Below are 144,179 nucleotides of genomic sequence, written 5' to 3' on the forward strand. Positions count from 1 at the left end.
CCTGCCAGCATTTTGTCCAAATCCCTACAGACCTGTCTTATTCATGTACCTGTATAACTGTTTCTTAAATGTTGGGATAGGCTCTGCCTCAACCACCTACTCTAGCAGTTTGTTCCATACATCCACCATCCTTTGTGTGAAAAGGTTACCCCTCCGATTCCTATTAAATCTTTTTCAATTTACCTTAAACCAATGGAACACCATTCACTTTAAGAAAACAGACAGGGATGGTTGTGTGGATTATAAGGACAACTAGACCAAGTGCAGAGCCGTTGGGCTCACTCCCCCAACGCAAAATTCCACCAAACTGCGCATGTGAGACTGCCGCGTTCAAAGTTGTGCCGTTGACGGCAGAAATTAAGTTAATGTTAATAAAGTGAATAGAGGATCCATGGAGGTGTTTGTAAAGTAGAAGGAAACTTACCCGTGCAGCCGTTGGGTCCCCTTTGTGAGGCCAGGCAAGTACACGCAAAAAATAACATAGCGATTAAAAAAATATGAAATCTGAAATCCCATTGTGACATCATTGTGACGTCGAACGCGGCTGATGTGTGGGGCAAATGGAAAAGTGGTTTGAAAAGTGATTTTTATAAAGTTTAAAATGTCAATAACTTGTAAAATATAACATCAATCTGAACAAAAATTGCTACAGCACATCACAGGACAATGCTGGGTAAGATGGGCCAAAAATTGTAGCGCTGTCGTTTACAGTTTTTGCAGAGTTTCGGGATCTCATGCACATCATGGGCGGCGCGACTCTCGTCAGCAGTCCGTCTGTGTTTTATTATATTTTGTCTCGTTTTTATGTAGTTTTTGTTATTTTTTTTTGTTGGGGTATGTGTGTGGGGGGGTGGGGGTGGTGTGGGGGTAACTTTAAAATCTTTCCCCTGCACGGGAGACCCGACCTTTTCTTTGTCGGGTCTCCGTTGTCGTTGGGGCTGCAACGTGGAGCGGCCTCCAACAGGAACGACCTGGGGTTCCAGTCACGGAGCTGCCGACTACTCACCGTCACGGGGCTGGCCGAGTCCGGAGCGGGTGGAGCTGTGGTTGAGCACTGCTGCCACCCGACCTCCGGAGGTTCGGAGGCTGCAACTGCGGGTTTGGCGGACGGCGGCATCGGGAGCCCGCGGGTCCCTGCTGGGTGACCGCTTTTCGGGGCTTCCGCAGCGGCGACTTCTCCCGCCCGAGTTGCGGGGTTGAAGAGCACCTGGAGCGGGTACTCACCATCGCCTCGCGCGGCTTGGAATGGCCGCGGGACTCTGCGAGCACATGCCGGGGCTCTAACACCAAGACCCGGTGTGCGACATTGCATCACCCGGCGTGGCTTTAATGGCCGCGGGACAATCGCCATCGCCAGCCGGGGGCTTTGACTTTGACTCTGACTCTGACATGGGGGGGAGAGTGCAGTGGAGAGATAAGTTTTTTTTGCCTTCCATCACAACGATGTGATGGATGTTTGTGTAAACTGTGTTGTGTCTTGGGTCTTTTTGTTTTGTAATGTATGGCTGCAGAAACGACATTTCGTTTGGACCTCAAGGGGTCCAAATGACAATAAATTGAATTGTATTGTATTGTTGTACACACACACACACATATATGTACAAACAAACAAGATAAGAGTTAAGATGAGAGTTTTAGTAATATATAGATCATTCTGATGATGTAACATGAACTGGCCATTTGGTGTCTTACCTTTGGACTGTGGTGACTCTATGGCTGTTGGAAAATAATTAACGTCTGGATGATCCTTCATTTCACTCAGAGTTTATCACCTTCACGTGACATGACACTCATCTGACATGGAAAGTTACACTTTCGAAAGGTCACGATTACACCAAATGTGAGATGATGGGGAAGTTAGTGAACTTTTCTGTCAGCAAAACAAAAAACCCCTTAGATGGGGGAAATGAAACAGAAAGAGGGAAGAGCACATGTTTGGCAGCTTTCAATACTATCAGAGGAACGGTTAAAATTATTGTGGAGTCAATACTTTGACCTGAAACTGCACTAATCGGCAGTAATATCATAGAATCACGGTGAACACGCACCATAAATTGACTGATCGAAAGATAGAGAGTGGAAATACCGAGTCTATGCCGATCATCGATCACCCATTGACACTAGTTAAATGTCATCGGTCTTCCGCATCCACTCCCAAAACTATAGGGGCGATTTTAAAAGACCGATTAATCTCCAAACCTGCACATTGTTAGAATGCGGGAGGAAACCAGGGAACCTTTCGAAAGTGTAACTTTTATTCCTATGAAGAAAAAAAGGGGTAAGGGTAAGAACAGTCAGCCATGGCTCAGTAAAACTATAAAGGATAGTATTCGGCTGAAGGCAAGGGCATATAAGGTAGCCAGAGATAGTGGGAGGGTAGAGGATTGGGAAGCATTTAAAGGTCAGCAAAAAATAACTAAGAGATTAATTAAGACGGGGAAAATAGACTATGAAAGGAATTTAGCGAACAACATAAAAACTAATAGTAAGAGTTTTTATAGCTATATAAAAAGAAAAAGGGTGGCTAAGGTGAACGTTGGTCCATTGGAGGGTGAGACTGGAGAGTTGTTGGTGGGGAACATGGAAATGGCAAAGGCATTAAACGAGTATTTTGTATCAGTCTTCACCATAGAAGACACAAAAAATATTCCAACGCTGGATAAACAGGGGGCGGTAGGAATGGAGGAGCTAAATACTATTAAGATCACCAAGGAGGTGGTATTAGGGAAATTAATGAGACTGAAGGAGGATAAATCCCCTGGGCCTGATGGATTACATCCAAGGGTCTTGAGGGAGATAGCGGTGGGGATTGTGGATGCATTGGTGATAATTTTCCAAAACTCCCTGGAGGCAGGAACGGTCCCAGTGGATTGGAAAATGGCCAATGTAACACCTATATTTAAAAAAGGAAGTAAACAGAAGGCGGGTAACTATAGACCGGTTAGTCTAACATCGGTGGTGGGTAAAATGTTAGAGACAATTATTAAAGAAACACTAACGGGGCACTTGGATAAACATGACTTCATCGGACAGAACCAGCATGGTTTTGTGAAGGGGAAGTCCTGTTTAACGAATCTGCTCGAATTCTTTGAGGAAGTAACAACCCGGGTGGATAAAGGGGAACCGGTGGATGTGGTATACTTGGACTTCCAAAAGGCTTTTGACAAGGTGCCACATAAGAGACTATTGCTAAAAATAAAAAATTATGGGATTGGGGGTAATATATTAGCATGGGTAGAGGATTGGCTAACAAATAGGAAGCAGAGAGTGGGGATAAATGGTTCATACTCGGGATGGCAACCGGTAACTAGCGGGGTTCCGCAAGGGTCGGTGCTGGGACCCCAGTTGTTCACAATTTATATAAATGATTTGGAGGAGGGAACCAAGTGTAATATATCAAAATTTGCGGACGATACAAAAATGGGAGGAAAAGTAGGGGATGAGGAGGATAGGAAGAGTCTGCAAAAGGATATAGATAAGCTAGGTGAGTGGGCAACAACTTGGCAGATGAAATTTAATACTAATAAATGTGAAGTCATTCACTTTGGGAAAAAAAATGATAGGGCAAGTTATTTTCTAAATGAGGAGGAGCTGCGTTGTAATGCAACGCAAAGGGATCTAGGGGTATTAGTACATGAATCACTAAAAGTTAGTATGCAGGTGCAGCAAGCAATCAGGAAGGCCAATGGAGTTTTGGCCTTTATTGCTAGGGGGATTGAGTATAAAAACACGGAGGTCTTGCTGCAGCTGTACACAGTATTAGTGAGACCACATTTGGAATACTGTGTACAGTTCTGGGGTCCATACTTAAGAAAGGATGTACTAGCCCTGGAGGCAGTGCAGCGAAGGTTTACAAGATTAATTCCTGCAATGAGGGGATTGACATATGAGGAAAGGTTAAGTAGGCTGGAACTCTACTCTTTGGAGTTTAGAAGAATGAGAGGCGATCTCATTGAAACATATAAGATCGTGAGGGGCCTTGATCGGGTGGATGCACCGAGGATGTTCCCAATGATCGGGGAAACTAGAACTAGAGGACATAGTTGCAGAATAAGGGGGGGCTCTTTTAAAACTGAGATGAGGAAGAACTTCTTCACCCAGAGGGTGGTTAATTTATGGAATTCACTGCCCCAGGGAGCAGTGGAAGCAGAAACTTTAAATATATTTAAGACTAAAATAGATGTTTTTTTAGCTGCCAAGGGGATAAGGGGCTACGGGGAGAGGGCAGGGATATGGACCTAGGTATGGTTAGTATAGTAAGACCTGAGTGATCTCCTGGACAAGTGTCGATCGCCTGGATTGGGGTCGGAGAGGAATTTCCCTGATTTTTTTCCCGAATTGGACCTGGGTTTTTATCCGGTTTTTTGCCTCCCCCAGGAGATCACGAGGTTCTTGGGCTGGAGAGGGGTGATAGCGGTATAAAGGGGAGGGTAGTGTCTTGTGTTCTGTGTCTTGTGTCTACTGTTTGTGGGTAAGTGTGTCTGTTTAGTGTTCAGCCATGAGCGAATGGCGGTGCGGGCTCGACGGACCTGGTGGTCTACTCTCGCACCTACTTTCTATGTTTCTATGTTTCTATGTAACCTGCAGGAAACCCACGTGGCCACAAAGTGCAAACTCCACACAGGTCAGGATCGAACCCGGGTCTCTGGTGCTGGGAGCAGAATTAGGCTATTCGGCCCATCGGGTCTACTCCGCCATTCGATCATTGCAGATCTATTTTTCCCTGTCAAACCCCATTCCCCAGCCTTCTCCCAGTATTCTTAGATGCCCTTACTAATCAAGAATCCATCAATCTCCACTTAAAAAATACCCAATGACTTTGTCTCCACAGCAGTTTGTGGCAATTAATTCCACAGATTCACCACCATTTGGTTAAAGAAATTCCTCCTCATCTCCATTCTAAATATACGCCTTTAGAATGCAAAGACCACAATTCAATACAAACGGAGATTTTTACGATGAGAAATCTGCTGTCTAAACAGATGGGGAGAAGGGATCCTGATACAATGCTCACTGCCTCAACATAAACACATGTCCCATCTTGTATGAACGAGCCCTGAACAAACATTTTAGCATTACAGCACCTTCCCCATGCAACCATTGAAGGTGACATTCCTGTCCTCTCTCCTCAGGGAGAGATTTAAAGGCTGCCTTACAGCGCCAAAGACCCGGGCTTGATCCTGATGACGGGTGCATGTCTGTACGCAGTTTGTATGTTCTCTCAGGGATCTCAGCGTTTTCTCAGGAATCTCTAGTTTCCTTCCACACTCCAAAGATGTACAGGTTTGAGGTTAATTGGCTTGGTAAAATTGTAAAATTGTCCCTAGTGTGTGTAGGATAGTGTTAGTGTGCAGGGCTTGCTGGTCGGCACAAATTTGTTGGGACGAAGGGCCTGTTTCTGCGCTGTATTAGAAACATAGAAAATAGGTGCAGGAATAGGCCATTCATCCCTTCGAGCCAGCACCGCCATTCAATATGATCATGGCTGATGGTTCAGTGACTAGAAGGCATGGATTAAAACATTTGGACAAAAATCCCCCACCCAAGTCACACCAGGTTTTCGTTCTCACCTAGCAAAGGGCTAGCAATGGCCTGTTTTGTTTATCTTCGTTACTTTTTTGCATATCTTTCATTCATTTGTTCTATATCTCTCTACATCACCATCTATATCGCTCGTTTCCTTTTCCCCTGACTTGTCTACGCCTTGGTTTCATATGTGTGTGTCTAGATTTTATAAGAATAAACTGCAGATGCTGGTTTACACCAAAGATAGATACAAAATGCTGCAGTAACCCAGCAGGTCAGGCAACACCTCTGGAGAAAGGTGCCACACGTCAGGCTGCTAGGGAGGATGAAACCCCATGGTATTGAAGGAAAGATAATGGCATGGATAGCGTGTTGGCTGGATGGCAGAAGGCAAAGAGTTGCAATAAAAGACGCTTTTTCAGGTTGGCTGCCAGTGACTAGTGGAGTTCCACAAGGGTCGGTGCTGGGGCTGCTTCTCTTCACATTGTATATTAATGATTTGGATGAGGGGACTGAAGGCTTTGTGGCCAGGTTTGCAGACGATGCTAAGATAGGTGGAGAGGCAGGCAGTGTAGAGGAAGCAAGGACTCTGCAGAAGGACTTGGACAGGTTAGGAGATTAGGCAGAGAAGTGGCAGATGAAATTCAGTGTAGCAAAGTGAGGAGTCATGCATTTTGTTAATAAGAATAATAGTGAATATTATTTTTTGAATGCAGAGAGAATCCAGAAATCGGAGGTGCAAAGGGACTTTGGAGTGCTGGTGCAGGACTCTCAAAAGGTTAATTTGCAAGTTGAATCAGTATGAAGGAAGGCAAATTTAATGCTAGCATTTATATCAAGAGGACTGGAATACAAAAACAGGGATGTAATGCTGAGGCTCTTGACGGCACTGGTCAGGCTGCATTTGGAGTACTGTGACCAAATATGGACCCCATATATGAGGAAGGATGTGTTGGCTCTGGAGAGGGTCCAGAGGAGGTTAACAAGAATGATTCCAGGAATGAGTGGGCTAACATATGATGAGCTTTTAACAGCACTGGGCCTCTGTTTAGAAGGTTGAGGGGAGACCTCATTGAAACTTACAGAATAATGAAAGGCATGGATAGTGTGGATGCGGAAAGGATATTTCCACTGGTGGGAGAGTCTAGGACCAGAGGTCATAGCCTCAGAATTAAAGGGCGCTCTTTTAGAAAGGAGGTGAGGAGGAACCTCTTAAGTCGGAGGGTAGTTAATCTGTGGAACTCATTTGCACAAAGGGCTGTGGATATTTTTTAAGGCGACACATTCTTGATAAGAATGGAAAATGAGATTAAGATGCAGAGATCAGCCATGATTGAATGGCGGAGTAGACTCGATGGGCTGACTGGTCTAATTCTACTCCTATAACTTGTGAACCCGTGAAATAGGTGAAGGGTCTCAACTCGAAACGTCACCTATTTATTCTCTCCAGAGATGATGCCTGACCCACTGAGTTACTCCAGCATTTTGTATCTTCTTCTATACAAGACCGCCCTTTATACAGTAAATACTGTGCTAAAATACTAGCCAGCTCCATCAACTCAAAAACAGGGCTGGGAACAAATTACTGTTATGCTTTTGAAGTGAGAGTGCCACCATGAGTTGGCATCAGCCATTAAATTAATAGTATCATTGTCTTATTTTCAGCTGTGTTTCTGAGGCATTATTATTATTATCAAAATGTTGTTCATTCTTATCTGTAGAACAATAGACACTGCCCAATGTTATTTATTTTATATATATATTGGGAGTCCTGAGACAGATTTGATTCTGCTGAACTGGTCCAGCAAATAGAACTGGGAACATTGGTAATATTGTTGCCCTAATATCCACCAGGGGCGCCAATACTGTTTGTTTGTTTGTTTGTTTGCGTCTGTTCGTTTTTTAGGTTATTTTTTGTTAATTTTAGTGTGTTTTAAAAGTTAGTGTAAATGTTCTCTGGTTTGTTTTATGTGGGGGTGGGGGAGGGGGTCTAGGGAAACTTTTTAAAAATCTCTTACCTTGCCGGAGATGCGATTGTTTTCCGGGTCGTATCTCCGGTCACTCTGCGGCCTAACATCATGTAGCTGGAGGCCTCGCTCAGGCCTGACTTGCCTGGGATTGATGCTCCAACCTGCGGATTTTACATTCAAGGGCTCGCAGTCTCGGGAGAGATCGAGTTGGAAGCTCCTGAAGCAGCACGATGTTCGAGCAGCCCCGACCCGGGGTCAGAATGCTCGGTGGGGGGGAGCTGAGATTCCCCCCCGATGCAGGAGCTTGATCGTCCCCGATGAGGAGGCCCGCCGCTGTCTACGGAAGTAAGATTGTCCCGTCAATGGGAGGCTCGAGGCCCCCGACTGCTGGAGGGCAAAGAAGGGAAGAGATTGAACTTTTTTTTCTGATTATATTTACTACATATATTTTATATAAAACCTTGCACCTGTTTGATAGTTCTGTCAAAAGCTTCATTGTTTCAGGAGCAAACATGAATGGCATACAACATAGAAGATAAAACAGTACAGCACTGGAATGGGCCCTTCGGTCCACGGTTTATGCAGAACATGCCGGCCTGGATAGAATCAATGTGGGAAAGTCTAGGACCAGAGGTCATAGCTTCAGAATAAAGGGACGTACCTTTAGAAGGGAGATGAGAATTTGTTTATTTAGTCAGAGGATGGTGAATCTGTGGAATTCATTGCCACAGAAGGCTGTGGAAGCCAACTCAATGGATATTTTTAAGGCAGATGAACAGATTCTTGATTAGTAAGGGTGTCAGGGATTATGGGGTGAAGGCAGGAGAATGGGATTGAGAGGGTAATGTAGATCAGCCATGATTGAATGACAGAGTATTTTTGATGGGCCGAATGGTCTAATTCTGCTCCTAGAACTTATGAACACGAACATGATACCCAGCTGAACAGATGTCATATGCCTGCCAACGATCCAAATCTCTCTGTTCCCTGCAGTTCCATGTGTGTATCTAAACACCTCTTAAACATCACTATCATATCTGCCTTTTTTTTCAGGATGTAACAACTAGAATGGATATGGGAGAGCCAGTGGGTGTGGTGTATCTGGACTTTCAAAAAGCCTTTGACAAGGTTCCACACAAGAGATTAATGTGTAAAATTAGAGCACAAGGTATTGGGGGTAGGGTATTGACATGGATAGAGAACTGGTTGGCAGACAGGAAGCAAAGAGTAGGAATTAACAGGTTATTTTCAGAATGGCAGGCAGTGACCAGTGGGGTGCCGCAAGGTTCGGTGCTGGGACCCAAGTTATTTACAATATATATTAACGATTTAGACGAGGGAATTAAATGTAACATCGCTAAGTTTGCGGATGACAAAGCTGGGTGGCATTGTGAGCAGCGAGGAGGATGCTATGAGGCTGCCGGGTGACTTGGATAGGTTGGGTGAATGGGCACATGCATGGCAGATGCTGAATAATGTGGATGAATGTGAGATTATCCACTTTGGTGGCAAGAACAGGAAGGCAGTTTAGTATCTGATTGGTGTCAGATTAGGAAAAGGGGAGGTGCAACGAGACCTGGGTGTACTTGTGCATCAGTCAAAGTGAGCATGCAGGTACAGCAGGCAGTGATGAAAGCTAATGGCATGATGAGTTTAGGAGCAAGGAGGTCCAACTGCAGGTGTACAGGGCCCTGGTGAGACCACATCAGGAGTATTGTGTGCAATTTTTGTCTCCTAATTTGAGGAAGGACATTATTGCTATTGAGGGAGTGCAGCATAGGTTCCCCAGGTTAATTCCCTGGATTGCGGGACTGTCATATGATGAATGGGTTGACTGGCCTTGTAATTACTGGCATTTAGAAGGATGAGAGGGTATATTATAGAAACATATAAAATTATTAAAGGATTGAACAGGTTAAATGCAAATTTTATTTTCCCGGTTTTGGGGATTCCAGAACCTGGGGTCACAGTTTAAGAATAAGGGGCAGGCCATTTAGGGAAGCACAATCTGGCACAGGCAATGATGGTCCAATTCTATACGGCCATCGTAGAGTCTGTCCTCACCTTCTCCATCATGGTCTGGTTTAGCTCAGCCACCAAGCACGACATCCGGAGGCTGCAGCAAATCGTCCGATCAGCTGAGAAGGTTATTGGCTGCAACCTTCCCTCCATTGATGAACTGTACACTGCAAGGGCCAGGAAGCGAGCGGGTAAGATCATCTCTAACCCCTCTCACCCTGGCCACAAACTCTTTGAATCACTTCCCTCTGGAAGGCGACTCCGAACTGTCAAAGTTGCCACAGCCAGACAAAGAAACAGTTTTTTTTCCACGAGTAGTAGCTCTACTCAATAACCAAAAATCTAGCCTCCTTTTGCTCTGGTATTTTATTTAATTCACATGTTTAATCGATAATGTTTTATTATTAATGGTTAATGTTTTATGTGTCATTCCTAACTGCCACTGTATGTCATGTTGTCACTTGCAGGTGGAGCACCAAGGCAAATTCCTTGTATGTGAATACTTGGCCAATAAACGTATTCATTCATTCATACATTCATTCATTCATAAACTTATTCATTTAGGACTGAGATGAGGAAAAACTCAGAGAGTTGTGAATCTGTGGAATTCTCTGCCACAGAAGGCAGTGGAGGCCATTTCACTGGACATTTTCAAGAGAGAGTTAGATTTAGCTCTCAGGAAATCAAGGGATATAGGGAAAAAGCAGGAACGGGGTACTGATTTTAGATGATCAGCCATGATCATATTGAATGGCAGTGCTGGCTCGAAGGGCCGAATGGCCTACTCCTGCACCTATTATCTTTGTTTCAATGTTTCTATGCCTCCATCACCACCCCTGTCAGTGTGCTCGGCTCCCACTAATGTGTGTAAAAAAAAACTACCTCTTCACATCTCCATTAAACGTTCTCCCTCTCACCTTATAGCTCTGCCCTCTAGTGTTGGACATTTCCACGCTGGGAAAAAGGGTCTGTCTACCCTGTTGATGCCTCTCGTAAGTTGGGATGTAATGTTAAAATTTTACAAGGCATTGGTGAGGCCAATTCTGGAGTATGGGGTACAATTTTGGTCGCCTAATTATAGGAAGGATGTCAACAAAATAGAGAGAGTACAGAGGAGATTTACTAGAATGTTGCCTGGGTTTCAGCAACTAAGTTACAGAGAAAGGCTGAACAAGTTAGGGCTTTATTCTTTGGAGCGCAGAAGGTTAAGGGGGGACTTGATAGAGGTTTTTAAAATGATGAGAGGGATAGACAGAGTTGACGTGGAAAAGCTTTTCCCACTGAGAGTAGGGAAGATTTAAACAAGGGGACATGACTTGAGAATTAAGGGACTGAAGTTTAGGGGTAACATGAGGGGGAACTTCTTTACTCAGAGAGTGGTAGCTGTGTGGAATGAGCTTCCAGTGAAGGTGGTGGAGGCAGGTTCGTTTTTATCATTTAAAAATAAATTGGATAGTTATATGGATGGGAAAGGAATGGAGGGTTATGGTCTGAGCGCAGGTATATGGGACTAGGGGAGATTATGTGTTCGGCACGGACTAGAAGGGTCGAGATGGCCTGTTTCCGTGCTGTAATTGTTATATGGTTATTATTATATGGTTATATCAAGTCTCCCCTCAACCTCTGACCCTCCAGAGGAAAGAATCCAAGTCATCCAATCTCTCCCTGCAGCAGAAACACTCCGATCGGATAGCAACCTGGTAAACTTCCTCTGCTCCCTCTCCAAAGCTTTCACATCCTTCCCGTAATGGGGTGACCAGAACTACATCCAATATTCCAAATGTGGCCTAACCAAAATCCTATAGAGCTACATCAGGTCTTCCTGACCCTTGCATTCAATGCCCCAAGCAATGCAGGCAAGCATACCATCTGCCTTCTTTACCACCCCATCTACTTGTGTTGCCCCTTTAGTGAATTATGAATGAACTCTAAGGTCCCTCTGCATATCAATGCTGTTAATGGTTGATGAATTGTCAAAAATGTTGTAAAGTGAATGTACTTAGTTGATTGTATTTATGCTATATATTATGAATAAAGTAGTTATTTTAATAAATACTCAGCGGGTCAGGCAGCATCTGTGGAGGGAATGGAATGGATGGTCGACGCTTCCAGTCGGGTCCCTTCATCATTCTTTCCACAAATGCTGCCTCTACCATTGAGGTACTCCAGCACTGTGAGTTTTGCTCAATCTTCCAGCATTTGCAGTTCCTTGTGTCTCCTTCAATAGAATTCTTTTTTTTTCAGCAAAACAACTGGAAGTGCTTCACTAGTGTAATCAGACACATGCAATATGATATTTACAAACCTGTTATGACACTGTAAGAAAGAATTTCATTGTTCTGTTCTTGGTACATGTGGGTGGCACTGTGGTAGAGTTGCTGTTTTCCAGCGCCTGAGACCTCGGTTCGTTCCTGACCTCGGGTGCTGTCTGTATGGAGTTTGTATGTTTTCTCTGTGACCATGTGGGTTGTCTCTGGGAGCTCCGATTTCCTCCCATACGCCAAAGACATGCAGGTTTGTAGGTGGATTAGCGTCTATAAATTGTCCCTAGTCTGTAGGATAGAACTAGTGAATAGGTTTTCATTGGGCAGTGTGGACTCGGTTGGTTGAAAGGCCTGTTTCCATGCTATATACCTAAACTAGATAAACTAAACTATTAAACTATTTAGAAGATTGAGGGGGGATCTTATAGAAACTTACAAAATTCTTAAGGGGTTGGACAGGCTAGATGCAGGAAGATTGTTCCCGATGTTGGGGAAGTCCAGAACAAGGGGGTCACAGTTTAAGGATAAGGGGGAAATCTTTTAGGACTGAGATGAGGAAAACATTTTTCACACAGAGAGTGGTGAATCTCTGGAATTCTCTACCACAGAAGGTAGTTGAGGCCAGTTCATTGGCTATATTTAAGAGGGAGTTAGATGTGGCCCTTGTGGCTAAAGGGATCAGGGGGTATGGAGAGAAGGCAGGTACAGGATACTGAGTTGGATGATCAGCCATGATCATATTGAATGGCGGTGCAGGCTCGAAGGGCCGAATGGCCTACTCCTGCACCTATTTTCTATGTTTCTAAATACTCTTGACTATAAGTGAGTTCGGTATTACAATTGCGCATACGTCAGTTTGTCCATGTCATGGGTCATTCGGGATAAACATTCTCACCAGCTGAGCTACTGTGTGTATACATTACGATCGATATTGTTCTAACCTGCATTTCATACGTAGTTTGCAGTTTTGCTTCTTCGAGGTAAGAAAGTACTGCTTTCAAAACTATTAACTAGGTGTATTTATGGTTCATTGTACAACACCACGATGATTTTTGTGGTCTTATTGTCTTTTCCTTGGTCGCTTGATGGCGCGCTGATGGTGAGTGAGTGAGCGAGATCGTGACGATGAATAACAACCACTTTTTACTGTTTTTGTTTTCGGAGCGGGGAGGATGAAATAAATTGTATGATTTCTATTACTATCAATAGATAATATGAAAAGTGGCTTAGCGCTAGTCAAGTAGTGGAAGAATATTAGTTGGGCTAATCACACAGGACTTCTGATTAATACCTACTGGCTGGTGGCTGCAGCAGCAGAGTAAATATTTAACCATGAAGGCAAGCAATGAGTAGGAGCTCACAGAGGTGGTGAATTAGCTCAGCTCCCAGAGAGTTAACTGCTACATAAACTTGTTCAAAAAGGAACTGCAGATGCTGGAATATCGAAGGTACACAAAATTGCTGGGGAAACTCAGCGGGAGACAGCAGCATCTATGGAGCGAAGGAAATAGGCGACGTTTCGGGCCGAAACCCTTCCTTAACCCTCTAGCTGTCTCCTCGCACCCTCCCATCCGCCCGCCCTCGGGCTCCTCCTCCTCCTCCCCTTTTCCTTCCTTCTCCCCCCCCCCCCACCCCCCATCAGTCTGAAGAAGGGTTTTGGCCCGAAACGTCGCCTATTTCCTTCGCTCCATAGATGCTGCTGCACCCGCTGAGTTTCCCCAGCAATTTTGTGTACCTTCTGCTACATAAACTTACTATTTTCTTCCGCTTTTCCACTCTCATGGGAGCCACTTAGACTAAACGTAATAGTTATCCCAATATAAAGAGTATAATTCAGCATCGGCATGTTGGCACAGGCAAGATTTGCGTTGTGTGGAACCCACCTCAGTGGGCGCATCAAAATGTCCTGCAGAGCTGCTGTTTTTTCCAAGTCACAGGTCTCCCCGCTTTGGACCTAGCGACCTGCGTGCGGAGATAGATAGGGTGCTACATACCTCCCTCGCCCCACAGAGAGCTGTTCACGTTTGCACATGGTTGTGGGGGATGGTGTTCACAGCCTCTCCGGTGGGGATTGTTGCTGCCTGACTTTGGCTGCGGTGGGGATAGTTGCTGCCAGAGCCAGGCAGCCAGGTGGTTACTCAGTGATCACCTGCAGTGATTTGGCAGACTCGACCCGATTCCCTTCACCAGGGCCATCGTCTTGAGACCAGACCAGACCAGACCGATGGGGACAACAACAGCAGCAGCTTCTGGTGAGTGAGTGAGTGCTCAGATCTACTTCATTGCAGGGTGTGCTAACAATGTTGAATGTTCAGACTTTGCTACAATTAGCTGCTCAAGTCAGTGGAGAATGGTGTTCTTGCCCTCACGCCTCAGGGGCCACAGTTTAAGACTAAGTGGGAAGCCATTTAGAACGGAGACGAGGAAACACTTTTTCTCACAGAGAGTTGTGAGTCTGTGGAATTCTCTGCCTCAGAGGGCGGTGGAGTCCAGTTCTCTGGATGCTTTCAAGAGAGAGCTAGATAGGGCTCTTAAAAATAGCGGAGTCAGGGGATATGGGGAGAAGGCAGGAACGGGGTACTGATTGGGGATGATCAGCCATGATCACATTGAATGGCGGTGCTGGCTCGAAGGGCCGAATGGCCTACTCCTGCACCTATTGTCTATTGTCTATTGCCTCTGCTGTCTGCGACTTGAGGGAGGCGGTCCAGTCTCCATAGTGAACTATTCAGTTTGGAATGGACCCTAGGCCCGCAGTTCACATTATGGTTGCATTAAAAATAAGGGTTGGATTTGGTGAAAGGCATGGAGGTCGGTCTGCCCACTGTGGTATTGGGGCAACGCTCGCTATATGTGCTACATCATTAAGGCAATCGGAGATAACGTGGCTTGCTGTCAGTGGTTGATTGCTTGAATGAATCCAATACATTCTTTGCTTATCCCAAATGGCCTTTGCCAAATTCCCATGATTCATTGCGCGCGTGAGATACCGACCTCGCTTATTAGAACACAGCTCATCATACATAATGGTGACCAGTGGAGTGCTGAGGTAATGGCAGTGAAATACTGTAGAGTCATAGTGATACAGTGTGGAAACAGGCCCTTAGGCCCAACTTGCCCAAGCCGACCAACCACACTATTCCCACCTGCCTGTGCTTGCCCTCTAAACATGTCCTATCCGTGTATCTGATTCATTTTTTCTTAATTAAAAAAGTCCCTGCCTGATCTACCTCCTCTGGCAGCTCGTTCCATACACCCACCACTCTTTGAGTGAAAAAGTTACCCCTCACGTTCCTATGAATCTAGATCTGCATTTAGATGGACATGGGTTGATTAGGGAGAGTCAGCATAGTTTTGTACATGGGAGGATGAGTGAAATCTGGAGAATAAATACGTGCCAACTCTAGGAACAGCAGGTGCCCCTGGAGATCAGGTAAAAATCAGAGCACAAGGTCAGAGTTGAGGAAGGGTCTTGATCCTTAAGAATAAGGGGTAGGCCGTTTAGGACTGAGTTGAGGAAAAATGTCTTCACCCAGAGAGTTGGGAATCTGTGGAATTATCTGCCACAGAAGGGAGAGGAGGCCAATTCACTGGATGTTTTCAAGAGAGTTATATTTAGCTCTTAGGGCTAAAGGAATCGAGGGATATGGTGAAAAAGCAGGAACGGGGTACTGATTTTAGATAATCAGCCATGATCATATTGAATGGCTGTGCTGGCTCGAAGAGCCGAATGACCTACACCTGCACCTATTTCTATTCTATGATCCGAAACATCACTCATTCCTTCTCTCCAGAGATGCTGCCTGTCCCACTGAGTTACTCCAGCTTTTCCAGCTATCGCCAGAGTTTGATAGAGAGAGAAGCTGCAAACGGGGCAAGGGGATGGAATTGAAAACAACCAGTGATGTTTAGTGCTAATCTAACAGAGCAGACGACAGTCCCCAGGAGTGGAGACCCACCATCAGGCAGCTTCAAGCTAGGTTTGCAGTGACAGCCCAGGTCCATAGTGGGGCGGGTGGGGAAGCAGCACTGGCCCGAGAGGGTCCCAGTGCACAGAGCAGGAACAGGCCCTTCAGCCCAACTTTTCCATGCCGACCTAAACTCGTCTCGTTTGCCCACCTTGGTCCATATCCCTCAGAACCTTTCCCATCCAAGTGTCTTTTAAATGGTAGAAACAAGGACTCCAGCAAAAAATGTGTACAAAGTGCTGGAGTAACTCAGCAGGCCAGACGGCACCTCTGGAGGAAAAAGGATGGGTGAAGTTTCGGGTCGAGACCCTTCTTCAGACTTCAGACAACTCCAGCACTTTGTGTTGTCTTTTAAATGCTGTTAGAGTACCTTCTCCGTGGATTGTCACCTTATGGTGGTGGAGAAGCTTGTGTGGACCTGAGATCCTGAGAGCGATGCTCTTGGTAGGGCCACCCATGGCGGTAAGATCAAGGGAGAGGTCTCTGACAAAGAGCGATCCAACCATGACCTTAACTGTGGAACAGGTGGAGGACGATGGCTGACCTTAGTGGAGCGTCACTACGTGGCTGGGAAGGCTGCATTCTGATGAAGGCTGCAGCAGAAAAAGGTCTCCTGTCGTCTTGGACTCCATGCCACTGGATCCTGACCCAGATCTGTCAAGGACCGTGGGGTGGCTGTCTGTGCACCAGTCTCCCCATGTTAAACAAAGTCACGTACAGGCGTCCTCCATATAGGGAATAGCACCCTGGAGACACCCATGGTCAGCCACGACTGAAGAGGGCCTGAGAAGTTCTTGCCTCAACCCCCACCTCCAGCAGCTAATTCCATAAACCCCCCACCCTCCTGAGTAAATTAAAATCCCCCTCCGGTTCCTAGTAAATCGTTGCCTCCCCCTCACCTTAAGACACAGCCAACACACACAACATTCCCCACCCTCAGGAGTCCCTTCGTGAGTCTGAAGAAGGGTCTCGACCTGAAACGTGACACATCCCTTCTCTCCAGAGATGCTGCCTACCTTGCTAAGCCACCAGTATTTTGTCTCCTTGCATAGATACTTGAGCTGTCTGAGGAAGGGTCCCGACCCATAAGGTCACCTATCCACAGATGCTGGTTTAAACCGAAGATCGGCACAAAAAGCTAGAGTAACTCAGTGGGACAGGCAGCAATTCTGGCGAGAAGGAATGGGTGACGTTTCGGATCGAGACTGCTGCCTGACCCGCAGAGTCACTCCAGCTCTTTGTGTCTTTGAGTTTATCTTTGGTGTAAACCAGCACTGGCAGTTCTTACCTACATAGAAACATATAAAATAGGTGCAGGAGTAGGCCATTCGGCCCTTCGAGCCTGCACCGCCATTCAATATGATCATGGCTGATCATCCAACTCAGTATCCTGTACCTGCCTTCTCTCCATACCCCCTGATCCCTTTAGCCACAAGGGCCACATCTAACTCCCTCTTAAATATAGCCAATGAACTGGCCTCAACTACCTTCTGTGGCAGAGAGTTCCAGAGATTCACCACTCTCTGTGTGAAAAATGTTTTACTCATCTCGGTCCTAAAAGATTTCCCCCTTATCCTTAAGCTGTGACCCCTTGTTCTGGACTTCCCCAACATCGGGAACAATCTTCCTGCATCTAGCCTGTCCAACCCCTTAAGAATGTTGTAAGTTTCTATAAGATCCCCCCACAATCTTCTAAATTCTAGCGAGTACAAGCCGAGTCTATCCAGTCTTTCTTGATATGAAAGTCCTGACATGCCAGGAATCAGTCTGGTGAACCTTCTCTGTATTTTGTCTTGCCCGCCCCTTCCCTTCCTCCCTCCTCCTCCTCCATCTCCCTCCTCTTCTCTCCCCCTGCCTCTCCTCCTCCTTCCCCTCCACCTTCCTCCTCCTCCTCCTCTCCCCGCCTCCCTGGGTGCTAACCAAGGATGAGAGAGCTCTATCGTCTGTGGTGCAAACGGATACAGTGGCGGCGGATTGCGCTTGCGCTGGGGCTGTGCGGGGACTGGCTGGCTGACTGGTTACTTCTGTGTGCCCGTGGATCGCAAACAGACAGACGGAGGGAGAGAGGGAGCGCAGAGGGAGCGCCGGGCGAGCGGACACCACGGCCGCAGGCTCAGCTGGCAGCACACTCTTTGGCAAGACGATCGAGCGAGGTAGAAACCTAATTTCCTTTTTTTTTGGGGGGGTTGTTATTTCTTTCTTACCCTTCTCCTTTGCCAAGGCCGACTGGCAATTTATTAATGATCCGTTTCCTCCTCCTCCCCCCCCCCCTCCCTCTCTGTGTGGGGGGGGGGGGGGGGGAGGAAACAGCAACAAAAGATCTGTCACAGGAAGGCAGCCGGTGCTTTTAATTCTCGGGCTGGGGTCGACTTCACAAAATCGGTGTCAGTGTGTCATCCGAGACTCTTCCCCGGTTGTCGCTGGGGAGGGTTTAAGAAGTGTTGCTCAATACAAAGGATTGAGTAAGGTGCTGTGTTGTACTCGGAGAAACCAAGTGCCACAGAATGCTTCTTTGTTCCTCCGTTTAGTACGTGGCAATGGACTGATACATTGCCTGGACCTGTCTCAGCCACCACACCGAGCGGATATTAAGGGAGGGGGGGGGGGGGGGGGGGGGGGGTGAGGAAGGAACCGGGGTATTTTGTTTCTTGTTGATCGTGGAAGCACAACAAACGCGGATTGACGTGAGATTCGCCACTGGCCCTTCGACCGCTTTTAAATCGCGTTGGTCGTCCATCGGGACCTTTAAATACAAACATCCCGCACCGGCTTTACACGATATCCTGTTCGGGAAACGAACTTGTCAACAAGATACTGGCAGAAACAAAGCGTCAGAAGAAAGGTCTCGACCCGAATCGTCGCCTACCCAGGTTCTCCAGAGACGCTGCCTGGACCTGCTGCGTTACTCCAGCACTCTGTGTGTCCCTTTTACACAGATACTTCTGAAGAAGGATACCAACCCAAAACTTCGCCTATCTACAGTATATCCTCCAGTATAACTCCAGCCTGATCCGCTGAGTTACTCCAGCACTTTGTGGTTATTTTCTTGCTCAAGATGGCAGGATCTGCAGTGTGTTTACATAAATATTTCCAGGATCACCCAGTAGCGGCGATCGATTACACTCACATACTACCTCCCTCAGGCCGCCTGCGTCGTTCAGATTCCCTTATCCTTTTCGAAGTATTCAGACGCGAGGTTGGTTTCAATGTAGCGACTGTGTTGTTTGGAGAGACGACGTTGGTTATATTGTACACCTGTTGGATAGCGGTGGGATTGCGGGGCCCGGGCCAGAGGTTGGTACAGTTAAGCTTCGGAGAAGGGGTGTCAGGAACTGGGCTAAAGTTCGCAGATAGGCACAAAAATGCTCGAGTAACTCAGCGGGACAGGCAGCGTCTCTGGATAGAAGGAATGGATGATGTTTCGGGTCGAGACCCCCTATTCAGACAGTTTGCAGTAGCTTCCTCGTAGTAGTTGCCGGCGCCCACGGTCCACTCTAATCTTTAGTTAATCGTTTTTATGAGCGTTTAAAACAAAAGATGTTTGAAGAAGGGCTCCGACCCCAATGCATATGTTGCCTTACAAAAGAAGACACAGAGTGCTGGAGTATTTCAGCGGGTCAGGCAGCATCTCTGGAGAACATGCATAGGTGACATTTCATATCGGGACCCTTGTTCCGACAGGTCCTGACTCGAAACGTCCCCAATCCCCAAACGTCCCCATGTCTCCAGCGATACTGTCTGACCCGCTGAGTTACTCCAGCACTTCGTGGGGTTTTTTTTGCTACAAGAACCCGGCATCTGCGGTTCCTTGTGTCTACTTGTAAAACATATGTTACACTGGTTTACGTTTGAAGTGAGGAATGTAAACGCGTAGGTGGCGAATGTTATTCGGATTGAAAGGCGAGGCGGTTCACGTGATTATCGATAAGATCCGTCGTGAAGAGGCGGCTTGGGCAGTCAGAAAGATAGACACAAAATGTTGGAGTAACTCAGCGAGACAGGCAGCATCTCTGGAGAGAAGGAATGGGTGTCGTTTCGAGTCGAGACCCTTCTTCAGACTGAGAGTCAGGGGAGAGGGAAACAAGATACATGCCCTGACTCTCAGTCCTTGGAAAGGTCTGGTCCCGAAACGTAGCCTATGCAGAAGTTCATGTCGAGGGAGCAGAGTTAGGTCATCAATCATCCCTCTCAACCCCATTCTCCTGCCTTCTCCCCATAACCCTTGACACTATGACTAATCAAGAACCTACTAATCTCCATCTTAAAAAATATCAATTGGCTTGGCCTCCAGGCCTTCTGTGGCAATGAATGCCACAGATTCACCATCTTTTATTCCCTTGCTCCAGAGATGCTGCCTGACCCTCTGAGTTACTCCAGCATTTTGTTTCCATCTTCGGTGCAAACCAGCATCTGCAGTTCCTACCCACACCGAGAATGACATTCAGAACGTCAGTGGCGATGGGGGAGAAGGCAGGAGAATGAGGTTGGGAGGGAAAGATAGATCAGGCATGATCATATTGAATGGCGGTGCAGGCTCGAAGGGCCGAATGGCCTACTCCTGCACCTATTTTCTATGTTTCTATGATTGATTTGCGGAGTAGCCTTGATGGGGCGAATGGCCTATTTCTGCTCCTATCACTCATTTGCACTGTACCGCTTCCGTCATTGTGTGTGATCAGTCTCTGGATAACAAAGGGACTGCGCTCCTTCCCTCCCCTGCCTCTCAGGCGACTGCTGGAACTACGGCCCTCAATGTTACACATCTGCAAGACTCCATCCCCTACTCCCAATTCCTCCGCCCACCCTGCCCCCTGTAAAGACTCCATCCACTACTCCCAATTCCTCCGCCTACGCCGCATCTGCTCCCAGGATGAGACGTTCCACACCAGGGCATCGGAAATGTCCTCGTTCTTCAGGGAACGGGGATTCCCCTCCACCACCATAGATGAGGCTCGCACCAGCGTCTCATCCATACCCCGCAACACTGCTCTCTCTCCCCATCCCCGCACTCGCAACAAGGGCAGAGTCCCCCTAGTCCTCACCTTTCCCCCCACCAGCCGGCAAATACAACAAATAATCCTCCGCCATTTCCGCCACCTCCAACGTGACCCCACCACTCGCCACATCTTCCCATCTCCCCCTATGTCTGCCTTCCGCAAAGACCGCTCCCTCCGCAACTCCCTTGTCAATTCTTCCCTCCCGCACCACCCCCTCCCTGGGCACTTTCCGTTGCAACCGCAAGAAATGCAACACCTGTCCCTTCACCTCCCCCCTCGACTCCATTCAAGGACCCAAGCAGTCGTTCGACAAAGGTTCACCTGTATCTCCTCCAACCTCATCTACTGCATCCGCTGCTCTAGATGTCAGCTGATTTACATCGGGGAGACTAAGCGGAGGTTGGGCGATCGTTTCGCCGAACACCTCCGCGCAGTCCGCAATAACCTACCTGAACTCCCGGTGGCTCAGCACTTCAACTCCCCCGCCCATTCCCAATTCGACCTCTCTGTCCTGGGTCTCCTCCATTGCCAGAGTGAGCAACACCGGAAATTGGAGGAACAGCACCTCATATTCCGCCTGGGTTGCTTGCGTCCGGATGGCATGAACGTTGAATTCTCCCAGTTTTGCTAGCCCTTGCTGTCTCCTCCCCTTCCTTAACCCTCGAGCTGTCTCCTCCCATCCCCCCGCCCTCGGGCTCCTCCTCCTCCCTTTTTCCTTCCTTCTCCCCATCAGTCTGAAGAAGTGTTTCGGCCCGAAACGTCGCCTATTTCCTTCGCTCCATAGATGCTGCTGCACCCGCTGAGTTTCTCCAGCATTTTTGTGTACCTTCGATCTTCCAGCATCTGCAGTTCCTTCTTGAACCCTCTGCAAACCCTTGTTTGCCGCGACAGAAAGGTTAGAAAGGAGGTGAGCATAACTGTGAGAGCTGGAGTAACTCAGCAGGTCAGTCAGCTTCTGTGGAGGGGAAATGGACAGGCGACGTTTCGGGTCGGGACCCTTCTTCACGATCGACTCCCAAGTGAGCTTGTACTGTTGAAACAAAGAGGAGATCTGTAGGAATGTTGGTCGTGAAATTACACTGGAAATGCAGTTGCACATAAGACATCTTGCGTCGAGACCCTTCTTCAGACACTTCTCTCCAGAGATGCTGCCTGACCCGCTGAGTTACTCCAGCATTTTGTGTCTATCTGCGGCGTAAACCAGCATCTGCAGTTCCTTCCTGTACATGAGGTGGATCAGATCCACCCGAAATTCCTCTCCGCCGCCCGACTTAAACCCTTCTCCTCGGTGCTGAAGAATTTTCAGGCAATTGCTTTGAGATATTTAGATCTCAGGATGCAATCCCAGTCCCCCGGCTGCGGATGCTGAGTGTGTTTAACAAGACATTGGTAGATTGCGTTTCGGAACCAACGGGTTGTGAGCGGGCCCCAGTGAAGCAGCAGTGACTGGTGGCTGTAGAATTGACACAAGTCTCTGGGTCACAGCACCACTTCATTCACACGGGTTGTTGCTGTGCAAAAAATTCAGCGCTGCTCACGGCTTGTTCTAGCCCGAAGGGTTACAACTGATAGACACAAAAAGCTGGAGTAATGCCCCTGTCCCACTTAGGAAACCTGAACGGAAACCTCTGGAGACTTTGTGCCCCACCCAAGGTTTCCGTGCGGTTCCCGGAGGATTTTGTCAGGCTCCCTATGTGCTTCCACTACCTGCAACCACCTGCAACCTCCAGGAACCGCACGGAAACCTTGGGTGGGGCACAAAGTCTCTAGAGGTTTCCGTTCAGGTTTCCTAAGTGGGACGGGCTAGCCTCAGCGGGTCAGGCAGCATCTCTGGAGAAAAGGAATGGGTGACGTTTTGGGTCAAGACTCTTTCAGTTTAGTTTAGAGATACAGCGTGGAAACAGGCCCTTTGGCCCACCTAGTCCACGCCGACCAGCGATCCCCGCACACTAACACTATGTTACATACACCAGGGACAATTTTACATTAACACCAAGCCAATTAACCTACAAACCTGTACCTCTTTGGAGTGTGGGAGGAAACCGAAGCTCCCGGGGAAACCGCACACAGGTCATGGGGAGAATGTACAAACTCCGTACAGCCAACCACCCGTAGTCAGGATGGAACCCAGGTCACTGGAGCTGTGAGGCGGCAACTCTACCGAGTGTCTTTCTCTTAGACAAAAGGAAATGGTGGCATTTCGGGTGGAGACGGAGAGTCAGGAGAGAGAGAGAAAAATAGTAAGATTAAACGAGAACTTACCAGTTTGAAGTTTGATCTGTATTTTATGAGGAGTTACGATGAGGGATTACGTGAAGAACCCGCTCAGTGCGCATGCGCGGCATACTTCCAAGCAGCGGTGTGGAATCACAGATAGACACAGTTATTTGAAGTAAACATAGTAAAGATAAGGAGACATCAATTTATTAGTTTGATCCATATAATGAGGGTGGGAGCGGAGGGCACGTAATCCCTCATCGTAACTCCTCATAAAAAACAGATCAAACTTCAAACTGGTAAGTTCTCGTTTAATCTTACTATTTTACTTCGGAGTCACGTGAGTGACTACGTGAAGACTTCAAAGCTCTGTGATTTCAAACCGTGTAACAGTTTTATTTCACTCACTGCCGAAGTTCTTGAGGGAGGAAGTGTTATCGTAATCAACCAATGAATCTATTTGTAGAAAAACACAATGGTATTTTTTAAACAATAACAACAAAGAATTAAGTTGCTCCCTGGGCTTAAATTAAATATTTGCGGTCCGTAATCTTTACTGCAAATAAAACAGGTTTTGCCAACGGCTTATTATAAAATTTCTGAACGGTCTTTTCCTCCCACCATCCTGCTGTAGCCAGGATGTGGTCTATAGGCATGTCCATTCTTTTAGCCGTCGACATGGATGCTGCCCTGGTGGAATAAAATTTGTACATGTTAGTGTTTATCCCAGCAGTTTTTGGCACCTGCTTGAGCCATCTCGCAATGGTTTGGCTCATCACCCGACCATAAGGTTTTTATGACTGACCCACAAGGCTCTTCATCTCCCTCGAATATTTTGGTTGTGTCTATGTAGGATAGTAGGTGGGTCATGGCACATAACCGTGGTTCTGGTGGGTAAGCCCGGAATTCCACGACTGGATTAGGTGTTCCTGGTCTGCTCTGTTTGATCAGTCGCTGGATAACGACAGATCTGATCTGGAGCTGTGAGCATGCTGTCCAGTCGCAATAGGTGTAGTGACTGGACCCTCTGTGCAGATACAAGTGCCATCAACATGAGTGTTTTGAGCATAGATTGTTCCAGGTTAAGGGGTCTGGCTGGTGGCCATCCCCTGAGGTATGTCAGGACCACACTGACATCCCATGTATGGGTGTACCTTGATCTAGGGGTTAGAGTTGTAAATACCCTTCATTAGTTTGACCACCAGCAGATGGGACCCCATTGCCTGTTGTCCTGGAGCTGGTTTTAAATAGACAGGCATGGCTCTTCTAGCCGTGTTGATGGCTCTGTAGCTGAGTCCTTCATCGTGGTGAAGGTTCGCCAGGAATTCCAGTACGTTGGTAACTGTAGCGGTTGAGTAGGTGGTCCCTGTATCCAAGCAGTACATCTCCCATTTCTTGATGCTGGACAAGTGCTGTTTTTTAGTGGATGTTCGAAGGGATGCTGACATGGTGTCGATGGTTTGTTCTGATAATCCCAGTCCCAGAAGTGGTTTGTGCAGAATCTGCAACCCAGGAGTTTGATTTTCATGGCACGGGTGGCTTGTGCCCGACACTGGGTGTAAATAACTCTGGGTCACTGGGGATACCATCGGAGTTTCAACAACCATGTCATGGAGTTTTGGGAACCATGTCTGTGTAGGCCAGTCGGGTACTATCAAAATACCTGAAGCAGAGTCCACTTGTATTGTGCGTAGTCCCCAACTGATGAGGCAGAAGGGAGGAAATGCATAGAAGAAGAATTTCCCCAATCCAGCGCGAACGCATCTACCGCTGCTGCCTCAGGGTCTGGTTCCCAAGCGACATACATAGGTATCTGGTGATTTAGCCTTGATGCAAATAAATCGATATCTGGCGTGCCATATTGCATGATAACTTTGCAAATTATTTGGGGTTTAACATCCATTGTCATTAAATTTACGTGACCTGGTGTCTGCCACTGTATTTAGCTTACCTGGCAGGTAAGTTGCTGATAGCCAAATATGTCTTTCGACACACCATTGCCAAATTGTGTTGACCAACTTGTCGCATGATACCGATTTTATGCCGCCCATATGGTTAACGTAGGCTGCCACCGTAGTATTATCTATTTGTGACCGTACATGCAAGTGATGCATATTTGTGCATATGCTTTTAAACCATAAAATTATGCCAAACATTTTTTGCCCACCACTGTAGTTATGTTATTGCTTCAGTGGGTGACTTCAATGACACGATCATAATGACCTGTATGTCGTTTTGGTGCCTGTACCTTTGCTCTTTGTAAGTTTTGACAGTGCAAAGGTCTGAATTGTGTAGCCGGAAATGCTGCTACCATATTCCCAATTACTCTGTTACTTGTCGAATAGTTGGGAGTACGTGGACCATTAATTGTTGCATGATTGTGCCAATTCAACTGTTTTGTCTCTTGGCAAAGTTACAGTCACGTAGACTGAATTAATTGTGAAGCCCAGTAGTCCATGATTGTGGATGGCTTCAACCTAGATTTATCTGGATGTAAGACAATCCCAGGGTTTCGAATAACTGTTTGGTAGCTGATACAGCTAACATAGTCAATTCCATGGTCTTGCCTATTTTCCCATTGGGTAACGCTTTAAATTGCCATAGCTGCCCCATCCAGGTAAATTTCAGGTATCTGCGATGATCCTTGTGAATGGTACTAAAATAGTAAACATCTTTAAGATCAATGCTTGCCATGAAGTATCCTTTGGAAATTAGTTGTTTGGCAGTAACAACCGTTTCCATTTTGAAATGTATATACTTAACAACCATATTTAGTGAAGTTAAGTCAATGATGATGCGACATCCACCATCTTTTTCGGTTTAGTGACGAATATTTGATCCGAATTCCAAGGGTTCATGTTTCCCATGATACCCTTTGTAATTAGTCTCACCAGTACAGCTTGTCCCTCTCATTTCTTTAACGGAGAGGGAAAATACCCTCTGGGGTAAATGTTGACCTGGTGGCAATTTTTCTAGTATGAATTGTATTTTGTATCCACTAAGCCATTGAGTATATACTGATCACTTGTGATAGACACCCGTGCTTCTTAAAACAGGTGTAATCTCCCCTGTTAGTATTAAGCCCCTATTTTGTATACGTTGGTAGGAACCAGACCCACCTACCTCCATGGTTATGGGTATTCTTCTGTTTCCTGCCGGTCCAACGAGTCTTGCACGTTGTCGGACGTGGTGGTGGTGTTGGGGGGTGGCGCATTTTCCATGGGGCCTGCTCTGGGCCTTGGCCTGAAAGGCTTACGGGTTTGGCATGCAGGCCCCGAGCTTTCACCAGTACCATGAGGTGGACCCTCCTGGTGGACGCGTTAGAGGCACTGCTAACTGGTTTACGTGTGGTGCTCATTCCAGACCCTGCCCTCTTGCGCCGATATTTTGGACACTTCGTCCAGTTTTTGTGAGGTCGGCGTTCTTTGAGGGCAGGTTTTGTAACTTCCTGAGAAGTTGCGGAGCACTGCGAACAGTAGGTCAGGTGTTTTGCCATACTACCGTGACCCTCTGGAAGAGCATGCGAAAATGATAGCCGACGTCAGGGATATCAAATTCATTTTTTGATATTTTGGCTTTTTTAAAGCGATGCTCAATGTACCCTCCAATAATGGTGGCCACTTTGAGTAAATGCAATTTAGTGGAAGCGTGATGAACTCCAACGCCTCATGACTACCTGTCTTGGAGATTTTTGAAAGAACAGGTAGTAAGCTGACCATCAGTTGAGACTGAAAAGCCATCTCGCTAGTGGTGGAGCCACATAGCGGCCACACCCAGCAGGTCATCCTGATCCTGTACCTCAAGCATACTCCCGATGTTGTTCAGCCAGTGACCCCTCTTCATGACCAGCCCAGCCCCTGGTCACCCCAAAGCTAACCACACTAAGGAGGAAGCGATGGGCAGTGCCTAGGCACTGTGGAGGGTATGCCCGAACCCCCAGCGAGACTGCCCCTCACGTAGCGTGTCTCGCAGGAGCTCCTGTTCCAGGAGCCGCTCAGGCGGCTGTCTCTCTCCCTGCGGGTGGAGACACCGGCCGGATGCCTCTTCGGATGGCTAAACATCCAGCCCGCAGCTCAGGCACTAGCGGGACTGGGCTCGGCGCGGTGATGGGGATAGCGGAGCGCCCGGTAATTGTTCCTATCGCCTTCTTCTAGAGCTTTTGTGCCTTGTAGTAGCGAGAGCGCCCCTCAAGCAGCGCGTCTCGCAGGCACCTGCTCCGAGAGCCGCTCCAGTGGCTCAGGCGGTTCTCTCTCCCCCCGTGCGGGTGGAGAGACGTCCCGTCCGAAATCGGGAAAACACCTGCCGGATGCCTCTTCGGGTGGCTATGCATCCAGCCCGCTGCTCAGGTACTAGCGGGCTGGGCTCGGCACGGTGTCGGGGAATAGCGGAACACCGGGTAAACGCTCCTACCGCCTGTTGCTGCCCCCCTCCCCGACGGAAACCGTTCCTCCTCGAACGGGGGACAGTTTTGTTCCAGAGCCTTTTTCTCTGCCTGTAAAACACAAGCAGAAAAAGGCTCCCCTGTAAAAGAAACCCGACCTCAGGGTACTCACCTGACGGTCCGTTTCATTCTGTAGCGGGAGCGCCTAATTCCCGCTGCAGCCGCTGTTGCACTGCTGGCGTAATGCCGCGCCTGCACACTGAGCGGGTTATTCACGTAGTCACTCACGTGACTCCGAAGTAAAATTAGAGATATGAAAAGGTACAGAGAACAAACGTCTGAAAGGTTTGAAAAGAACAAATCAAAGCCAGCACCGATGATCAAGGAAAGGTGGAGCCCACAATGGTCCATTGTTGGCTGTGGGGAAAGTGATAACAAGGGGTTCTGAACAGTGAAACTACACAGGACTAGTATGACGACTATGGTGGGGGAGGGATGGAATGAGAGGGAATGCAGGAGTTATTTGAAATTGGAGAAATCAAAATTCATATCGCTGGGTTGTAAAATTGCCCATGTGAACTGTAAGCTGTACCATCCGATTTATAGACAGGCCGTCACTTGACTCTGTGCTGGACTGAGAGAACAAAGATAATGCAAAAACTCCCAACATTATGAAATATAACATTTTAATAAGTCAATTGGACTGGCGCATGGACAGGGAAGGTTTAGAGGAATTGGTCCTGCCATATTCTCCCACTAACTGCATTCCCTCGGCTAGGAATGAACATAACCCCACGATGGCTGGTCACCTGACATCTTAGAGTCATCGTATTTTACAGCATGGAAACAAGCCCTTCGGCCCAACTTGCCCACACTAACCAACATGTCCCATCTACACTAGTCGCTCCTAACTGCATGTGGCCCCTGCCCCTCTATGCCTGTCCTATACATGTTTCTTAAATGTTGCAATAGTCCTTGGCTCAACTATCTCCTCTGGCAGCTTGTTCCATACACACACCACCCTTTGTGTGTAAACGTTGCCCCTCAGATTCCTATTAAATCTTTCCCCCTTCACCTTAAACCTATGTTCTCTGGTTCTCGATTCTCCTACCCTGGGCAAGAGACTGTGCACCTTCCCAATCTATTCCTCTTATGATTTTATACACCTCCATAAGATCATCCCTCATTTTCCCGCGCTTCAAGGAATAGAGTCCCAGGCTGCTCAACCTCTCCCTGTAGCTCACACCCTCTCGTCCTGACTACGTCCTCATCTTGTCATGGGTAGAAACCAGGATCTGCAGATTCTAGTTTACATATGAAGACACAAGGTAATGAGTAACTCGTTGTCAGACAGCATTTCTGGAAAACATGAATAGGCGACATTTCAGACTGAATCCCTCCTCCAGAAGTCTGAAGAAGGGACGTGTCCCGAAACATCTCCTATCCATGTTCTACAGCGATGCTGCCTGACAATTAGTTACTCCAGCACTCCGAGTCCTGTCATAGGATGTGCAGTAGTGGGGGGGGGACATAGGTAGGAAAAGGAAAGCAGTGGAGGATCAATGTGTGTGATCATTGAGAGGGGATTGTCAGTGAGTGTGGTGCCATTGAAGATAGAACAGTACTGCACTGGAACAGGCCCTTCAGCCCACAATTACATTTTGTTAAACGTGTGAAACTTGTTTGCCTCGCTAACAGTCTGTCTCGTCCTTTTCTTCTTTTGTTGTTTTGAGTCTGTTGTTAAATGTATGTTTTAGTGTATCTCTAGTTTTGGAATTTTTCCTCGACGGAGATGCGACTTTTTTGTATCGTATATCTGTCCGCACTGAGGACTTAACGTCGTGGAGCTCATGGTCCCTTGGTTAGGGATCAACTTCGGGAGCTCCAGCCGCAGAGGCTTCGACCGCCCCGATCGCGGGGGCTTCGATCACCCAGACGTGGGAGCTTCGATCGCCCCAACTGTGGATGGTTCGACTGCCCAGACCGCGGGAGAAAAGGAGGGAAGAAGATAATATGTTATTGCCTTGTGCGCTGTGGTGAATGTCTATGTTAATTTTAATGTAGTTGTGTGTCTTGTTGCTTTTTTGGCATGACTGTATGGCGAATCAAATTCCTTGTAAGTTTTTACATGCTAATACATTAATCATGATGATGATGATGAAAAGTTATTGCTCATCACTTTATGTGGAATCTGTGGAATTATTTTGCACCGAATGCTGTGGAGGCAAAGTCAGTGGATATATTTAAAGCAGAGATAGATAGATTCTTGATTAATACAGGAGTCAAAGGCAGGGGAATGGGGTTAGGAGGGAAACAGATCAACCATGATTGAATGGCGGCGTAGACTTGATGGGTCGTATGGCCTAATTCTGCTCCTATCACATGATCTCATATGCTAAAGAGTAGCCGTGTGAATTTAAGAGAGATGGGTGCAGCATATCTTACAGGAATTGGTATATGAGGACTATTTTTCTGTTTGAATACGTATAAATGCATTGATCTCATAGTGGATCATATGCAGACAGGAGAGATTAGTTTCTCTTTACATTATGTTCAGCACAGATGGCGTGGTGGCATAGCGGTAGAGCTTACTGCCTTACAGAGTCAGAGACCCAGATTTGATCCTGACTACTGGTGCTTGTCCGTGCGGAGTTTGCACGTTCACCCCGCGACCGCATGGGTTTTCTCCGAGATTCTTGGTTTCCTACCACACTCCAAAGACGTACGGGTTTGTAGGAAAATTGGCTTGGTATAAGTGTAGATCTTCCTTTGTGTGTGTGTGTAGGATAGTGTTAACGTGCGGGGATCGCTGGTGGGTGTCGAAAGGCCTGTTTCCGCGTTGTAATTCTAAACTAAAGAAATACATTGTGGGTCAAAGAGCCTGTCCCTGTGCTGTAATTTTCTATGCCCCATGTTCTATAATAGTAAGCATTTGTCCCATTGTTAAGAAAGATTTATCAGAGCTAATCAAACCTTCCAGCACTGTTAATGGCTCTTCATGTACACATCCTAATACTGTTTGGACGCATTGACAGTTTCATCTTCTATCACACTTTTAGGCAGAGTTCCAACTACCATCATCTGGGTAAAAATATTTCCCTAATTTCCCCTCTAATCCTTCTGGTAATTACCAGGTTTAGGTGATCTTAGAGACACAGCATGGAAACAAATCCTTCGGCCCACCAAAGCCACACCGACCATCAACCATTAGTTCACATTATCCCACTTTCATATCCATTTCCTACACACTCGGAGCAATTTGCCGCGGCCAATTAGCCTGTAAACCTGCGCGTCTTTGGGATGCGGGAGGAAAGCGGAGCACCCAGAGGAAACCCATAAAGTCCCAAGGAGAACATGCGAACTCCACACAGACAGCACCAGAGGCCAGGATCAAACCAGGGCCTCTGGTATTGTGAGACAGCGGTTCTTGCAGCTGCACCACTGTGCCGCTGCAGTGGTGTTTCCCAAACCATCCCAAGCCCTTCCAAATCTATTGCTAAACTCATTGTTAATTTTCTGATTTTATTTCTGTGAAAGTTGAAATGACGCCCCTTTGACCCAGCTCTTGTTCCATAATGACAGGCAGGTTACAATTGGAAAAAGGTGTTGCCTCACAGTGCCAAAGGCCCTGGTACTGCCTGTGTGGAGTTTGCATGTTCTCCTTGTGACTGCATGGGTTTCCTCTGGGAATTTCCTCTGTCTATGGACTGATGCGCTACAATGCTGCGAGCTATATTCTACACTCTGTATCTTCCACTTTGTTCTATCTACCGTACTTGAGTTTGACTTGATTGTATTTATGTATGGTATATCTGATATGTTTGGATAGTATGTATACCGGAGCTTTTCACTGTATCTCGGTACACGCGGCAATAAACAACCAAAATAAAAATCCCCAAACACCTGTCCAACAGATCAGAAACATTCCTCAGCAGCCAGGTGTGGATTTGTCAATGACCACTGTCCGCAGAAGACTTCATGAACAGAAATACAGAGTCTACACTGCAAACCACTAGTTAGTCGCAAAAATAGGATGGCCAGGTTACAGTTTGCCACAAAGTACTTAAAAGAGCAACCACAGTTCTGGAAAAAGGTCTTGTGGACAGATGAGATTAACTTATATCAGAGTGATGGCAAGAGCAAAGTATGGAGGAGAGAAGGAACTGCCCAAGACCCAAAGGATACCACCTCATCTGTGAAACACGGTGGTGGGGGTGTTATGGTCTGGGCATGTATGACTGCTGAAGGTACTGGCTCACTTATTTTCATTGATGATACAACTGCTGATGGTAGTGGCATAATGAAATCGGACGTGTATAGACACATCCTATCTGCTCAAGTTCAAACAAATGCCTCAAAACTCATTGGCCGGCGGTTCATTCTACAGTAAGACAATGATCCCAAACATACTGCTAAAGTGACAAAGGAGTTTTTCAAAGCTAGAAAATGGTCAATTCTTGAGTTGCCAAGTCAATCACCCGATCTGAACCCAATTGAGCACGCCTTTTATATGCTGAAGAGAAAACTGAAGAGGACTAGCCCCCAATACAAGCATAAGCTAAAGATGGCTGCAATACAGGCCTGTCAGAGCATCACCAGAGAGGACACCCAGCAACTGGTGATGTCAATGAAGCACAGACCTCAAGCAGTCATTGCACGCAAAGGATATGCAACAAAATACTAAACATGACTACTTTTGTTTACATGACATTGCTGTGTCCCAAACATTATGGTGCCCTGAAATGGGGGAACTATGTATAAACACGGCTGTGATTTCTACATTGTGAAACCAAAATGTATAAAAATGGCCTTTATTAAAATCTGACAATGTGCAGTTTAACCACATGTGATTTTTTTCTATTACAAATCTCAAATTGTGGAGTACAGAGGCAAATAAATAAATGATGGGTCTTTGTCCCAAACATTATGGAGGGCAATGTATATTCTGAACTCTGTATCTTCCTCTGCTTTACCAACTTGAGTTTTGCTTTATGTACAGTATTTCAGATTTAGACCTTTTAGACTTCAGAGATACAGTGCAGAAACGGGCCTTTCAGTCAACCGAGCCTGCACGGACCAACGATCACCCCGCACACTAGCACTATCCTGCACATTAGGGATAATTTACAAATTTTCCAACGCCATTTAACATACAAACCTGTACTTCTTTGGAGTCTGGGAGGAAACCGGAGCACCCGGAGCAAAACCCCTGCAGGTTCACAGGGAGAAGGTACGCACTCCGTACAGACAGCATCCATGGTCAGGATTGAACCCTGGTCTCTGGCGCTGTAAGGCAGCAACTCTACCGCTGCACCACTGTGCCGCCCTGATTGGATTGGACAGCAGACGAAACAAAGCTGTACCTCAAACCACATAACGAAAATAAACCTAAACTTCACTCAATCAGTCACTCTTTCACCCGTTTCTTATTCTTATTTTCATGTGATGAATCCTGACCTCTGTGTCGTTCTTCTCCGCAGTTTTCCTAGAAGAAGAGCTTGGGCGGTATGCAAAGTTGTGAAATATCTTCAGACAGTGCAGATGATCCTCTCAGTTGTGGGACACTGACAAAGCGACAACCTCGTATAGTCGTCATCGGTGCTGGTCTCGCTGGACTCTCTGCGGCAAGACTCCTCCTAGCCAGTGGATTCACAGACATCACTGTTCTAGAGGCATCAGAGCGAATTGGGGGCCGAGTCCAAAGCATTAAACTTGGTAAGCCTGCAAAAATTTTACTGTGAATGAATGAATGAATGAATGAATGAATGAATGAATGAATGAATGAATGAATGAATGAATGATTATTGTCACCTGTAAATTCACTCTGTGAATAGCTCGAATGTAATCATGTATTGTCTTTCCGCCGGCTGGTTAGCACGCAACAAAGCTTTGGTACACGTGACAATAAGCTAAGCTAAATTAAACATGTACCTAGAATACCTGGGTGCAATGAAAGCTTTGTTTTGCATGCAGGCGAGGCAGCAGTTTAGGAGGAAACCGGAGCACCCGGAGAAAACCCACGCAATTCACGGGGAGAACGTACAAACTCCGTACAATCAGGACCTGTGGTCAGGTTCGAATCCCGGTCTCTGGCGCTGGACGGCAGCAGCTCTACCGCTGTGCCAGTGTGCACAAGTGTCGCAATGTACAGTATTTGGCGCTGACAACGTTACAGAGTACTGAACAATCCTATCTACTGCCTGCCAATGGACGTGGCAGCAGCCCCCTCCCCCCACCCCCCCCACATGTGGGATGAGCATGCGGAATCACCCGGTGTCATTAGCGGACACATCTGCCCACTTAGACGAACAGGTGGTGTGCAATGCACACGTGAGGAAGGACGTTCTTGTTAATGAGGGAGTGCAGCGTAGGTTCACCAGGTTAATTCCCGGGAGGCGGGACTATCATATGATGAAAGAATGGATCGAATGGGCTTGCATTCACTGGAATTTAGAAGGATGAGAGGGAATCTTATAAAAACATATACAATTCTCAAGGGATTGGACAGGATAGATGCAGGAAAAATGTTATCTTGAATTAGGTCATGATATGTTCCTTGATATGAATAATTGAATGGTGCCATTACTTTAATGTTCTGTTACATTTCATTCTGATCTCTGCTATTGGAGGTGTTCCAATTCAATAATAATAATAATAATAATAATAAGCTTTATTTATATAGCGCATTTTAGGACAATTTGCATTGACCCCAAAGCGCTTCACATAATTTAAATAATAATAGGTTCCATAGAAAAAGGTTTAAAAAAAAAAAAAAAAATGAATAAAAATGGACACAACATATTAAAGAGTTCAACACAAACATCCCCCCACAGCAGAATCAAAACATTTCCACTGCGGGGGAAAGGCACCAGAAAGTCAAGTCCTCTTCCTCTGTGAAACATCCCGAGGTCAGGGCCCATCCGTGGCCGTGCAGCCAGTCCGATGAACTTCAGGGCCCTCTTGCCGTAAAGATGAAACATCGGCGTCGGGTGAAACACTCCTCAGCGGCTTGGAAAAGTCTGGAGCGGCTGTCCCCTCCCCGGAGACCGGAGACCGCGGCACTCGTAGTCCTCCGGCCGCGCCGGCTGGAGCTCCGACCCCGGCGAACTCGATCTCTGGCTCTGCGGCGCTCCAAATCCAAATCCAGCGCCGCCCGCGGCCGAACGCCCGCTGCCACAGCTCCGCGATGTTGGAAGTCGGCGACCAAAGCGCTCCGGTCTGTAACCAGACTTTTGCCGGCCTTTCACTCTGTTTGTCTCTCACACCCTCCGCCATATCTTAAGTAGCTAATCTGGGGCGGCACGGTGGTGCAGCTGTAGGGTTGCTGCCTTTCAGAGCCAGAGACCCGGGTTTGATCCTGTCTGTGGGTGCTGGCTGTACAGAGTTCATACGTTCTCCCTGTGACCACGTGGGTTTTCCCCAGGTGCTCCGGTTTCCTCCCACACTCCAAAGACTACAGGTTTGGCTTTGGTAAAAATTGTAAATTGTCCCTCGTGTGTATGGTAGTGCGGGAGTATGGGGTGATCACTGGTTGGCGTGGACCGAAGGGCTTGTTTCCCCACTGTATCTCTGAACTATACTAAACTAATCCAAGCTTTTGAGAGTGTCACAGAAGATGGACAGAAGAGTAACTCAGCAGCATTTCTGGAGAACAGGAATAGGTGACGTTATGGGTCGAGACCCTTCTTCAGACTTTTGAGAGAGTCATCGGCTAACTAGGAATATGTCATAGAATCATGGGGTTGTACAGCATAGAAACAGGCCCTTTGGCCCAACTCATCCATACTGACTAGGATGCATAACTTTATTAAACTTATTTGGCCCACATCCAGCTATTCCTTTCCTTTCCTGGTGCCTTTCCAAATGCTTTTTAAATGCTCCAATTGTATTTGTCTCTTCCACCTCTGCTGATGACTCATTCTACATAACCATCTTACTCCTTTTTAATTTTGTGTATTATTGTCACGCACCGAAGTACAGTGAAAAGCTTTTGTTTGTGTGTTATCCAGACAAAAAAACATGAATACAATCAAGGTGTCCACAGTGTATAGACCTCTTGAAGGGGAATCAAGAACTTCAGGGCATAGATTTATGATGAGAGGGGAGGAGATTTGATAGGTACCCGAGAACAACTTTTTTGCACCCAGGGTGGGTGGGAATATGGGACGAGCTGCCAGAGGAAGTAGTTGCAGCAGGTACAACAACCATTTTTTAAAATTTTAATTAAAAAAAAATATATAGTAAAGAATAGAGGAAAGTCTAGTGTGTGTGAATAAAAAGGAGGAAAAAGGGATAGTGAGGAAAATAAATAAGCAAGAAAAGAAAGCAGGAGGGAGATTATCAAATCGCCACAAGGAGATGAGTTTTTATATTCTAGATCATCTTTCACCCATACCTGAAACTTTTAATTTTTACGATACTGTTGCACCACATGAATCCAAGAAATCAATAAATGGAGACCAACTCGTTAAGAATTGGTCTTGTTTATCTATTAGGAGGAGTCTCATTTCTTCCAGGTGTGCTGTGGCCAACATATTACTAATCCACATTTTAAGCGTTGGTATAGTAGCATTTTTCCAGAATTTAAGTATGAGTTTTTTTGCTGTTATTAACCCATAATTAAAGAATGGATTTTGGGGTATGTTTAATTTGTTCAATTACAACAACCATTTAAAAGACATTTGGACAGCTACATGGAAAGGAAAGGAAAGGTTCAGAGAGATATGGGACAAACAAGGGCAAATGGTACTAGATTAGGGAGGGAATCTTGGTCAGGATAGAGAAGTTGGGCTGAAAGGCCTGTTTCCTTGCTGTATAACTGTGACTTCCTGCATTAAATTCCTCCCCACTCACCTTAAAGCTCTGCTTTATTGTCCTAGCCTCCCCTGCCCTGGGAAACAGAAACATCGAAAATAGGTGCAGGAGTAAGCCTTTCGGCCTTTCGAACCAGCACCGTCATTCAATATGATCATGGCTGATCATCCAAAATCAGTACCCCGTTCTTGGTTTTTCCCCATATCCCTCGATTCCGTTAGGCCTAAGAGCTAAATCTAACTCTCTCTTGAAAACATCTAGTGAATTGGCTTCCACCGCCTTTCCATGGCAGTGAATTCCACAGATTCACAACCCTCTGGGTGAAAACGTATTTCCTCATCTCAGTCCAAAATGGCCTACCTCTTATTCTCAAACTGTGACGCCTGGTTCTGGACTCCCCCAACATCGGGAACATGTTTACTGCACCTGGGAAAGGTCTCTATCTATTCTGTCGATGTCCCTCAAAGTCTTGTATTGTCACCAGACAGCCTCCTATGTTCCTGTGAAAATAACCCAGCCTGTCTAATCTTTCCTCATAAGAAAATCCTTCCTTTCTAGGCATCGTCCTGGTAAATTGATCCTGCACTTTTTTTTAATGCTACCACATCATTCCAGTTGTGTAGGAAGCAGAAGTAGACACATTACTCCAAGTGTGGCCGAAAACTAAGATTTGGTTTTGTTTACAGATACAGCATGGGAACAGATCCTTCGGCCCGTCGAGGCCCCCCAAACACTACTATTCTATACACTAGGAACCATTTACAATTTTACCGAAGCCAATTAACCTGTACATCTTTGGATTGTGGGAGGAAACTGGAGCACCAGGAAAAAACACATGCAGTTCACGGGGAAAATGTACAAACTCCATACAGACCGTAGTCAGGATCGAATCGGGGTCTCTGGCGCTGTAAGACAGCAACTTTTTAAGAAAGGCGGGAGAGAGAAAACAGTGAATTATAGACCAGTTAGCCTGACATCGGTGGTGGGGAAGGTGCTGGAGTCAATTATAAAAGATTAAATAGCCACACATTTGAATAGCAGCAACAGGATCGGTCTGAGTCAGCATGGATTTACGAAGGGGAAATCGTGCTTGACTAATCTTCTGGAATTTTTTGCGGATGTAACGAGGAAATGGACAAGGGAGAGCCAGTGGATGTAGTGTACCTGGACTTTCAGAAAGCATTTGATAAGGTCCCACATAGGAGATTAGTGGGCAAAATTTGGGCACATGGTATTGGGGGTAGAGTGCTGACATGGATAGAGAATTGGTTGGCAGACAGGAAACAGAGAGTAGGGATTAACGGGTCCCTTTCAAAATGACAGGCAGTGACTGGTGGGGTACCGCAAGGCTCGGTGCTGGGACTGCAGCTATTTACAATATACATCAATGATTTGGATGAAGGGATTCAAAGTAACATTAGCAAATTTGTAGATTACACAAAGCTGGGTGGCAATGTGAACTGTGAGGAGGATGCTATGAGAATGCAAGGTGACTTGGACAGGTTGGGGAGTGGGCAGATGCATGGCAGATGAAGTTTAATTTGGATAAATGTGAAGTTATCCACTTTGGTATCAAAAACAGGAAGGCAGATTACTATCTAAATGGCGTCAAGTTGGAAAAAGGGGAAGTACAACGGGATCTGGGGGTCCTTGTTCATCAGTCTATGAAAGTAAGCATGCTGGTATAGCAGGCAGTGAAGAAAGCGAATGTTGGCCTTTATAATAAAAGGAGTCGAGAAAAGGAGAAAAAGAGGTCCTTCTGCAGTTGTACAGGGCCCTAGTGAGACCACACTTGGAGTATTGTGTGCAGTTTTGGTCCCATAATTTGAGGAAGGACATTCTTGCTATTGAGGGAGTGCAGCGTAGGTTTGCAAGGTTAATTCCCGTGTTGGCGGGACTGTCATATGCTGAGAGAATGGAGCAGCTGGGCTTGTACACTCTGGAGTTTAGAAGGATGAGAGGGAATCAAATTGAAATATATAAGACTGTTAAGGGTTTGGACACGCTAAAGGCAGGAAACATGTTCCCAATGTTGGGGGAGTCCAGAACCAGGGCCCACAGTAAGCCATTTAGAACGTAGACGAGGAAACACGTTTTCTCACAGAGAGTTGTGAGTGTGGAATTCTCTGCCTCAGAGGGCGGTGGAGGCCGGTTCTCTGGATACTTTCCAGAGAGAGTTAGATAGGGCTCTTAAAGATAGTGTAGTTAGGGGATATGGGGAGAAGGCAGGAAGGGGTTACAGTTTGGGGATGATCAGCCATGATCACATTGAATGGCGGTGCTGGCTCGAAGGGCGAATGGCCTACTCCTGCACCTATTGTTTATTGTCAACTCTACCGCTGTGCCACCGTGCTGTTCTGTGGGAATACCCCTCACCCTCCTACGGTGCAAGGAGTAAAGTGCTTGTTTATTGTTAGATTTTATTGTAAAATTTTTGCAGTGACTTCGGGAGCCTATATGTGTAGTGTTGCAATGTGTAGGCAGTTGTAATGCCGGAAGTACATTAGCCGATATTTAATCTGGCACATGCATCATACTGTGAGGTAACTGTTCCGCACAATCTGTTCCTTTGATTGTGTTGGTCGGGATACCGAGAAGGACTCTCCTGTTCATTTTAAAACAGCGCCATCCATTCTTTCAGATGTAGCTGAGAGAGCAGACTAAGGGTCTGCGTTCCACAGATTAAGAAAAAGGGTTAGGCCATTTAGAACGGAGATGAGGAAACACTCTCTCACACAGGGAGTTGTGATTCTGTGGAATTCTCTGCCTCAGAAGGCAGTGGAGTGCAATTCTTTGGATGTTTTCAAGAGAGAGTTGGACAGAGCTCTTAAAGAGAGCGGAGTCAAGGGATATGGGGAGAAGGCAGGAACGGGGTACTGATTATGGATGATCAGCCATGATTACAGTGAATGGCGGTGCTGGCTCGAAGGGCCGAATGGCCTCCTCCTGCACCTATTGTCTATCCATGACAAGGCGGCACTCCTGCATTTCCTGGAGGTGCTGCTCTGAATGAGGTGATTGAGTTTCTGGCTGAGCAAGTCCATGGGTCCGACATACTGATCCTGTCTCTTCATAAACTCATAAGTTCATATGTTGTAGGAGCAGAGGGTGGCCTGGTGGCGCAGCACTAGAGTCGTTGCTTTGCAGCATCAGAGACCCGGCTTTGATCCTGACCATGGGTGCTATCAAGAATCAAGGGTCAAGAGTGTGTCCGAGATAGAACAATGAAATTCTGTGTGGGGTTTATACGTTCCTTCAGTAACCTGCGTGGTTTTTCTCCGGGTTGTCCAGTTTCCTCCCACACTCCAAAGACGTACAAGTTTGTAACCCCACTTTTTAAGAAGGGAGGGAGAGAGAAAACGGGGAATTACAGACCAGTTAGTCTAACATCGGTAGTGGGGAAACTGCTAGAGTCAGTTATTAAAGATGGGATAGCAGCACATTTGGAAAGTGGTGAAATCATTGGACAAAGTCAGCATGGATTTACAAAAGGTAAATCATGTCTGACGAATCTTATAGAATTTTTCGAGGATGTAACTAGTAGCGTGGATAGGGGAGAACCAGTGGATGTGGTGTATCTGGACTTCCAGAAGGCTTTCGACAAGGTCCCACATAAGAGATTAGTTTACAAACTTAAAGCACACGGCATTGGGGGTTCAGTATTGATGTGGATAGAGAACTGGCTGGCAAACAGAAAGCAAAGAGTAGGAGTAAACGGGTCCTTTTCACAATGGCAGGCAGTGACTAGTGGGGTACCGCAAGGCTCAGTGCTGGGACCCCAGCTATTTACAATATATATTAATGATCTGGATGAGGGAATTGAAGGCAATATCTCCAAGTTTGCGGATGACACTAAGCTGGGGGGCAGTGTTAGCTGTGAGGAGGATGCTAGGAGACTGCAAGGTGACTTGGATAGGCTGGGTGAGTGGGCAAATGTTTGGCAGATGCAGTATAATGTGGATAAATGTGAGGTTATCCATTTTGGTGGCAAAAACAGGAAAGCAGACTATTATCTAAATGGTGGCCGACTAGGAAAAGGGGAGATGCAGCGAGACCTGGGTGTCATGGTACACCAGTCATTGAAAGTGGGCATGCAGGTGCAGCAGGCAGTGAAGAAAGCGAATGGTATGTTAGCTTTCATAGCAAAAGGATTTGAGTATAGGAGCAGGGAGGTTCTACTGCAGTTGTACAGGGTCTTGGTGAGACCACACCTGGAGTATTGCGTACAGTTTTGGTCTCCAAATCTGAGGAAGGACATTATTGCCATAGAGGGAGTGCAGAGAAGGTTCACCAGACTAATTCCTGGGATGTCAGGACTGTCTTATGAAGAAAGACTGGATAGACTTGGTTTATACTCTCTAGAATTTAGGAGGTTGAGAGGGGATCTTATAGAAACTTACAAAATTCTTAAGGGGTTGGACAGGCTAGATGCAGGAAGATTGCTCCCGATGTTGGGGAAGTCCAGGACAAGGGGTCACAGCTTAAGGATAAGGGGGAAATCCTTTAAAACCGAGATGAGAAGAACTTTTTTCACACAGAGAGTGGTGAATCTCTGGAACTCCCTGCCACAGAGGGTAGTCGAGGCCAGTTCATTGGCTATATTTAAGAGGGAGTTAGATGTGGCCCTTGTGGCTAAGGGGATCAGAGGGTATGGAGAGAAGGCAGGTACGGGATACTGAGTTGGATGATCAGCCATGATCATATTGAATGGCGGTGCAGGCTTGAAGGGCCGAATGGCCTACTCCTGCACCTAATTTCTATGTTTCTATGTTCTATGTTTCTATGTAGGGTAATTGGCATTGGTAAAAATGTAAATTGTAAGATAGTGTTAGTGTGTGTGGATCGCTGGTTGGCACAGACTCAGTCAGACAAATTGCCTGTTTCCACGCCGCATCTCTAAACTAAACTAAATTAGGCCGTTTGGCCCATCAAGCCTACCCTGCCATTCAATCATGGCTGATCTATCTTTCCCTCTCAACCCAATTCTCCTGCCTTCTCCCCATTACTCTTGACACCCGTACTAATCAAGAACCTTTCACTCCACCTTAAAAATATCCATTGAAGGCCTCCACAGCCATCTGTGGCAATGAATCCCACAGATTCACCACTCTCTGGCTAAAGAAATTCCACCTCATCTCCTTTCTAAAGGCACGTCCTTTTATTTTGAGGTTATGGCCTCTGGTCCTGGACTCTCCCACTAGTGGAAACATCCTCTCTACATCCACTCTCTCCGTCCTTTTCACTATTCGGTAAGTTGCAATGAGATCCCCTCATCCTTCTAAGCTTCAGTGAGTACAGGCCCAGTGCAGTCAACCTCTCATCATATGTTAACCAACTCATCCCTGGGATCATTTTCGTAAACCTCCTCTGGACTTGCTCGAATGCCAGCACATCCTTCCTCAGATATGGGGCCCAAAACTGCTCGCAATACTCAAATGCGTTCTTCAAACTTACAAACTCGCAATATTACAATTGCAATGACTAGGGGATTGTTTCACCATAAGGTCATTTTGTAAGGTTTACAGTAAGTGTGCTTTTTTCCCCAACTCTGCAAGGAGTTACATCACAGTATGATGCATGTGAGAAAAATGTTCCCAGGCTGCAGTTTTTCAGAGTTCTCAGAATTTTGTGTTAGGCAATAATGGCACAGTTCTGAGTCATGTCATTTTCAAACTAGTCTAGTTTAGTTTATTGTCACATGTACTGAGGTACGGTGAAAAGCTTTTTTGTGTGCTAGCCAGTTAGTGGAAAGACAATACATGATTACAATCGAACCATCCATGGAAACATGATACATGCAAATAATGTCTAGTGCAACTTATAGAGTCCAGTAAAGTCTGATCAAAGATGGTCCCAGGGTCTTACATTAAGTTTGATAGTAGATCAGGACTGCTCTCTGGTTGTTGGTAGGATGGTCCAGTTGCCTGATAACACCTGGAAAGAAACTCCCTGAATGGAGGTGTTTTCACACTTCTGTCCATTTTGCCTGATGGGGAGTGGGGGAGAAGAGGAAGTGGCCAGGGTGCAATTCGTCAAGGCAGCGTAAAGTGTAGATGGAGTCAGTGAGGTTGGTTTGTGTGATGACCAGGGCTGCATCCAAGCATCCGAATTGTTCCCAAGGAACGACAACCCAAAGCGTAGCTGTTGGAGCACAAGAAAACAGGAGTAGGAGTAGCCAAGTCTGCTCCTCCATTAAAATAACCACGGCTGATCTACCCCGGGTTACACAGTGGCATAACTCTCAGTGCCAGAGACCCAAGGTTAATCCTGACCTCGGGTACTGTCTGCTCACCATTTGCACGTTCTCCCTGTGACTGCGTGGGTTTTCTTCGGGTGCACCAGTTTCCTCCTACATCTCAACCACATCCAAATTTGTAGGTTAATTGCCCTCCGTAAAACTTCCCGTAATGTGTAAGGTGGATGAGAAAGAGGGATAGTATTGAACTGGTGTCAAAGGGTGGTCGGCATTGACTCCATAGGCCAAAGCGCTGTACATCTAAACTAAAGTATATTCCACCTTCTGTATCATTGCCCATGGTCTTCATGTATCATAAAACAGTATTTATCTGGCACTTTAGCCCACATTGTCCATGCTGAACATGATACCAAGTGAAACTACTGGTGTACACCAGCAAGCCCTTTGTCTATACCCTCCACATGGTCTGGCGATGCAGCTGTTGGTGTGGCTCACATTGTAGGCCATGGCGACAGTGATTTCTTCAGGCAGCCGCCGCCGTGCTCTGTCACCAGGGGGCTCCCTCCTCTCCCACCTGCTGCTGCTTCCACGGTGGCGTAAGTCAGCGATTACGAGGGGGAGGGGATGGTCTCGGAGGGGGTGGGGGGGTGGAGAGGCCGAGTGGACTGAGCAACAGAAGAAGGAGGAGGCGGCAGTGGCTGTCGAGTGGGGACTAGACGAAACGCGGTCTACAGAAAGAAGCAGGTGGGAGGGGAGGGAGCCCCATGGTGACCAATCCTGTCTCACAAGTTATAGGAGTAGGATTAGGCCATCGAGTCTACACCATTCAATCATGGCTGATCTCTGCCACCTAATCCCAATTTCCTGCCTTCTCCCCATAACACTTGATACCCGTTCTAATCAAGAACTTGTCTATCTCTGCCTTAAAAATATCCCCTGACTTGGCCTCCACAGCCCTCTGTGGCAATGAGTTCCACGGATTAACTACCCTCTGACTAAAGAAAGCATTGTTCCCAGGGGCTACGATGTGAGCCGCGACAACAGCCGATTCAGCCAGACCGTGCTGAGGGCTTGTTGGTGCATCTTGCGAGTCGGGGGTGGCGTCAGAAGCTGGAGCTCGGGAGGCAGTGGCCAGGGAGGCAGTGCGAGCTGGGGTTGACTTTGACAGGTCCGTCCACTATAACCAAACACCATCACATTGGGGTTTGTTAAACCGAGGGTTTACTGTAATTCCAGTGATCAGGCTTCCCACATGCTTATGGGATGGAAGTATGCAGAGATTCACCAGCCTTTGCAAGGAGTTGTTCTGATGCACGTCTGTTTTAACTGGCAGCTCCCATATTTAGTTTAGTTTTGCTTATTTTAGATATAACGTACGGAAAGAGGCCCTTTGGCCCACTGAATCCACACCGGATAAAATACGGAAAGAGGCCCTTCGGCCCACCAAGTCCGCACCGGCCAGCGAATCCCGTACACCAGCACTATCCTACACACTAGGGCCAATTTCTTTTACCAAAGCCAAAATAACCGACAAACCGGTACGTCTTTGGATTGTGGGAGGAAACTGAAGCACACGGAGAAAACCCACTCGGGGGTCACAGGGAGAACATAGATACATAGAAAATAGGTGTAGGAGTTGGCCATTCGGCCCTTCGAGCCTGCACCGCCATTCAATATGATCATGGCTGATCATCCAACTCAGTATCCTGCACCTGCCTTCTCTCCATACCCCCTGATCCCTTTAGCCACAAGGGCCACATCTAACTCCCTCTTAAATATAGCCAATGAACTGGCCTCAACTACCCTCTGTGGCAGAGAGTTCCAGAGATTCACCACTCTCTGTGTGAAAAAAGTTGACTTCCCCAACATCGGGAACAATCTTCCTGCATCTAGCCTGTCCAACCCCTTAAGAATTTTGTAACTTTCTATAAGATCCCCCCTCAATCTCCTAAATTCTAGTATAAGCCGAGTCTATCCAGTCTTTCTTCATATGAAAGTCCTGACATTCCAGGAATCAGTCTGGTGAACCTTCTCTGCACTCCCTCTATGGCAATAATGTCCTTCCTCAGATTTGGAGACCAAAACTGTACGCAATACTCCAGGTGTGGTCTCACCAAGACCCTGTACAACTGCAGTAGAACCTCCCTGCTCCTATACTCAAATCCTTTTGCTATGAATGCTAACATACCATTCTCTTTCTTCACTGCCTGCTGCACCTGCATGCCTACTTTCAATGACTGGTGTACCATGACACCCAGGTCTCGTTGCATCTCCCCTTTTCCTAATCGGCCACCATTTAGATAATAGTCTGCTTTCCTGTTTTTGCCACCAAAGTGGATAGATAACCTCACATTTATCCACATTATACTGTATCTGCCATGCATTTGCCCACTCACCCAGCCTATCCAAGTCACCTTGCAGCCTCCTAGCATCCTCCTCACAGCTAACACTGCCCCCCAGCTTAGTGTCATCCGCAAACTTGACACTACAGACAGCACCCAAACTTGACACTACAGACAGCACCCAAACTTGACACTACAGACAGCACCCATAGTCGGGATGGAAGCTGGGTTTCTGGCGGTGGGAAACAGCAACTCTACCACTGCGTCGCAGTGCTGCCCCGAAAAATCAGGAGGGCGGGTGGGAAATAAAGGCTGTAATTAATGAATGTGAAAATTGTGGTTTCAGGCTGCGCCACCTTTGATCTTGGGGCTACTTGGATCCACGGTGCTGATGGGAACCCAGTGTATCAGCTAGCAGAAGACCACGGTCTCCTTGAAGAAACTACAGATGGAGAACGCAGCACTGGCCGCATCAGCCTCTACTCCAAGAATGGAGTGGCCCACTACTATACCAGTGGTGGCCAGAGAATACCTAAGGATGTCATTGAAGAATTCAGCGATGTATACAACGAGGTGAGACCATGTCCCCCCACCCCAATCTGCACAGCACTAATCAGGGCCGGATTTACCTATAAGCTAGACAAGCTTAAGCTTAGGGCCTCGAGGTCTAGGGGGGCCTCACAGAGCCGGATTTACCACTAGGCCTCATAGGCTGAAGCCTGGGGCCTCGAAATCTAGGGGGCCTCCGGCCAAGGCAGGACACCTACCGTTCAACTCTGGGTGGGCCCCCCTCTCTATCTCTCTCTCTCCATTTCCCCCCGCTATCCGTGTCCGGGCCGCCGGGCACCGCTCGCTCCTCATCCGCCGGCACGGCAGGCCGCCTTGCACATGCGCATTGCTGCCCCCTGCACGTCCTCCCCCCTGCACATGCGCACAGCCACGGCCAGCACATCATCGGCCGCCCTGCGCATGCGCACTGCAACGGCAACTGGTCGGCGCTGGGCACTTTCTCCCTCGCTTTGAATTGTGGGAGATTTGGCCGCCATGGCTGTCCGGTCGCTGCCTCACCACCAGCGCTGAAAACCAACGCGGAGGGAGCCTCACAAGTGGAACAGCTTAGGGCCTCTCTTCATCTAAATCCGGCCCTGGTGCTAATGTTATCTTTTCTCATTTGAACAACCGTCAGAAGCAGCTGAGGCATTGCCCATTGCAGCTGAGGCACTGCCCATTGTAATGTTCTGTTTGAGAACCTCCATACTGTATAAAGAAATATCCCCAAAAAGTCCTTTCCCCAAATGTGTTGTCAGAAAAAAAACTAAAAATGCAGCTCTTCAAATTGAACAGTGACAACTGCTGGCAGGCTCTCTGCCAAGTTTATGCCAGAGACCAGAGGGCGTAGCTGTAAGGGGAGAGGCACAATACTCTAAGGAAATGTACCGGACAAGTTTTCGGTGCTTGGAATGTGCTGCAGGGGTGATGATAGAGGCAAATATGATCGTTGTGTTTAGGAGGCTCTTAGATAGACACATGGGTATACAGGGACTGGAGGGATGGGGATCCTGGGCAGGCCGAATAGATTAGTTCACCCTGACATCATTTTATCATGGACATTCTGTACCGAAGGGCCTATTACTGTGCTGTCCTGTTCTATGATCTTTTTTTGCGAGGACATCGAGACAGTGGGTTTGATTTTGGTTTATTCTTGTCTACTGAGATACAGCGAAAAACTTTGTCTTAAGGTTCAAGGTGAAGGGGAAAAGATTGAACAGGAATGCTGGCTCGAAGGGCCGAATGGCCTACACCTGCACCTATTGTCTATTGAATCTGAGGGATAACTTTTTCACGCAAAGTGTGGTGGGTGTATGGAACCAGGTGCCAGAGGAGGACTAAACGTTGCCTATTTCCTTCGCTCCATAGATGCTGCTGCACCCGCTGAGTTTCTCCAGCTTTTTTGTGTACCTTTAAGAAACAGTTAGACAGGTACATGGATAGGACAGGTTTGGAGGGATACGGACCAAACGCAGGCAGGTGGGACTAGTGTAGCTGGGACATGTTGGCCGGTGTGGGCAAGTTGGGCTGAAGGGCCTGTTTCCACACAGTATCACTCTATGATTCTATGAATGTTATCCAGCCGAGTCATACTATTGATGAGAACATCAAGCCATGGACAGGTACAATAGGTAGTGCGAAGATGAAAATAAATATGAGTGAAGCTAGAGTTACAGCTAGAGAGAAAATGAGGGCTGGAATGTGAGGCTGGAGGAGTGAGAGCACTTTTTGTCTGATTTTTTTTTTTTCCCCTGTTGTTCACCATTTTAACTACTTTTCCCATTCCCACACTGATCTTCCTGTCCTGGGGCATCCCCCATTGCCAGTGGGTGGCCAGTACGCAAACTGGAGGAACAGTACCACATGTTCCTCTCGGGTAGCTTACAACACAATGGTATGAACACTGAATTCTCCATTTTAACTACTAGTCCCCCTACCCCCTTTCCTGTGCCCCCTGGCCTCTACATGTCTCCAGACCACTGTGGTCCACTCCTGTCTCATGTCTTATCGGAGAATGGGGTTGAGAGGAAAAAATAGATCGCCCATGAGTAAATGAACGATGGGCCAAATGGCCTAAATCTGCTCCAGTTTTATGGTCTTACAGACTTTTTAATGCTTACTGAAATGTCCTGGCAAGCTAAATCAAAGGTAATTAAAGCTAGGCTATGTGCTAAACATATCTTGGGCTTAACTAATGCCTTTTAGGCCCACCAAGTTATCAGTGAGATTGTGGCCAGGTCTCACTATTTGTTTTAGAGGTACAGCACGGGAACAGGTCTTTTGGCCCTCAAGTCCACGATGACTAGCGATCGCCCCATACACTAACACATTACACACTAGGGACAATTTACAATTTTGCTAAAGCTAATTAACCTACAAACCTGTATATCTTTGGAGTGTGGGTGGAAACTGGAGCACCCGGAGAAAACCCCCACGATCACAGGGAGAATGTACAAACCCTGTAGAAATAGCACCGAGGTCAGGATCGGAACCCGGGTCTCTGACACTGTGAGTTTAGTTTAGTTCAGTTTGGTTTATTGTCACGTGTACCGAGGTACAGTGAAAAGCTTTTGTTGCGTGCTATCCAGTCAGCGGAAAGACAATACAGGATTTTGCAATCAAGCCATTCACAGTGCACAGATACATAATAAGGTAGACATAGTTAAAGCAAGAAGGATAGACACAAAAAACTGGAGTAACTCAGCAGGACAGGCAGTATCTCGAAGGAATGGGTGATGTTTCGGGTCGAGTTCCTTCTTCAGGCTGGATAGGGATAAGGGAAACGAGAGATATAGACGATGATGTAGAGAGATAAAGAACAATAAATGAAAGATATGCAAAAAAGGCAGGAACCATGTTCCCAATGTTGGGGAAGTCCAGAACCAGGGGTTTTAAGAATAAGGGGTAAGCCATTTAGAACGGAGATGAGGAAAATCTTTTTCACACAGCGTTGTGAGTGTGAGGAATTCTCTGCCTCAGAGGGTGGTTCTCTGGATGCTTTCAAGAGAGAGTTAGATAGAACTCTTAGGGAGTTAATTTCTACGTGTTATTTTCTACGCTGTTGTCTGCTGGGGCAACAGCATTAGTGCAAAAAACAACAAGAAGCTGGTCAAACTGGTTAAACGAGCTAGCTCAGTGCTGGAGGGGAGAGTAGACTCTGGGATGGATGTGCTTGAGAGGCGTATGAGGCACAAGGTGCAGATCATCCTGAAAAACCCCGGGCATCCCCTACATGTAATTCTGGAGAGTCAAAAGAGCACTCGGAACAACAACCGGCTCCTCTCCCTGCCATATAGAACGGAGCGGTTCAGGAGATCCTTCACCCCTGCAGCCATTAGATTTTATAATTCGGACCGCTAGGCTGTAGGGGGATGTATTTTGCAATTTTTAATTTTTAATTGTTAATTATTGGTCTTTTTAAGTATTTATTGCTCTCAGGTAGTGTCCACATTGTATTCTATGTATTTTCTGTCTGCGTTCGTTTTGAATCTGTGGGTTTGTTGGTTGGGGGCTTCTGGACATCTGAATTTCCCTGAGGGGATCAATAAAGTATTTATTATTATTATTATTATTATTATTTATTAATGGATATGGAGAGAAGGCAGGAACTGGGTAGTAATTGTGGATGATCAGCCATGATCACATTGAATGGCGATGCTGGCTCGAAGGGCTGAATGGCCTCCTCCTGCACCTATTGTCTATTGTCTAGTACGACTTGGGTGGGGGAGGGATAGAGAGAGAGGGAATGCCGGAGCTACCTGAAGTTAGAGAAATCAATATTCATACCACTGGGCTGTAAGCTGCTCAAGCAATGTTGCTGTAGGAGTAGAGATTTAAAAGTGTGGAGTGACTGTAATATGTGATTGTAGATCTGCTTCTGTGGCCAGCATGCAAACAGTCGCCTGGGTTGGGCGCCCTCTTCAGTTACACAGAAGCTCTACCGCTGCGCCACCGCTGCCACCCAGTAACTTTTACCCAACTTCCTTTGACAGGTCTATAACCTGACACAGGAGTTCTTCCAACGGGGAAGGCCCGTTGGCGCAGAAAGCCAAAACAGCGTTGGCGTTTTCACAAGAAATGTGGTGCGTAAGCGCCTCAAGGCAAACCGCGAGGACTCTGGCATCAGCAAGAAGTTGAAGTTGGCGATGCTCCAGCAGTTCTTGAAGGTACGACTTAGCTTGAAGCAGGAAACGTGTCGGCTGCGGGAAGCACCCCTGGGGGAACCAAGGTGGGCGGGCGAGGAGAGGGACGTCAGTTCACAGTGTCGACCCGCGTGTCCAAGGGAAGGTGACGGCTGGAGGCCCCTCAGCAGCCTGGGGCTTGCCTGGAACGGGCTCCACTCACAACATCTAGACCAAGGCCTAGACTCTGAAAATGGCGCCAAAATATAGCGCCTCTTGCACGCGCGATCAGTTGACTATTTCTGTACAATTTGCTAATCGGGGATGTGCTTAGGTTCAGTTTAATTGATTGTTACGTGTAACAAGGTACAGTGAAAAGCTTTTGTTGCGTGCTAACCAGTCGGTGGAAAGACAATACATGATTACAATTGAGCCATCCACAGTGTACAGATACATGACAAGGGAATAACGTTTAATGCAAGATAAAGCCAGTAAAGTCATATAAGAGATGGTCGAGGGTAACCAATGAGGTAGATAGTAGCTCAGGACTGCTCTCTAGTTGTTGATAGGATGGTTCAGTTGCCTGATAACATCTGAGAAGAAACTGTCCCTGAATCTGGAGGTGTGCGTTTTCACATTTAGGTAAGGTATAATTTCACTGTGCGTTTGCACTTCGTACAGGGGACAACAAAAGCACCATTGACCCATTATCATACTTGGGAAAGGACACCATCTGCCTCGTCGTGTCTTCCCACATCAGGGGGACGGACATATTAACTCACTTCCCTGCTCTCCCAGAGGGCAAGTGGGACTTGCTTGGATGGGCATCTTGGTCAGCATGTATAGATAGAGTGGATGTGGAGAGGATGTTTCCACTAGTGGGGGAGTCTAGGACCAGAGGCCATAGCCTCAGAATAAAAGGCTGTACCTTTAGGAAGGAGATGAGGATACATTTCTTCATTCACAGGGTGGTGAATCTGTGGAACTCATTGTCACGTAAGGCTGCGGAGGCCAAGTCAATGGATATTTTTAAGGCAGAGATTGAAAGATTCTTGATCAGTATGGGTGTCAGGGATTATGGGGAGAAGGCAGGAGAATGGAGTTGAGAGGGAAAGATAGATCAGCCATGATTAAATGGCAGAGTAGACTAGATGGGCCGAATGGCCTAATCCTGCTCCTATCACGTATAAGTTTATGGGCAGTGATGATTTGGGCTGAAGGGCCTGTTTCCATGCTCTATGACTCTCCCTAGCAGCTCCAGTAAATTATTACTATACATAGGGACAATCCCATCTTAAATACAAAGTGTATAGAAATAGCTCATTAAGTGGCCAGGCGTTGGCGCCATTTTCAAAGTCCAAGCTTCAGCTGTCCATAAAGGCCCGTTGTAGATGTCACCTCGATCCTGCGAGCTGCTGTTCCTCAGTTACCGTTCAGCCTTTGTGCCCCGGGGAAGCCTCCCGCGGCTGCCCTTGAGGGCACGGAAGGTAAGGCCTCGGTTCTTCTTCCCGGTTTTTTGTTCTTTCGTCTGCCGTCGCCGATTCCTTCCACCTCCTCTCCGGTTCTCTGGTCGTCAGAGGCCAGCAGGGGCTGGTTCCGTGACAGGTGAGCCATGCCTGCTGCCAGGGGTTAGACAATAGACAATAGGTGCAGGAGTAGGCCATTCGGTCCTTCAAGCCAACACCGCCATTCAATGTGGTCATGGCTGATCATCCCCAATCAGTACCCCGTTCCTGCCTTTTCCCCATATCCCCTGACTCCGCTATTTTTAAGAGCCCTATCTAGCTCTCTCTTGAAAGTATCCAGGGAACCTGCCTCCACCGCCCTCTGAGGCAGAGAATTCCACAGATTCACCACTCGCTAGTCATGGCAGAAGGACTGCCACGGCCACCCCCTTCATGGCTGCATAATGACAGTCGTTCTGTGGCTTGGCACCACGCTCCTTAGGAATAGGTCGTTACTGTCCAATCTACTGTGATCGAATTGAATGGTGAATTATACCAGCAGCATTATCAAGCACGACTCTCACCCCGGCCACTCCCTCTTCTCACCCTCTCCCATCGGTACAAAAGTGTGAAAGCGCACATCACCAGATTCAGGGACAGTTTCTTCCCAGCTGTCATTAGGAAGCGGAAGCATCCAACAACAACAAGAGAGCAGTCCTGAACTATTATCTACCTCATTGGAGACCTTCGGACTATCTTTGATCAATCTTTACTGGACTTTATCTTGCGCTAAACCTTATTCATGTTATTCCCTCTATCACGTATCTGTACACTGTGGACGGCTCAATAGTAATCACGTATTGTCTTTCCGTTGTCTGGTTAGCACACAATAAAAGCTATTCACTGTACCTCGGTACACTTGACAATAAACTAAACTAAACTAAACTAAAGTGGCCTGCCCCTGCTCCTAAACTGTACATCCTTATTTACTTTGTTCTTGAAAGTCAGTCGCTGATCTATTTCCACTTCTCCTCTGGGTAATTCTTCCCAAATCGCAAAGCATATAAATGACCTTTTATTTCTTGCGTGTAATCTGCGATTACTGAGCCTCCCACCAATGAAAACACTTTAGTTTAGTTCAGGTTGGTTTAGTTTTGAGTTGCATTGAGGAAGCAAGCCCTTCGGCCCACCATGTCCACGCTGACCAGCGATCCCCGTACACTATCACTATTCTACACATTAGGGCCAATTAACCTACAAACCTGTACGTCTTTGATATGTGGGATTAAACCAGAGCATCCGGATTAAATCCACGCAGGCCACGGGGAGAACGTGTAGACTTGGTACAGATAGCAACCATAGTCAGGATCAAATCCAGGTCTCTAGCGCAGTAAGGAAGCAACTCTACCGTTGCACTGCGCTGCTGTGCTGCCCTTGTCTGTCTAAACCCTTCATCACTCTGGACGTGGAAAATCTCACGTTATTTACAGAGGAGAAGCTCGGGTCTAAAAAAGCAGGCCTAAAAAAAAGCGATTCATCTACTTTGCACCAGAGGGAAGTTGATTTTGGCCTGTGCGTGAAGATTGAAAAGACTCTTTACAGGAAAATTATTTTGGCTGCACTTCGAGAGATAGCTGTAAAAAAAAAATTGTCTTTTTCCTGAATGATGTCAATGCTAAACATAGAAGCTCCTAAAGATCCACATGTGGAAGATGTGAAAACTATTTTTAAATCAGCTCTAACATCTTACTTAATAAACACCAGGAAGGGAAACATATTTGATCCTATTCTGTGTCATTCGCTCAAATTGTGCGTGGCAGAGTATTAGTTGTGCGGCCTCCATTCCCATCGTCTGGGGAATATATAGATTACAAAACTTTTCATAAATTCATCGAACAGTACAGCACTGGAACAGGCCCTTCAGCCCACAAATAAATACAACCCCAAATTGAGATTACGTGATGTAGTTCAGGCTTTAACAATTCCCTGCTCTGTACCTTAGTTGGTTAAGTGACAATAAACATGAACGTGAACTCTTACAAAGATAATTTTGAGATTAGGTTGACCAGTTACTGGCTCTCTGGGTAACTGTACAAAGGCAAAGAGCAGCAGGTTGAACAGTTAAAAAGAGTTTTGTTTAGCTTATTATTGTCACGTGCACTGGGTTAGAGTGAAAAGCTTTTGTTGCGTACTATCCAGTCAAAGAAGAGACTAGTCTGAAGAAGGGTTTCGGCCCGAAACGTCGCCTATTTCCTTCGCTCCATAGATGCTGCTGCACCCGCTGAGTTTCTCCAGCAATTTTGTGTACCTTCGATCTTCCAGCATCTGCAGTTCCTTTTTGAACACAAGAGACTATAAATGATTACTATCGAGCCGTCCAAAATGTACTATATTTAGTGGAGGATAAAGTCTGGAATTTAGTGCAAGAAACAGCCCTGTGTTGTAGAGTTTAATCTATCCGATTACACTGTGCAAATGTAGAGTTTCCCACATCGCAGAAAAAGGCCCTTTGGTCCATGTCCATGGTGATCATATTGGGCACCATATATAAGGAAGGATGTGCTGGCTCTGGAGGAGGTTTTCAAGACTTATCCCAGGAATGAGTAGGTTAACCAATGATGAGCGTTTGTCAGCACTGGGCCTGCACTCACTGGGGTTTAGAAGAATGAGGGGGGATCTCAATGAAACAAAATAGTGAAAGGCTTGAATAGAGTGGGTGTGGAGAGGATGTTTCCACCAGTGGGACAGTCTAGGACTAGAGGTCATAGCCTCAGAATTAAAGGATGTTCTTTTAGGAAGGAGATGAGGAAGAATTTCTTTAGTCGGGGTGGTGAATCTGTGAAATTCTTTGCCCCAGAGGTCTGTGGAGACCGTCAGTGGATATATTTAAGGCAGAGATAGAAAGATTCTTGATTAGTACGGGTGTAATGGGGCGAAGGCAGGAGAATGGGGTTAGGAAGGAGAGATAGATCAGCCATGATTGAATGGCGGAGTAGACTTGATGGGCCGAATGGACTAATTCTGCTCCTATCACATCAGAAGTTATCATCTTATGGCCATTGCACCCATCTATACTAATCCATTTAACTACATTAGGTGCATAGCCTTCTATATATTGACATGGAAGTATTGGGAATTGGCAAGCATTGCCGTAGATCAAGCTCTCAAATAGTGATAATATCACCAGCAATTTGAACTGGCACACCAATGCCTCTATTTCCATTGAAGGCTGATGAAATTCGGCATGGCCCCAACCATCCTCACCAACCTCCACAGATACGCCAGAGAAAGCATTTTATCAGGCTGCATCACAGCATGGTTTGGGAACAGCTCCGTTCAAGACCGCAAGAAATTGCAGAGCATTGTGGACACAGCCCAGACCAGCGCGTAAACCAACTCCCCTTCATTTGATTCCATCTACACTTCATGCTGCCTCAGCAAGGAGGCCAGCATTATCAAGGACCAGTCTCACCCTGGACACTCCCTCTTCTCTCCTCTCCCATCAGGCAAGAGTACAAAAGTATGAATATGCACACCTCCAGATTCAGGGATAGTTTCTTCCCAGCTATTATCAGGCAACTGAACCATCCTCCAGCCAACTAGAGAGCAGTCCTGACCTGCCATCTACCTCATTAGGGACCTTCAAACTATCTTCAATTGGCTTTATCTTGCACTAAACATTGTTCCCTCTACAAGGTAGATGAAAAATGCGGGAGAAACTCAGCGGGTGAGGCAGCATCTATGGAGAGGAGGAATAGGCGACGTATCGTGTCGAGACCCTTTTTCAGACTCCGTAGATGCTGCCTCGCCCGCTGAGTTTATCCAGCATTTTTTGTCTACCATCGATTGTTCCAGCATCTGTAGTTCTTTCTTAGACATTGTAGCAATGTTACAAAATTTTGAGATTTTAAAAATCAAGTCTGTAATTTATCCCATCAGATAAAGCATAAAAATAAGTTTAATTTGACACCTAATTCACTTTCATATCTCAAGTATTTAAACAGTTATGGCCATTTTCATACTGGGAAATGAGCATCTTGTTCCCTATTGATTTTCTATGGACATAACAAAAAAGCTGTGATCGTGAACAGTCAAAAGCCCATAACTTTCTTAAAAATTAAGAGAACTGAATGAAATTTTCAGTTATCATAGATTGAAGCATTCTGAAACAAATATAAAATAATCTTACTTGGATGACCTGAAATTAAAGCATATAATTAGTTAGTTACCTAATTGTAGCTAATTTCAGACTTCAATTACTAGATCTAAACATCTATCCATTTCTTAATAAATGATTAACATTTTTAAATAGCCTAAATGTCCAAATAATATTCACAAATAATTCACAATAAAACATGATTTTAAAATCTCATTTACATTAATTTATAGGCCAAATGGAAGGAATTTAGTGTTTAATTGCTGTAAATAAATGTCCATTTAAATCAGCTTTCCAGTGGGTCCCCGTGGAACGCGCTGGTTTAGAACGTTCACATTGCGGTAGATTTGTGCCCCAAATGCCGAGAAAAATACTGCGGGATATAATGGGGCCCAAAATGAGCTACTCGCAATATTAAACTTTGTATAAAGGGATCTTTAGAAGCCCTTTTTAATGTAAAAATATACAGCCTACCTTCTATGGTTTGCTTTATGAGACCCTGCGGTTGCTGGCGGTCGCGGGTTTAGAGATTGATTTTTAAACTACTATAACTATTATTCAAGGCCTTTAAACCTAATAATAGCTTTTGCGACGGGGTCTTTCAGCGATTTTTCGTTAATAATTAACTAGGCTGAACATTTTCGATTGGAACAGCTTAGAGAAAATCGCGTTTTAAACCCGCCCCCTCTAAACGGCGCCAAAATCGCGCACACCCGCAGCGACAGATTTTCAGCGACGCTTCAGGTAGGCTTTGCAACATACCTAGACATTGTTCCTTTTATACGGTATCTATACTGTGGACGGCATGATTGTAATCATGTGTAGTCTTTATGCCGACTGGATAGCACGCAAGAAAAAAACTCTCACTGAACCTCGGTGCAGGTGACAATAATAAACTAAACTAAATTAGGAGAGGCTAGGCCAACAATAAGGGAGTTGTGTAAAGTGGGTGAACTTTTCCTTGTTTGTCAATCTCTCCTGTTAATTTGAAGTGCTGTGGTCTAACCGTGTTGGCTGGGGTCCTCTTGCTGCTGTGGTCTAACCGTGTTGGCTGGGGTCCTCTTGCTGCTGTGGTCTAACCGTGTTGGCTGGGGTCCTCTTGCTGCTGTGGTCTAACCGTGTTGGCTGGGGCCCTCTTGCTGCCGTGTCACCGTGTTGGCTGGGGCCCTCTTGCTGCCGTGTCACCGTGTTGGCTGGGGCCCTCTTGCTGCTGTGGTCTAACCGTGTTGGCTGGGGCCCTCTTGCTGCCGTGTCACCGTGTTGGCTGGGGCCCTCTTGCTGCTGTGGTCTAACCGTGTTGGCTGGGGCCCTCTTGCTGCCGTGTCACCGTGTTGGCTGGGGCCCTCTTGCTGCTGTGGTCTAACCGTGTTGGCTGGGGCCCTCTTGCTGCCGTGTCACCGTGTTGGCTGGGGCCCTCTTGCTGCCGTGTCACCGTGTTGGCTGGGGCCCTCTTGCTGCTGTGGTCTAACCGTGTTGGCTGGGGCCCTCTTGCTGCCGTGTCACCGTGTTGGCTGGGGCCCTCTTGCTGCCGTGTCACCGTGTTGGCTGGGGCCCTCTTGCTGCCGTGTCACCGTGTTGGCTGGGGCCCTCTTGCTGCTGTGTCACCGTGTTGGCTGGGGCCCTCTTGCTGCCGTGTCACTATAATTCCCACAACATCAAACTTGCAAATCTCTAACCGAGCCTCAAGCTCGTCCACTTTATTTCTTATACTTTGCGCATTCATATACAACACTTTGAACTCCGTATTCACCTCCCCTCTCACACCGGTCACTATTGCCCCTGACCTTACTCTCTTATGCCTTCTCGAACTTCCCTTCTCATTAATTCGGAAGTCTTTTGTAACGTTTCCTGTACTCACTTCCCCTTTAACTCCATCTTTATACTCCCAATTTGCCAACCCCTCCCCCCGCTATTTAGTTTAAACCCACAAGTGTAGCCTTAGCAAACCTGCCTGGCAGAACGTCGGTCCCCCTCCAGTTAAGGTGTAACCCGTCCGTTTTGTACAGATCACCCCTACCCCAGAAGAGATCCCAGTGGTCTATAAAGTTAAATCCTTACTCCCTGCACCTATCTCCCTGTTCCTGTCCTCACTAGCACGAGGTACTGGAAGCAATCCAGAGATAACCACCCTAGAGGTCGTGCTTTTCATTCTGCTGCCTAACTCTCTAAACTCACGTTGCAGAACCTCCTTCCTCTTCTTCCTGACGTTGTTTGTATTACGTGCACGACTACTTCCGGCTGGTTCATCTTCCCTCTTGAGGATGTTTTGAAGTTGGTCCAAGACATCTTGAGCCCTGGCACCAGAGAGGCAACTGACCATCCTCGGGTCTCGCCTGCCGCCACAGAATCTCCTGTCCGCATCTTGCACAATGGAGTCACCCACCACTATGGCTCTGCCCAACGTCGGTCTCGCCAGTCGAGTCTCACCTACAAACCTGTACGTCTTTGGAGTGTGGGAGAAAGTGGAGCTCCGGGAGAAAACCCACGCGGTCGGGGGGGGGGGAGAACGTACAAACTCCGTACAGACAGCACCGGTAGTCAGGATAGATCAGACGGCAGGATAACAGGCGGCACGGTGGCGTAGCAGTAGAGCTACTGTCTTACAGCGCCAGAAATCCAGAATACGGGTTTGTACGTTCTCCCCGTGCGTGGGGTTTGTCCGAGATCTTCGGTTTCCTCCCACACTCCAAAGATTTGGTCCAATTGGCTTGGTATATTTGTATAAAATGTAGAATTGGCCCCAGCGTGTGTAGGGTAATGTTAATGTGCGGGGATCGCTGGTTGGTGCGGACGCGGTGGGCCGAAGGGCCTCTTTTGCGCTGAATCACTAAACTAAACTATGATCCAGGGTCTCTGGTGCTGTGAGGCAGCAACTCTACTGCATACTCCCTTCCTGCGCTGTCGAAACCCTTCATCACTCTGCACGTGGCAAATCCCACCTTGATTACGGAGGAGGGAAATTCAAGCGGATGGTTTAATAATTAATTTCTCGAAGGCGTTAATCGTTTCTGGTTCTGGTCACCAGGTTGAAAGCTGTGAGAGCAGTTGTCACAGCATGGACGAGGTTTCCCTCAGTGAGTTTGGCGAGTGGACGGAGATCCCCGGGGCTCACCATGTCATCCCGAGCGGCTTCATCAACATCGTGGAGATCCTGGCACGGGACATTCCCAAGTCGGTCATCCAGCTGAACAAGGTGGTGAAGAGCATCCACTGGAACCGCTCGTTCAGCGAGGAGATCCACTACATCCAGCGGACCTTCGCCGACCACAATGTGGAGGGGCAGGAGGAGGAGGAGGAGTTGGGCTATCGGGTGCGGGTGGAGTGCGAGGACTGCGAGGTCATCCCGGCTGACCACGTGATCGTCACCATGTCACTGGGCGTGCTGAAGGAGTACCACGAGACCATGTTCCACCCCCACCTGCCCGAGGAGAAGGTCTCGGCCATCCGCATGCTGGGGATCAGCACCACGGATAAGATCTTCCTGGAGTTCGAGGAGCCCTTCTGGAGCCCCGAGTGTAACAGCATCCACTTTGTGTGGGAAGACGACGCGGAGAGCGAGAGCCCGGCCTACCCACAGGACCTGTGGTACAAGAAGATCTGCGGCTTCGATGTGCTCTACCCGTCCGAGCGCTACGGCCATGTGCTGAGCGGGTGGATCTGCGGGGAGGAAGCCATCATCATGGAGCGATACGATGACGAGACGGTGGCGCAGACGTGCACCGAGCTGCTGCGGAAGTTCACAGGTAGGCTGCCGCCGCTCTCCCCCAACCTCTGCCTGCGAGCCGTAACTCGCAGTCCCTGCACTGGTCCTTGTAATGCACTGTATCAGCAGCATCTCTGGAGAATAGGTGCTGAAATGAATAGGTGACGTTTTGGAAGGTAGACAAAAATGCTGGAGAAACGGGTGCGGCAGCATCTATGGAGCGAAGGATATAGGCAACGTTTTGGGTCGAGTTCCTTCTTCAGACCGTTTCGACCTGAAACGTCACCTATTCGTTTTCCCCAGAGACACTGCCTGACCCGCTGCCGTAAGGGGCTGTCCCACTGCGGCAACCAAATCTGCGAGTTTAGAAGAGTTTGCCCTCGACTCAAACTCGCAGCATGGTTGACACGTGGTCCTAGGAGGTCCTATGAGGTCACTGGAACTCTCCTTCATGCTTGAGGGAAGTTCCCGCATACTCGCGGCATCAGCTAGGTCGTGGAAATTTTTTTTAGCGCGTTGAAAGATTTTTTGCGATAAAAAATTGGTCGGCATGGTTCTTTTTTAACTCGTAGAGCAGTGGAGTGGGGTCGCTATTTAGTTACAGGCAGTCGAGGGCAGCCGTAGGCAATCTCCTTCGCTGACGGGGCATTTTAATTGGCTCATTGGAGTTTTCAGGACCAACGAAAACTGACCGGTAGGTAAAATGCCCGCTAAACTTTATTAAACGTTATCTGACTTCTTAAAAGTGTCTCCACTCCTTCTTCTCCTCCCCTTCTCCTCCCCTTCTCCCCCTTCTCCCCCCTTCTCCCCCCTTCTCCTCCCCTTCTCCTCCCCTTCTCTCCCCCTTCTCTCCCTCTCCCTCCTTCTCTCTCCCCTCCCCCCTCCGCACTCTCTAAAGAACTTACCATACACTGTGCAGCCGTCTTTTACCTTCCTCTTCATCGCGGGTGTGAATTTCAGACAGCGTTCCCCGCATCTCCGTGGCCCCCGCCTTGGCGATGTGTTTGTGTGTGTGTGTGTGTGTGCGGTCGATCGATCCAGCTCGCGGTTTCATCGCTGACGGTTGATCCAACTTGAGGTTTTCCAGGCGAGTGCCCTCGAGCTTGAAGGTCGAAGACACTCTTGTGAACTCGCGGATTAGGTCGCCGCAGTGGGACAGCCCCTTTACTCCATTTTTTGTGTCTATCTTTGGTTTAAACCAGCATCTGCACTTCCTTCCTACACTGTACCAGCTGCCCCGTTCTGTGCTGAGATTCTGGTGGAGGAACCCTTCACCCTCAACGAATGAATGAATGATGAATGAATGAATGAAGGAATGATGAATGAATGAATGAATGAATTAAAGGTACTTAATTTCAGGTGACAGTGATACTCTTTGTTTTGCATACCCAAGGTATACAAAGAGCCACCACATAAAGGGGGCTGATAAAGTTCCAAAAGTATTCCATGTTCCACAAACCACTTTAAACATATTCCATTTGTGGTCCCCCTTATTTCTCGGCAGTTCCCCCACACCGGGTCCTCCTTGTTCCCCCCGTCCACCGTCCCCCCCCCCCCCCCCCCCCCCCCCCCCCCCCCCTTCACTGGGGTTTCCCCACACTGAGTCCTCCTTTTTGTTTGTAACATGTTGGTAACTTGTATGAATATTGATTTCTCTAACTACAAGTAATCTTGGCATCCCGTCTCTCACCGTCCCTCCCCCACCCTAGTCGTCGTTCTAGTTTCACTGTCATCCTGTTGCGTTTGACTGTCTCTATCACTCGTTATCGCGTACCCTTCACAGCCAACAATAGACCATTGTGGGCTCCACCTTTTCTTGATCATCGTTGCTTTTTGCATATCTTTCATTCATTTGTTTGATGTACCTTCTATACTCTTGTTTCCATTTCCCCTGACTCTCAGCTAGAAGAAGGGTCTCGACCCGAAAAGTCACCTATTCCTTTTCTCTAGAGATGCTGTGTGACCCGTTGAGGTACTCCAGCTTTTTGTGTCTATCTTCGGTGTGAACCAGCATCTGCAGTTCCTTCCTACACATTATCATCATATCATATTTAGTTCATATTGGGTTATTCTACTGGTGGCTGGAGGTGTGGATGATCAGTATGGGAGCAGGAGAAAATAATTTACTCATTCAATATGGTTCAATGGTACTTTATTGTCATGAGTTTAGTTTAGTTTAGTTTATTGTCACCTGTACTGAGTTGAGGTATAGTAAAAAGCTTGTTTTTTGTTTCGTGCTATCCAGTCAGTGGAAATAGAAACATAGAAACATAGAAAATAGGTGCAGGAGTAGGCCATTCGGCCCTTCGAGCCTGCACCGCCATTCAATATGATCATGGCTGATCATCCAACTCAGTATCCCGTTCCTGCCTTCTCTCCATACCCCCTGATCCCTTTAGCCACAAGGGCCACATCTAACCCCCTCTTAAATATAGCCAATGAACTGGCCTCAACTACCTTCTGCGGCAGAGAATTCCACAGATTCACCACTCTCTGTGTGAAAAATGTTTTCCTCATCTCGGTCCTAAAAGATTTCCCCCTTATCCTTAAACTGTGACCCCTTGTTCTAGACTTCTCCAACATCGGGAACAATCTTCCTGCATCTAGCCTGTCCAACCCCTTAAGAATTAAGAAAAACTATATATGACTATAATTGAGCCGTCCACAGTGTACAGATTAACGTTCAGAGCAAGATAAAGTCCAGTAAAGTTTGTTTAAAGATAGTCCGAGGGGTCTCCAATGAGCTAGATGGTGGGTCAGGACAGCTCTCTAGTTGGTGATAGGATGTTTCAGTTGCCTGGTAACAGCTGGGATGAAGCTGTCCGTGAATCTGGAGGTGTGTGTCTTCACACTTCTGTAACACGTGCCTGAAGGAAGGCGGGAGAAGAGGGAGTGTCCGGTGTGAGACACGTCCCTCGTCAATTCTTCCCTTCCCTCCCGCACCACCCCCTCCCCGGGCACTTTCCGTTGCAACCGCAAGAAATGCAACACCTGTCCCTTCACCTCCCCCCTCGACTCCATTCAAGGACCCAAGCAGTCCAGGTGCGACAAAGGTTCACCTGTATCTCCTCCAACCTCATCTACTGCATCCGCTGCTCTAGATGTCAGCTGATTTACATCGGGGAGACTAAGCGGAGGTTGGGCGATCGTTTCGCCGAACACCTCCGCGCAGTCCGCAATAACCTACCTGAACTCCCGGTGGCTCAGCACTTCAACTCCCCCTCCCATTCCCAATCTGACCTCTCTGTCCTGGGTCTCCTCCATTGCCAGAGTGAGCAACAGCGGAAATTGGAGGAACAGCACCTCATATTCCGTCTGGGGACCTTGCGTCCGGATGGCATTAACATTGAATTCTCCCAATTTTGCTAGTCCTTGCTGTCTCCTCCCCTTCCTCAACCCTCTAGCTGTCTCCTCCCACCCTCCCATCTGCCCGCCCTCGGGCTCCTCCTCCTCCCCTTTTCCTTCCTTCTCCCCCCCACCCCCCATCAGTCTGAAGAAGGGTTTCGGCCCGAAACGTCGCCTATTTCCTTCGCCCATAGATGCTGCTGCACCCGCTGAGTCTACTCCGCTGAGTTTCTCCAGCAATTTTGTGGAACTCCTTGATTATGCTGATTGATGAGGCAGTGTGAAGTGAAATTATTATTTTTTGCATACAGTTCAGTAACGCAGTAAAGTTCAGTATACTTTAGGGGCTATTCTACAAATACATAAATGCAAGAACAGTAGATTACACTAAATGTGTTTCACTGTAGCTGGTACACGTGACAATAAAGAAACCTTTGAACCATTCAGGCAGTACACAAGAGTCACCGTGTTACCAATATACATTAGATTAGATTCCTTTATTGTCATTCAGACCTTTCAGTCTGAACGAATTTCGTTGCCTGCAGTCATACATATATTAATAAATAACAAAACACACTATAAACACAAATTAACATCCACCACAGTGATGGAGGCAAAAGTCTTAAAGTCTCTGATGATTTAGATGAAGGGATTAAAAGTAATATTAGCAAATTTGCAGATGACACAAAGCTGGGTGGCAGTGTGAACTGTGAGGAGGATGCTATGAGGATGTAGGGTGACTGAAAATAAGCATGCTGGTACAGCAGACAGTCAAGAAAGCTAATGGCACGTTCAAGATTCAAGAGAGTTTATTGTCATGTGTTCCAGATAGGACAATGAAATTCTTGCTTTGCTTCAGCACAACAGAACATAGTAGGCATGAATACAGAACAGATCAGTGTGTCAATATACCATTATATAAATATATACACACATGAATAAATAAACAGATGAAGTGCAAATAAACAGATAATGTTTATTAATAGAGAGAGTACAGAGGAGATTTACTAGAATGTTGCCTGGGTTTCAGCAACTAAGTTACAGAGAAAGGTTGAACAAGTTAGGGCTTTATTCTTTGGAGCGCAGAAGGTTAAGGGGGGACTTGATAGAGGTTTTTTAAATGATGAGAGGGATAGACAGAGTTGACGTGGAAAAGCTTTTCCCACTGAGAGTAGGGAAGATTCAAACAAGGGGACATGACTTGAGAATTAAGGGACTGAAGTTTAGGGGTAACATGAGGGGGAACTTCTTTACTCAGAGAGTGGTAGCTGTGTGGAATGAGCTTCCAGTGAAGGTGGTGAAGGCAGGTTCGTTTTTATCATTTAAAAATAAATTGGATAGTTATATGGATGGGAAAGGAATGGAGGATTATGGTCTGAGCGCAGTTATATGGGACTAGGGGAGATTATGTGTTCGGCACGGACTAGAAGGGTCGAGATGGCCTGTTTCCGTGCTGTAATTGTTATATGGTTATATTGTTAATATTCAGTTTTGTTTCAGTTGAGTTTATTAGTCTGATGGCTGTGGGGAAGCAGCTTTTCCTGAACCTGGACGTTGCAGTCTTCAGGCTCCTGTACCTTCTACCTGAAGGTAGCGGGGAGATGAGTGTGTAGCCAGGATGGTGTGGATCCTTGAAGATGCTGCCAGCCTTTTTGAGGCAGTGACTGCGATAGATCCCCTCGATGGTAGGGAGGCCAGAGCCGATGATGGACTGGGCAGTGTTTACTACTTTTTGTAGTCTTTTCCGCTCCTGGGCGTTCAAGTTGCCGAACCAAGACACGATGCAATCGGTCAGCATGCTCTCTACTGTGCACCTGTAGAAGTTAGCGAGAGTCCTTCTTGACATACCGACTCTGTAATCTTCTCAGGAAGTAGAGGTGTTGATGTGCTTTCTTTATAATTGCATCAGTGTGCTGGGACCAGGAAAGATCTTTGGAAATGTGCACACCCAGGAATTTGAAGCTCTTGACCCTCTCCATCATTGACCCATTGATATAAACTGGACTGTGGGTCCCCATCCTACCCCTTCCAAAGTCCACAATCAGTTCCTTGGTTTTGTTGATGTTGAGGGCCAGGTTATTGTGCTGGCACCATTTGGTCAGTCGGTTGATCGCTCTTCTATACTCTGACTCGTCCCCATCAGTGATACGTCCCACAACAGTGGTGTCGTCAGCGAACTTGATGATAGAGTTCGCACTATGACCGGATACGCAGTCATTAGTATAGAGTGAGTACAGCATGGGGCTGAGCTCGCCCCCTGCTATGTTGGCCTTCATAACAAGAGGAGTTGAGTATAGGAGCAAAGAGGTCCTTCTGTAGTTGTACAAGGCCTGAGTGAGACCACACCTGCAGTATTGTGTGCAGTTTTGGTCTCCAAATTTGAGTAAGGATATTCTTGCTATTGAGGGAGTGCAGCCTAGGTTCACAAGGTTAATTCCCGGGATGGCTGGACTGTCATATGTTGATAGAATGGAGCGGCTGGGCTTGTATACTATGGAATTTAGAAGGATGAGAGGCGATCTTATTAAAGCATATAAGATTATTAAGGGATTTGACACGTTAGACGAGGAAAAACCTTTTCACCCAGAGAGTTGTGAATCTGTGGAATTCTTTGCCTCAGAAGGCAGTGGAGGCCAGTTCTCTGGATGCTTTCACAAGAGAGTTAGATAGAGCTCTTAAAAACAGCGGAGTCAGGGGACATGGTGAGAAGGCAGGAACGAGGCACTGATTATGGATGATCAGCCATGATCACAGTGAATGGCGGTGCTGGCTCGAAGGGCCGATTGGCCTACTCTTGCATCTATTGTCTAATGTCTATCTTTTACCATGAAACCCCTAGATTATTGTAAAACCCATTTGATTTAATGATGCCTTTCAGGGAAGGATATTGGCCTTCCTTACATGGAAAACCTTGATGTGACTGCATAGGCCCTGGATATGGGTGACTTTGAAATTCCCAACAACCGCCTCACAATTCAAAAGATAGACATAAAATCCTGGAGTAACTCATCGGGACAGGCTGGATGGAAGGAATGGGTGAAATTTTGGGTGTGAAGAAAGGTCTCGACCAGCAACTGCAGTTGCTTCCTACATGCCTCACAATTCAGAATATGTAATAACTACTGAACTGGCTGTGAAGTGCAAATAAATGCTGAATTTCATTCAGAAGGGAATGAAATTAGGCAAAGAGGTACCTCTGTAGCAAAACCTATGGTGGATGCCATTCGAGGAGTAGAAGGCATTGCTCCTGAGATGATTGACCTGAAACCTTAATTCTGCCTCTCCCTCCGCAGATGCTGCCTGACGTGATGAGTATCTCCCACATTTTCCGATTATATTTCAGATTTGCGGCATCTGAGGATTTTTGCTTTTTGCCTTTTCCCGTCCGTTTCTTAGGTACGTTTGCAATTCAGGCTTGTGGTTTATCAGTGAATCACAGGAGGCTTGACAAATAATTTCCTGGTAAGACAAAAAGCTCGAGGGGAAAGGACATTTTCCTTGCCATGGATGGTAGTGCCTGTCTAGAATGGCAGAGTAGACTTGATGGGCCGAATGGTCCAATTCTGCTCCTGTCATTTATGAATGTTTATGAATTATGGAAGATCCTCAAGCGCTTTGAACATCGTGGGTTAAATAAGGCGGATCAACTGGTAAAAGGCTGGCCGTGCACCAACAGCCACAAAAGAAAATGGGTCAAAATTGTTGGGGTTGACATCTGAACTGTTGTATTTCCTCGGGCGTCACATTTCCTGCGTCTATACCAGTTCAGTCACAGCCTGTTCCTTGCTCTCCCAAAAGAAAACATCAGTGTTTATTTTGGAAAAAAAAAGCTTTTTAATGGCTGGTATTTGGATTTAACAAGTATGAAATGTCTGATTTTGAGTGGCTCTTTGTCAAGCTTTTAACTTCTAAAGTGGGGGGAAAAAAAAGCTTGTCTTAATTTAGCTTAGCAATGTGATGTTACGGACCATTACCATGTACGAGCCAGGGATGTTCAAACAAACAACAAAGTGCTGGAGGAACTCAGTGGGTGAGACGGCATCTATGGAATTTAAGGACAGATGACGTTTGGGGTTGGGAGCCTTCTTCAGATTGCTCGAATGCAGCACTTTGGGTTCTCAGTTTAGTTTATTGTCACGTGTACCGAGGTACAGTGAAAAGCATTTGTTGTGTGCATGATTACATGATTACAATCGAGCCATTTACACTGTATAGATATATGATAAGGGAATAACGATTAGTGCAAGGTAAAAGTCCGATCAAAGATAATCAGAGGGTCACCAATGAGATAGATGGTAGTTCAGCATTGCTCTCTAGTTGTGGTAGGATGAGTCAGTTGCCTGATAACATCTGGGAAGAAACTGTCCCTGAATCTGGAGGTGTGCATTTTAACACTTTTATACCTTTTGCCTGATGGGAGAGGGGAGAAGAGGGAGTGGCCAGGGTGCGACTTGTCCTCGATTATGCTGCTGGCCTTGCCGAGGCAGCGTGAGGTATAAATGGAGTCAATGGAGGCGAGTTTGGTTTGTGTGATGTTCTGGGTTGCATCCACAATTTGCTCAAGATTCCAGCATCTGGCGTTTCTATGCTTCCCTGTTAGATCCAGGATTTGTCAAACTCAGGGAGCTGTTGTGAGTTTGGTGTGGGAGTTGCACACATTAGACACTCTGATTTAGAGTCATAAAGTCATAAAGCATGGAAACAGGGACTTTTGCCCAACTTGCCCATTATGACCAAAATGCCCCATCTATACTAGTCCCCCCCCCCTCATTATCTTATACACCTCTATAGGATCACCCTTCATCCTCCAGCACTCTAAGGAACAAAGTCCAAGCCTGCTCAACACTCCCGATAGCTCAGGCCTCCAAGTGCTCGCAATATACTCGTAAATCTTCTCTGTGCTTCTTCCAGCTTGATAACATCTTTCCCATAGCAGGGTGACCAAAGCTGAACACAATACTCCACAGCAACTTCAACAACTATTATCCTGTTTTTTGGTCATAATCAGAAAACTATCAGGGGTTTTGGTCCACTCACATAATTTAATAGTACATGTTGAGCCCTTCTTTCTCTCTCTGTATATACATATATATATATGCATTTGTATATGTGTATATACCTCTATTCTCTCTATCTCTATCTCTCAATCTCTCTATATTATCACTCTCTATCTCTATATCTCTCTATCAATATCTCTCAATGTCCAGGTTTGTAGGTTAATTGGCTCCAGTAAAAGATTGTAACTGTTTCCTAGTGTGTAGGATAGTGCTAGTATACATGCATCGCTGGTCGTCGCAGACACGGTGGGCTAAAGAGCCTGTTTCTGCACCGTAAACAGAAACATAGAAATTAGGTGCAGGAGTAGGACTTCCCCAACATCGGGAATAATCTTCCTGCATCTAGCCTGTCCAACCCCTTAAGAATTTTGCAAGTTTCTATAAGATCCCCCCTCAATCTCCTAAATTCTAGCGAGTACAAGCCGAGTCTATCCAGTCTTTCTTCATATGAAAGTCCTGACATCCTAGGAATCAGTCTGGTGAACCTTCTCTGTACTCCCTCTATGGCAAGAATGTCTTTTCTCAGATTAGGAGACCAAAACTATACGCAATACTCCAGGTGTGGTCTCACCGAGACCCTGCACAACTGTAATAGAACCTCCCTGCTCCTATACTCAAATCCTTTGGCTATGAATGCTAACATACCATTCGCTTTCTTCACTGCCTGCTGCACCTGCATACCTACTTTCAATGACTGGTGTACCATGACACCCAGGTCTCGTTGCTTCTCCCCTTTTCCTAATCGGCCACCATTCAGATAATAGTCTACTTTCCTGTTTTTGTCACCAAAGTGGATAACCTCACATTTATCCACATTATACTGCATCTGCCATGCATTTACCCACTCACCCAGCCTAGCTTCCTAGCATCCTCCTCACAGCTAACACTGCCCCCCAGCTTTGTGTCATCCGTGTTCGTTAATCCATGTTCAAGTATTTCCTCGTTGACAATCATGCTAGTCTACAAATGCCCATGGTGGTCAACAAAGAGCTGTCAGGATGCCCAGTGTAGTTTCTGAGGTAAGTGCAGTGCTGCTGATAGTTGCTTTCTTCGTTATAACCCTGTCTTCTTTCTACCTTTGCAGGCACCCCTCGGGTAACAGGACCCAGTGCGTGCTCAGACTCCTCAGCAGGTGACACCACACCCATCCGCACAGTAACCCAGGGGCACTCAGCTCAGCGGTGGCTTAGATGCAATCAGCTAGGGCGATGGTGAGGCACAGAACAGGAGCACACGGGGCCCTCAGTGCCGTGTTGTCTCATGACAACGAGTCGTTAGCAGCAGTTAACACCACTGTAGTCCACATCTTGAGGCAGTTTGACCATCTCAGTGAAAGGTCTGTGACAGGCCTTCGACCAGCAGCATAATCAAAGACGAGTCGCACCCTGGCCACTCCCTCCTCTCCCCTCCCCCATCACGCAAAAGGTATAGAAGTGTGAAAATGCACACCTCCAGATTCAGGGACTTTCTTCCCAGCTGTTTTCAGGCAACTGAATCTTCCTACCAACAACTAGAGAGCAGTCCTGAACTACTATCTACCTCATTGGTGACCCTCGGACTATCTTTATTCGGACTTTACTGGCTTGACCTTGCACTAAAGTTATTCCCTTATCATGTCTCTATACACTGTAAATGGCTCTATTGAAATCATGTATTGTCTTTCTGCTGACTGGTTAGAACGCAACAAAAGCTTTTTACTGTACCTCATTAACACGTGACAATAAACTAAACTAAAGGTGTTTCCAAGTGCTGTTGCGTTTGCCGTGGGTTTGGGAGTTGCTGTCACAGTAGCACAGTGCAAGTAATCAATATTTAGGCTGGTGGACAGAGCTACAATCACATGGCTGCTTAGAAATTTTTGCAAAGTAATTAAAAATAAATAACTGAATTATCACATTTACATAAGTATTCAGACCCTTTGTTGAGCCACATTTGGCAGTGATTACAGCCTCGAGTCTTCTTGGGTATGACGCTACAAGCTTGGCACACCTGTATTTGGGTAATTTCTCCCATTCTTCTCTGCAGATCCTCTCAAGCTCTGTCAGGTTGGATGGGGAGCGTCGATGCACAGCTATTTTCAGGTACCTCCAGAGATGTTCGATCGGGTTCAAGTCCGGGCTCTGGCTGGGCCACTCAAGGACATTCACAGACTTGTCACAAAGCCACTCCTGCATTGTCATGGCTGTGTGCTTAGGGTCGTTGTCCTGTTGGAAGGTGAACCTCCGCCCCAGTCTGAGGTCCTGAACGATCTGGAGCAGGTTTTCATCAGGGATCTCTCTGTACTTTGCTCCGTTCATCTTTCCCTCGATCCTGACTAGTCTCCCAGTTCCTGCTGCTGAAAAAACATCCCCACAGCATGATGATGTCACCACCATGCTTCACCGTAGGTATGGTATTGGCCAGGTGATGAGCAGTGCCTGATTTCCTCCAGACGTGACGCTTGGCATTCAGGCCAATGAGTTCAATCTTGTTTTCATCAGACCAGGGAATCTTCATTATCATGCCTTTTGGAAAACTCCAAGTGGGCTGACATGTGCCTTTTACTGAGATGTGGCTTCCATCTGGCCACTCTACCATAAAGGCCTGATTGGTGGAGTGCTGCAGATATAGTTATCCTTCTGGAAGGTTCTCCCATCTCCACAGAGGAACTCTGGAGCTCTGTCAGAGTGACCATCGGGTTCTTGGTCAACTCCCTAACCAAGGCCCTTCTCCCCCGATTGCTCAGTTCGGCCGGGCGGCCAGCTCTATGAAGAGTCCTGGTGGTTCCAAAGTTCTTCCATTCAAGAATGACGGAGGCCACTGTGCTCCTCGGGACCTGCAATGCTGCAGAAATTGTTTTATACCCTTCCCCAGATCTGTGTCTCGACACAATCCTGTCCCGGAGGTCTACGGCCAATTCCTTTGTCTTCATGGCTTGGTTTTTGCTCTGACATGCACTGTCAACTGTGGGACCTTATATAGACAGGTGTGTGTCTTTCCAAATAATGTCCAATCAATTTAATTTACCACAGGTGGACTCCAATCAAGTTGTAGAAACATCTCGAGGATAATCAGTGGAAACAAGCTCAATTTTGACTGTGATAGCAAAGGGTCTGAATACATATGAAAATGTGATATTTCAGTTATTTCTTTTTAATTACTTAGCAAAAAATTTTAAACACCTGTTTTCACTTCTTCATTCTGGGGTATTGTGTGTAGATTGATGATAAAAAATTGAATTTAATCCATTTTAAAATAAGGTTGTAATGTAACAAAATGTGGAAAAGGTGAAGGGGTCTGAATACTTTCTGAATTCACTTTATGACCTATTTGCCTGACTAGGACTGTATTATTATCTGCCTTAGTGACAACTCCGCAAAACAAATGGCGCAAAGGACGAGGCGATTGTCAATTGGATACCTTGTTAATGAAAGCAATTTTAATCTAATCCACTCGATTAATCTAAGCAACAATTATTTGCTTCTGTCAAATTTTACCCCTTAATTCATAAATTGCTATCCTGTATCTTGATATCACATGGAATGAAGCAAATCGGTTGACAAGTTCCATGTCAATTGGGATCTCAGGAGAAAGCCCTGCAGGATCATCCGCTCGGTACCTTTGGCTGGCCAATGGGCATTTTCTAAGCTCTGGATAATTTCTAGTTGTAGCAACAAGAAATGCCTTGTGTACTGTAACAATGGCCCAGGGTAGATATATCGTGTGCCTTTTGTAAATGAGCCACAGACAGTTCATATATTGCACAATATGTACTGTTGCCATAGCTCAAAACTGCTTCGAAGGATTTTTGTATTTACAGTAACTGCTTATTTAACAGTGTTCCATTTTGTCAACAAATGTGACTCTTGGGCCGCAATCCACCAATAGCTGGCATCTTGCCATCGTGCAAAGCCAAACGACTGGGCAAAAGTACAACTCAAACACATTGTCTTGTGCCTCGGTGATGGATGGTACGAGGATCAAGCTGTAACAACCCTTGAGCTGTGAAACTCCGTGAGGATGAGAAGCGTTACTCCTGATACTTGCACGACTCCGTGTGGCTTGGTTACAAATTGCCACAGGTTCATAGAGTCAGCGTGATACAGTGTGGGAAACAGGCACTTCAGCCCAACTTGCCCACACCAGCCAACACGTCCCACCTGCCAGCATTTGGTCCATATCCCTCTAAATCTGTCCTATCCATGTACCTGTCTAACTGCTTCTTATATGTTGGGATAGTCCCAGCCTCAATTACCTCCTCTGGCAGCTTGTTCCATATACCCATCACCCTTTGTGAGAAAAGGTTATCCCTCAGATTCCTATTAAATCTCACCTTAAGCCTATGTCCTCTGGTCTTCAATTCACCTACTCTGGCAAGAAACTCTGTGCATCTACCCGATCTATTCCTCTCATAATTTTATATACCTCTATAATATCACCCCTCATCCTCCTGTACTCCAAGGCATAGTCCCAGCCCACTCAACTTCTGCCTATAACTTAGACCCTCTGGTCCTGGCATCTTTCTCGCAAATCTTCTCTGTACCCAGCTTGACAACGTCTTTCCTATAACCGGATCCTATAACATGTTATGACGACGTTCCTACAATAGGAAGTTGTTAAAATTGCCTCTTGTCAGATCATTTGCGACTTATACCTTGGTAACCGAACCCAGTCTGAAGAAGGATCTTAACCCGAAACGTCACCCATTCCTTCTCTCCAGAGACGCTGCCTGTCCCGCTGAGTTACTCCAGCTTTTTATGTCTATCGTCCATATATTGGCGTAACAAGGACTTAGCCCTTTCTTGGAATCTCTCTTGCAGGCAATCCACACATTCCGAAACCCCGGAGGATCCTGAGGTCCGGATGGGGCAGTAACCCGTACATCCGTGGCTCGTACTCCTACACGCGAGTCGGATCGACAGGAGCAGACGTCGAGAAACTTGCAAAGCCACTACCTTATCCAAAGAGCACAAAAGCAGCTGTAAGTAGCACGCCCAACTCTTTACACAGGTTGAGGACAAATGGCCCGTGGTTATCTCAGTTAATATTATATTCAAAGAATATTACAAATGGAATCGTAGAGTCTTGGAAGCAGGCCCTTTAACCCAGTTCATCCATGCAGACCAAGGTGACGGCACGGTGGCGCAGCAGTAGAGTTGCCACCATACAGCTCCAGAGACCCGGGATCGATCCTGACCTTGGGTGCTGTCTGTAAGGAATTTGTACGTTTTCCCCATGCCCTGCGTGGGTTTTCTCCGGGGTATCTAGTTTCCTTCCACACTACAAATATGTACAGGTTTGTAGGCAAATTGGCTTGGTAAATTCGTAAATTCTCCTTAGTGTTTGTAGGATAGTGTTAATGCGCAGGGATCGCTGGTCGGCGTAGACTCGGTTGGCTGTAGGGCCTGTTTCCGCACTGTATCTCTAACCTAAACTAAACTAAATAATGACTGATCTAAGCTGGATGAGAGCACAGTGATGCAAATGTACCTTGGAAAGACAAGTTGACCTGAGACTTTTGTTAGTGGATTTTTAATGTAAACCATCTTCACTCGGTGAAGGAATTCAGCTCAGCCTCCAAATGTGTGTCTATGCAAAGGTCATCTGTATACTGCTACTCAGTACGTGAGATTGGAGTTATAGAGTCTTACAGCATGGTGTTTAAGGTGAGAGGGGAATGGTTTAATAGGCACCTGAGGAGTAACTCTTTCACTCAGAGGGTGGTGGGTGTATGGAACGTGCTGCTAGAGGAGGTATTTGAGGCAGCTGCTACATCAACATGTGAAAGCCATGTGGACAGGCGCATGGATCGGAAAGGTTCAAAGGGATATGGGCTAAACGCAGGCAGGTGGGGCTAGCTTAGAAGGGCATCTTGGGCTGAAGGGCCTGTTTCAGCGATGTATGGCTCTGTAAACCTTTTGGAAAAAATAACAAGTGAGTGTAAAATGGATAGAAATCTATCAGATACTTGCTGCCACCATGCAGAAAATGAGCATTGTGTATTGTTCTATGTTTCTACGATTCCATTCTATTTGAGTAACAATTAACACAAGTGATCATGGGCAAATTTCCAACTTGACAACATCATCCATTATTCATTGAACACTGGAAATGTCAGCACAGTAAAGGGCCTGTCCCACTTTTACAACCTGGTTCACGGCCTCTGCCGAGTTTGCCTTAGACTCATACTCGCAGCATGGTCGTCACGAGGTCTTAGGTAGGTCGTAGTAGGCCGTGATGCTAGTCGTAGGTACTCGTGGCTTCAAGTAGGTCAGGGCGTTTTTTCTAGCATGATGAAAAATGTCCACGAGTAAAAATGGTTGTGAATTAGGTCGTGAAAGTGGGACAGGGCCATTGAGAGCCCTTTGGCCCACAATGTGCCGAAAATGATGTCAAGATAAGCTAATCTCAACTGTCAGCACATCTCCTTTAAACTTTGCCCCTGCTACCCTAAAGCTATGCCCACTAGTCTTTGATATTTTCACTGTGGGTAAAAGGTTCTTACTGTCCTCCTATGATGGCCTCTTATGATTTTATATATTTCTATATCACGTTTCAAGTCCCTTAACCTCCTGTGTCCCAGAAGAAACAATCCAAATTTGTCCAACTTCTCCGTGTAGCTAACATCACCGAATCAGAGAGCATTTGATAAGGTCCCACATAGGAGATTAGTGGGAAAAATTAGGGCACATGGTATTGGAGGTAGAGTGCAGACATGGATAGAAAACCAGTTGGCTGACAGGAAATAAAGAGTAGGGATAAACGGCTCTCTTTCAGAATGGCAGGCAGTGACTAGTGGGGTACCGCAAGGCTCGATGCTGGGACCGCAGCTATGTATAATATACCTCAATGATTTAGATGAAGTGATTCAAAGTAACATTAGTAAATTTGCAGATGGCACGAAGCTGGGTGGCAGTGTGAACTATGAGGAGGATGCTATGAGAATGCAGGGTGACTTGGAGAGATTGGGTGAGTGGGCAGATGCATGGCAGATGCAGTTTAATGTGGATAAATGTGAGGTTATCCACTTTGGTAGCAAAAACAGGAAGTCAGATTATTATCTAAACGGTGTCAAGTTGGGAAAAGGGGAAGTACAACAGGATCTGGTGGTCCTTGTTCATCAGTCAATGAAAGTAAGCATGCAGGCATAACAGGCAGTGAAGAAAGCGAATGACATGTTAGCCTTCATAACAAGAGAGTTGAGTATAGGGGCAGTTGTACAGGGCCCTAGTGAGACCACACCTGGATTATTGTGTGCAGTTTTGGTCCCCGAATTTGAGGAAGGATATTCTTGGTATTGAGGGAGTGCAGTCTAGGTTTACAAGGTTATTTCCCGGGATGGCGGGATTGTCATATGCTGAGAGAATGGAGTGGTTGGGCTGGCACACTCTGGAATTTGGAAGGATTTTATTGAAACATATAAGATTATTAATGGTTTGGACACGCTAGAGGCAGGAAACATGTTCCCGATGTTGGGGGAGTCCAGAACCAGGGGCCACAGTTTAAGACGAAGGGGTAAGCCATTTTGAACGGAGTTGAGGAAACACTTTTTCACACAGAGAGTAGTGAGTCTGTGTAATTCTCTGCCTCAGAGGGCGGTGGAGGCTGGTTCTCTGGATACTTTCAAGAGAGAGCTAGATAGGGCTCTTAAAGATAGCAGAATCAGGGGATATGGGGAGAAGGCAGGAACAGGGTACTGATTGGGGATGAACTGCCATGATTACATTGAATGACGGTGCTGGCTCGAAGGGCCGAATGGCCTACTCCTGCACCTATTGTCTGTTGTCTATTGTCTAATCCAGTTATCATTCTGGTAAAACCTCTTCTGCACCCATTCTAACGTTTCCACATCCTTTCTGCAACGGAGCAACCAGAACTGTTTGTGTTATACCAAATGTGGTCAAACCGTGTCTTGGAGAGCTCCATCATGACTTTCTGACTCTTAAGCAAGCCACAAAATGCTGGAGTAGCTCAGTGAGAGATATTAAGCATCTCTGGAGAAAAGGAATGGGTGACATTTCGGGTCGAGACCTTTCTTCAGGCTGAGAGTTGGGGGTGAGAGAGAGCCAGTGACATGACCAATGAAGGCAATCATACCATATGCCTGCTTTGCCACTCTAACTACTGGTCATTTTCGAAGAGCTATCTATGCACTTGGTCCCCAACATCTCTCCACACATCAATGCTGTTAAGGATCTTGCCATCAACCCTGCAGCTTTGCCTTACATTCGACCTCCCAAAGTGCAGCACCTCACACTTGCTCGGGTTAAATTCCACCTGCCATTTCTCTGCTCACTTCAGTGTGTATTTCCTCCCGACAGCCTTTGCAGATTTTGTTTGCGGGAGAAGCAACTCACAGGAAGTTCTACTCTACCACCCACGGTGCTTTACTTTCTGGTGAGCGCGAGGCTGGACGTCTCATAGAAATGTATCAAGACGTCTACCACGGCAAAGATGAGTGAGACCCTGCACAGAATGGATGAAAAGCATGTGGTTAATGTACCATTTCTTGAGGAAGGAGTGTTATAGTCTTGTCTAATAAGGGTATGTTCAAATCGTGTTTTAACTGGATATATACAAGATTAACACATTCTGGTAATGGTTTGGTATACGAATGTTTACACTTGCATAATATTTTAAATTTTTAATTAATGCACTTCTAACCTCAATTTGATTTTCTGTAAATTGAGTGCCTTCCTGTATAAAACAGTCCATTACAATGCTTTTGGATACCACATTACTGAGGGTGTTGGTTTTTTAATGAGATATTAAGCAGAGGTCCTCTCAATACCACGCATTTTATTGAATTAGGTTTAAATGGATATGTGCTCAAATTACTACAATATGATGTGTGACACTGCCCGAGGATTTATAGACGCTGAAAGTATTTGTGAGGTCAAGCAGAATCTGTTGAGAGTTCTGTGACCTCAGTTTTTCTTGATATTTGTAGATTATTTGGATGAGCCTAGTTTTGGTTTCGGCTAGTTTAGAAATGCAGCGCGAAGGCTTGGAATTCAAAGGGAACAAACCTGTTTTAAAAGTTATATAAAGCACGGGCTATATCCAATTAGAGTTTTATGCTTAGTTCTGAGCCTTGGAGAGTTTGCCAAATTGATTCAATTTGATTACATCAGGACGAACAGGTTTGAATCATGAACACTCGTGGTATAGAAGGGGCTGATATACCCTTGAAATAGCAAGGCAAAATGTGACTAGTTCCAGTTTAAAGATGATTATTGGAGTCAAAAGGGTGGGGTCAGAGAGAGATGGTTCCTCTGATGGCCAGAGCAAGAGGACATGTTACAAATTAAATCTATATCAATCTGCAGAGGGGAAATGCTACTTCACATAAGTGACGGTGTAAATCGGGAATTCTCTAAATGGCTAATAAGCCAAAGGCAAATACCAAGGCGAAGTTTGATGGAATTTTGGAAGGTGGGCAAGTGGACTCATGACTGGAAAATGGACCCAAGTTACAGATCACAAAGTCATTAGTGGTGGATCAGGTCTTAATGGCTGAACTGTTTGCACCTATTCCATGATATTCCACCTCGGTCATAAGGTTATAAGTGATAGGAGTAGAATTAAGCATTTTGGCCCATCAAGTCTACTACGCCATTAAATCATGGCTGATCTATCTCTCCCTCCTAACCCATATTCCTGCCTTCTCCCCATAACTTTTGACACCTGTACTAATCAAGAATCTATCTATCTCTGCCTTAAAAATATCCACTGACGGCCTCCACAGCCTTCAGTGGCAAATAATTCCACAGATTCACCACCCTCTAGATGAGGAGATGAAATTTCTCCTCATCTCTTTCCTAAAACAATGTCGTTTAATTCTGAGGCTATGACCTCTAGTCTTCGACTCTCCCACTAGTGGAATCATCCTCTCCACATCCACTCTATCCAAGCCTTTTATACTGTATGTATCAATGAGGTCCACCCCTAATATTTTTAAACTCCAGCGAGTACAGGCCCAGTGCCAATAAAAAACGCAGCACAACGCACTTACTCATTCCTGGGATCATTCTAGTAAACCTCCTCTGGACCCTCTCCAGAGCCAGCACATCCTCAGATATGGTGCCCAAAATTGCACACAATATTCCAAATGCGGCCTTACCAGCGCCTTTTAGAGCCTCACCATTACATCCCTGTCGTAGGGCATGTCCTGGCTAACATTTACCCCTCAAGGAAAGACACTTTACAAAAGTTACCATAATTATATGTCGGATTTTGCTGTGGGCAGATTGATTACTGCACTTCCAACACTATAAGATTAACTGTGATTCAATCGATACTTAATAGGCTTTGGGACATAAACTGCTGAAGATAGATGAAGCTCCATCATATTTGCATGATTTTTTTGTTGTATCCTCTTTAGCTAAATCTTCAGTTGGCTGTGAACATCGAAAAATGGATGGGTTTATAATGGAGCAAAAAATGTTGTGGAGTTTATATTCCACACTAGCTGATCCAATTTTCCAATAACTTTTGGCTGTCTAATTAAGTGTGGTGTAATGCCAAATCTACTCCCCTGCAGTTTCTGGGGCAAAGGTGGATGTGAATGGTCACCAGTTTAATGGCAATAGAAGGGAGAGGCACACCTGCATTGTTTATTTTGTTTTAAAAGTCGTCATTTATCTGCCTTTTCATCTCAGTCTGCCTATAATGAACTGACTACAATTTTGATTCATTGATTGATACTTCATTGTCACATGTACTTGGTCCAGTGAAATTCTTTGTTTTGCCTACAATACACAAGTATGCAAAGAGTCGCCACATAAAGGACGGCAACAAAGTTACATGTTCAATATAGTCCCTCTTCCTTCTCCCCATCCCTCTTTGCTCTTGGCAGCCCCCCTCACACCAGGTCCCCCTTTGGTCACAGTGGCCCCCACCTTGAACTAGCAAGGCAATATGTGAACTAGTTTCAGTTTTAAGATGATTAAAGGAGTCGAAAGGGTGGCCAGAGAGAGATGGTTACTCTGATGGCCAAATTAAATCTACTGTGTATCAATCTGCAGAGAGGAAGTACTACTTCACATGTCCCTCTTTGCTCTTGGCAGCCCCCCCACGCCGTGTCCCCTTTTGTTCTCGGCAGCCACCCCCCCCCCCCCCCACCCCACATCGGATCCCCCTTAATGGACGACTTCTGGATCATAGCACACTAATCTATTCCATACACCTCGCAACCCATTCCAATTGGTGAAGTGACCTAGAACGCAATGTAGAGAGCAAAAGGGAGGCACTGTCTATGCATTAAAACCAAGATCTAAACTTAACTTCACAGCCAGCTGCAATCTTTGAATTAATATTGATTCTCTTATAATCTCATAATGTTATATTTTAATCCAATAATGTTATATCTTGCTTAATATTTGGGTTTGTTTGACATGTCTGTTTGCATTTAACTGATGTCTGGAGAGTGTTGCAGAATAATCTGCATTCAGTAAGGTGGAGAAATGGCAAATGTTATGTGAAATTTGAAAAATGTAAAATTTTGCACAGCGGTCAAAATAAAATGTGGTCCGACTGTTCAATAAATAGAATTGAATAAACAACTTTGTGTTGTGTAGTTAGCTTTTCTTTTTTTTTAATTCCTCTGATGTATTTATAAACCTATATGGTGCAGTGGTGCAGTGGGTAGAGCTGCCACGTCTGTTAAAGAAAACTTTAAAACACAACACAAAGATCGTGAAGACGATGAAAATTCACACACTGGTTGCCAAGCCTCATGCAATACGCAGAAGCTCACAGATATTCACACACTTTTAAAACAACACAATTCTCACTCAAAGTAAAACACAGTCATACAAACCTTGAGGAAATCATTCAAACACAAGATCTTGATACACCAAAACACATGCTCAAACGTTGTTCATACTTACAACACACACTGAAGAAGGGTCTAGACCGGAAACGCAGCCCATTCCTTCTCTCCAGAGATACTGCCTGTCCCACAGATTTACTCCAACACTTTGTGTCTATTTTCTGTGTAAACCAGCATCTGCAGTTCCTTCCTACACATACATTTGCAACCCCAGTACCCCACTTCTAGGAGTCTAGCCACTTGCAAGTCCTTTCCCCATAATTATGCTACATGTGCATATGCCGGCGTTCCTTCAGGAGGCTCCGATATCCTGCCTCCTCCTTGTTCCATTTTTCCTTAGTTCACTATCACCTCCTCCTTTGCTCCGGCAATTTCTAAAATTCCACCTTCTTCTCACTTTTCCCTACGTTCAAAATTCTTACTTTCACTTCCCCAATGGGACCCGGGGAAAACCTCACTCTAATCTTAAACGTTGAGTGGCTTTCTTAGCCGATCAGCTCGGCTCGGTTGATGTGCGCTGAACTTTAGAAAATCCCTCTCTGAGTCCTTGATCAAGGATTCTACGAGATCTTTAAGAGGAGTTAGATGTGGCCCTTGTGGTTACAGGGATCAGGGGGTATGGAGAGAAGGCAGGTACAGGATACTGAGTTGGATGATCAGCCATGATCATATTGAATGGCGGTGCAGGCTCAAAGGGCCGAATGGCCTACTCCTGCACCTATTTTTCTATGTTTCTATCTTCTCCTGCTTTCTTCAGTCGTCATCCGAGTCACGGCACCAACTCTGTGAAAGAAAACTTTAAAACACAACACAAGGATGGATAAGACAAGACTTTATTAAAGAGCGCCAAATACAGTGATCACTGGGAACAATTTAAGAGAATGCTCAACGAACAAAGATTCATCTACTTATATACAGTAATTTCCTTTGATGTGTTGTTTACTGTAGCAGGCACTTTCCCTTCTTCCAAATGGTCTTATAACAATTATAAATCATGCATCCCCTGAAAGACACAGCAGAGTCTGAAGAAGGGTTTCGACCCGAAACGTTGCCTATTTCCTTCGCTCCATAGATGCTGCCTTACCCGCTGAGTTTCTCCAGCATTTTTGTCTCCCGCAGAGTAAACACAGCCCAATTCCACCCCATTACAGATAAGCAAATGTCCTATCACCCTTTCAACCTTATTGTTGCCATTTGTCTTTTGACAACAGAGAACAGAATCTGACTAAAGTAGACAAGAGTGTCAGTTACACATGATCAGTTTCAACCTTCTTTAAACCACAGAATTATTATGACACATGAGGAGGACTTTAGGCACTCTACCTGTGCCTATCCCTTACTATCTTCTTCAAGCTTTGCAATTTATTTTTGACACTTCATCGTGCAAGAGATCGAGATTTGGTCTTGACCTCGGGTGCTGTCTGTGTGGAGTTTGCACATTCTCCATGGGTTTCCTCCAGGTGCTTCGGTTTCCTCCCACATCCCAAAGACGTGCTGGTTGGTACGTAATATAGAGCTAGTGTGAACGGGTGATCGATGGTTGCATGGACTCGGTGGGCAGAAGAGCATGTTTTCATGCTGAATCCTCCAATCAAACAATGAATGATATGAAAGCAAAATATAGTAGGTGCTGAAAATCACAATTGACAAAAAGAGGGATAGAGATGAAAAGAGCTTATAAGACCCAGGAAAGACTTAGGGAGAGAGGAGACAGCAAAGGGGACAGCTCCAGAAATTAAAGGAAAAAGTAAAAGCTGCCACAGAAGGTAGTTGAGGCCAGTTCATAATTAAGAGGGAGTTAGATGTGGCCCTTGTGGCTAAAGGGATCGGGGGTATGGAGAGAAGGCAGGTAAAGGATACTGAGTTGGATGATCAACCATGATCATATTGAATGGCGGTGCAGGCTCGAAGGGCCGAATGGCCGACTCCTGCACCTATTTTCTATGTTTCTATCACTGTCCAGGAGTGGAGAGAGCCAGAGAAAGATTGTGTCACTTGCAAACTATAGAAGTTGGGAGGTCATGTTGCAGTTATATAAGACGTTGGTGAGGCCACATTTAGAGTATTGTGTTCAGTTCTGGGCACCATGTTATAGGACAGATGTTGTCAAGATGGAAAGGGTGCAGAGAAGATTAACGAGGATGTTGCTAGGACTAGGGAGCTATAGGGAGAGGTTGAGTCAGCTGGGTCTCTATTCCTTGGAGCGCAGAAGGGTGAGGGGTGATCTTATAGAGGTGTATATAATCATGAGAGGAATAGATCGGTTAGACGCACAGTGTCTGTTGCCCAGAGTAGGTGAATCGAGGACCAGAGGACATAGGTTCAAGAGGTTTAATAGGTTTGAGGTGAAGGGGGAAAGATGTAATAGGAATATGAGGGGTAACCTTTTCACACACAGGGTGGCGGGTGTATGGAACGAGCTGCCAGGGGAGGTAGTTAACACAGGGACTATTGCAATGCTTAAGAAACAATTTGACAGGTACAGAGATAGGTCAAGTTCAGAGGGATATGAGCCAAACGCAGACAGGTAGTATTAGTGTAGATGGAACACGTTGGTCAGTGTGGGCAAGTTGGGCTGAAGGGCCTATTTGCATGGTCTATGACTACGAGAAATAGGTCATTTGCTCCTTTCTGTTTGTTCTGCCTTAGAACAAGAACTTAAACCTCAACCCTTCTTCCCTGCTTCTCTGTATCTCAATAGACAATAAACGACAGGTGCAGGTGTAGGCCATTCAGCCCTTCGAGCCAGCACCGCTATTCAATGTGATCATGGCTGATCATCCCCAATCAGTATCCTGTTTGTGCCTGTTCCCCATATCTCCAGACTCCGCTATTTTTATGAGCCCTATCTAGCTCTCTTGAAAGCATCCAGAGAACCTGCCTCCACATCCCTCTGAGGCAGAGAATTCCACAGACTCACCACTCTCTGCGAGAAAAATAGCTTCCTCATCTCCGTTCTAAATGGCTTACTCCTTATTCTTAAACTGTGGCTCCTGGTTCTGGACTCCCCCAACATCTGGAACATGTTTCCTGCCTCTAGGGTGTCCAAATCCTTAACCATCTTATATGTTTCAATGAGATAGCCTCTCATCCTTCTAAACTCCAGAGTGTACAAGCTCAGCTGCTCCATTCTCTCAGCATATGACAGTCCCGCCACCCCGGGAATTAACCTTGTATCTCCTCACATATGCCTCTGCCTGCCAATTGTGCCTCTGCTGCGCAGTGCCCAGCAAACAGCCAAGTTGTCTTGTAGAAAGCAAAACTCTATGACTCTATTTACAACACTGAGGAGGAAGTGTTGAAGGGTGATGATGTTGCCCAGGGATTCACTTAAGGCCGTACAGCCAACTGCCAAACGGCTCCATCATCTGCAATGTGCAGGAAGGGACTGCAGATGTTGGTTTACACCGAAGATAGACACAAATTTATGGAGTAAGTCAGGCAGCATCTCTGGATAGAAGGAATGGGTGACGTTTCGGGTGGAGACCCTTCTTCAGACATAAGCTGCAATTAGACCACAATAAGTGGTCTAATGTGCCTACTGTAATGACAAATGGTTCTGACCTACCATCTACCCAGGGCCGGATTTAGATGAAGAGAGGCCCTAAGCTATTTCACTTGTGAGGCCCCCCCTCCCTCCCAATCCCCCACCCCTACGACTAGAGGACCATGACTACCCGACAGTGACAGTGTGACACTTTTAGATCCTACTGTATGTTGTCATTAAACAGTTGGTTTAAAAATACATATTGGATTCACCACGGAGCGGGCGATGCCTTACCTGGATCGCCGTTTGAAGCTGGAGTGTTGGGCCTGTGGCAGGGATGGGGGTTGGGGCTGGAGGAAGGCAGGTGAGTGGACTGAGGCCGAGACGATGTCTGGTGGAGGGGTGGTGGGTGGTCAGGGGGGAGGGGGGGTATGAGGACTGTAGTGTGGGTGGGGAAGAGCTGGAGTACCATGGGGGGATCACATTGAGGGGAATGGGGAAGACCCAGTGGAACAGCCACTGAGATTACCAGGGTTAGGGGGCCTAGCACTAAGACCCAGTGCAGTCAAACCCAGGGGAGTGAGAATCTGCAGCGTGGAAACTTCAGGCCCGGTGCTGAGTCCAGGCTGCAGGTAAGGCGACGGCTGCGGGCTGCTGGAGGGCGGTGGAGTGGCCAGGGTCAGCGGGCCAGTAGGAGGTCCCGGTGGGCGGATGGTCAGTGAGGCAACGAGGTGAGTAGGCCCCCCTAGATCTCGAGGCCCTAACCATAAGCTTGTCTAGCTTATACGTAAATCCGGCCCTGCATCTACCTCATTGGAGACCCTCGGACTATCTTTAATTGGACTTTACTGGACCTTATGGTGCACTAAATGTTATTCTGTTTATCTTGTATCTACACCCTGGACGGCTTGATTGTAATCATGTATGGTCTTTCTGCGGACAGGATAGCACGCAACCAAAAAGCTTTTCACTGTACCTCGGTACACGTGACAATAAACTAAACTGAACCTTTTCTCCACAAACCTCTAGTGAGCCACAGTAGGATTGTGTAGGAGGCTAAATATTGAAGGGAGTATGTGGCAGAGGATTAAAGTCATCAATGACTCATGCTTGCGGACTGAACAAAGGTATTCCACACGTCGACCAACCACTCATGTTTAGTCTGCCCGATCTCTTACTTATTTTAAGGGAAGCAAATATGCTGTTGCAAACAGAAAGAAATACAAGCAAGTTACTCTCAGCAGTATTGGCAGCTCCTTATTTGGCTTAGTGAGACAGTGTGGAAACAGGCCCTCCAGCTCATCGAGTATGCGCTGACCTGCAGTCCCAGTACACTAGCACTATCCCACACACTATTACAAATTTACAATTTTACCTAAACCAATTAACCTACAAACCTGTACGTCTTTGGAGGGTGGGAGGAAACCGGAGCTCCCGGAGAAAACAGGCAGTTCCCGTAGTCAGGATCGTACCCGGGTCACTGGCACTCGAAGGCAACAACTCCACCGAGCACAGTTCCTTGTGCATCGACTTAGAGTCATAGAGTGATACAGTGTGGAAACATGCCCTACGGCCCAACTGGCCCACACTGGCCAACAATGTCCCAGCTACACTAGTCCCACCTGCCTGCTCTTGGTCCATATCCCTCCAAACCTGTCCTATCCTTGAAGATGCCTTTGGGGTTGTGGAGGCTGGAGATACAAAAACCAACCGCTCCAATTCTGAAACATGTACAGTAAGTGTCAGAGAGTCAGCCCATCAACTTCATGCTGTCCCATTCAAATCCCATTTTGTTTTATTTTCCCCAATTTCTCATCTGCTTCTCCGTGATCTTACCATTCACCTTCACACAAGGATCAATTCACAGGAGCTAGTTACCTGAAATTGAGATGAGGACATTTTAGACGAGCTACCTTGAAATCAGCTGAAGTTTAGATGAGGGAGATGTGTTGATTAAAACATATAGGATAGAGACATAGAAACAGAAAATAGGTGCAGGAGTAGGCCATTCGGCCCTTCGAGCCTGCACCGCCATTCAATATGATCATGGCTGATCATCCAACTCAGTATCCCATCCCTGCCTTCTCTCCATACCCCCTGATCCCTTTAGCCACAAGGGCCACATCTAACTCCCTCTTAAATATAGCCAATGAACTGGCCTCAACTACCTTCTGTGGCAGAGAATAGTAAGATTAAACGAGAACTTACCAGTTTGAAGTTTGATCTGTATTTTATGAGGAGGAACGTTGAGGGAATACGTGAAGAACCCCGCTTACGACGCATGCGTGTCATTCTTCAAAGCAACGGTGTGAGGTCACAGATATCCTATAATGACCTAACATAGTAAGATTATGAAAGAGATACCAGTTTATGATATGATCATAGGAGGGTGGGAGCGGAGGGCACGTATTCCCTCAACGTTCCTCCTCATAAAATACAGATCAAACTTCAAACTGGTAAGTTCTCGTTTAATCTTACTATTTTACTTCGGAGTCACGTGAGTGACTACGTGAAGATTTTAAAGCTCTGTGACCTCATGCCGTGGAACGAGTCCATGCTTCACGTCTGCCTTGATTATTGGGAGAAGTATTGTTAACAATTTTTAAAACACCTCCATACAAAACTGTATGATGTTACGAAAAAATAAATTTATTAAATTGAAATCATAGCCCATTGTTTTTTTGAGCAAATTATATTATTGAACGTAAGAGTCTTTCTGAAAACGATGATAGATTCAAAACTGGTTTGTTATAAAACCTCTGAAATGTCTTCTCGGATGACCATCCTGCCATCCTGAGGATTTGGTCTGTTGGCACCTCCAGATTTTTTGCTGCGGATGTTGCTGCAGCCCTGGTGGAGTGAGATTTAAAAACATTAGTGTCTATCCCCGCCATCTTTAAGACATTTTTCAGCCACCTTGAGATAGTCTGGGTCGTCACCCTTTTGTGTGGTTTCTTGTATGAAATCAGCAGAGCCATTTCCTGCCCTCGAATAATTTTTGTGTATTCCATGTATAGTAGGATATGTGTGACTATATACAGGCGTTCGTCATTCGGGTACGCCATAAATTCTATTACTTGCCCCGATGACCCCGGTCTATTTTGTTTTATGAGATCATTAATGACAAACACCAGTTTTTCAGGGTAGATCATCAAGCAGTCCAGCCTCAGTTTGTGTAATGACTGGACTCGTTGTGCAGTAACCAACGCCATCAGCATAACCATCTTCATAGTGAGTTTTTCAAGTGATAATGCTGTAGTAGGCGACCAGCTTCTCAGCATGGTCAAAACGACACCCACATCCCAGATTCGGGAGTACCTGGTTTTAGGGGGTTTCGCATTAAATATGCCCCTCATGAGTTTAGTTACCAGGGGGTGCGTTCCCACTGAGTGCCGCTCCGTTCCTAGCAATAAATAATTGGAAAGAGCACTCCTGGCACTATTGATGGTACTGTAGCCTAATCCTTCATCACAATGCAGGCTTGTAAAAAATTCCAATACAGCCGGAATGTCCTTGGCTCTTTGATCAAGGTTGTTATCAAAGCAGTGCTTCCCCCATTTTTTGATGTGTCCTAAGTACTGCTTTTTTGTAGACAGTCTTTGAGCTGATATGATCATATTCATAGTTCTGTCTGACAGTCCCATGCCAAGTAGTGGGTCTTTCAGACTCTACAAATCAACAAATTCATACTATTATGGCATGGGTGACTACCCTGTGTTACTGGATGAATTAGTAAATTAGGGCTATGCCTCATAATGGTACATGGTTCTAATACCATTCCCTGTATAACCGAGAACCATGGTTGAGTAGGCCAATCGGGTACTATGAGAATCCCAGATGCCGAATCTTAATGAATTTTCCTTAGTACCCGATTGATGAGGCAGAAAAGGAGGAAATGCATAAAAACCCATTTCCCCCCCAATGCAGAGAGAATGCATCTGTTGCTTCTGCCCCATGGTCTGGTTCCCATGACACATACCTTGGTAGTTGGTGATTCAACCTGGACGCAAAAAGATTAATATCTGGTGTACCATATTTTGCTGTAATTTCAGCAAATACCTTTTTATTCAACATCCATTCCGTGTTTTCCTTAAATTTACGTGACCTGGTGTCTGCCACTGAATTTAGTTTCCCTGGTAGGTATGTAGCCGATATCCAAATATATCTTTGGATACACCATAGCCAAATTGAATTTGCCAATTCATCACAAGATGTCGATATATTTCCATCCATATAATTTATATATGCCACCACAGTGGTATTATCAATTTGTAACCGAACATGCTGGTGCTCAATGCCTGAGCAATATGACTTAAGGCCATAAAAAGCCCCTAACATCTCTAGGTAATTTATACCACGTGTGTTAAGTAAAACTGCCTCCTGTGTCTTCCATCTCCCTCCACAGCTAGAAACGGAATTAGTGGCTCCCCAACCAATCCGTAAGTTTTGCCAACAATGAAAATGTCGTCTAGATATGCCATATCCTATGGTTATGTTGACCCCATCCAGTTAAATTTCAAATACCGTCTATGTTCACCTCTAATGGGTACTGTATAGTAAGCATCTTTTAAGTGAATGCTTGCCATATAGCACCCTGTTGACACTAATTCTTAGCAGTGATAAAGGTATCCATCTTAAATGAACATATTGAACAAATGTGTTTAGGGTTGACAGATCAATGATTATCCGGCAACCCCCATCTTTTTTATTTTTAATAAATATGTTAGGTACAAATTCTAATGGCTCATGTATTGTAGGCTCAACTACGCCTATTGTATGCAATATTTGCAGCTCGATGTGAGCTATAGATTGTTCGGCTTCCGTGAGTACGAAGTGCCTTCTGGTGTATGTTGCACTGGAAGGTTATTTTAATGAATAAATTCTATCAGATAACCCTGAATACTGTTTAGAATATATGAGTCTCTTGTGATCTTATTCCATTCTTTCGTATAATATTGCAGCCTCCCTCCAACTCTCGTGCTCCCCTTTATTATAAGAGAACCAGACCCACCTACCTCCATGGTTACTGGTGGTTTTTGAATTATTTCCTTGGTTTCTTTGTAAAGGGGGGCTCTGTTTTTAGAGGTTGTGTTGGAGGTTGAGGCTCCCGCATCTTCCAGGGTGGTCGTCCCTGGCCATACGCTAAAAAAGGCTGCTGCGGGTTGTATCTGGGTTTAGCACTGCCACCGCTAAACGCCCCTCTTCTAGGTGGTCCATATGGTTGGTATCTTTGCCCAAAGTAAGACTTTGCACTAGTCTTAATGAGCCCCAATGTCTTTGATTCCTCATCAAGCTCTTTAACCTGTTTAAATAAATCTTTTCCAAACAATAGGGTTGGAGGTTTGAGGGCTCTCTGTTTGCAAATCACCGCGAACTTCGGGTCTAATGCTGGCTGAATAGCACTCTTTCTCATGCTATTCAGCTCAAATTGGACATCACAGAACAAAGCTAAAGCGTCCTGGTGATCCTTTGTTAATTCTGTTTTCTCCAGGGTGCGGGCAAAGACTGTGATCCCCGCTGTAAGCCCTTTTAAGGCTTTCTGGATTTTCAAGTCGTGTGTTCGGGTGGCCTTCCCCATATGCTTCCATATACATTGGTTCACGCTGGGTACTTGTAGAGAATTACAATTCCCTGGGGGCAGATGTCTAGGCAGAGTCTCTGTAAATGTTTGTGTTTGTAACTGATGGTCAGACATATAATTTATACTGGCTGCCATCCTAGAATCCAAATCTGCTCCAGTTTGATTTGATTGAAAAACTCGGCCACCATATCAAGCAGTTTTCCTTTCTCCCCTCCTTCAGGGTTATGTAAACCTGTGCCTTGGTCAGGGTCTGACCAAATTTGGTCCTGCCCACTCTCCTCCGAGGAGTAAGAGATATCTTGCGGCCCCACACGGGGTACCGCTGTGGGACTTACCTCTTGCCCACTGTGGCTAGCCTCCATATTTCTGGGACTGCCACCATGGAGGAGCTCCTCCAGCAACAGCACCAAACGGTCTTTGTGCTCACTGGCACTAGACGTTCTCGGCTGCACCCATTCCTGCAGCCGGTCCGCAGTCTGCTGCTCTCTCCCATATGCCCGCTCTTCCCGTCCCCGGTACTCACGGGCACTGGTTTGCGGACTGTCCTCGTCCCGCAGCCGGCTGCACCGGCCCTTATGCGAACGTTTCCTGGCCGCTTCCGGCTGCTCCATGTAGGTCCACCGCTGTTCCCCCGGTAATCTCGGCACTGGCCGCTAGCGACTGCTCCAAGCCAGACTCGCTTGAGACTGGCATATGGGACGTCTTTTGCTTCGCTTCCCGCCCGGCCGAGAAGTGAATTTTGCCGGTGCGGGAGCGAAGTCGGGCACAGCTGTTTCCTCTCCGGAAGTTTCGCGTGCCGCTGCTGCTGCTGCCGGCTGCCCGCACTCCGCGGTTCTCCCCCGCCAGTTTTCCGCAGCTTTCATGGATCCGGTCCATGTCTCCACCTAAAAGGTAAGTGGAAGGAATGCAGAGTCTCTTACCTGCTGATCCCGACTTTCAAATTCTCCACTAGGGGAACGTTGTTCCCCCTGCTGTGACTCGTTGCAATGCGTGTAGCGATATGAAACGCATGCGTCGTAAGCGGGGTTCTTCACGTAGTCACTCACGTGACTCCGAAGTAAAATTCCACAGATTCACCACTCTCTATGTGAAAAATGTTTTTCTCATCTCGGTCCTAAAAGATTTCCCCCTTTTCCTTAAACTGTGACCCCTTGTTCTGGACTTCCCCAACATCGGGAACAATCTTCCTGCATCTAGCCTGTCCAATACCTTAAGAATTTTGTAAGTTTCTATAAGATCCCCCTCAATCTTCTAAATTCTAGCGAGTACAAGCCGAGTCTATCCAGTCTTTCTTCATATGAAAGTCCTGACATCCCAGGAATCAGTCTGGTGAACCTTCTCTGTACTCCCTCTATGACAAGAATGTCTTTTCTCAGATTAGGAGATCAAACTGTACGCAATACTCCAGATGTGGTCTCACCAAGACCCTGTACAACTGCAGTAGAACCTCCCTGCTCCTATACTCAAATCCTTTTGCTATGAATGCTAACATACCATTCGCTTTCTTCACTGCCTGCTGCACCTGCATGCCTACTTTCAATGACTGGTGTACCATGACACCCAGGTCTCGTTGCATCTCCCCTTTTCCTAATCGGCCACCAAAAGGTACAGAAATGTGAAAACGCACACCACCAGATTCAGGGATAGTTTCTTCCCAGCTGTTATCAGGCAAGTGAATCATCCTACCACAACCAGAGAGCAGTGCTGATCTATTATTTGCCACTTTGGTGTTGGCTTTACCTTGCACTGAACATAATTCACTTCTCACATATCTATGCTGTAAATGGATCGACTGTAATCGTGTATTGTCTTTCTGCTGACTGGTTAGCACGCAACAAAACCTCGGTACACGTGACAATAAGCTAAACTGAACCAATTTGGTAACAATTCCCTTCCATTGTTACCCTACTCCAAATGCATCGTTTAACATTTTTCTTGGTTAAATTCAATTTGCCACTTTCCAGCTCACCTATACCCTCCTCCATTCAAAAACATCCTTTTTTATTTTTCAAAATTTGTTGTCATGTCCCAGACACTACTTTCTACAGCAAAGATTTAACTTGCGCCAAGAACCACACCAACTCTTTGTGCTTTGTTGGTGTTTAGTGCTAAAAAAAAGTAGCAATTTAAAAAAACATTGCTTCTCTAATTACTGTGTAATGCAAATCTTTATATAATCCATTGTCACTTTATATAAGTGGAGGGTTATTGAACTCTAAAATGATATGTGTTCGTACCATGTTTGTTTTATATATATATTTGTGTGTGCATGTGTGTATATAAAACGTGGCACATATATCCAGGAGATTTGTAGTACTAAAAATAAAATGTCTGATGTGGATGAGGATCCTGTACATAAATATTTGTCTAAATGTTTGCAGGGCTGCCATTTGAAAGGCATAGGTTGGGGAACTAACTAAGAATGGATCGACTGGGCTTATATTCACTGGAATTTGGAAGGATGAGATGGGATCTTATAGAGAAACATATCAAAGTCTTAAGGGATTAGACAGGCTAGATGCAGGAAAAATGTTCCCCATGTGGGGGGAGTCCAGAACCAGGGATTACTGTTTAAGAATAAGGGGTAGGCCATTTAGGACTGAGATGAGGAAAAAGCTTTTCACACAGTGAGTTGTGAATCTGTGGAATTCTCTGCCACAGAAGGCAGTGGAGGCCAATATTCACTGGATATATTCAAGACAGTTAGATAGAGCTCTTAGGGCTAACGGAATCAAGGGAAATAGGGAGAAAGCAGGAACGGGCAACTGAGTTTGGATGATCAGCCATGATCATATTGAATGGCGGTTCTGGCTCATTGGGCCGAATGCCCTACTCCTGCACCTATTTTCTATGTTTCTATCCAGCAGCACGCCCCAACTCCTCATCCTGCAAGTTCAGCCAAGCAGTGGTCTGTAGAAATGTCTTGGTGGGCCTGAAGGGGAAAATGCATCCTGTTGCATGGTTCCTTGAGTTACGGTAGAATATGAGATGAGACTCGTGTAGTTGGGCATCTTGGCCAGCATGGGCAAGTTGGGCTAAGGGGCCTGTTTTCTTGCGGCATGACTCTGTGATCAGAAATTTCTGGAGAACCGCTGGAGTTTACGGTGAGGGGGGAAATTTAAGGTGAGAGGGAAAGGATTAATAGGAACCTGAGAGGTAGCTATTTCACACCAAGGGTGGTGGTGGTGGCTGCCGGAGGAGGTCGTTGAGGCAGATACTATCGCAACGTTTAAGAAAGATTTTGACAGGTACATGGATCGGACAGGTTTAGAGGGATATGGGCCATATGCAGGCAGGTGGGACTAGTGTAGATGGGACATTGTTGGCAAGTTGGGCTGAAGGGCCTGTTTCCATACTCTGTCTCACCGGCTGGGCCACTGTGTGTCACTGGCTGGGTCACTGTGTGACAGCAGTCTCACCGGCTGGGTCACTGTGTGACAGCGGTCTCACCGGCTGGGTCACTGTGTGACAGCGGTCTCACCAGCTGGGTCACTGTGTGACAGCAGTCTCACCGGCTGGGTCACTGTGTGACAGCAGCCTCACCGGCTGGGTCACTGTGTGACAGCAGTCTCACCGGCTGAGTCACTGTGTGACAGCAGCCTCACCGAGCAGCATCTCTGGAGAGAAGGAATGGGTGGCGTTTCGGTCTAGACCTTTCAGACGTACTGTGAAAAATGGTCTCGTCACGAAACGTCACCCATTCCTTCTCTCCAGAGATGCTGCCTGTTTTGCACGAGGGAGCTTGGGTGCGTTCCACAAACACCGAGACGCTAATAAATAAAATGTCGGTCCTGTGGCCGGGGTGTATCACCCTGGTGTGGAGGTTGGGGTCCGATGGCAGTGCATCGCGGCCAGTGACTGAGGGACGCTCCCGCGGGTGGAGACAGAGGAGAAAGAGAATGGGGAGAGAAGGGGGAGAGAGAGAAGGGGGGGGGGAGAGAAGGGGGAGAGAGAGAAGGGGAATAGAGAGGAGGAGAGAGAAGAGTGGAGAGAAGGGAGGAGAGAGAAGAGGGGAGAAAGAGGAGAAAAGAGAATGGAGAGAGAGAAGTGAGAGAGAGAGAGGGGGAGAGAGAGAGAAGGGGGAGGGGAGCGTGGGGTTCAGTTTCCCACACAATCCATAGGTGACTGGGTAATCTGAACCCAAGCACCAAGTTGAAAGCGGCCGAAGGTGTGCATCCCTCGGGACAGCCCCCACTCTCCCACGGCCACTTTAGGCGGCTGCGGATCGGGTGGAGCGGAGGTGTGGGACAATGTTCATGCCTTCACCGTGATGTGATGGATGTGGGGGTCTGGACCAATTGCTGACAAGTCCTGCCCCCCGACAACGTCATGTCCGTTATAGAAACATAGAAAATAGGTGCAGGAGTAGGCCATTCGGCCCTTCGAGCCTGCACCTCCATTCTATATGATCATGGCTGATCATCCAACTCAGTATCCTGTACCTGCCTTCTCACCATACCCCCTATCCCTTTAGCCACAAGGGCCACATCTAACTCCCTCTTAAATATAGCCAATGAACTGGCCTCAACTACCTTCTGTGGCAGAGAATTCCAGAGATTCGCCACTCTCTGTGTGAAAAATGTTTTTCCTCATCTCGGTCCTAAAAGATTTCCCCCTTATCCTTATTGGACGTTTCTGTTGAGCGGCAGTCAGTTCGTTAGCCTGTAGGCGACGCTGCCTTTCGGGTAGGTGGCGTTTTTCGACAGAGCGGCCATTCGGTAAGTTTGCTTTTAGGCTACGCTGCTTTTCGGTTCGTTGGCTTTTAGGCGTCCCGCCCTTTCGGTTAGTTTGCATTTAGGCGTCCCATCCATTCGGTTAGTAGGCGTTTCGTCTTCGTAATCTTTCGGTTTATTGGCGTTTCGGCCTCGTTTCCATTCGGTTCTTTGGCTTCGACTTCTTTGCTTTCGCCTCTCGTCCGTTGGAGCCATGTCCACACACGGTTGTCCACAGTGTACAGAAACACAGGATAATGGGAATAACACATAGTGCAAATTAAAGTCCAGTTTACATAGATACATAGACAAGACACATAGACAATGGATGCAGGAGTAGGCCATTCGGCCCTTCGATCCAGCACCGGCATTCAATGTGATCACGGCTGATCATCCAGAATCAGTACCCCGTGCCTGCCTTCTTCCCATATCCCTTGATTCCGTTAGCCCGAAGAGCTCTATTTAACTCTCTATTGAATACATCCAGTGAATGGATCTCCACTGCCTTCTGAGGCAGAGAATTCCACAAATTCACAACTCTCTGTGTGAAAAAGTTTCTCCTCATCTCAGTTCTATTTGGCCAACCCCTTATTCTTAAACTGTGGCCCATGGATCTGGACTCCCACAACAACGGGAATATGTTTGCTGCATCTAGTGTGTCCAATCCCATAACAATTGTTTATGTTTCTATAAGATCCCCACATCCTAAATTCCCATGAATACAAGCCCAGTCGCCCATTCTTTCATCATATGACAGTCCTGCCATCTGGGGCATTAGCCTCATGAATCTACGCTGCACTCCCTCAATAGCAAGAATGTCCTTCCTCAAATTAGTATAGTCTGATTCAAGATTATCCGAGGGTCTCCAATTAGTTTATGGGAGGTTAGACCGCTCTCTGATTGGTGATAGGATGGTTCAGTTGCCTTATAACATTTAGGAAGAAACTGTCCCTGAATCTGGTTGTGTGTGTTTTCACTCTTTCGTACCTCTTGGCTGATGGGACAGGGGAGAAAAGGGAGTGTCTGAGGTGAGACTCATCCTTGATTACACTGGCAATCCCATCAGGCAAAAGGTACAGAAGTGTGAAAACACACACCACCAGGTTCAGGGATAGTTTCTTCCCAGCTGTTATCAGGCAAGTGAATCATCCATAGAGCAGTGCTGATCTACTATCTGCCACTTTGGTGTTGGCTTTACCTTGCACTGAACATAATTCCCTTCTCACATATCTATGCACTGTAAATGGATCGACTGTAATCGTGTATTGTCTTTCTGCTGACCGGTTAGCACGCAACAAAAGCTTTTCACCGTACCTCGGTACACGTGACAATAAACTAAACTGAACCAATTTGGTAACAATTCCCTTCCATTGTTACCCTACTCCAAATGCATCGTTTAACATTTTTCTTGGTTAAATTCAATTTGCCACTTTCCAGCACACCTATATCCTCCTCCATTCAAAAATATCCTTTTTTATTTTTCAAAATTTGTTGTCATGTCCCAGACACTACTTTCTGCAGCAAAGATTTAACTTGCGCCAAGAACCACACCAACTCTTTGTGCTTTGTTGGTGTTTAGTGCTAAAAAAAAGTAGCAATTTAAAAAAACATTGCTTCTCTAATTACTGTGTAATGCAAATCTTTATATAATCCATTGTCACTTTATATAAGTGGAGGGTTATTGAACTCTAAAATGATATGTGTTCGTACCATGTTTGTTTTATATATATATTTGTGTGTGCATGTGTGTATATAAAACGTGGCACATATATCCAGGAGATTTGTAGTACTAAAAATAAAATGTCTGATGTGGATGAGGATCCTGTACAAAAATATTTGTCTAAATGTTTGCAGGGCTGCCATTTGAAAGGCATAGGTTGGGGAACTAACTAAGAATGGATCGACTGGGCTTATATTCACTGGAATTTGGAAGGATGAGATGGGATCTTATAGAGAAACATATCAAAGTCTTAAGGGATTAGACAGGCTAGATGCAGGAAAAATGTTCCCCATGTGGGGGGAGTCCAGAACCAGGGGTTACTGTTTAAGAATAAGGGGTAGGCCATTTAGGACTGAGATGAGGAAAAAGTTTTTCACACAGTGAGTTGTGAATCTGTGGAATTCTCTGCAACAGAAGGCAGTGGAGGCCAATATTCACTGGATATATTCAAGACAGTTAGATAGAGCTCTTAGGGCTAACGGAATCAAGGGAAATAGGGAGAAAGCAGGAACGGGCAACAGATTTTGGATGATCAGCCATGATCATATTGAATGGCGGTTCTGGCTCATTGGGCCGAAAGCCCTACTCCTGCACCTATTTTCTATGTTTCTATCCAGCAGCACGCCCCAACTCCTCATCCTGCATGTTCAGCCAAGCAGTGGTCTGCAGAAATGTCTTGGTGGGCCTGAAGGGGAAAATGCATCCTGTTGCATGGTTCCTTGAGTTACGGTAGAATATGAGATGAGACTAGTGTAGTTGGGCATCTTGGCCAGCATGGGCAAGTTGGGCTAAGGGGCCTGTTTTCTTGCTGCATGACTCTGTGATCAGAAATTTCTGGAGAACCGCTGGAGTTTACGGTGAGGGGGGAAATTTAAGGTGAGAGGGAAAGGATTAATAGGAACCTGAGAGGTAGCTATTTCACACCAAGGGTGGTGGTGGTGGCTGCAGGAGGAGGTCGTTGAGGCAGATACTATCGCAAGGTTTAAGAAAGATTTTGACAGGTACATGGATCGGACAGGTTTAGAGGGATATGGGCCATATGCAGGCAGGTGGGACTAGTGTAGATGGGACATTGTTGGCCAGTAGCGGGCAAGTTGGGCTGAAGGGCCTGTTTCCATACTCTGTCTCACCGGCTGGGCCACTGTGTGACAGCAGCCTCATTGGCTGGGTCACTGTGTGACAGCGGTCTCACCGGCTGGGTCACCGTGTGACAGCGGTCTCACCGGCTGGGTCACTATGTGACAGCGGTCTCACCGGCTGGGACAATGTGTGACAGCAGCATCAATGGCCGGGTCACTATGTGACAACAGCCAGACTGGCTGGGTCACTGTGTGACAGCTGCCTCACCGAGCAGCATCTCTGGAGAGAAGGAATGGGTGGCGTTTCGGTCTAGACCTTTCAGACGTACTGTGAAAAATGGTCTCGTCACGAAACGTCACCCATTCCTTCTCTCCAGAGATGCTGCCTGTTTTGCGCGAGGGAGCTTGGGTGCGTTCCACAAACACCGAGACGCTAATAAATAAAATGTCGGTCCTGTGGCCGGGGTGTATCACGCTGGTGTGGAGGTTGGGGTCCGATGGCAGTGCATCGCGGCCAGTGACTGAGGGACGCTCCCGCGAGTGGAGACAGAGGAGAAAGAGAATGGGGAGAGAAGGGGAGAGAGAGAGAAGGGAGGGGGGGGGGGGGGGAGAGAGAGAGAAGGGGAGAGAGAAGGGGAATAGAGAGGAGGAGAGAGTGAAGAGTGGAGAGAGGGGAGGAGAGAGAAGAGGGGAGAAAGAGGAGGAAAGAGAATGGAGAGAGAAGGGGGGAGAGAGAGAAGGGGGGAGAGAGGAGAGGAGAGGGAAGGGGAATAGAGAGGTGGAGAGAGTGAAGAGTGGAGAGAGGGGAGGAGAGAGAAGAGGGGAGAAAGAGGAGGAAAGAGAATGGAGAGAGAGAAGTGAGAGAGAGAGAGAGAGAGGGGGGAGAGAGAGAGAAGGGGGAGGGGAGTGTGGGGTTCATTTTCCCACACAATCCATAGGTGACTGGGCAATCTGAACCCAAGCACCAAGTTGAAAGCAGCCGAAGGTGTGCATCCCTCGGGACAGCCCCCACTCTCCCGTGGCCACTTTATGCGGCTGCGGATCGGGTGGAGCGGAGGTGTGGGACAATGTTCATGCCTTCACCGTGATGTGATGGATGCGGGGGTCTGGACCAATTGCTGACAAATCCTGCCCCCCGGCAACGTCATGTCCGTTATAGAAACATAGAAAATAGGTGCAGGAGTAGGCCATTTGGCCCTTCGAGCCTGCACCTCCATTCTATATGATCATGGCTGATCATCCAACTCAGTATCCTGTACCTGCCTTCTCTCCATACCCCCTGATCCCTTTAGCCACAAGGGCCACATCTAACTCCCTCTTAAATATAGCCAATGAACTGGCCTCAACTACCTTCTGTGGCAGAAAATTCCAGAGATTCACCACTCTCTGTGTGAAAAATGTTTTTCCTCATCTCGGTCCTAAAAGATTTCCCCCTTATCCTTATTGGACGTTTCTGTTGAGCGGCAGTCAGTTCGTTGGCCTATAGGCGACACCGCCTTTCGGGTAGGTGGCGTTTCGACAGAGCGGCCATTCGGTAAGTTTGCTTTTAGGCTACGCAGCTTTTCGTTTCGTTGGCTTTTAGGCGTCCCGCCCTTTCGGTTAGTTTGCATTTAGGCGTCCCATCCATTCGGTTAGTAGGCGTTTCGTCTTCGTAATCTTTCGGTTTATTGGCGTTTCGGCCTCGTTTCCATTCGGTTCTTTGGCTTCGACTTCTTTGCTTTCGCCTCTCGTCCGTTGGAGCCATGTCCACACACGGTTGTCCACAGTGTACAGAAACACAGGATAATGGGAATAACACATAGTGCAAATTAAAGTCCAGTTTACATAGATACATAGACAAGACACATAGACAATGGATGCAGGAGTAGGCCATTCGGCCCTTCGATCCAGCACCGGCATTCAATGTGATCACGGCTGATCATCCAGAATCAGTACCCCGTGCCTGCCTTCTTCCCATATCCCTTGATTCCGTTAGCCCGAAGAGCTCTATTTAACTCTCTATTGAATACATCCAGTGAATGGATCTCCACTGCCTTCTGAGGCAGAGAATTCCACAAATTCACAACTCTCTGTGTGAAAAAGTTTCTCCTCATCTCAGTTCTATTTGGCCAACCCCTTATTCTTAAACTGTGGCCCATGGATCTGGACTCCCACAACAACGGGAATATGTTTGCTGCATCTAGTGTGTCCAATCCCATAACAATTGTTTATGTTTCTATAAGATCCCCACATCCTAAATTCCCATGAATACAAGCCCAGTCGCCCATTCTTTCATCATATGACAGTCCTGCCATCTGGGGCATTAGCCTCATGAATCTACGCTGCACTCCCTCAATAGCAAGAATGTCCTTCCTCAAATTAGTATAGTCTGATTCAAGATTATCCGAGGGTCTCCAATTAGTTTATGGGAGGTTAGACCGCTCTCTGATTGGTGATAGGATGGTTCAGTTGCCTTATAACATTTAGGAAGAAACTGTCCCTGAATCTGGTTGTGTGTGTTTTCACTCTTTCGTACCTCTTGGCTGATGGGACAGGGGAGAAAAGGGAGTGTCTGAGGTGAGACTCATCCTTGATTACACTGGCAATCCCATCAGGCAAAAGGTACAGAAGTGTGAAAACACACACCACCAGGTTCAGGGATAGTTTCTTCCCAGCTGTTATCAGGCAAGTGAATCATCCATAGAGCAGTGCTGATCTACTATCTGCCACTTTGGTGTTGGCTTTACCTTGCACTGAACATAATTCCCTTCTCACATATCTATGCACTGTAAATGGATCGACTGTAATCGTGTATTGTCTTTCTGCTGACCGGTTAGCACGCAACAAAAGCTTTTCACCGTACCTCGGTACACGTGACAATAAACTAAACTGAACCAATTTGGTAACAATTCCCTTCCATTGTTACCCTACTCCAAATGCATCGTTTAACATTTTTCTTGGTTAAATTCAATTTGCCACTTTCCAGCACACCTATACCCTCCTCCATTCAAAAACATCCTTTTTTATTTTTCAAAATTTGTTGTCATGTCCCAGACACTACTTTCTGCAGCAAAGATTTAACTTGCGCCAAGAACCACACCAACTCTTTGTGCTTTGTTGGTGTTTAGTGCTAAAAAAAAGTAGCAATTTAAAAAAACATTGCTTCTCTAATTACTGTGTAATGCAAATCTTTATATAATCCATTGTCACTTTATATAAGTGGAGGGTTATTGAACTCTAAAATGATATGTGTTCGTACCATGTTTGTTTTATATATATATTTGTGTGTGCATGTGTGTATATAAAACGTGGCACATATATCCAGGAGATTTGTAGTACTAAAAATAAAATGTCTGATGTGGATGAGGATCCTGTACAAAAATATTTGTCTAAATGTTTGCAGGGCTGCCATTTGAAAGGCATAGGTTGGGGAACTAACTAAGAATGGATCGACTGGGCTTATATTCACTGGAATTTGGAAGGATGAGATGGGATCTTATAGAGAAACATATCAAAGTCTTAAGGGATTAGACAGGCTAGATGCAGGAAAAATGTTCCCCATGTGGGGGGAGTCCAGAACCAGGGGTTACTGTTTAAGAATAAGGGGTAGGCCATTTAGGACTGAGATGAGGAAAAAGTTTTTCACACAGTGAGTTGTGAATCTGTGGAATTCTCTGCAACAGAAGGCAGTGGAGGCCAATATTCACTGGATATATTCAAGACAGTTAGATAGAGCTCTTAGGGCTAACGGAATCAAGGGAAATAGGGAGAAAGCAGGAACGGGCAACAGATTTTGGATGATCAGCCATGATCATATTGAATGGCGGTTCTGGCTCATTGGGCCAAAAGCCCTACTCCTGCACCTATTTTCTATGTTTCTATCCAGCAGCACGCCCCAACTCCTCATCCTGCATGTTCAGCCAAGCAGTGGTCTGCAGAAATGTCTTGGTGGGCCTGAAGGGGAAAATGCATCCTGTTGCATGGTTCCTTGAGTTACGGTAGAATATGAGATGAGACTAGTGTAGTTGGGCATCTTGGCCAGCATGGGCAAGTTGGGCTAAGGGGCCTGTTTTCTTGCTGCATGACTCTGTGATCAGAAATTTCTGGAGAACCGCTGGAGTTTACGGTGAGGGGGGAAATTTAAGGTGAGAGGGAAAGGATTAATAGGAACCTGAGAGGTAGCTATTTCACACCAAGGGTGGTGGTGGTGGCTGCAGGAGGAGGTCGTTGAGGCAGATACTATCGCACGGTTTAAGAAAGATTTTGACAGGTACATGGATCGGACAGGTTTAGAGGGATATGGGCCATATGCAGGCAGGTGGGACTAGTGTAGATGGGACATTGTTGGCCAGTAGCGGGCAAGTTGGGCTGAAGGGCCTGTTTCCATACTCTGTCTCACCGGCTGGGCCACTGTGTGACAGCAGCCTCATTGGCTGGGTCACTGTGTGACAGCGGTCTCACCGGCTGGGTCACCGTGTGACAGCGGTCTCACCGGCTGGGTCACTATGTGACAGCGGTCTCACCGGCTGGGACAATGTGTGACAGCAGCATCAATGGCCGGGTCACTATGTGACAACAGCCAGACTGGCTGGGTCACTGTGTGACAGCTGCCTCACCGAGCAGCATCTCTGGAGAGAAGGAATGGGTGGCGTTTCGGTCTAGACCTTTCAGACGTACTGTGAAAAATGGTCTCGTCACGAAACGTCACCCATTCCTTCTCTCCAGAGATGCTGCCTGTTTTGCGCGAGGGAGCTTGGGTGCGTTCCACAAACACCGAGACGCTAATAAATAAAATGTCGGTCCTGTGGCCGGGGTGTATCACGCTGGTGCGGAGGTTGGGGTCCGATGGCAGTGCATCGCGGCCAGTGACTGAGGGACGCTCCCGCGAGTGGAGACAGAGGAGAAAGAGAATGGGGAGAGAAGGGGAGAGAGAGAGAAGGGAGGGGGGGTGGGGGGAGAGAGAGAGAAGGGGAGAGAGAAGGGGAATAGAGAGGAGGAGAGAGTGAAGAGTGGAGAGAGGGGAGGAGAGAGAAGAGGGGAGAAAGAGGAGGAAAGAGAATGGAGAGAGAAGGGGGGGGAGAGAGAGGGGGGGAGAGAGGAGAGGAGAGGGAAGGGGAATAGAGAGGTGGAGAGAGTGAAGAGTGGAGAGAGGGGAGGAGAGAGAAGAGGGGAGAAAGAGGAGGAAAGAGAATGGAGAGAGAGAAGTGAGAGAGAGAGAGAGAGGGGGGGAGAGAGAGAGAAGGGGGGGGGGAGTGTGGGGTTCATTTTCCCACACAATCCATAGGTGACTGGGCAATCTGAACCCAAGCACCAAGTTGAAAGCAGCCGAAGGTGTGCATCCCTCGGGACAGCCCCCACTCTCCCGTGGCCACTTTATGCGGCTGCGGATCGGGTGGAGCGGAGGTGTGGGACAATGTTCATGCCTTCACCTGTGATGTGATGGATGCGGGGGTCTGGACCAATTGCTGACAAATCCTGCCCCCCGGCAACGTCATGTCCGTTATAGAAACATAGAAAATAGGTGCAGGAGTAGGCCATTTGGCCCTTCGAGCCTGCACCTCCATTCTATATGATCATGGCTGATCATCCAACTCAGTATCCTGTACCTGCCTTCTCTCCATACCCCCTGATCCCTTTAGCCACAAGGGCCACATCTAACTCCCTCTTAAATATAGCCAATGAACTGGCCTCAACTACCTTCTGTGGCAGAAAATTCCAGAGATTCACCACTCTCTGTGTGAAAAATGTTTTTCCTCATCTCGGTCCTAAAAGATTTCCCCCTTATCCTTATTGGACGTTTCTGTTGAGCGGCAGTCAGTTCGTTGGCCTATAGGCGACACCGCCTTTCGGGTAGGTGGCGTTTCGACAGAGCGGCCATTCAGTAAGTTTGCTTTTAGGCTACGCAGCTTTTCGTTTCGTTGGCTTTTAGGCGTCCCGCCCTTTCGGTTAGTTTGCATTTAGGCGTCCCATCCATTCGGTTAGTAGGCGTTTCGTCTTCGTAATCTTTCGGTTTATTGGCGTTTCGGCCTCGTTTCCATTCGGTTCTTTGGCTTCGACTTCTTTGCTTTCGCCTCTCGTCCGTTGGAGCCATGTCCACACACGGTTGTCCACAGTGTACAGAAACACAGGATAATGGGAATAACACATAGTGCAAATTAAAGTCCAGTTTACATAGATACATAGACAAGACACATAGACAATGGATGCAGGAGTAGGCCATTCGGCCCTTCGATCCAGCACCGGCATTCAATGTGATCACGGCTGATCATCCAGAATCAGTACCCCGTGCCTGCCTTCTTCCCATATCCCTTGATTCCGTTAGCCCGAAGAGCTCTATTTAACTCTCTATTGAATACATCCAGTGAATGGATCTCCACTGCCTTCTGAGGCAGAGAATTCCACAAATTCACAACTCTCTGTGTGAAAAAGTTTCTCCTCATCTCAGTTCTATTTGGCCAACCCCTTATTCTTAAACTGTGGCCCATGGATCTGGACTCCCACAACAACGGGAATATGTTTGCTGCATCTAGTGTGTCCAATCCCATAACAATTGTTTATGTTTCTATAAGATCCCCACATCCTAAATTCCCATGAATACAAGCCCAGTCGCCCATTCTTTCATCATATGACAGTCCTGCCATCTGGGGCATTAGCCTCATGAATCTACGCTGCACTCCCTCAATAGCAAGAATGTCCTTCCTCAAATTAGTATAGTCTGATTCAAGATTATCCGAGGGTCTCCAATTAGTTTATGGGAGGTTAGACCGCTCTCTGATTGGTGATAGGATGGTTCAGTTGCCTTATAACATTTAGGAAGAAACTGTCCCTGAATCTGGTTGTGTGTGTTTTCACTCTTTCGTACCTCTTGGCTGATGGGACAGGGGAGAAAAGGGAGTGTCTGAGGTGAGACTCATCCTTGATTACACTGGCAATCCCATCAGGCAAAAGGTACAGAAGTGTGAAAACACACACCACCAGGTTCAGGGATAGTTTCTTCCCAGCTGTTATCAGGCAAGTGAATCATCCATAGAGCAGTGCTGATCTACTATCTGCCACTTTGGTGTTGGCTTTACCTTGCACTGAACATAATTCTCTTCTCACATATCTATGCACTGTAAATGGATCGACTGTAATCGTGTATTGTCTTTCTGCTGACCGGTTAGCACGCAACAAAAGCTTTTCACCGTACCTCGGTACACGTGACAATAAACTAAACTGAACCAATTTGGTAACAATTCCCTTCCATTGTTACCCTACTCCAAATGCATCGTTTAACATTTTTCTTGGTTAAATTCAATTTGCCACTTTCCAGCACACCTATACCCTCCTCCATTCAAAAACATCCTTTTTTATTTTTCAAAATTTGTTGTCATGTCCCAGACACTACTTTCTGTAGCAAAGATTTAACTTGCGCCAAGAACCACACCAACTCTTTGTGCTTTGTTGGTGTTTAGTGCTAAAAAAAAGTAGCAATTTAAAAAAACATTGCTTCTCTAATTACTGTGTAATGCAAATCTTTATATAATCCATTGTCACTTTATATAAGTGGAGGGTTATTGAACTCTAAAATGATATGTGTTCGTACCATGTTTGTTTTATATATATATTTGTGTGTGCATGTGTGTATATAAAACGTGGCACATATATCCAGGAGCTTTGTAGTACTAAAAATAAAATGTCTGATGTGGATGAGGATCCTGTACAAAAATATTTGTCTAAATGTTTGCAGGGCTGCCATTTGAAAGGCATAGGTTGGGGAACTAACTAAGAATGGATCGACTGGACTTATATTCACTGGAATTTGGAAGGATGAGATGGGATCTTATAGAGAAACATATCAACGTCTTAAGGGATTAGACAGGCTAGATGCAGGAAAAATGTTCCCGATGTTGGGGGAGTCTAGAACCAGGGGTTACAGTTTAAGAATAAGGGGTAGGCCATTTAGGACTGAGATGAGGAAAAAGCTTTTCACACAGTGAGTTGTGAATCTGTGGAATTCTCTTCCACAGAAGGCAGTGGAGGCCAATATTCACTGGATATATTCAAGACAGAGTTAGATAGAGCTCTTAGGGCTAACGGAATCAAGGGAAATAGGGAGAAAGCAGGAACGGGCAACTGATTTTGGATGATCAGCCATGATCATATTGAATGGCGGTTCTGGCTCATTGGGCCGAATGCCCTACTCCTGCACATATTTTCTATGTTTCTATCCAGCAGCACGCCCCAACTCCTCATCCTGCAAGTTCAGCCAAGCAGTGGTCTGCAGAAATGTCTTGGTGGGCCTGAAGGGGAAAATGCATCCTGTTGTATGGTTCCTTGAGTTACGGTAGAATATGAGATGAGACTCGTGTAGTTGGGCATTTGGGCCAGCATGGGCAAGTTCAGATTCAGATTCAGATTCAGATTCAATTTTAATTTTCATTGTCAGTGTATAGTACAGAGACAACGAAATGCATTTAGCATCTCTCTGGAAGAGCGACATAGCAAATGATTTGAATAAATAATAATAAGTGATAATAAGTGTCCGGGGGGTGGGGGGGTGATTGGCAGTCACCGAGGTACGTTGTTGAGTAGAGTGACAGCCGCCGGGAAGAAGCTGTCCCTGGACCTGCTGGTTCGGCAATGGAGAGACCTGCAGTGCCTCCCGGATGGTAGGAGGGTAAACAGTCCATGGTTGGGGTGAGAGCAGTCCTTGGCGATGCTGAGCGCCCTCCGCAGACAACGCTTGCTTTGGACAGACTCAATGGAGGGGAGCGAGGATCCGGTGATGCGTTGGGCAATTTTAACCACCCTCTGCAATGCCTTCCGGTCGGAGACAGAGCAGTTGCCATACCATACTGTGATGCAGTTGGTAAGGATGCTCTCGATGGTGGATGCTCTCGATGGTTGGGCTAAGGGGCCTGTTTTCTTGCGGCATGACTCTGTGATCAGAAATTTCTGGAGAACCGCTGGAGTTTATGGTGACGGGGGAAATTTAAGGTGAGGGGGGAAAGGATTAATAGGAACCTGAGATGTAGCTTTTTCACACCAAGGGTGGTGGTGGTGGCTGCCGGAGGAGGTAGTTGAGGCAGATACTATCGCAACGTTTAAGAAAGATTTTGACAGGTACATGGATCGGACAGGTTTAGAGGGATATGGGCCATATGCAGGCAGGTGGGACTAGTGTAGATGGGACATTGTTGGCCAGTAGCGGGCAAGTTGGGCTGAAGGGCCTGTTTCCATACTGTAAGACTCTATGGCTATGACTCAATAACCTGGATAGTTTACATTTTGGATTGTGACCCTTCTTCAGACATCAAGGTCGATTCCCAGGACGGCGGGACTGTCATATGCTGAGAGAATGGAGCAGCTGGGCTTGTACACTCTGAAGTTTAGAAGGATGAGAGGAGATCTTGTTGAAACATTTAAGATTGTTAAGGGCTTGAACACACTAGAGGCAGGAAACATGTTCCCAATGTTGGGGGAGTCTAGAACCAGGGGCCACAGTTTAAGAATAAGGAGTAAGCCATTTAGAACGGAGATGAGGAAACACTTTTTCTCACGGAGAGTGGTGAGTCTGTGGAATTCTCTGCCTCAGAGGGCGGTGGAGGTGGGTTCTCTAGATGCTTTCAAGAGAGAGCTAGATAGGGCTCTTAAAAATAGCGGAGTCAGGGTCTAAGGGGAGAAGGCAGGAACTGGGTACAGATTGAGGATGATCAACTATGGTCACATTGAGTGGCGGTGCTTGCATGAAGGGCCAAATGTCCTACTCCTGCACCTATTGTCTATTGTTTATTGTCTATTATCAAGACCCAACAGTCTTTTGAAAAGGAACTGCAAATGTTGGTTTCTACCAAAGATAGATGCAAAATGCTGGAGTAACTCAGTGGGTCAGGCAGTATCTGTGGATGCTAGATGACATTTCGGGTCGGGATCCTTCTTCAGACTGATTGTAGTGAAGGGAGGGACAAATCAGGCTGGCAACTGATGATCTCAGGCAAGGAGGTTCCCTGAAGTGTAACGAGCTGTTCACACCCCTGCTTTACAAACTGGACTATTCCAATGTACATGGCTGCATGACTCACTGAAGGTCTCTGGGGAAAACCTCATATTAAGGTCTTGCTACCGAATACGGAGAAGGGGAGAGAATATCAGCCTGTCTATCATCACTAGAGCCAGGATTTTGCCATAAATGCCATAAGTGCCTTTCCATTGGAATCTGTGTGTGTGTGTGTGAAACATTAACTTGGTGGCATATCTTGAATCTTGCAAACAAATGTAAAGATGTGGTAGGTACATTCACTGCCGACGAAAGAATGTCCCATATTGTCAAATTGCAAATATTATGATTTAAATGTATTTTTGTATGCATTTGATTATTTTTCACACAGGTAATGATGGGTATATGGAATGAGCTGCCAGAGGAGTGGTTGAGGCAAGTAAAATAATAACCTTTAAAAGACATTTGGACAGGACTTGGATAGGAAAGATTTGGCGGGATATAAGTTCATTAGGTCATAAGTGATAGGAGCAGAAATAGGCCATTCAGCCCATCAAGTCTACTCCGCCACTCAATCATGGCTGATCAGGCTCATACGAAACTTTTCAAAAAGGGGGGTGGCATGACAGGATTACAAAAAATAAATGAATGTGAAATAATGTGTGTGCAACGCACATCACGAGTGCCGGGGGTTTAGATGCTCTCTGGTGCATTCTGAGCCTTATTTTGGAGCATTTTTGCACCAAATGTATGACCAATATTTCGGAAATAATTTTGGTTGAGTCAAGACCAATGAGGGGGTGGAATGGGCTGATTGGGGTCATTGTTGTACACCTTTTTTTAAATCAAGAATTGAAGTTGTCCTTGTTTTAATAATCAAGTTGTACTGTTGTAAAATGTTATGTAAAATGTTATAAAGGAGCATGCAAAAACAGCAAATAAAATCCTGTAAGTTTTTGCAGTAAAGAAAACCTTTTTTTAGAAAATGTTTTGTGTGTTGATTTGATTGCGTGTTACTGTTCGACTGTGTTAGTGTGTGCTGTGCACCTTTAATGGTCCTCCTGACCTAACAACTTCATATCACATCAATTTCAACATGGAATAGTGATGTGAATACAACATTTAGTTCGACTTCTTTCCATCATGAAAATTGAAGTCAAACTAAATGGTGCATTCACATTACGATGATCACTTTCAAACTAACTGATTTTACTGTCATACTATTGTAACAAATTCTAGTTCCATGATTATTCATAAACAAGATCGCAAATCACATTTTGAATTCTCAAACACAATGTGATTGTGAATGATTGCAGAGCTGCCAAGTTTCACCAAGCATTTCTGTATTTTGATGGCTGAAAATCTCTCCCCTTTCTCCCCCCCTCTCCCCTACCCCCCTCTCTCTCCCCCTCTCTCTGCCCCCCGTCTCTTTCCCCATTCTCTCCCCCTCTCTTTCCCCCCCTCTCTCTCTCCCCCCTCTCTCTCTCCTCCACTCACACTGTCTCTGCCCCCCCTCTCTCTGGCCTCTCTCAACACCCCCCCCCCTTCCCTCTCCATCTCTAGATGCACCAGCGAGTTGGGGAGCTATACGTGAGTGGATAGGGCGGGGATGGGGCAAAAGGAGCAAATTAATAATATTAATACAATATCAAGTGGGGTGGTTAGAGTGTGTGTGTGAGGGTGGTGGTTAATGTGTGTGTGTGGGGGGTGGTTAGTGTGTGTGTGTGACGCCGCAGGTCACCCCCCTCCCCCCGCAACCGCGCGTTGAGGGGACGGGACCCGTCAGGTCCCACTTGGTCTAGTAACTATTAAAAGTCTGATCTTGGATGTGTGTGTCTTTGTTCGTGTGTGTGTTTGTTTGGGTATAATCACATCTTCTCGAAATAACGACGTGCTAATGTAAAATTTTAACATATTTTTACATAGAGATTTTTCCCCTGAAGTCCAAAAATGCCTCATCTGAAAATGTCATGCTTTATTTTTCGAGTTATTAATGAAAATCTTCAAAAATCTGACAAACTTTGAAAACACCCGACCCGACGGAGGAACGCAGGTACGTTACCTGGAAACTCCGTGATGACCTCCAGAGCCGATGAGCTGGATCTTTCAGGAACAACGGAGCTGGAGCTGCCGACTTTGAAGGTATCCCTGTTCGTTTTGGAGCTGGAGCTGCCATCTGTGAAGGAATCCCCGGTCCAGCGCAGGTTCGCAGAAACAGCAGGTACAGTAAAAACAATACCTGGAAACAGAGGGAAGCCTCCATTGTGTCTGGAAACGTGGCCAACGGGCAGGACTTCAGGTCAGACTGAAGCGCAGGGGGCTTCGGCCCCCTCTCCCTACTATCCTACTGGCCAATGTACAGTCCCTAGAAAATAAAGTGGAGGACTTAAGAGCAAGGCTGCTTTATCAAAGGGAGCTGAGGGAATGCTCTGTGCTCTGTTTCATAGAGAAATGGCTCCCCCCCCCGCTCCCCAGACTCAGCGGTTCAGCCTGAAGGGTTCTCCATCCACCGCATGGACCGTACACTGGCATCTGGGAAAGGGGGAGGAGGGGGCGTCTGCCTCATGGTCAAATCTGCGTGGTGTTCAGACGTGGCAGTCCTGTCCAACTCCTGCTCTCCGCACCTGGAACATCTGGCGGTGAAGTGCCGTTCCTTCTACCTCCCAAGGGAATTCACCTCCATTATCCTGACCGCGGTCTACATCCCACCCCAGGCAGACGTTTGTCTGGCACTGGAGGAGCTGCACGCCATGGTCAACAAACACCAGACGTCTTACCCCGAGGCGTTTACCACCATTGCTGGGGACTTCAATAAGGCAAACCTAAAGAAATCACTCCCTAACTTCCACCAACATGTCTCCTGCTGCACCAGAGGACCAAACACCCTCGACCACTACTACACCACCATTAAGAATGCCTATCGCTCTATCCCTCGCCCTCACGTCAATAAATCCAACCATACTGCGGTGCTGCTTCTTCCTGCCTACAGGCAGCAATTGAAGAGCGTACCCCCAGAGGTGAGGACTGCACAGAGCTGGTCGGGGGGGGGGGGGGGGGGGGGGGGGGGGGGGGGGGGGGGGGGGGGGGGGGGCAGAAGAACAACTCCAGGACTGTTTGGAGTCTGTAGACTGGGCAATGTTCAAGGACTCGGCAACGGACCAGAATGAATACGCCACAGTCGTTACAGACTTCATAAAGAAATGTGTGGAGGACTGCATCCCAACAAAAACCTTCCAAATGTTTCCCAATCAGAAGCCTTGGATGAACTATGAGATCCACACTCTTCTGAAGACCAGACACCGGGCATTCATGTCTGATGATACAGTGGTCTACAAGAAGTCCAGATACGACCTTGGTAAGGCCATCAAAAATGACAAAAGGGACCTGCTCAAAGCTGGAGGATGAGACAGATGTTCGGCAGCTGTGGCGGGGCCTGAATGCAATCACCTCCTACAAGGCGAGATCAGGAGGCAGCTCGAATGTCGGCGAAACATCACTCCCTGATGAGCTCAATGCGTTTTATGCACGCTTTGATAGGGAGAACACCGATGTGCCTTCTCGAGCCCCCAGTCGCTGTGATGGTATTTCAGACTCAGTCACAGAGGCCGACGTCAGAAAATCCTTCAGAGGGGTGAACCCTCGAAAAGCACCTGGACCTGATGGTATACCCTGTCGTGTTCTAAAAACCTGTGCGGACCAACTGGCTGGAGTTTTTACGGACATTTTCAATCTCTCACTTCTGAGGTCTGCGGTCCCCACCTGCTTCAAGAGGGCATCAATTATACCAGTGTCCAAGAAGCGTAAGGTGATGTGCCTGGCCCGGGGCAGCCGGCAGCCTGAAGTCGCAGCCTGAAGCCGCGGTCTGCACAGCTCCAGCTGGTGCGGCGTCTACAGCCCGGGATCCCTCGTTGGGGACCCGGGGGAAGAAGAAGCCATCACTGCCGGCCCGCGGCCAACTTCTACCGCGGGGCCGGCATGGACTTACCATCACCCCTGGAGGGGAGCTTCGACCGCCGGCCCTGCAGTCTACGGTGCTTCTGGCTGCGGCGGGGACTTTAAATCTTGATTGCCGGCCTGCGGCCTACAACAACTTAAAGCCGCGGTCTCCGGTGAGGAAGAGCCGATCCTGGACTGACTCTGGACACTGGTCCTGACCACGGGGGGAAGTGGAGGAGGACTGGCCAAATGTTGTGCCTTCCACCACAGTGATGAATGCTGTGGTGGATGTTTGTGTTACAGTTTGTGTGTTCTTTATTATTGTATCGCCCCTGACAACCCAAGGGGCGGGGCGCTGCTCCCGTACGTTTGCATGTTTTCTGAGTTGTTTAGTGTTTTTCTGAGTCATTAAGTGCGGTATTTAACGACAGCAAGTATGACTACCACGGTAATCTTTGTACTTGCTTTTGAGATCTGTGCACACTGTGTGTGCTCGCAGAAGTCTGTGTTGTATGACTGCTTGTCAGTACATTGTCCTGTTTGTATGTGGAGCCACGTCAAAGAAGATTTTCTGTTGCGACAGACAATAAAGTTTTCTGAATCTGAATCTGAATCTGAATCTCAATGACTACCGACCTGTGGCACTAACGTCGGTGGTGATGAAGTGCATTGAGAGGTTGATCATGGAGCAAATCAACCCCTACCTCGACAAAAACCTGGACCCACTGCAGTTCGCTTACCGCCACCACAGATCAATGGTAGATGCGATCTCGCTGGCTCTCCATTCCGCTCTGGACCACTTGGACAACAAAAACTCATGTCAGGCTGTTATTCATTGATTACAGCTCAGCATTTAATACAATCATCCCCTCCAAGCTGGTGACCAAACTCGCAGAACTGGGTCAGAGGGAGAGGAAGTTAGATGTGCAAGACTGCAAAGACCAGGTTCAGGAATAGCTACTTCCCAACAGCCATCAGGCTATTAAACTCGGCTCGGACAAAACTCTGAACATTAATAACCAATGATCTGCTTATTTGCACTTTATCAGTTAATTTATTCATGTGTGTATATATTTATGCAATGGTATATGGACACACTGATCTGTTCAGTATTCGTGCCTACTATGTTCTGGTGTGCTAAAGCAAAGCAAGAATTTCATTGTCCTATCAGGAACACATGACAATAAAACTCTCTTGAACTCTTGATCTTGAACTCTGTGCCATCTTGTTCGCGCTTCTCGCGGCTCCGGGAGAAGAACAAGCCTCAGTCATCGAGCGCAATGCCAGGGTCATCCAGTGGCTGTACGGCTGCAAGAGGGCCAAGGAGCCCAAAGGCAACGCTCCCTCTGTCCTGGTGTAGAATAAAAAGATATTGAGCCCCAATTTTTTTTTCATTCTGGATATTTTTAAACTCTGGAAAAAAAGGAGGGTGTGACCGCACCCATCGCACCCCCCCTTCGGATGGCCATGCTGATTTATCGCTCCCTCCTAACCCCATTCTCCTGCCTACTTCCCATAACCTGACACCCACAAGAATCAAGAATCTATCTATCTCTGCCTTAAAAATATCCATTGACTTGGTCTCCACAGCCTTCTGAGGCAATGAATTCCACAGATTCACCACCATCTGACTAAAGAAATTCCTCCTCATCTCCTTCCTCAAGGAACATCCTTTAATTCTGAGGCTATGACCTTTTTTGGTCCTGGTCTCTCCCACTAGTGGAAACATCCCCTCCACATGGGACCAGCAACAAAACAACGTGGAGTACATGATTGAGGAGCTCGCAGTCACAGAGTCAGAGAGTCTCAGAGAGTTCAGAAAGCCAAGGTTTGCTGGTTCACTAGTTCAAGGAGCTGACCACGGTGAGTCACATCCATAGGTCCAGTTCTCTTTACTGAGGGATGAATAGATATATTGTACATCTGGGGAAAATTTTCATAAGCAGCTGACTGAGTGTACACAAGGTGGGACTCGACGTGGAGTCCCTCAGCCTATGCTGGCCGGCAGATGTTTACAGCATTGGAAAGCTACACTTCAAATTCAGTGAGTTATCGTTGTGGGCAGACCACAGTTTAGTTTAGTTTAGTTTAGTTTAGTTTAGTTTAGTTTAGTTTAGTTTAGTTTAGTTTAGTCACACGCCTCAGCACTCGTGAGTAAGGCAAGGCAGCGCCTTTACCACCTCAGGCAATTGAGGAAATTCAGAGTGTCTCCGAGGATCCTCCAGTGCTTCTACGCAGCGGCGGTGGAAAGCATCTTGTCCGGGAACATTACCATCTGGTTTGGGAATTGCTCTGCCAAGGACAAGGAGACTCTGCAGAGAGTAGTGCGTTCGGCCGAACACACTGTGGGAACTTCACTTGCCCCCCTGCAGGAACTATACATCAGGAGGTGCAACTCCAGAGCCAACAATATCATGAGAGACCCCTTCCACCCCTGCAACGGACTGTTCCAGCTGCTACGGTCAGGCAAACGCCTCCGTTGCCATGCGGTGAGAACGGAGAGGTTGAGAAGGAGTTTCTTCCCAGAGGCCATTCGGACTGTAAACGCCTATCTCACCAGGGACTAACTCTACTGAACGTTTTTCCTTCCATTATTTATTATGTAAAAGAATATGTGTGTTATGATTGTGTTTATAGTTTGTTTGGTTGTTTGGTTGTTTGTCTTTTGCACAAAAGTCCGCGAGCATTGCCACTTTCATTTGACTGCACATCTCGTATGTGTATGTGACAAATAAACTTGACTTGACTTGACTTTAGTTTAGTTTAGTGAGTTTAGTTTAGTTGTGTTTAGTTTAGTGGGAGAGTCTAGGACTAGAGTGTAGGACTAGGACTCGCGATCGACCCGCGATGAGCATGAGGGGGGGAAGGGAAGACATTGGGGACCAGGCGTGAAGGGACAGTGGGAGAACTAAGGGGGACCCGGTGTGCGGGAGGGGGGGGGGACACTCTGGTTTAGAATCCTCTGCCCAGGGGATAAGTCTGTGTTTGTTTGTTTGTTCATTTGTTCCGGTGAAGGCGCTGGGCCCACGGCACCCAGACAACAGTCGCTTGTCTTTATCTTATTGTCTTCACTATTAATTTCAGGTTTCCGTGCACCTTGTGTGTTGTGACTGTCTGTCTGTCAGCCGGCAGATCAATTTCCCTCTGAGGATGAATAAAGTTTTATCGTATCGTGTCGTATCGTAGAGGTCATAGCCTTGGACACAACGGACATTCTTTTGGGAAGGAGATGAGGAGGAATTTCTTTAGTCAGAGGGTGGTGAATCTGTGGAATTCTTTGCCACAGAAGGCTGTAGAGGCAAAGTCAGTGGATACATTTAAGGCAGAGATAGAAAGATTTTTGATAGAAAGCAGGAGAATGGGGTTAGGAGGGAGAGATAGGTCAGCCACGATTGAATGGCGGAATAGATTTGATGGGCCGAATGGCCTAATTCTACTCCTATCACATGCCTTTTGACATGACCTTATGACAGTCAAGATCTTAAAATTCATATTAATAATTTTGGGTACAACTTTTCAGACATAGGTTGTTGGAACTAGAACAGGCTGGTGTGCAAGAAGGAACTGCAGATGCTGGTTTGCATCGAAGATAGACACAATGTGCTGGAGTAACTCAGGTCAAGCAGCATCTTTGGAGAAAAGGAATAGGTGACGTTCTGGGTCGAGACCCTTCATCAGATTGAGAGTCAGGAAGGGAGGAAATGTGTGTCAGAATTGCTTGAGATTGGCAAGAATGCAATTCATTTGTTATACAAGGAAAGGGGCGAGGTATGGATCTGACAGGATCTAATGTCAGGGCCGAAAGGCAGAGTAAATTACTTCAGTTTGCTTGTTTCTGTGATGTTGATTCACTTTGCTTTGCAACCTCTAAGCTGAGTCACTTTCTTTAAATGCTTTGTGCCTGAGCAATATCCTGTCACTGCAGCTAACTCAGCCCTGTTTCCAGCAATGAGTCACAATCCACTTTGCTGCCTTTGCTCCAGACAACAGTTTCTTCAGTATTTCGGAGATGTAACAAAAGGCTCAGTGGGACCAGAGCTTTGTAGGTGATGAGTGGGATGCTATACTATTGTTTATGGTTGTATGGGTCAGCTTTTAGACACAAATATCTAGAGTAACTCATGGGGATAGGCAGTTCCTTCTGACACATTTGGTCAGCTTTTATCTGCTTTCAGCTTGTGGTAATAGCCTTCTGGGTAACTCATCATAAAACTTCACGTTCATAAGGGATAGGAGCAGAATTAGGCCGTTCAGCCCATCAAGTCTACTCCGCCATTCAATCTGATCTATATTTCCCTCCCAACCCCATTCTCCTGCCTTCTTCCCATAACCCCTGACACCTGTACTAATCAAGAATAGTAAGATTAAACAAGAACTTATCAGTTTGAAATTTGATCTTTATTTGATGAGGAGTAACGTTGAGGGATTACGTGAAGACCCCATCCAGTACGCATGCGTGTCAAACTTCAAAGCAGCGGTGCGAAATCACAGATAACAGTTATTGAACTGAACATAGTAAGATAAGAGAACCATAATACCAGTTGAACTTTATGATAGAGGGCTGGGAGCGGAGGGCACGTAATCCCTCAACGTTACTCCTCATAAAATAAAGATCAAACTTCAAACTGGTAAGTTCTCGTTTAATCTTACTATTTTACTTCGGAGTCACGTGAGTGACTACGTGAAGATTTTAAAGCTCTGTGATTTCATGCCGTGGAACCGAGTCCAGGCGTCATACATTGCATCAGTAGGCCAATGATGAGTGAACATTAAGAATGCATTCAGACACGACATAGATATAGACATGTTGATGCTATTAATGAATAATAGTGGCAATAGTAACCTCCCTCAACCTGGAAGGAAGTATGAACCATACCTATCATAGAGTTGGCAAATACCCCTGATCTGGCAATAGGTTTATTCTGAATATTTGGACAGATCAATAGTTTGACCATCCTGCAACCGCTAGGATGTGGTCCATCCCTGCTGCTGAGGTATAGCGGTCCTGGTGGAGTGAGACTCAATGTCAATGTACACTCCTGTATATGCCAGACCCATATAACCATCTGGAGAAGGTTCGTAGTGATTCCTTCTAACAAGATTTTATGTAACTAATAATATTGCTGTCAGTCTATTAGGCTCTTAGGAACCTTGACATACTGGTGTATATGCGTGATCACACGCAACCCAAGGTCCATGGGATATGCAACATCTAGTTTGGTCTTGTGTCCCTGTCTAATCTGCTTGATGAATCATAAACAAAACATGTTATTATAGCCTGCAGATATGATCATCCTATCCAGTGTTGCAATGACTCAGTGCCATGGCATAATCACTAGTACGTGAGTATGACCATGGACAGGGATGTTGCTGGTGCCCATCGGTGAAGTGACGTAGTACAATGTTAACAACCCATATCTCTGCGTCCCTAAACCTGGGAGGTTTTAAGCTGACGATACCTTCATATTCTGGATATCAGAGGGTGAGACCGGACAGAGTGGTTTATGTGGTTGATTAATCATAAACAAAACATGTTATTATAGCCCGCAGATATGATCATCCTATCTAGTGTTATCCCAAACCAGTGTAAATATTCAAACCAGTTTAATATTGCCTACTTGTATCCATGACAGGAGACATCATCGATGAGGTTCCATACCTTTATCCGAATGGGAGAACTTATGCAACCCGACCCAGGAGCTGCCTCAAATATGTGTGCATGATTTTACATCTGCTCCTGGGAGGTAGAGGAGCTCGAGTACGAGGATGGCGCATCTTCCAGGAAGGCCGTTCTGGGCTGTGGCCTAAAAAAGACCTTTGTCCTGGTTGTATGGCCTTCAAGCTTTCACCAGCTTCAGTTCATCGTGGTTTGCTGGTGGGTGCGTAGGGGTGCTGCCGTCGAAGATGTGAGGTCTTGCGTGATGATGTGGCCTTCCTGAACCCGACGGCCACTCGTCGAGCTCCTGCTGCTGGTAGTGTTGTTCCTGCACCCCCTGCACACTTGTGGTTTCTTTAGCCAAACCCCTGTCTTCAGAGTCAGCCCAGAAGTGACTCCTAATGCTCCCCTCTGTCGAGGGAAATGCATTATGCAGCCCTCAATAAGGTGCTGCCATGGACGTCCCAGGACACCCTGGTGACTAGACTCCATATTCCGGAGCATGTCACATTGGAGCTTCTGATCCATCAACCGCTCCATGCGGGATATGCGATCACAGTTGCTCCCGCCGACAGTGAGTCTTCACAGCCCGACTCGTCCGAGTCTTCGACCTGTCCGACTTCTGCTTGGCTTTCCCACCAGTCTGAAGTGTCGATTCCGACTGTGCAGGTGCCAGGTCGGAGACTGCTGATCAATAGCGATCCAGGTGCAGTCTACAGCTGCTGACTGCCCGCAATCCCGCGGTCCTCCGCAGTCAATCTGGATGCGGTCCATTCCTGTAACATATTCTCACAAAATAGCACAAAACGACCTTCGAGTAAGGAATTTACCTGCATGTCCTTTTTAAACCTTCTGCTGCGGGGCAACGCTCCTCACGAGCCTGGTCTCGTGGTCGTGGTTTGTTACAGCTGGGGTTCCCCTGTGGTCCTTGTAGAAACACTTCCATTGCGGGTTATTTCTCCCCCGAGCTTTTTCTCCGCGGTCCCTTATAACAGGGCTTCTCCACGGTGTTCTCCAGTCGGGGCTTTCTCCCCCCCGATCTGGGTATCCCCGCAGTAACTGCAGCCGGGATATCCCCGCGGTCCCCGCGATTTACAAAGTCGGGGGGGGGGGGGTGGTATATGAAGCCGTTGGTTTAACTGCCAGCGGCACAGTAGGTGACTTCCTGCTGTCTGCTCCTCGCATCCCGCAGTCTACGGAGCGGGTTCTCAGGTCGCTCCCCGTATTCCACGGTCTCCGGAGCGGCTGTCCAGGTGCCCCCGGCACCAATATGAAGCCGTTGGCACCACCGCCAGTGGCTCGCAGGTGAATCCACCGCCGACCGCTCCCCACTTCCCGCGGTCTCCCGAGCGGGTTCTCCACCAATATGAAGCCGCTGGATTTACTGCCAGCGGCTCAAAGGTGAATCCACCGCCGTTCGATACCCGCATTCCGCGGATCCGAGCGCCTAGGTCCGTGGGCGGGATTCCCCATGACCGGGGTTCCCTGAAGTTCGAGACTGGGGTTTCCCCTCCGTCCCGACTTTGCCCCGGACTAAGTAGAGGTTCCTGCAAGAAGATTTAAACCTGAAAGTTTAAAAAAAAAACTTACCTCAGGTCTGTTGCTGGCAGGAGAATCACGTTCACCCTGCCAGTCGTCACGCAATGTGATAGACGATATGACATTCATGCGTACTGGACGGGGTCTTCACGTAGTCACTCACGTGACTCCGAAGTAAAATCTATCAATATCCACACTTACAAAATTCTTAAAGGGTTGGACAGGCTAGATGCAGGAAGATTGTTACCAATGTTGGGGAAGTCCAGAACATGGGGTCACAGTTTAAGGATAAGGGGGAAGTATTTTAGGACCGAGATGAGAAAAACATTTTTCACACAGAGAGTGGTGAATATGTGGAATTCTCTGCCACAGAAGGTAGTTGAGGCCAGTTCATTGGCTATATTTAAGAGGGAGTTAGATGTGGCCCTAGTGGCTAAAGGGATCAGGGGGTATGGAGAGAAGACAGGTACAGGATACTGAGTTGGATGATCAGCCATGATCATATTGAATGGTGGTGCTGGCTGGAAGGGCCGAGTGGCCTACTCCTGCACCTATTTTCTATGTTTCTATGTAAGATAACATAATCTTATTCATATCCCTCCATTCCACTGCCTATCTGAAATCCTCTTAAATGCCACTATCAAATCTGCCTCCAGCAATAAATCTGGCAGCATGTTCCAGACACCCACCACCACTCTCTGTGTAAAAAAAACTTGCCTGGCACATCTCCTGTAAACTTTGTCCCTCTCATCATATAGTTATGCCCTCTAGTCTTTAACATTTCCACCCTGAGAAAAAAACCTTCTGTCATCTCCATCTATAAAAAAGCAGAAAATACTGTAAATCCGCAGGTCAGGCCACATCACGGGAAGAGAAACATCGTTAATGGTCTGGTAGACGGTCTTTTGTGTCAGAGCTTTGATTTTTGGTCCTTTGTAATACAAGGTGTTTTGTGGTCTGGAAGCTCCCAATGACCTCATTACTCAACAGGGCTGTGAGACTCTCATGATTCTCATGAGACAGGGCTGTTGGGCAAGTTACAGACTCAGTAACCATTGGAACTAATGATTCCAGGTTTCTTCCAAGCCAGACTCCAACTCTGTGGGCACAAGGAACTGCAGGTGCTGGTTTACAAAAGAAAAGACTCAATGTGCTGCATTAACACAGCGGGTCAGGCAACATCTATGGAGAGTCTGAAGAAGGGTTTCGGCCCGAAACGTTGCCTATTTACTTCGCTCAATAGATGCTGCCGCACCCGCTGAGTTTCTCCAGCAATTTTGTCTACCTTCGATTTTCCAGCATCTGCAGTTCCTTCTTGAACATCTATGGAGAACATGGTTAGGTGACGTTTTGGATCAGGAGCCTTCCTCAGACTGATTGCACAAGGGGGTGTCCCCTCCCACTACAATCAGTCCGTGGAAGGGTCCAGACCTGAAATGTCACCTATCCATGTTCTTCAGAGAAGCTGAATTAGATTGAGTTGAGTTGAGTTGAGTTTATTGTCATGTGTACCGAGTCACAGTGAAAAGCTTTTGTTCCGTGTTAACCAGTCAGAGGAAAGACATGATTACAATCAAGCCATTTAGTGTAAAGATACACGATAAGGGAATTACTGTGGTCCTGTTGCAAGGACTAGCGGGGCCGAGTTATAGGGAGAGGTTGAGCAGGCTGGGTGTCTACTCTTTGGAACGCTGGAAAATGAGGGGTGATCTTATCGAGGTGTATAAAATCATGAGAGGAATAGATCGGGTAGATGCACAGAATCTCTTGCCCAGAGTAGGGGAATCGAGGACCAGAGGACATAGGTTCAAGGTGAAGGGGAAATGATTTAATAGGAATCTGAGGGGTAACCTTTTCACACAAAGGGTGGTGGGTATATGGAACAAGTTGCCAGAGGAGGTAGTTGAGGCTGGGACTATCCCAAGATTTAAGAAACAGTTAGACAGGTACATGGATAGTACATGTTTGGAGGGACATCAAGTATGGACCAAGCACAGGCAGGTGGGACTAGTCTACCCGAGACATGTTGGTCGGTATGAGCAAGTTGGGTCGAAGTGGAGTAAGGAGAAGGCTCCTGACCCAAAATGTCACCTATTCCTTCGCTCCATAGATGCTGCCTCACCCGCTGAGTTTCTCCAGCATTTTTGTCTAAGTTGGGTCGAAGGGCCTGTTCCCACACTGTATCACTCTGTGGCTATGAATAAGGTGAATAACGTTTAGTACAAGATAAAGCCAGCAAAGTCCGATCAAGGAAAGTCCGAAGGTCACCAAAGAGGTTGATTGTAGTTCAGTACTGCTCTCTGGTTGTGTAAGATGATTCAGTTGCCTGATAACAGCTGGGAAGAAACTGTCCCTGAATCTGGAGGTGTGAGGGTTTTCACACTTCTATACCTTTTACCTGATGGAAGAGGGGAGAAGAGGGAGTGGCCAGGTTGTGACTCGTCCTCAATTATGCTGCTGGCCTTACCGAGGCAGCGTGAGGTATAAATGGAATCAATAGAAGGGAAGGTGGTTTGTGTGATGGTCTGGGCTGCGTCCACAATTCGCTGCAATTTCTTGCGGTCTTGGATGGAGTTGTTCCCAATGTGTGATGCTAGATAGGAGGATACAGATGAGGGAGGGGCTTTGATTGGCAGATGGTTCCCAATGTTGGGCGAGTCCAGAACCAGGGGCCACACTTTTAGAATAAAGGGGAGGTCATTTAAGACTGAGGTGAGAAAAAACCTTTTCACCCAGAGAGTTGTGAATTTATGGAATTCCCTGCCACAGAGAGCAGTGGAGGTCAAATCACTGGATGGATTTAAGAGAGAGTTAGATAGAGCTCTAGAGGCTAGTGGAGTCATGGGATATGGGGAGAAGGCAGGCACGGGTTATTGATAGGGGATGATCAGCCATGATCACAATGAATGGCGGTGCTGGCTCGAAAGGCCAAATGGCCTCCTCCTGCACCTATTTTCTATGTTTTCTATGTTTTCTATGGTTGGACAGAGATGACCAGACAAAAATGTGTGGGATACGGAGATAAGGATAGAAGATGCGCAAATTGTGAATGGAATATAAGTGGGGAGGGGGAAGGGGAGAAATGGGTGGTGATAATCAAGATGGAGCACAGGGAAGAGAAGGGAGTAGGAGGGTTGTTTGTAGGTTACTACCTATAATGGGAGAATTCAATGCTCATACGGTTAGGTTGTAAGCTACCCAAGCAGATTGCGTGCTGTTCCTCCAGTTTGCATGTGGCCTCACACTGGCAGTGGAAGAGGCCAAGGACAGAAAGGTCTGTAATGGAATAGGATGGGGACTTAAAATGGTCACTCATCAATGCACTGTGTACTTGCAGAGGACCACAGGCAACACTGGACAGGACAGGCAGCATCTCTGGAGAGAAGGAATGGTTGACGTTTTGGTTTGAGACCCTTCTTCGGACTTCTTCTTCAGTGTGAAGAAGGGTCTCGCCCTGAAACGTCACCCATTCCTTCTCTCCAGAGATGCTGCCCGTCCCGCTGAGTTACTCCAGCTTTTTGTGTCTATCTTCGGTGTAAACCAGCATCTGCAGTTTCTTCCTGCATGACACTGGATGGGGATGGCGAGGTTTACTGACACGTGCGCTGGAAATGTGGGGGAAGGATATCCTCTGCTCAAATGAATGAACATTGGATTCAGGGAAAGGGTGTTCATTGCATGTTCTGCAACACAAGGTACAGTTGTATCAGGGAAGGGGTGATGTGCACGTGGCAGAGCACGTGTTGGGTGAAACAGTCGCCTAGTCTACATTGGAAAGTCACTGCTGAACTTGCTTCTGGAAGCCTTTCCAGCCGAGCTCCCTTGCCTTGTTACAACCGGTCAAACACCACCTCAATCTGTCATTGGGTGCAGCAGTAGAGTTGCTGCCTTTCAGCGCCAGAGACCCGGGTTCGACTACGGTGCTGTCTGCACAGAGTTTGTACTTCTCTGTGAGTTTTCTCCAGGATCTCCAGTTTCCTCCCACACTCCAAAGGCGAGCAGGTTTGTAGGTTAACTGGTTTGGTGTAATTGTAAATTGCCCCTGGAGTGTAGGGTAGTGTTAGTATGCGGGGATCGCTGGTCTGCGGGACTCGGTGGGCCAAAGGACCTGTTTCCGTGCTGTATCTTTAAACAAAACTAAAGTAACATTTCACTTCAAAGTTGTGATGCTGAGTCATCTCCCTCAGTGCTCCTACTGCTCCTTGGCCTCCCATGGTTTGTAGATTGGAGAATTCCAACAGTAATCGGAATCAAACCTCATGTTTCGATTTATTTTGTCTTCCTTTCATCGCTGGTATTGTGTGGTACGTTGATCCCCGGCCCTTCACCTAATTTTCAAAAATAAGAAGGAAAAAAAAATCTTTGGAATTATCCCTTTGCACATTATCTATGGCAACAGCCATGCCAATCTTTTATCTTTTAATAAAAATAATAGGCTCAACTTGCAGCCAGTCTCTCCAGGTTATATACAGTTTAGTTCATTATGACGTGTACCGAGGTACAGTGAAAAGCTTTTGTTGCACACTAACCAGCCAGCAGAAAGACAATACATGATTGGAGTCGAGTCGCCTGTAGTGTACAGATACATGATAAAGGGAATAACGTTTAGTGCAAGGTAAAGGCAGCTAAGTCCATTCAAAGATAGTCCGAGGATCCTCGATGAGGTAGATAGTAGCTCAGGACTGATCTCTGGTTGCAGCAGGACGGTTCAGTTGCCTGATACCAGCTGGGAAGAAGTTCAAGTTCAAGTTCAAGTGAGTTTATTGTCATGTGTCCCTGTATAGGACAATGAAATTCTTGCTTTGCTTAAGCACACAGAAAATAGTAGGCATTTACTACAAAACAGATAAATGTGTCCATATACCATGATATAAATATATACACACATGAATAAATAAACTGGTAGTGCAAATAACAGAAAGTGGTTGCTAATAATCAGAGTTTTGTCCGAGCCAGGTTTAATAGCCTGATGGCTGAGGGGAAGTAGCTATTCCTGAACCTGGTTGTTGCAGTCTTCAGGCTCCTGTACCTTCTACCTGAAGGTAGCAGGGAGATCAGTGTGTGGCCAGGATGGTGTGGGTCTTTGATGATACTGCCAGCCTTTTTGAGGCAGCGACTGCGATAAATCCCCTCGATGGAAGGAAGGTCAGAGCCGATGATGGACTGGGCAGTGTTTACTACTTTTTGTAGTCTTTTCCTCTCCAGGGCGCTCAAATTTCCGAACCAAGCCACGATGCAACCGGTCAGCGTGCTCTCGACTGTGCACCTGTAGAAGTTAGAGAGAGTCTTCCTTGACAATCCGACTCTCCGTAATCTTCTCAGGAAGTAGAGGCGCTGATGAGCTTTTTTGATAATTGCGTTCGTGTTCTCGGACCAGGAAAGATCTTCAGAGATGTGCACCCCCAGGAATTTGAAGTTCTTGACCCTTTCAACCATCGACCCGTTGATATAAATGGGGCTGTGGGTCCCCCTCCTACTCCTTCCAAAGTCCACAATCAGTTCCTTGGTTTTGCTGGTGTTCAGGGCCAGGTTATTGCGCTGGCACCATATGGACAGTTGCTCGATCTCTCTTCTGTACTCTGACTCATCCCCATCAGTGATACGCCCCACAATAGTGGTGTCGTCAGCGAACTTTATGATGGAGTTCGCACTGTGGTTCGCTACGCAGTCATGGGTATAGAGTGAGTACAGCAGGGGGCTGAGCACGCAGAGTCCCAGAATCTGGAGGTATGTGTTTTCACACTTCTATCCCTTTTGTCTGATGAGAGAGGGCAAAAGAGGGAGTGGCCAGGGTGCCAAATCTTTGAAAACGTATCTAGTTTAGTTTAGTTTAAGTTTATAGATGCAGCGCGGAAACAGACCCTTCAGCCCACCAGGTCCGCTCTGACCAACAATCACCCATACACTAGTTCTACCCAACACACTTGGGACAATTCACAGAAGCCAATTAACCTAGAAACCTGCATGTCTTTGGAATATGTGAGGAAACTGGAGCACCCGGAGAAAACCCACGTGGTCATAGGGAGAATGTACAAATTCCATACAGACCCCTAGTCAGGATCGAACCTGGGTCTCCACAGCTTACAGCCACTGTGCCTCCCTTAAATTGACTCATTCTTCTGTTCTTTTCTAACCCAACATTTCATTTCTAATATTTAGTTTAGTGTAGAGATACAGCACGGAAACAGGCCCTTCGGCCCACAAAACCCGGGTCTCTGGCGCTGAAAGGCAGCAACTCTACTGCTGCACCCAATAAAGATAAAAACATAAAAATGCAAAAGGATTTGAGTATTGGAGCAGAGAGGTTCTACTGCAGTTGTACAGGGTCTTGGTGAGACCACACCAGGAGTATTGCGTACAGTTTTGGTCTCCTAATCTGAGGAAAGATATTCTTGCCATAGAGGGATTACAGAGAAGGTTCACCAGACTGATTCCTGGGATTGCAGGACTTTCATATGAAGAAAGACTGGATAGACTCGGCTTGTACTCGCTAGAATTTAGAAGATTGAGGGGGGATCTTATAGAAACTAACAAAATTCTTAAGGGGTTTGACAGGCTAGATGCAGGAAGATTATTCCTGATGTTGGGGTAGTCCAGAACAAGGGGTCACAGTTTAAGGAAAAGAGGGAAGTCTTTTAGGACCGAGATGAGGAAATCATTTTTTACGCAGAGAGTGGTGAATCTGTGGAATTCTCTGCCACAGAAGGTAGTTGAGGCCAGTTCATTGGCTGGATTTAAGAGGGAGTTAGATCTGGCCCTTGTGGTTAAAGGGATCAGGGGGTATGGAGAGAAGGCAGGTACAGGATACTGAGTTGGATGATCAGCCATGATTGTATTGAATGGCGGTGCAGGCTCGAAGGGCCGAATGGCCTACTCCTGCACCTATTTTCTATGTTTCTATGTTTTTATCCCCCCACAATGGTTCCCACTGTGAGGGAAGGCAGCAAAGTCCAGTCCCGTCCCCTGTTCACCCATGGTCGGGCCTATTGAGGCCTCCGCAGTCGCCGCTACGGTGGCCCGATGCTTCAGACCCTCTCGCCGGATGATGGAGCTCCGGCGTCGGAAGAACACTCTCAGCGGCTCGGAGTGTCTGGAATGGCCGCTTCCTCCCTGGAGACCGCGGCTCCCGAAGTCCACGGGCCGCGCTGGTCTGAGCTCAAACACTGGCGATCTCGGTGACATGATCTAAAAGGCCAGGTGGATATCAACTCTATACATTCGGGGATGCCAGTGATGTGTAGCCTTGGTAATTTGTCTGCCGTTCACAATGGAGGAGATAATATAAAGAAACATTCAGCAGGTCAGGTTTGCAGAGGGCCTGTTTCCATGCTGTATCTCTAAACTAAACTAAAACTAAGTTGCAGAGAGGAGTAAAGGGAACAGAGCGAATGTCCATGATAGGTTGGAAACCAAGGTTGACGTTAACAATTAGTTTTGGTCGTGGGACTTAGAGAGGAAAAAGAACCATGTGTTTTGAATGGTCAGATGCCGAGCAGTTGCTGGAAATTGAAACAAAAGAACGAAGGGAAAACCCAATAGATCTGGCAGCAACTGAGTCACCGTTACCCATGGGCGACATAACATCAGAGCTGAATTCATCGAGTCCTTAAGGCTTCCATATGTCCATACATCCGACGAGGTGCGAAAAAAAGGATACAAAGTACTGGAGTAGCTTAGCGGGTCAGATGACATCTCTGAAGAACATGCATTGGTGACTTTTTTGGTGTGGACCCCTCTTCGTACTCCAGACTCTTGTCTGAAGAAGGCTCCCGAGGCGAAACATTACCTACAGTGGCTTGCAAAAGTATTTATACCCCTTGAACTTTTCCACATTTTGTCACGTTACAACCACAAACGTAAATGTATTTTATTGGGATTTTATGTGATAGACCAACACAAAGTGGCGTATAATTGGGAAGTGGAAGGAAAATGATACATGGTTTTCAATTTTTTTTACAAATAATAAACTGAAAAGTGTGGCGTGCAAAAGTATTCAGCCCCCTTTACTCTGATACCCCTAAATAAAATCCAGTGCAACCAATTGCCTTCAGAGGTCACCTAATTAGTAAATAGAGTCCACGTGTGTAATCTAATCTCAGTATAAATACAGCTGTTCTGTAAAGGCCTCAGAGGTTTGTTAGAGAACATCAGTGAACAAACAGCATCATGAAGCTCAAGGAACACACCAGACAGATCAGGGTAAAGTTGTGGAGAAGTTTAAAGCAGGGTTAGTTTATAAAAAAATATCCCAAGCTTTGAACATCTCACGGAGCACTGTTCAATCCATCATCCGAAAATGGAAAGAGTATGGCACAACTGCAAACCTACCAAGACATGGCCGTCCACCTAAACTGACAGGCCGGGCAAGGAGAGCATTGATCAGAGAAGCAGCCAAGAGGCCCATGGTAACTCTGGAGGAGCTGCAGAGATCCACAGCTCAGGAGGGAGAATCTGTCCACAGGACAACTATTAGTCGTGCACTCCACAAATCGGGCCTTTATGGAAGAGTGTCAAGAAGAAAGCAATTGTTGAAAAAAAGCCATAAGAAGTTCCGTTTGCAGTTTGCCACAAGCCATGTGGGGGACACAGCAAACATGTGGTGGAAGGTGCTCTGGTCAGATGAGACCAAAATTGAAGTTTTTGGCATAAATGCAAAACGCTATGTGTGGCGGAAAACTAACACTGCACATCACCCTGAACACACCATCCCCACTGTGAAACATGGTGGTGGCAGCATCATGCTGTGGGGATGCTTTTCTTCAGCAGGGACAGGGAAGTTGGTCAGAGTTGATGGGAAGATGGATGGAGCCAAATACAGGGCAATCTTGGAAGAAAACCTGTTAGAGTCTGCAAAAGACTTGAGACTGGGGCGGAGGTTCACCTGCCAGCAGGACAACAACCCTAAACATACAGCCAGAGCTACAATGGAATGGTTTAGATCAAAGCATATTCATGTGTTAGAATGGCCCAGTCAAAGTCCAGACCTAAATCCAATTGAGAATTTTTTCAGATTTTTCAGATTTGTATTTGTAAAAAAATTTGAAAACCATGTATCATTTTCCTTCCACTTCACAATTATGCACCACTTTGTATTGGTCTATCACATAAAATCCCATTAAAATACATTTATGTTTGTGGTTGTAACATGACAAAATGTGAAAAAGTTCAAGGGTATGAAAACTTTTGCAAGCCACTGTATATGGAAAGACATTCTTGCCATAGAGGGAGTACAGAGAAGGTTCACCAGACTGATTCCTGGGATGTCAGGACTTTCATATGAAGAAAGACTGGATAGACTCGGCTTGTACTCGCTAGAATTTAGAAGATTGAGGGGGGTTCTTATAGAAACTTACAAAATTCTTAAGGGGTTGGACAGGCTAGATGCAGGAAGATTGTTCCCGATGTTGGGGAAGTCTAGAACAAGGGGTCACAGTTTAAGGATGAGGGGGAAATCTTTTAGGACCGAGTTGAGAAAAACATTTTTCACACAGAGAGTGGTGAATCTCTGGAATTCTCTGCCACAGAAGGTAGTTGAGGCCAGTTCATTGGCTATATTTAAAAGTGAGTTAGATGTGGCCCTTGTGGCTAAAGGGAACAGGGGGTATGGAGAGAAGGCAGGTACAGGATACTGAGTTGGATGATCAGCCATGATCATATTGAATGGCGGTGCAGGCTCGAAGGGCCGAATGGCCTACTCCTGCACCTATTTTCTATGTTTCTATGTTTCTATCCATGTTCTCCAGAGATGTGTAGGAAGGAACTGCAGATGCATACCAAGGCAAATATTCTTTTTGTTCTCTTCTATTGCCAAAATGTGTTCATGTATGAGAAGGGTTCACCGGCGGGCTGAGTCGCGATCAGCGTCGCGGACAGAGGCAGAGAGAGAGAGAGAGATAGAGATAGATGTGCTGCTGTAAACCTGATCCCGCGCACACCAAGACAAGTATTGTTTTTGTTCTCTCTTGCAAATAAAACTGATTTGTAACTAAACAGATGAGTGAGCCTTTTTTCTGTTCCACTAGTCAGATCCCTGAACCTGTTCCCTTGTAACGGAGGGTGTGGATGTTTTTTCGGGTACAGACAAGAAGTTTGTAAATTGGCACATCGAACCAAAAACCAGGACAAATGACGTTTATATGATTAACAAAAATTGGCAGAAGACAAAAGCTCCTGATCTTTGCTGCAACTGAGAAAACAAAATATTTCTTGCCCACACTGTGTCGTGCAATGAGCTAATGGGGGATTGAGGTTTGGCTCACAGGAAATTATCTACTTTGAGAAAAGAAAGCCAACAAAGCCTATTTAAAGTGCAGTGAAAACAGGGTAATTGAGAAAACAAAAATAGTGATCGGAAAGATAGATACATATAAGAGCTGGAAAGGGGACAGAGAAGTTTCAAGCTGGAAATGGTACTGAGAAGTTTTATGAGGATGTTGCCAAAACTAGAGGGTCTGAGCTATAGGGAGAGGCTGACTAGGCTGGGACTCTATTCCTTAGAGCACAGGAGGATGAGTGGCGATCTTATAGAGGCGAATATTATCATGAGAGGAATAGATCGGATAGACGCACAGAGTCTCTTGCCCAGAGTAGGTGAATTGAGGACCAGAGGATGTAGGTTAAAGGTGAAGGGGAAACGATTTAATAGGAATCTGAGGAGTAACTTTTTCACACAAATGGTGGTGGGTGTATAGAACAAGCTGCCAGATAAGGTAGTTGAGGCTGAGACTATCCCAATGTTTAAGAAGCAGTTAGACAGGTACATGGATAGGACAGGTTTAGAGGGAATATGGAACAAACGTGGGTAGGTGGGACTAGTGTAGCTGGTACATGTTGGCCTGTGTGGGCAAGTTGTGCCGAAGGGCTCGTTTCCATGCTGTATCCATTTATGACTGTAAGATACCTATCATTGCAGATGTTAACAGCAATACAGGTACCATGTTTAGCTGATTGATTGAAAGATGCAGCAAGGCAACAGGTCCACCAAGTCCACAGGCCCTTTGGCCCATCGAGTCCATCGATCACCCGTTCATACTAGTTCTACGTTATCCCACTCTCTCATCCATTTCCTAGGCACTAGAGGAGATTCACACAGGCCAGTGAACCTATAGACCCACGCGGCAGCACAGTGGCGCAGGCATAGAGTTGTTGACTTACAGCGCCAGAGACCTGGGTTCCATCCTAACTGCTGTCTGTACGGAGTTGGTACGTTCTGCTCTTGACCGCATAGGTTTTCTTCGTGTGCTCTGGTTTCCTCCCACATTCCAAAGACATACAGGTTTGTAGGTTAATTGGCTTCTGTAAATTGTAAATTGTCCCCAGCGTGTAGCATAGAGTTAATGTAGGGGGGCTGCGCAGACTCGGTGGGCCGAACGTCCTGTTTCCATCCTGCATCTCTAAACTCGGCTAAACTAAAACCGCACGTCTTTGGGATGTGATAGAAAACCGGAGCACCCAGAGGTAACCCATGCAGTCACAGGGAGAATGTGCAAACTCCATACAGACAGCACTTCAGCTCAGGATTGAACCTTTTGTGCGACTTCAGCTCTACCAGTTGTGCTACTATGCCACACTGATATAGAAATCATCCAATCATTCTCAATATGAATGATAAAATCATTGTCGCTCTGCGTAAGCGACATGAAGTGTCTTTTACCACTGTCTGAAAACAGGATAGTTGGAGTCTATTCAGAATCAAGATCCATTTAACTCAACATATAGGCATATAGAGTCATGGAGAAACAGGCCCTAATGCACAAATGGCCCACGCCGACCAACATGCCCCATCTACACTAGTCACACTTGTTTGGCCTATATTCATCTGAACCTTTCCCATCCACGTACCTGTCCAAAATTATTTTAAACGTTGCGACAGCACCTGCTTCAAATGCCTCCTCCGGCAGCTTGTTCCATACACCCACCACCCTTTGTGTATAAACGTTTCCGCTCGGGTTCCTATTAAATTTTTCCCACCTCACCCTAAACCTCACCTCACCTCTATGGCAAGAAATACATTCTTGCCATGGGGGGCGTACAGAGAAGGTTCACCAGACTGATTCCTGGGATGTCAGGACTTTCATATGAAGAAAGACTGGATAGACTCGGCTTGTACTCGCTAGAATTTAGAAGATTAAGGGGGGATCTTATAGAAACTTACAAAATTCTTAAGGGTTTGGATAGGCTAGATGCAGGAAGATTGTTCCCGATGTTGGGGAAATCCAGAACAAGAGGGTCACAGTTTAAGGATAAGGGGGAAGTCTTTTAGGACCGAGATGAGAAAAACATTTTTCACACAGAGAGTGGTGAGTCTCTGGAATTCTCTGCCACAGAAGGTAGTTGAGGCCAGTTCATTGGCTATATTTAAGAGGGAGTTAGATGTGGCCCTTGTGGCTAAAGGTATCAGGGGGTATGGAGAGAAGGCAGGTACAGGATACTGAGTTGGATGATCAGCCATGATCATATTGAATGGCGGTGCAGGTTCGAAGGGCCGAATGGCCTACTCCTGCACCTATTTTCTATGTTTCTACCTACATCCTCTGGTTCTTGATATAGCCAATCAAAAATTTAGGGGAATTAAGGAATTGGTTTAAACGGATAAGAATTATGTTTTTGATCAAAGTGTTTGGTATTGATCTCGCTGGAGAAACTGCCGAGACTCCGTGGCACTGGATGTAACAACAATTTCGGAAGCTAGGGAAAAAATGAAGTAGAGCTTAAAATTCTCTCTGTTTGGCAGGCAGTCAGTCTAGATGCACCGCAACAAATGTCTGTGCGTTCCAAAATCAATTACTGGACCAAACAGAAGCAGCTTATTACCCACGAGGCTGAACAGGACCGCAGGTCAGGAGGAAGGTAGTGGTGGTGATCGCGGGGGGTAGTGGTTGAGGCAGAAGCAGCACTTAATGGACTTTTAGAAAGGCTAAAGGTATAGAAGTGTGAAAACGCCCACCTCCAGATTCAGGGACAGTTTCTTCCCAGCTGTAATCATGCAATTGGATCATTCTACCACAACCAGAGAGCAGTTCTGCATTACTATCTACTCCATTGGTGACCCTCAGACTGTCTTAGATTGGACTTTACTGACTTTACCTTGCATTCATCGTTATCCCCTTATCATGTATCCATAGTGTAAATGGCTCCATTGTAATGATGGTATTGTCTTTCCGCTGACTGGTTCTGCATGCAACAAAAGCTTTATGCCCCTGTTCCACTTAGGAAACCTGAACGGAAACCTCTGGAGACTTTGTGCCCCACCCAAGGTTTCCGTGCGGTTCCCAGAGGTTTTTGTCAGTCTTCCTACCTGCTTCCACTACCTGCAACCTCCGGCAACCACCTGCAACCTCCGGGAACCGCACGGAAACCTTGGGCGGGGCGCAAAGACTCCAGAGGTTTCCATTCAGGTTTCCTAAGTGGGACAGGGGCATTTTACACTGTAGCTTCTTTGTCTTCTTTTTCTTCATCTTCAGCTTCTTCTTCTTGCGCTTGAGGCAGCAGAATTCCGCAGCAAGGTGATACCATCTGGTCGACGCATGCTCCGTGTTGGCGCCAAGCTGCGGCACTGCTGCTGTCTCTGTAGCTCAGTACACGTGACAATAAACTAAACTAAAGTAAACATATGGATGTGCAACTAATATGGATTATATGCAGGCAGATGAGGGTCTTGGCATCACAAAGGCCTGAATAGAGTGAATAAAGGCCTGGATAGAGTGGATGTGGAGTAGAAGTTTCCACTATTGGGAGAATCTAGGACCAGAGGCCATAGCCTCAGAATAAAATGACGTACCTGCAGAAAGATGAGGAGGAATTTCTTTAGTCAGAGGGTGGTGAATCTGGGGAATTCATTGCCACAGATGGTTGTGGAGGCCAAGTGAATGGATATTTTTAAGGTGGAGATAGATAGGTCCTTGATTAGTACGGGTGTCAGGGTTTATGGGGAGAAGGCAGGAGAATGGGGTTGGGAGGGAGAGATAGATCAGCCATGACTGAATGGTGGAGTAGACAATGGGGCAAATGGCCTAATTTTACTTCGGAGTCACGTGAGTGATTCCGTGAAGAAGACCCGCCAGTGCGCATGCACGTCATTACGTCGTTCGTATGGCAAGGCACCGGATGTGCAGGGCTTCGCTCCCTGCCGACGGTAAGTTGAAACCTGCAGGTAAGAGTTTTATTACTTACCAGGGTTGATATTCGTGTGGAACTTCTCTTCACAGAAGTATCCTGTAGGATCTGGCGAAGTCCGGTGAGTGAACCGACTATGGGCTGTGGGGAGACCCCGGTTCCGACCGCGGAAGCGGATAGTCGGGTATGTCGGGATTTTCGCGTTTAAAGCCACTGACAACCGGGTAGGGTTTCAAACCTGCTGTGTTCCCAGGGCCAGGTAAAACACGCAGGTGGGCGGGGTTATCGCCAGAGTCGCTGACAGTGAGGCCAGTGGCTCACAGAATCATCGATCTGTGGGCCCCAGGCATGGGGTGCGATCACAGATAGAGTCAAACAGCCCTATTGAACTCGGAGGAGTCGGGCTGAAAGGATTCCCTTGGGGAAATAAGTATGTATTTGTGTGCTTTTTGTTGTTAATTTTTAACCTTTCACAGGCACCAGCGCGGGCCTGGGGTACAGGCCGCACCAGCAGCACCTGAGACAGGGCTGCTTAGAGTGTGAGCGTGGGCCTATGCTACAGGCCGCGCCAGCAGCACCTGGGACAGGACTGCTTAGTGTATGAGCGCGCGCCTATGGTACAGGCCGCGGCAGCAGCGCCTCGGACAGGGCTGCTCAGTGTGTCAGCGCAGGCCTATGGTACAGGCCGCGGCAGCAGCGCCTGGGAAAGGGCTGCATAGTGTGTGAGCGCACCAGCCGCATTGGCGTACGGAGGCTGTGAGGATTTAAATCTCCAGGTAATTGCCACAAACTTAGCTGAAGTTCGGGTTGTTTTGCTGTGGTGCTGTGCTGTGTATTTCTTCCAGGACAACGCCATGGACAAGACGACCAAGGGAAAGAGGCAAGCCGCTAGAAAATCGGTAGACAGCGGTCTGTGAACAGCTGCCTCATACTATTGCACTGTCACCGGTCGGGAGCGGGGCAACTGCAGACTTGGTTGTTGTAAAGCACAGAGCCAGCGCCAGTCGGGCGTAAGGCCACCAGCAAGTCTGTTAGGCACACTGACTAGCCAGAGTCAGGAGCGGAGAATTCCCCTTTCGGGGCTGGATACCATTTTTTCAACGGTTATCCCAAATGGAGCACCTCTTGCAGAGGTTGTTTCCTCAGGGCACACTCCAGGAGCAGGAGTGGAGTCGGCGGTAGGCTGGAGAAGAGGCTGCACCAGCAGCACCTAGTAAAGGGCTGCTCGATAGCATGCTCATTGATGAGGCAAGTGCCATGGGTCAGCTGACTTCTGACCCCGACTCTGACGGTGAGTTCAATCAAGGTGAAGAACGGCAGCAGCCGGATGTCCCATCCCTGGCAGACCGATTCGCTGTCCCGTCAGAGTCAGGAGAGCCACTGGGAGATGAGTTGGCCTCCACGATAAATTATTTAGTCTCCCATCAGCTACAGGAGCTCAAGATGGATGAGACCGCAAAGATACATGAGATCCCGGGGAACTGCATGTTGCCTTAAGGTGCCGGCAGTGAACCAGCTGATATGGGGTCAGATGGGCGTGGCATGCGTGCCCAGGAAATGAAGCTGCAACAAATGCTGCTGGGCTCAGGAATGACTGCGTTCGCTAGAAAGGGCAGCTGTCCGAGACGCAGCAAGGTTAAGCCACCGGTGGTCGGCAAATCTGAGAAGGTATCCCTACAAGAGAGGTGCAGATTCCGGGTTTGGACCAGGAACAAGCCGGCCGTCGACGCAGATGCGCAGCTGGTTCTCTGCAGCGGGACCACAGATGAATGGAAGAGTTCATCATTTGGCGACAACGCACCCTATGCCTGCATCGGCAGTGGGCGGTCACTGAAGCTGGTGGCAGCATGACAGCTGGGCACAGGTTCCACGCACCCTACCAGTCCTACTCAACAAGGTGGGTCTGGCACTTCCAAACATGGGTAAGTGGACCACTTACAAGTTGGTAATATTTACAGCATACAAAGGGTAAAAGCATGGTCATCTGCTTAGAGGGCACAATGCTAGCATTCCAAACAAGTTTGGAATTAGAGCCAGAATTGTCAGTTTTCCAGACAGGCTCGAAAATTGGGCAGAGTTGTCCTGCAAAGCCCAGCTTGAAAGGCAACTAAAAATATATTCCGCTTAGAACGAGCAGATGCGGAGACATTATAATAATAATAATAATAATAATAATAATATATTTTATTGTCATTGCACATAAGTGCAACGAGATTTGGTATGCAGCTTCCATCCGATGTCATAACTTAAATAACTGATACAATTTAGATTTAGATACCCCAAGAACATGGTTTGTAAAAAGAACATTAAAATAGTAAAAACTGTTCAGACAGACTAAAGTGCAGATGTGTCTGTGCGACGTGACCATCTGAGGGAGACAGTCCAGGGGGGGTGGGGGCCACTCAGCAGGGCCGGTTCAGAGCCGCTATAGCTCTGGGAATGAAGCTGTTCCTGAGTCTGCAGGTGCGGGTGTAGAAGGCCTTGTAACGTCTGCCGGAGGGAAGTAGTTCGAACAGTCCATTACAAGGGTGTGAGGAGTCTTTATGGATGCTGACTGCCTTCCTGAGGCACCGTGTGTGGTAGATGCCCTCCAAGGCTGGTAGCGGTGTCCCAATAATCTTTTACGCTCTGTGGACAACGCGATGAAGAGCTCTCCTCTCCGCCTCCATACAGCTGAGATACCACACAGAGATGCCATACGTTAATATGCTCTCTGTGGTGCAGCGGTAGAAGGTTGTCAGCAGCTGTTGGGGCAGACCAGTCTTTTTTAATGTTCTCAGGAAGAACAGACGTTGCTGTGCCTTCTTGACCAGCGCAGCGGTGTTGTTGGACCGCTTTTAACACCATTCGCCCGGGCAGGCTGACTGAGAAGCTGACAGACCTCGGCGTCCCGACTCTCACCTGCAACTGGATCTTGGATTTCCTGACTGAAAGACCACAGGTGGTGAGGATGGGAAGGAGGGTGTCTGCAGAGCTCACCATCAGCACAGGATCACCACAAGGCTGCTGTCTCAGTCCCAAACTTTTCACCCTGTACACACACGACTGTGTCTCCACCCAGGAAAATACCATCATTTTTAAGTATGCGGATGATACCACCATCCTGGGCCTCATCAAGGGGGGGGACGAGTCGGGCTACAGGAGTCTGGTGAACGACATTCTTGCCTATGGTGAGGTGAACGACCTAAGCCTCAACACAGACAAGACAAGAGAAATAATAATGGACTTCAGAAAAAATCCACCCCCCCTGCAGCCCCTTATCATCAAGGGGACTGTGGTGGAGAGGGCTGACAGTTACAGATACCTGGGATTACAAGTAACATCAGATCTGAACTGGACTTTGAACACTGCTGCCAGCAGAGACTGTACTTCATCAGGCTGCTCAGAAAAGCTGGTCTGCACTGTCGCCCTCTCACCCAGGTCTACAAAGGACTGATAGAGAGCATCCTCACCACAGGCATCACGGTGTGGTATGGAAACACCACACAGACAGAGAGGAAGGCTCTGCAAAGAGTCATAAAAACTGCAGAGAGGATTATCAGAACGGAACTCCCCTCCATGGACACAATCTACACACAGCGCTGTCAAAAAAGAGCAGAGAGAATCATCAGAGACACACTACATCCAGCTCACTCCCTGCTCAAACACAAAAACTGCACATACAACCTCAGGCACAGACGAGCGGACAGCATCGCCACAAACAGAACACGCTTTTTTTAAGAGCTTCTTCCCTGCCACAGTGAGACTCTTGGCCAAAACAAAATGAACTGATGTCCTGACCTACCTCATAGCATATCATATTATATCATATTATATTGTCTCCTGGGCCTGTGTAATTTACAATGCAATCGACACTTTTATATAGGGTTTGTGCAATTTACAATGTTCTCACTTTCCCCTTTATATAGGGTTTTAGGCACTTTCTTTTTTATTTCCAGAGAAGTATATGTTTTTATAGATTATGTGTCTTTCTGTGTGTCTTTTTAATTTGACTTGACTTGACTCTCTGAACAACCGCACAAGAGTTCCTATGTATGTAAGCACAAATGGCAAATAAAGTTTTTGACCTTTTTTTTACCTTTTGACCATGTTCGGTCCTCTGAGATGTGAGTGCCCAGAAACTTAAAGCTGGACACTCTCTCCACACTGTCCCCGTAGATGGAGATTGGGGCGTATTCTCCATTATGTGACCTCCTGAAGTCGATAATCAGCTCCTTGGTCTTGGAGGTGTTTAGTGACAAGTTGTTACGTGAGCACCAGTCCGCCAGGTTCTGCACCTTCGCTCTGTAGTTTGTTTCATCACCGTTGGTGATCAGCCCGATCACCGTTGTGTCGTCTGCAAACTTCACGATGGTGTTGGTGTCGAATGCAGGAACACAGTCGTGAGTGAAGAGGGAGTAGAGCATGGGGCTTAGTACACAACCCTGTGGTGTGCCGGTGCTCAGGGTGATAGTGGAGGACAGGTGCGGGCCCAGTCTCACTGCCTGCGGTCGCTCCGTCAGAAAATTCAGGATCCAATCGCATATCGGCGAGCTGAGACCTAGCTGGTGGAGTTTGGGGGTGAGCTTGGTGGGGATGACCGTATTGAAGGCAGAGCTATAGTCTATGAAGAGCATCCTCACGTACGTGCCCTGTCTGTCCAGGTGAGTCAGGACAGTGTGAAGAGCCAGAGAGATGGCATCCTCTGTCGATCTATTTGCCCTGTATGCAAATTGATGAGAGTCCAATGAGGCAGTGATGCTGGATTTGATGTGGGAGAGGACCAGCCTTTCAAAGCACTTCATGGGTATTGGAGTTAGGGCAACCGGGCGGTAGTCATTCAGGTTGGTGACTTTGGACTTTTTCGGCACTGGCACTATGGTGGCTGTTTTCAGGCACTTGGGGACCATTGCCAGAGATAGAGACAGATTAAAGATTCTCGTGAATACCTCCGCCAGCTGTACAGCACAGTCCTTTAGTATCCTTCCCTGGACTCCATCCGGGCCTGCAGCCTTGCGTGGATTGATCCTATGCAAAGCGCACTGTACCTCCTGAGTGCTCAGTGTTAAGGCCTGTCCCTCCGCCATGGCCGGGGTTATTCCACTCCTGGTGGTGTTGCCAGTTGCCAGCGGGCAAAGAAGGTGTTTAACTCATTAGCCAGTGTGATATCACTGTGGGGGCAGGCGGGGCTGCTCTTGTAGTCAGTGATGTCCCTGACACCCTGCCACATGCTTCTGGTGTCCACGGTATTGAAGTGGTCTTCCACCCTTTGCCTGTGGATGTCTTTGCCCTTTTTTATACCTTTGTTCAGGTTTGACCTGGCAGCACTGTAGGCAGAAGTGTCCCTGGATTTAAAGGCATTGTTGCGTGCCCTTAGTAGATTCTGAACCTCATTGTTCATCCAGGGTTTCCAGTTTGGGAACATCTTTATTTGCTTGTCCACTGTGACAGTCTCCACACAGCAGTTGATGTAGGAGAGCACAGTGGATGTGTACTCCTCCAAGTCTACCTCTGTACCACTGGTAGCCTGTTGTGCAAACAGGTCCCAGTCGGTGCGATCAAAGCAGTCCTGGAGTTGTAGGGTGGCGTCCTCTGGCCATATTTTGACCGTCTTTATTGCAGGTTTGGTCTTGCGGATGAGGGGTCTGTATGCAGGCAGTAGAAACAGTGAGAGGTGATCGGATGGTCCCAGGGATGGGCAGGGGAGAGCTCTGTATGTGTCCTTGATGTTGGTGTACACTTTATCCAGCGTGTTTGAGCCCCTGGTAGGGCACTGCACATGCTGGTGGAATTTGCAGAGTGTGGCACGTAGGTCAACCTGATTAAAGTCCCCTGCAACAATGAAGGCACCGTCGGTGTGAGCATCCTGCTGCTTGTGGACATCCGTCCACATTCAAAGATTTCATCTCCCATCTCCCCGCAGTGTGTAGACCTGGCAGTAAATTCAGGATGGAGCTGTCTTCTTTAATACTGTTGCTTTGCCGCCACCGCCTCCTTGCTGCACAATGGCAGCGAGTGCGGGTCCGAGATCCTGCCTAGTTTTTTTAAGTTCTGAAATTGAATAACTTTCAATACTGAATCAGAATATACTTACTGTATGAGATGCTGTCCAGCTCCTCTATTTGATACTTAAAACAGACCTTCATTCACGGTTGGCTCAAGAGTAACTCGGGAGAGGAACTTGGTAACTCGGGAGAGGAACTTGGTACATCGCAGAAATGAGAAGTAAACGGCAAACTTAAACATACATGTGGGAACTCGTTTAAACTCGTGAACATAAACTTGGAATCCCATAGACAACCACGAGGGTGATTTTTTCTTTCACTCCGGATCACTCGTGGGTGGACTTGCACCATGAGACAGGGTCATAAGTGTGGGCAATTGGGTCTAGTTTAGATGGATCATCTTGGTTGGCATGGACAATTTCAGCCAAAGGATCAGTTTCATGCTCTATGATTCCATGACCAAGGAAGTTGACCAAGTAGTCAGCAGTCTTGCCTTGGGATGTACGGCCTGAAATCAGAATCAGTCCTGGGTTTATATCTGTACAGTCACAGGACTGGACCTAAGGAAAGGAAGTAACTTAATTTGTTTCTACAGAAAGCCAACTTAGCCCGATGGACTTAATTAATTCTGTAATTCTACAATTTGAACAAGACAGAAATGACTCAAATTTATTCCTTCATGAATAAAGTACTCCTGCAATAAACTTCTTCTAATATCATAGATTATATTATTTTAAAGGTTTTATTTCCCTGCCTTGCACTGATTAAGCCATCTGTGCTAAATTACTCCTTGCAGAACTTGTGCAGACATCTTATATGCAATTAAGTTGAGTTCAGGAAAAGTTAGAATAATTTCTCAAGTATAAAGAAAGACACAAAGTGCTGGGGTAACAATGGGTCAGGCAGTAACTCTGGAGAATATGGATAGGTGATGTTGACACAAGGAACTGCAGATGCTGGTTTACCAAAAGAAAGACACACAGTGCTGGAGTAACTCAGCAGGGCAGGCAGCTACTCTGGAGAACATGGAGAGGTGATGTTTCAGATCAGGACTGATTTCTTCTACAGGCTGATTTTGATTGTATCTCCACTCTAGTTGATATGTAATAGGACTGAGGTTAGTTGAAGCTGATTACATTGGGAGAAGTTGCTGAGAGATTTAAAGTGATTTTAAGCAAAGTGTGGGGTGATGCATTTTGGTAGTACGAATAAAGGTGTAGATTATTTTCTAAATCAGTCAGTCAGTCAGTTTTATTTGTATAGCACATTTAAAAACAACTCACATTGACCAAAGTGCTGTACATCAGTGCAGATACTAATGTGCTACATACAATGGTACACAGACCTAACAAAACATACATAAACTGTTTACAGCGCCCCCTCAGAGGGCCTCAAAAACGCTAGGGAGTAGAAATAGGTTTTAAGCCTTGATTTAAAGGAGTCGATGGAAGGGGCAGTTGTGATGAGGAGGGGGATGCTGTTCCACAGTTTAGGTGCTGCAACCGCAAAAACGCGGTCACCCCGAGCTTAAACCTAGACCGCGAGATAGTCAGTAGCCCCAAGTCAGCCGACCTGAGGGACCTGGAGGTAGAATGGTGAGTTAGAAATGTTTTTGTATAGGAGGGGGCAAGCCCGTTAAGGGCTTTGTATCAGAATAAGAGGAGCTTGAAGTTGATTCTGTATCGTACTGGGAGCCAGTGGAGAGTGGCCAGAATCGGGGTGATCCTTTTACGGATACCTGTCAGAAGTCTCGCTGCGGCATTTTGAACCAATTGCAAGCGGGACAGGGATGATTGGCTGATGCCAGTGTATAGGGAGTTGCAGTAGTCAAGGCGGGAGGAGATGAATGTGTGGATGATTTTTTTCAAGTTCGTCGAATTAGAGGAATGATTTGATTTTAGCTATGGTATGAAACTGGAAGAAACTAGCTTTTACCACAGAGTTGACTTGCTTGTCAAACTTTAATGCAGAGTATATCACGCTAAGGTTTTCGACGTGCTGTTTGACTAAGGAGGTTAGGCTTCCAAGGCTGCCTGTTATCATGTTGATGGAGTCGGAGGGACAGAGAAGGATGACCTCAGACTTGCTCTCATTTAGTTGGAGGAAGTTCTGGGCCATCCACCATTTTATGTCCTTGAGGCAGTGCATGAGGCTGATTAAATTGGACCGGTTGTTGGGTTTCAGGGGGAGATAGAGCTGTGTGTGGGGAGAGAATCCAGAAATTGGAGGTGCAAAGGGATTTATGAGTGCGGGTGCAGGATTCCTGAAGGCAATGGAGGCAGATTCTCTGGATGGTTTCAAGAGAGAGTAAAGGGCCTGTCCCTCGAGCATGCGACTCCATGCGGCAAGCGCGACCTAAAAGGGCCTGTCCCACGAGCATGCGATTGCATGCGGCAAGCGCGACCAAACCAGAAGCGGGGGCCGCGCGGAGGTCGAGTGAGTGACATGAAGTTCGAGCGAAGTCCGCGGGAAGTTCGCGCGTGACGTACGTTGTCGAGGCGGTGGTAACGACGTTGAGGCGGCTGCGGGCCGGCAGGCCGTTGCCAAGCAGAATTTTTGAACATGGTCAGTTTTTCGGAGCCCCGCGCGATGTCGGGACCAGCTCCGCACAACTCCATACGGCTCCGGAAAATCAAAGTGGGACCGGCCCCGCGAGCCGTATGGCTCAAGCGACCACGTTAGGTCGCGCTTGCTGCATGGAGTCGCATGCTCGTGGGACAGGCCCTTTCGGTCGCGCTTGCCGCATGGAGTTGCAAGCTCGTGGGACAGGCCCTTTAGATAGAGCTCTTAAAGATAGTAGAGTCAAGGGATAGGGGGAGAAGGCAGGAACGGGGTACTGATTGTGGATGATCAGCCATGATCACAGTGAATGGAGGTGCTGGCTCAAAGGGCCAAAAGCCTATTCCTGCACCTATTGTCTATTGTCTATTGTCTGTTTCCAAAAAGTTTATCTGCAAGTCAAATTGGTAGTAAAAAAGTCAAACGCAATGCTAGCATTTATTTCGGGATGGTCTGTATACCAAAACTGGGATGTAATGCTGGGGATCTATAAGGCACTGGTCAGGCCATATTTGGAATATTGTGAGCAATTGTTGGCACCATATTTGAGGAAGAATGTGGTGGCTTTGGGGAGGGTCCAGAAGAGGTTTACACGAATGATCCCTGGAATGAGAACTTGTTTAAGAAAGAACTGCAGATGCTGGAAAATTCGAAGGTAGACAAAAATGCTGGGGAAACTCAGCGGGTGAGGCAGCATCTATGGAGCGAAGGAATAGGCGACGTTTCGGGTCAAGACCCTTCTTCAGACTGATGTCGGGGGGGGGGGGGGAAGAAAGGAAGAGGCGGAGACAGTAGGCTGTGGGAGAGCTGGGAAGGGGAGGGGAAGAAGGGAGAAAGCAAGGACTATCTGAAATTGGAGAAGTCAATGTTCATACCACTGGGCTGTAAACTACCCAAGCAAAATATGAGGTGCTGCTCCTCCAATTTGCGGAGGGACTCACTCTGGCCATGGAGGAGGCCCAGGACAGAAAGGTCGGATTCGGAATGGGAGGCGGAGTTGAAGTGCTGGCCACCGGGAGATCAGGATGGTTATTGCAAACTGAGCGGAGGTGGTGGGCGAAGCGATCGCCAAGCCTGCGCTTGGTCTCACTGATGTAGAGCAGTTGACACCTGGAACAGCGGTTGCAATAGATGAGGTTGGGGGAGGTGCGGGTGAATCTCTGCCGCACCTAGGTGTTCTTGTACATCTGTCACTGAAAGTAAGCATGCAGGTACATTAGGCTGTGAAGAAAACTAATTGCATGTTGGCTTTCGAGAGAATTTGAGCTTAGAAACATAGAAAATAGGAGCAGAAGGAGGCCATTTGACCTTAGAGCCAAATTCATTGTGATCATGGCTGATGATCCACAATCAGTAACCCGTGCCTGCCTTCTCCCCATATACCTTGATTTCGCTAGCCCCTAGAGCTCTATCTAACTCCCTTTCAAATTCATCCAGTGAATTGGACTCCACTGCCTTCTGTGGCAGAGAATTCCACAAATTCATGACTCTCTGGGTGAAAAAGAAAAAGAAAATGACTTCCGGTGGCGCTATGGAGTAGGAGAGACTCGCGCCAACTAGCTCCGTGAAAAAACCGAAAAAACGGGAGGAAAAGACAGATCCTACCTGCAGAAACCGGGACCGATTGTTTTGTACTAAGCCCGTGACGTCATCAGGCGCGCGACACCGGCAGTATGTCGACTCAACATACTCCCCCCCACAAGGCAAAAAACGGCAAGTCTAAAGAGGTAGGCCCAACTGGAGCCTCGGCCTCAGGTTTAACAACATCCCGAGAAGACATCTCAAAGAAGAAGTATAAGACTGAGATGCAAGAATTAAAAGAAGAATTAAAAACATTCCTTAAGGAGGAACTTAAAAATCTCAGACAGAACTTTCAAGAGGTTAAAAAGGAGCTAACATCTTTAAAAAAAGAAATGCAAGAACAAATTAAAGAAGAGGTCACAGAGATTGTACACGAAGTCCTTGAAGACTGGAAATTAGAAATTGAAAGAAATATGACTCAAAACGCTGAAGAAGTAAATGGAAAACTGAATAAGATGGAATCCAGATTTGAGTCTAAACTTGAACCTATTCTCCTGACATTAGACCAACACTACAAGATTGTAAAAGAACTTGAGGAACTTGCTGAGACAAGCACCGCAACTACAAAACAACTCATCACTGAGAACCAACGCCTATCAAAGTTATTGTATCAAATAACTGAAAAATGTACAGACTTGGAGGGACGACAGAGGCGTCAGAACTTAAGAATCATGGGTATCCAGGAAGGCAGAGAGGGGACTCGTGACCCCCGTGAATTTGCTGCAGAAGTACTGAAAACAATTTTGAACCTGGATCGGGCGCCATTACTTGCCCGAGCGCACAGAGTGGGTCGCCCAAAGGTGGGCGACCGACCAAGAATAATGATAGTAAAGGTCCAATATGACCATGTATTGGATGACATGATGAGGAAAATTGGCAAAAGCAGAAATCTTGTATATGAAGGAGACAAGATTAGCGTATTCAGAGATTACCCCGTGGAAGTTGCTAAGAAAAGAGCGTTGTTCACAGAAACAAGAAGAATACTGAAGAACATAAAGAATCTGAGATATGGACTGTTATAACATATAACATATAACATATAACAATTACAGCACGGAAACAGGCCATCTCGACCCCTCTAGTCCGTGCCGAACACATAGTCTCCCCTAGTCCCATATACCTGCGCTCAGACCATAACCCTCCATTCCTTTCCCATCCATATAACTATCCAATTTATTTTTAAATGATAAAAACGAACCTGCCTCCACCACCTTCACTGGAAGCTCATTCCACAGAGCTACCACTCTCTGCGTAAAGAAGTTCCCCCTCATGTTACCCCTAAACTTCAGTCCCTTAATTCTCAAGTCATGTCCCCTTGTTTGAATCTTCCCTACTCTCAGTGGGAAAAGCTTTTCCACGTCAACTCTGTCTATCCCTCTCATCATTTTAAAAACCTCTATCAAGTCCCCCCTTAACCTTCTGCGCTCCAAAGAATAAAGCCCTAACTTGTTCAACCTTTCTCTGTAACTTAGTTGCTGAAACCCAGGCAACATTCTAGTAAATCTCCTCTGTACTCTCTCTATTTTGTTGACTACCCCGCAACACTGAGAGTCAGTTACGAGAAGAAGGAATACTTCTTCAACAAGCACATGGAAGCATTTGAATTTGCCAAGAAAGTCGAAGACAAGATCAAAGATTGAAAAATATTCAACTCTTAACACCTACTCGGACACTGCTATTTCGCAGAGAAGATATGGAACTCTAAACTTTAAACTATTATATTTAAGAGTTGCCTAAAATTCGCAATAAGAACTGGGTATATTTCCTGCAACGGTTAGTATATAATACTAACATTCTAGTACTAACCTCTAACCTCTAACAACTATTAATAATCAAGAATATTAACTAACACTAACTAATGATAACAAGATTATTTAGATTATTTAAGAATTAATTAAAAGTATGAAATATAAGTAAAGTATGATTCAGGTATTTTATAATGAGAAATGTTTGATGGCCCTCTCTCTGATGTTTTCGTTTTTGATTATTCTTAGATAAATGTTTATATTATACAAAACTAATATTTCAATTTGAGACTACTAATTATACCATTAATGGAATATAATCAATATTTCTTTCCCCCCCACAAATTGTATGCATCGAATTGGAAACTTTCCTTTCAAGGAAAGCACGGAGCTAGTATTTTTATAAACCAAAAGCTACGGAAGTCCATAGATGCTTAGCCACATTAGGGTGGCTATCACTAACTGCACTAATTGTAGTTGTAGTTGCTTTTCTTTTTTACTTTCCACACTTTACTAACCCTATTAGCTATCACCTTTTTTTATCTTATATCACATTATATTTTGTATTTGGAATGGAATTGCATATTTTATTTAAGGAGATACGTTCGGATGGAAAACAGACGTGACCTAAAATTCATCTACCTGAAGTTCAAGTATAAGGTAGGGTTGAGTGTGCTGAATCACCTGCTCTACCACTTAATCACAAGATGCAAGACATGAATATAAAAATTGGGGGTGAGGGAATTAAATTCTGTAGTTGGAATGTTAAGGGAATTAATGAACCTATCAAGAGAGGCAAAGTCTTAGCACATTTAAAATAATTGAAAACAGATATAATATTTCTCCAGGAGACACATCTTAAAAAGGAAGCACAACATAGACTGAAAGCAAAATGGATTGCTAAAGCGTACCATTCTTCATTCTCACATAAATCAAGAGGTGTTGCAATACTAATTCGTAAAGGTATACCCTTTAAACATATATCAATGATAGAAGACATTGAAGGCAGATATATTATAATAATAGGGGAGTTATACTTAAAAAAGGTGACTCTCCTCAATGTGTATGGACCAAATTTTGATAGCCCTCTGTTTTTTAAGAGAATTCTTAACAATATCCCGGAAGGTACACAACAAAACTTAATAATCGGTGGAGATTTAAATTGTACATTGGATGCTTGTTTGGATAGATCATCAACTCAAAGAAAACTAAAATCTCGATCAAGTGAATTTTTAAATTCATACATTAATACCACAAATATTAAGGACGTTTGGAGAATTGAAAATCCATCGGGCCGAGAATATTCATTTTACTCACCAGTACATAAAACTTACTCAAGGATAGACTATTTTTTAGTAGATTCAAAACTTATCCCATTCACCTATAACTCACAATATCATAACATCATAATCTCAGACCACGCCCCATTAACATTTATGATCAAAGTAAACGGAATGGCAGAGACACAGTCACAATGGAGATTTAATCCCCAAATCTTAAAAGATAAGTCATGTAATGAATATCTAGTAAAACAGATTAAAATGTTTTTTGAGGCTAACGATAGCCCTGAAATCTCTGCCTCCCTTCTTTGGGAGACATTTAAAGCATTTGTACGAGGAGCATTAATTTCTTCCCAATCATTTTT

At 46.5% G+C, this 144,179-nt stretch overlaps 1 protein-coding gene and 1 long non-coding RNA gene across 3 annotated transcripts; one reads left to right on the plus strand and one right to left on the minus strand.

The window, feature by feature from the left end:
• Positions 1-17,708: 17,708 nt before the first annotated feature.
• On the plus strand, positions 17,709-78,616 carry smox (spermine oxidase). Of its 2 annotated transcripts, XR_004414347.1 has the most exons (8): positions 17,709-17,900; positions 32,823-33,057; positions 45,041-45,267; positions 49,236-49,409; positions 57,991-58,708; positions 68,155-68,281; positions 71,870-72,030; positions 75,371-75,509. XR_004414347.1 is itself a non-coding variant. In XM_033035394.1 (7 exons), the coding sequence occupies exons 2-7, from the start codon at positions 32,850-32,852 to the stop codon at positions 75,509-75,511; spliced, it is 1,629 nt and encodes a 542-aa protein (XP_032891285.1). In that variant the 5' UTR covers positions 17,715-17,900; positions 32,823-32,849; the 3' UTR covers positions 75,512-78,616. The 2 variants fall into 2 exon arrangements, 1 of the variants encoding a protein (XP_032891285.1); XM_033035394.1 differs by lacking the exon at positions 68,155-68,281 and having other exon boundaries at positions 17,715-17,900; positions 75,371-78,616.
• On the minus strand, positions 69,347-75,879 carry LOC116982093. Its single transcript, XR_004414348.1, has 3 exons — positions 75,844-75,879; positions 71,796-71,800; positions 69,347-69,357 (listed from the first exon to the last, which is right to left on the minus strand). It is a non-coding gene; the product is annotated as an uncharacterized LOC116982093 (long non-coding RNA).
• Positions 78,617-144,179: the final 65,563 nt, after the last annotated feature.

This window comes from Amblyraja radiata, chromosome 1 (assembly GCF_010909765.2).
Source record: "Amblyraja radiata isolate CabotCenter1 chromosome 1, sAmbRad1.1.pri, whole genome shotgun sequence".
NCBI lineage: Eukaryota > Metazoa > Chordata > Chondrichthyes > Rajiformes > Rajidae > Amblyraja > Amblyraja radiata.

Bases quoted from the DNA above. Each gene is read 5' to 3' on its own strand.
- smox (XM_033035394.1), top strand. From the start codon at position 32,850: ATGCAAAGTTGTGAAATATCTTCAGACAGTGCAGATGATCCTCTCAGT. The intron at 33,058-45,040 runs GTAAGCCTGCAA...TTGTGGTTTCAG, and splicing joins AGTCCAAAGCATTAAACTTG to GCTGCGCCACCTTTGATCTT. The intron at 58,709-71,869 runs GTAGGCTGCCGC...TCTCTCTTGCAG, and splicing joins GCTGCTGCGGAAGTTCACAG to GCAATCCACACATTCCGAAA.